The sequence below is a fragment of the Polypterus senegalus genome, chromosome 8 (assembly GCF_016835505.1).
Source record: "Polypterus senegalus isolate Bchr_013 chromosome 8, ASM1683550v1, whole genome shotgun sequence".
Lineage (NCBI taxonomy): Eukaryota > Metazoa > Chordata > Cladistia > Polypteriformes > Polypteridae > Polypterus > Polypterus senegalus.
The window spans coordinates 157,039,449-157,158,407 of NC_053161.1; the positions used below are offsets into that span (position 1 = coordinate 157,039,449).

Below are 118,959 nucleotides of genomic sequence, written 5' to 3' on the forward strand. Positions count from 1 at the left end.
GTAGTAGCTAAGAGCAGCATGTTATTAAGAGAAGACCAGAGGATGTTCTATAATGTGAAAATGTCAAACCCTCAAGTGCACTGTGGTCAGTCTTGATGTGTGAATGGACTCCAGACTGGTGGGATAAAATCCTACTTGGTTTGTTCTATGAAAGCGACTGGCTGTCCAACCAATCAACATTTATTTATATAGCACATATTCATACAAAAGAATGTAGCTCAAAGTGCTTTACAAAATGAATAGAAAAATAGAAGACACAATAAAAAATAAACATAAGTCAACATTAATTAACATAGAATAAGAGTAAGGTCCGATGGCCAGGGTGGACAGAAAAAACAAAAAAAAACTCCAAAGGCTGGAGAAAAAAATAAAATCTGTAGGGATTCCAGACCAAGAGACCGCCCAGTCCCCTCTGGGCAATCTACCTAACATAAGTCAAACAGTCCTCTTTAGATTTAGGGTTTTCATGGAAGGACTTGATGATGATGGTCACGTAGACTTCTGGCTTTCAGTCCATCAATGTTGGAGCATCATGATGCTTTGAGTAGGTGGAAGTGGCGCAGAAAAAAGAAACAGAAGAGAGATTAGGGGTCAGTACGGATTTTGGAGCCACTGTGAATAGTTATTATGATGAATTGAACATACAGAGTATCAGTATTATGTTAAAGTGAAGTTATAAAAAGGCCATGTTAAAGTAATGTGTTTTCAGCAGTTTTTTAAAGTGCTCTACTGTATCAGCCTGGCGAATTCCTATTGGCAGGCTATTCCAGATTTTAGGTGCATAGCAGCAGAAGGCCGCCTCACCACTTCTTTTAAGTTTAGCTTTTGGAATTATAAGAAGACACTCATTTGAAGATCTAAGGTTACGATTTGGAATATAACGTGTCAGGCATTCCGATATATAAGATGGCGCGAGATTATTTAAGGCTTTATAAACCATAAGCAGTATTTTAAAGTCAATCCTGAATGACACAGGTAACCAGTGTAGTGACATCAAAACTGGAGAAATGTGTTCGGATTTTTTTTTCCTAGTTAGGATTCTAGCAGCTGCATTCTGCACTCGTTGCAAATGATTTATGTCTTTTTTGGGTAGTTCTGAGAGGAGTGCGTTACAGTAATCTAGTCTACTGAAAACAAAAGCGTGAATTAATTTCTCAGCATCTTTCAATGATATAAGAGGTCTAATTTTTGCTGTGTTTCTTAAGTGAAAAAATGCTGTCCTAGTGGTCTGATGAATATGTGATTTATTATTGAATTCAAATTGTAATTAGTATTGCCGACATCTAGTAATAAAAATAAGTTGATTTGTTTTTGTGAATCTAAATCTCAGTCCAGGAAGGGAGAGTATGAGGCACTTTGCAGTTGGTGAACGGCCCAGTTTGCTAGAAGCACACTATAAGAATTACACTTTGAAGCCATAGTGGGTGCCATGCTCTTTATTTGAATTTCATTTTTAAAATTGAAATGCTTATACAGTTAGGTCCATAAATATTTGGATAGGGACAACTCTTTTTTAATTTTGGTTCTGCACATTACCACAATGAATTTTAAATGAAACAACTCAGATGCAATTGAAGTGCAGACTTTCAGCTTTTAATTCAGTGGGTTGAACAAAACGATTGCATAAAAATGTGAGGCAACTAAAGTATTGTTTTAACACAATCCCTTCATTTCAGGGGCTCAAAAGTAATTGGACAAATTAAATAACTGGAAATAAAATGTTCATTTCTAATATTTGGTTGAAAACCCTATGCTGGCAATGACAGCCTGAAGTCTTGAACTCATGGACATCACCAGATGCTGGGTTTCCTCCTTTTTAATGCTCTGCCAGGCCTTTACTGCAGCGGCTTTCAGTTGCTGTGTGTTTGTGGGCCTTTCTGTCCGAAGTTTAGTCTTCAACAAGTGAAATGCATGCTCACTTGGGTTAAGGTCAGGCGACTGACTTGGCCATTCAAGAATTTTCCACTTTTTTGCTTTAATACACGCCTGGGTTGCGTTGGCTGTATGTTTTGGGTCATTGTCCATCTGTATCATGAAACACCACCCAATCAGTTTGACTGCATTTAGCTGGATTTGAGCAGACAGTATGTCATTGAAAACCTCAGAATTAATTTGGCTGCTTCTGTCCTGTGTCACATCATCAATAAACACGAGTGTCCCAGTGCCACTGGCAGCCATGCTCGTTCAAGCCATCACACTGCCTCCACCGTGTTTTACAGATGATGTGGTATGCTTTGGATAATGAGCTGTTCCACGCCTTCTCCTTACTTTTTTCTTGCCATCATTCTGGTAGAGGTTGATCTTGGTTTCATCTGTCCAAAGAATGTTTTCCAGAACTGTGCTGGCTTTTTTAGATGTTCTTTAGCAAAGTCCAATCTAGCCTTTCTATTCTTGAGGCTTATGAGTGGCTTGCACCTTGCAGTGCACCCTCTGTATTTACTTTCATGCAGTCTTCTCTTTATGGTAGACTTGGATATCGATACGCCGACCCCCTGGAGAGTGTTGTTCACTCATTTGGCTGTTGTGAAGCAGTTTCTCTTCACCGTGGAAATGATTCTGCGATCATCCACCACTGTTGTCTTCCGTGGACGTTCACGTCTTTTTGTGTTGCTGAGTTCACCAGGGCTTGCTTTCTTTCTCAGGATGTACCAAGCTGTAGATTTTGCCATTCGTAATATTGTAGTGATTTCTGTGATGGGTTTTTTCTGTTTTTGCAGCTTAAGGATGGCTTCTTTCACCTGCATGGAGAGCTCCTTTGACTGCATGTTGTCTGTTCATAGCAAAATCTTCCATATGCAATCACCACACCTCAAATCAACTCCAGGCCTTTTATCTGCTTAACTGATAAGACATAACGACGGACTTGAACACACCTGCCCATGAAATAGCCTTTGAGTCAATTGTCCAATTACTTTTGAGCCCCTGAAATGAAGGGATTGTGTTAAAACAAATGCTTTTATGCAATCGTTTTGTTCACCCCACTGAATTAAATTTGAAAGTCTGCACTTCAACTGCATCTGAGTTGTTTCATTTAAAATTCATTGTGGTAATGTACAGAACCAAAATTAGAAAAAAGTTGTCTCTGTCCAAATATTTATGAACCTAACTGTATACAGTTTCTTTGCTCATCAGCAGGTGAGGGAGTGTTATCAAGCTGACGCTCACATGTACAAAACACACCAGCCAATCACAGTGAACACAAGTTGTTTTCTTCACTGTGATTGGATAACATAGTTCCATCCATCCATCCATTATCCAACCCGCTATATCCTAACTACAGGGTCAAGGGGGTCTGCTGGAACCAATCCCGGCCAACACTGGGCGCAATGCAGGAAACAAACGCCGGGCAGGGCGCCAGCCCACCGCAGTGGATAATATAGTTGGTAAATAATTATTTCTTGAGCTGCTTATTGGCACACTATGAGAATGCTGCTGCTCTTTCTCTGGTTCTTTCCATATGCTGTAAAGATAAAACTCCACAGTGCAGGACAATCCAAAATATCAACTGACAAGTAGCACAGCAGACTCTAAAGTGGCAACGCCAGTGTGCACAGCAGGTTGCATAGAACTTGTCATAACTCTTCTCTTCTGAGGTCAGCTTGACATTTATATTCCATTTCTAGGAGCTCATGGAGAGCTGGACACGTCCCTCCATTTTGTATATGACACCATCTCTCTTACTCTGTAGATAGAAAAGAGTAAAGTATATTTAGAAATGCACCAAAAAAAGCACTGAGCACATTTGAGTCAGATTCTTCAGCCTGCTGCCCTTTTAACCAGTTGAGTTGACTTCACTCGTAGCTTTCTGTGCCTTTTATAACAAGGAAAGCACAACTGCACTCAGTAGTCCAGATTGGCCTCTCAAGTGTGTGTTATGGATACACACATCATTCAGTTAATATTTTTAAACACTTCTTTACACTCTCTGGTACTGCAGATAGTCCCCTTGGACACCCAAGTCTTTCTTGTAATGTGAACTTTAAAACTTCAGATTCCGTTGGCTATTTTTATGTTTATATATATACAGTGGGATGCAAAAGTTTGATAAAAAATATCAGTTAAATATATCATATAGGAGACACACACAGTGATATTTGAGAAGTGAAATGAAGTTTATTGGATTTACAGAAAGTGTGCAATAATTGTTCAAAGAAAATCAGGCAGGTGCATAAATTTGGTCACCGTTGTCATTTTATTGATTCCAAAACTTTTAGAACTAATTATTGGAACTCAAATTGGCTTGGCAAGCTCAGTGACCCCTGACCTACATACGCAGGTGAATCCTATAATGAGAAAGAGTATTTAAGGGGGTCAATTGTAAGTTTCCCTCCTCCTTTAATTTTCTCTGAAGAGTAGCAACATGGGGGTCACAAAACAACTCTCAAATGACCTGAAGACAAGATTGTTCACCATCATGGTTTAGGGGAAGGATACAGAAAGCTGTCCTAGAGATTTAAGCTGTCAGTTTCCACAGTTAGGAACATATTGAGGAAATGGAAGACCACAGGCTCAGTTCAAGTTAAGGCTCGAAGTGGCAGACCAAGAAAGATTTCGGATAGACAGAAGCGACTAATGGGGAGAACAGTTAGAGTCAACCCACAGACTTGGATTTTTTTTCTCCCTAAATAATCAAAACCATCATTTAAAAACTGCATTTTGTGTTTACTTGTGTTATATTTGACTAATGGTTAAATGTGTTTGATGATCAGAAACATTTTGTGTGACAAACATGCAAAAGAATAAGAAATCAGGAAGGGGGCAAATAGTTTTTCACACCACTATATATACTCCCATATGTGAGACCTGGGACCATCTGGGGGACTCAGGTAAGCCCACTGATACCACTCCAAAGCAGGAGGGGGCGCTGTCGCTAAGCTATTGTGTTCACCTGCCTTCATGTGTGACAGCTTTGGCACACATTTTAAATTTCCCAAAGACTATAAAGCATAAAGTATTCAGTGGATACAGAAAGTGTTCAGGCCCCCCCACCCTTTTCTGCACATTTTATGTTGTAGATTTTCTTTAAAATAGATACATTTGGTATTTTTGACAATCTACAGGTGCCAGTCATAAAATTAGAATATCATGACAAAGTTGATTTATTTCAGTAATTCCATTCAAAAAGTGAAACTTGTATAATAGATTCATTCATTACACACACAGACTGATGTATTTCAAATGTTTATTTCTTTTAATTTTGATGATTATAACCGACAACTAATGAAAGTCCCAAATTCAGTATCTCAGAAAATTAGAATATCAATTAAGACCAATGCAAAAAAAGGATTTTTAGAAATGTTGGCCAGCTGAAAGGTATGAACATGAAAAGTATGAGCAAGTACAGCACTCAATATTTAGTTGGGGCTCCTTTGGCCTGGATTACTGCAGCAATGCGGTGTGTCAGTAATCAGGCCTGGGGGTGGCTACAGAAATTGAACTCAGGTGTGATACACCACAGTTAGATTTTTTAACAAGGGGGCATTTACTTTTTCACACAGAGCCATGTAGGTTTGGATTTTTCCCTCCCCAAATAAAAACCATCATTTAAAAACTGCATTTTGTGTTTACGTGTTATATTTGACTAATGGTTAAATGTGTTTGAGCAGAAACATTGTGACAAACATGCAAAAGAATAAGAAATCAGGAAGGGTGCAAATAGTTTCACACCACCGTATACAAAAAAAAACCCACAAACTCTTGTTTTCAAAACTGAGTAACCCAGTTTAAGATCTTGAATTCAGTCCACAAAGGTCACTCTTCAGCTTATACTTCTTGATCTAAACATTTTGGCTGGGATTGAAAATTCATCCTGGACACCCAGGAATTTGGTCCAGTCATCTTCAATTTGGCTCCTAGCCAAACAGATGAACGGTTTCCCTCCTCCCCCCAGTTTGTCATAGGTAGGGGTGTCCATGAATGTAGACATTTGTTCATTTACACCCACACCCCATATAACCAATTCAATTTCTAGGAATTTAGTCAACTACTTAGTGATCCTGATAGAAAACCAATTTCTTTTGGCAAATCACTGCTGGGCTTGTCTGAATGCAGACAAAAAGCAGAGCTGTATAAATAGCATGGCACATGGCATCACGGGTGGGGGTTTGCATTGGTGAGAACAGAATAAAAAAAACAAAAAAAAAACATTTGGGGACCACAGGTCTAGATTGTGCCATTTCAATTAATAGCTGCTTTGATGTCTGAACAGATGGGGGTACCAGAGATTAAGAGCCATTTGAGATCTTCCATTAAATTTGGAGAGGGTGGAGACTATTGCCTAGTGTAGTAGGCACATTTGTTTGCTTCATTTCTAGCAAAGCTAGTTGGGAATGGGATTACAGGTTCCTTAATACTCAGATTTGCCTAGGATTATAAGTATGAGATTGTTCTATGATACCATCTATACAAGATCATTCAAGACCAGAATACACTATTAAACAGGTGCTGGTACAATACCCCCTGAAAAATACTTCCAACAAAGCTGTGTACTTTTAAAAAAATTTTATTGCTTAGTGTTAACAATGTCCTTTTTTCTGTAGGCAAAGAACAGTACAGCCACACACGAGACAGCCAGAACACCTACAACAGCACCAAGGACAGTATCTTGGAATTGGGAGCCTGTGAGGAAAAAAAAATTAGGAATGAAGTGGAAGTTTTTTTTTTTTTTTTTAAAAATCAGAGTATAAATTGCAGTCCTTAACAAGGCTTACATTTAATTTAAGTTACCTGCAGAGCCTTTATCTTGCTGGCCAGACAGGGACTGTGATGAAGACAAAGGAGAGACCTGCTCCAGAAAAAGAGGGCCAACAGAAATGGTCTCCTTCCATCCAGCTGGTGCACTCACTTCACCTGAGAAATACAATTACAGCTTGTCTATCCCAGGCTGGACACTACAGAAGTCTGCTGGTGAGGTCACTTACTTGCTCTCCTGGGTCTGTGTTTAGGGGCACCAGAGCCCCTCTTGAAGGGAGGGGGGTTGGCACAGCTTGTGTCACAGCAGCTACAGACAGCATTGTCCCCATCCACTGAGCTCCACCTGAAAGCACAGCCACCAATCACAACCTGCTACCTCATCTGAACAGGTGCACCCTCATCTTCCCAGTCAGTCACTTACTGGCTCAGTGCAGAGTTGTATGAACAATCCTTATTCAAAGGATCAACATTAGCAGACACCAAGGTCACCTTCAGATGGCAGGAAATGAAGATCTGCAAGTAGACATGCAAGAGACTACAGTTACACCTGAGAGCATCAATGGGATTCCTCCAAAGGAGATGTGAGGAAAGGACTTACTGAACTAGTAGTCAGGCCATAAAACCTGAAGGCATCCAGCTGGAACTGCATTACAGACTGGGCAACTCTGGGGGACATGAACTGGGAATTGGAGCCTGTCAGTTGGCTGTCCAAGAAACACCTGCAATACACAAGAGGGACCATAGCATTGTGTTGCCAGACTAAGATCTAGTCAGACTATTGCTCACACCCACCCATTATTCCCAATGAAGGTGTAGGCCGGGGCAGATGCATTGGACCCAGGAGTGGCAACACAGCTGTCCACAAAGACACGGAGAGGCTCGTGGTTAGTGCTGTCCACAGACGCTTGAAGGTTAATGAGGTCTCCTAGGAAGAATGTGTTGGATGGACTCGGCCCACTCCAGTCACCTGCAGACAGGAATGTTACAAGGTGTTCAGATCACATCAGTGCAAATGGGAAGTAGGATTTTTAAATGTGTACACCTACTGCTCATTATAACAAGCGAGAAGCCCAGAATATCCTCAGCAGATATTGTGGAGGTGTAAGGAACCCAAGTGGGGTTTAAGGCATTGCTGCTTACGTTGTGTAGCCTGGGGAAAGAGGACATTAGAGGGAAAAAAAAAAAAAAGGATCAATAGGGCCAGGCTTTGCAACTTTGCAAGAACCCATCCTAATCACAATGGCTGGCTGTATCTTCATTGATTCAAATGGCCTGGAGTACATGTTAAACATGGAATTAACTTCACTTAGGAAGTGAATCTATAATGCAGGTCTTACCTGTTGTACTGGCATTCGATCTGCACAACAGCTGGATTTGTTCTTACAATGGGAAGATCATCAATTGGAGAAGGATTGTAGTCAAGGGTGAAGGTGTACACTATGAGAGCTCCCTGCATCTAAAAAGATGCAACAATTTAAAAAACTGTTCAGCTGACTGGAATCATGGAATAGTATCCGGTTATTTCAAAATGAAGCAATACTTTGGCTTGGTAAAGAATTTGCTAAGCTTCAATAGACATCTTGGTTGTAGTAATAGTGTCTCAAATGCTAATCTAGAACACTCTTCTGTGGAACACCAATATTGGATTAAACATGGATCCTAATTGCAAACAGCTCATAGTTGGCCATTCGGCTGGAGTCCTCTTCTAGGGAAGGAAGTGGAGCATGCCAGTCAATTAAAAAAATGCTTTAAAATGGGTACAAACTGTGGGCCAGGTCTACTTACCATATTAGCCATTCAAGATAGTCGTTAGACAACCAAATACATCCTGAGTTTTAATTGTTAGGTAGATTTTTGTGTATTATTGCATACAGGACAGTTCAGAAAGTGGTTTATTCCCTTTTGACAATGCCATTTAAATTCCACACAGGTATTAACTTGTGAAAAATGCAGTTTGGCTCTAGCTGAACTATTCAGTCGATTAAATTTTACTAAAGAAATAGAAAAGCCTCCAAGCACCACCTGTCCAGACGGCAATACTTGGTTGCTATAGTCATTCTATTCCAAATGGCATTTTGACCAGACCTCAAAGAATGGGGACCTGTGGAGTCCAATAGGTGGCCACCCTATAAACTGTCTCAACTGGATCCTTTAGCCTACATTTTGGCTTTTTTGCCCTCTAAACTCTTAAACGCCACACCCCCCTCTAAAATTCATAAAGGGTCCTGCTGAACAAGTCTTTAAAGCTTAGAGGTCTAGACTGAATGGTTATCAACTCCAATCTAATGTAACTAGTGCCTCAAATTCAAACCTTTAATCACCATGTTCACTTTAAACTCGGGGTTTAAACACCGCCGAAATTCAGCCTTAAGGGCTGCGTTTCACGTTCAGAGTTGAGGGACTATTCGCCGTCCTGCACAAGTAAGATTTCAACCGTCCTCCGCGCTCCTTAACCAGGCACATGTGCCCACATACAGGTCACGAGTGGGCACTATACCACCGATGAAGGATCTGCACACAAATGCATCATTGTTGTTCAGACTGCATTTTATCACACGTAATGGACAGTGGAGACAGATTTCGTTAATGCGGGTCTCATCGATTGGGACTTCACCGCCAAAACAGTAAAGATAACAAACCACATGCCCGGGCCAAGTACTACAAAAGCTTTCAGGAACGGTTACCTTGAGACATTGTAGATTAGAGAAGAGTGCGAGAGCGCTGCAGCAACTCACCTCCACGGTGCTCCCACAGCCCTGCAGAGGCGCTTCAATCACAAAGGGCTGAGCACCAGCCGAGCTGGTGACTCCACACCCACCCATGGAAAGATCAGAAGGCTGCACCGGCTTTTGGATGCCCAGCAAGTCCGGACTGATGGTGACGATCACCTCACTGTCGGTGCACTGAGCGGTTACGGTCTGCGGAGCGCCAACTCTCGGCTCAACATAATGCATGACCGCGGGCTTCTGCTGCTTTGCGTTAAGCTTCCGTCCTTTGAAACGGGGCTGAGCAAAAGCATCGCAGAGGAAAAAGAGCAGCAACACTACGGCTATCTGACCCTTACACCACATTTTGAAACAACAAAAGAAGGAAATCAGTAAAGTGCACTGAAGTTCGAGGCGCAGCTTAGTCCTTTTATACACGAATGAAGGCGTTCGACTGCTTAATGTTAATAACACGTGCGGAGAAAAAGATCGCCAATCAGTCACCAATCGCGTTTGAAATGAACAAGACGCATGAAATACTGAGGTTAATTAGGCATAGAAGATTATAAAATTAGAGTCACAAATTTTTAAAACAGCCGCTGAAACGTAAGATCATCTCAGGCAGTGACTTGACAGTTTTTATGTAGATTATGGGTCAAGCAATTGAGTTTTAAATCTCTTGTTAATTAAAACCAAACGTATTTGCTTTGCCTAAGAGAAGAATAAAGTGAACTAAATTTAATATGTTAAGTATGATGTCTTGAAGAAGTTTCACTTAGGAGATTTGTGGGCGTGTGGATACACTGCAGACTAACATGGCAGGCTTGTGCAAATAAATGAATTGACACATGTAATTAAGTTTAACGTAGTCAAGTGCTTTGCTGTAATATGGCGCTACTAAAAAGTCTTCATGGAATTTTTATTTAGCTTCTATTTGATATAATTATCATTATGGATTATGGTTTTAATTGCATCAAATGAATTTCATAACGTTTGGAGTGACGCAGGCATCTCTAAGGATCTGTTATGGTAAAATCAAATCATCTCCAATATTAGCCTTGCAAAGTGCAGACAGGACAATCATCCTTCATTTTAGATTGAGTTTATGTCTTATTGGTTAAACATAAAAGGTCCTAAAGTAATCCGCTCTGTAAAAAAGTAGTGAAAGGCAACTGAGAACACCACGTGAAGAGCAGGCACACTTTTAGTCGAATTGGTTCAAACAATGCAAAGACGATGATAAATATTGCTTTGAGTCCAACAGTGGCTGTGCCTGCTCCATGGTTAATAATATTTTTTTTGCCTATTTATGTAATAGTGAATCAGTAGTGTTGTAAAAATGGAAACGCACACTTCAACTTCTCAGGTTCTTTTAAAATTGGTGCACAATACATATTCAACATTCACTCGGTACAGATAAGCACAAATACAAAGCAAGAATATCTCGACATTGGTCAAGGTAAACAACCTCAAGTTCAATATCTTATCAGGGGCTAGAAACCATTCAACTAATAAGACATCCCTGCCAGGATTCACTTAAAAAGCTAATTAAGAATAATATGTCTCTAATGATAAGTCTAATGCTGTGATGGCCTGGGAGGACAGAAAAAAAAAAAAAAGAAAGAAAACTACAGGGCTTATGATAAAAGGGAACAAGAACAAAAAATGTACAAGAGTGCAAAGGCCACAAGAATGCCCAGGTGCCTCTGCATAGTTTACTTAATATAAATGTGCATAAGTAGTTCCTGTTGTTTTTTAAGATTCATCCTAGAAGAAAATATAAATATATCCTTCGGTGAATTTCAACAGGTTTCAATATGTCTGTCCAATGAAATCTCACTTTGGCGCATTGTTCAGCAGTAGTGCCTTCCCAATGTGGAGATTCCATGTTTATTTGACTTTAATGAGCTTAATGGCTGAGTGCTGTGCCTGTCTAGACTACCTATAAGCCAGCTTAAATGTATTGTAATGTGTGAGTTTGCGCTGTTGCAGTAACCCCATACTTTTACATTTTAATATTCCATATATATATATATATATATATATATATATATATATATATATATATATATATATATATATATATATATATATATATATATATGTATATATATATATGTATATATATGTGTAATAATATACGCGTACATGTAGTGGACTGATCTCCAGACAAATGTGCAGCCCTACACCAGAGAAAAACTCATTAAATGATGATTTTCTTCATGAAAAATAATCACACTGAAACAAAATAAGTGTCATTCACAATAAATACACAGAACCTCTAACTCCCATTGTTCTTAGGGACCAGGACAATTGGACTGGACCAAGGACTATGATATGACTCTTTTCAGTTACACCTAGGTCCATCATTCTCTTAATTTCCAGCTCCACGTCAGCTCATTTTGTCTCTGGGAGTCGATAGGGCATTCCTTGACAATGACCCCTGCAGGTTTAGTTATAATGTTGTGAGCTACCAGAGAAGTCTGATCTGGTTTCTTACTCACCACCTCCATGATGGACAGGATCACTGATTCCAGCTCCCATTTCTATTCAGGGCTCAAATTAGGTCTGAAGTTAAGTTTTTTTTTTATAAGTGAAAAAGGAGTGGGGCTGGCCAGATTAAGTAAGGGTTGGCGTCACTTTCCTTTGACGGTTTCAGCAAATTCACATGATAAACCTGCTTGCTCGGCCAGTGATTAGGCTGCTTAACCAAACAGTCAAATAGCCCTTTATTCTCCTTTAGTTTGTATGGGCCCTGCCAATGAGCCAGCAATTTAGACTGAGAGGTGGGAATGAGGACTAAGATGTGGTCTCCAGGTCTGAACTCCTGATGAGCTGTGCTACGATCATAACAGCAGGCCTGTGATGTTTGTGCCTTTTCCATTTTTGCTTTTAGTATTGGTTCATTTTTTTTTAATCTATTGTGTAATTGTGCGATTATCCTGTAGAATATTTGTAGACAAAAGGGCCTCTTCTTCCCATCATTCCATTAAGATGTTCAGTATGCACCGGGGTTGTTGTCCATAGAGTAACTAAAAAGGGGAAAACCCAGTACAGGCCTTGGTTATCTCCTGATAGGCAAAAAGGACAAGGGGGAGTAACCAGTCCCAGTTTTCTCTCATTCTTGCTGACCACATTGCACAGCATTTGTTTTAGGGTTTGAGTAACTCGCTCCATGAGTCCGTCAGTTTGAGAATGGTATGCTGCATTTTTAAGTGTTTGATATTGGGTAATTTGGCAACTTCCCTGAATGTCTCTGTGGTGAACAGCATCCCCTGGTCTAGGAGGACTTCTTTGATGATACCGGCTCACACGAAGACCCTTAACAGTTCCCATGCGATATTCTTGGAAGTGGCTGTTCTCAATGGGATAGCCTCAGGTAATGGGTAGTGTAATCTATGAGGACTAAGATGTACTTATGTCATTGGACTGAGGGTTCAAGGGGCCCTACTGGGTAGTTGGGAGGTGAGTGATGTTTTAGGATGTGGGAAACCAGTAATGGACTGGGTATACCGGCAGCAGGTGTAGAATAAAAGTAGAGTGGGAATGACTCTGTGGGTGTGCTAAATGATAAACTGGGATGCAAGACTTATGAAAAATTAAAGGACTAGTGATAGTATGATGTAGAATACAGTGGCCAAGGACTGGGCAGAAAAAAAAGGATTGGACTCATGCTGTATATGTGTTATAGGGCAGACAGAAGAGCACATTATTGGAAGATTGCGGAGGTGGGGGTGCGGACATTATGGTGTGTGTTTTAGTAGAATGGGGAACTGGGTAAGTTGGCAGAGGATTGGGCATTTAGAGACAGGTGTAGTATAAAAGTTGGGTGGCAGATGCACCCGTTCTTTTCACATCTATAGAGCAAGTTATGGGAAGAGTAAAGGAGCTGTGGATATCACAGACTGGAGGTTTAGATCACAGTAGAAATGGGAAGCTGACATCAGATTGGGCAGCATGGTGGAAAGGGTATAATACATTTTAGCCAGGATTTGTCCTTTGGGTCTGGTATTGAACAGGCCAAGATGCACATTGACACTATGATGAGGACCTTGAGAGAATGTGGAATAACTGGATAGATAGTGTAAAAGATAGCCTGGCCACTGACAGACATGACTCCATATGTTCAAAACACACACACATTTTATTTACACTATTTACAATATTTGCTCAGTCCTTGCTCCTTTTGGCCGCCTCCACTCCTCTCTCGCAAGATCCATCCTCTTCCAACCGACTCCGGTTCCCCAGTTGGAGTGAGGCAGCCCCTTTTATCTTGCCCCAGATGTGATCCAGGTGCACGATGATGACCTTCCGACAGCACTCCCCAGTGTGGAAGAAGTGCTGCCCTTGCACCTGGACGCACTCCGGGCATACACCATCCCTGGTCCATCAGCACTTCTTGGTGTACCGGAAGTGGTGTCCTCCAAGGTTCAAGGACCGTCCAGGCGCCCAGGGGAGAATAGTGCCGCTCCCCCGGTCGGTCCTTCCTCCAGGCATCCCAGCGGGGCAGGGTTCCTGGCCATTTATCACAATAGATAGATAGATAGATATGTACAGTATGTGTGTGTATATATATATATATATATATATATATATATATATATATATATATATATATATATATATACTGCTCAAAAAATAAAGGAACACTTTTTAATTAGAATATAGCATCAAGTCAATGAAACTTCTGGGCTGTTGATCTGGTCAGTTAAGTAGCAGAGAGGGTTGTTAATCAGTTTCAGCTGCTTTGGTGTTAATGAAATTAAAAACAGGTGCACTAGAGGGGCAACAATGAGACAACCCTCAAAACAGGAATGGTTTAACAGGTGGAGGCCACTGACAGTTTTCCCTCCTCATCTATTCTGTTTCTTCACTAGTTTTGCATTTGGCTACAGTCAGTGTCACTACTGGTAGCATGAGGAGATACCTGGACCATACAGAGATTGCACAGGCAGTCCAACTTCTCCAGGATAGCACATCAATGCGTGCCATTGCCAGAAGGTTTGCTGTGTCGCTCAGTACAATCTTAAGGGCATGGAGGAGATTCCAGGAGACAGGCAGTTACTCTAGTTGAGTTGGACAAAGCTATAGAAGGTCCATAATCCATCAGCAGACCGGTATCTGCTACTTTGGGCAAGGAGGAACAAGATGAGCATTGCCAGAGCCCTACAGAATTACCTCCAGCAGGCCACTGGTGTGAATGTCTCTGACCAAACATTCAGAAACAGACTTCATGAGGGTGGCCTGAGGGCCCAACATCATCTAGTGGGCCCTGTGCTAACTGTCTGTCACCGTGGGGCTTGATTGGCATTTGCCATAGAAGAATTGACAGAATTGACAGGTCCACCACTGGCACCCTGTGTTTTTCACAAATGAAAGCAGGTTCAACCTGAGCACATGTGACAGACATGAAAGGGTCTGGAAAAGCCATGGAGAACGTTATACTGCCTGTAACATCGTTCAGCATAACCGGTTTTGTGGTGGGTCAGTGATGGTCTGGGGAGGCATATCCATGGAGGGAGACACAGATCTCTACAGGCTAGACAATGGCACCCTGGCTGCCATTAGGTATTGGAATGAAATCATGGGACCCATTGTCAGACCCTATGCTGGTGCAGTGGGTCCTGGGTTCCTCCTGGTACATGACAATGCCCGGCCTCATGTGGCGAGAGTATGCAGGCAGTTCCTGGAGGATGAAGGAATTGATACTATAGACTGGCCCCCATGCTAGCCTGACCTAAATCCAATTGACACTGGGACATTAAGTTTTTGGTCCAGTCGACCCCGCCAGGTTGCACCTCAGACTGTCCAGGAGCTCAGTGATGCTCTGGTCCAGATCTGGGAGGAGATCCCCCAGGACACCATCTGTCGTCTCATTAGAAGTGACATTGTCAGGCATGCATATAAGCATGTGGGGGCCATACAAACTACTGAGTATGATTTTGAGTTGCTGCAATGAAATTTTGGCAAAATGGACTCGCCTGCCGCATCATTTTTTCACTTTGATTTTCAGGGTGTCTTTGAATTCAGCCCTCTGTAGGTTGACAAGTTCCATTTCCATCAAACGATATGGCATCCTTTCATTCCTAACACATTACCCAGTATCATATCAGTAGAGATATCCAGCATGATTTTTTTCCCATTGAGATCTGATGTGTTTTCAAAGTGTTCCTTTAATTTTTTTGAGCAGTGTATATATATATATATATATATGTATATATAGTGACACGTGAGTTACCATCTTGCATCTGAGAGAACACGCCGAGCCCCAAGGCTTCAAGGAAACCAACTTTATTCCAATCAAAACAGGAACAGTGAAAGGTATTTTTTCAAATGGGAGCCACCAATTCAATACACACAGACACAACAAAGAAGTAGTTAAGGAATAGGGTCAGTGGCCAGGTTAGAATGCTTCCCATATTACCTATCAGGCAACAGCTACATTACACAGCGAGGCTGAGAACTTGTAGTTGCCTCTGTGATGCCATGAACCTGCGGTTGCCTTGGCGACAGACAACCAATCTCTGCCTGCAAGAACTTATCAGTGGTCCAAACCTTGAAGCTCCGCCCTTTAAATTTCAGAGAGACTCTCATAAGTTTAATTGGTCCCATGGACACAGTGTTTGTTCACCCGCTCTGTGTTTGTGTAAGGGGCTTACAGAAGCAAGTCATGGCAAAGTACACAGAGGTCACTTGCAATGTCCAACAGAGCTGGGACTTCGCGTACAGCCAACTTGAGATAATTTTTTTTTTCTTCAAGAGCTTGCAGGAAACTTGAGAACTGTGTACCTGGGTCAGACCAAGGTCCATGGACTGTGGTGGCGAGAGGCAGCACTCCAAAGCGAGATGTCCTACTCGATCCCAGCTGTGGAGTTCCTACGATAGTACAATCTACCTGTGGCATCAGTCCATGTGCCCCAAGCAGTGGCATCAGCAACTTTAGGAGCCTGGGCTTGCATAGGAGGGGCCAAAGAAGGGAGTGGCAGTAGATGTTGTTCTGAGGAGAGGCGAGGACGAATTGGTGGTGGAGGCTGAGACCCATAGCTTCGGCGATTAACCATCTGGTGGGGATGTAATGACTGGGTAGAAGTCAATGCCAAGTTAGGATAGCCCCTCTGCTTCCAGGTGCCTTCGGTCCTTTCTGCTTGGGCCCAGTCTTCCATGTGGCTGCAGTCTGTGGCTCACATCTAGCAGCAAGTGAACATCATTCCAGAGCATCTCATCACAAAAGTCCTTGTTTATGCCTGACAAGACTGTGTCTATAGCAAGCTTTCCCACAATACATTTTGCTGAGCTAAGACACACCCTGAGTAACCAGGCAAGAAATGTCTTGGTCAGGGAGATGACCATCAACACAACATTCACTCTGAGCTTCAGAAGTCTATGTCTGTCTATGTCTAAACACCTGGCACTGGTCATCTCATTCTAATAGAATGTCAAAGGTGAAGTGTGACAGTGGCAGCGTCATGCTGTAGACATGCTTCTCAGTGTCAAGGACAGGAAACGTGGTCAGAATTAAGGGGAGGATGAATGCAGACAAATACAGAGAAATCCTTAAAGAAAACCTCCTCCAGAGTGCACGTGACCTCAAGCTGGAGCGATGGTTCACCTTCAAACATTACAGAGAACATACAGCTCAGACAACACTAGAGTGACTTTGGGACAAGTCTGAATGTCCTTGTGAGGCCCAACCAAAGCCCAGGCTTCAGCCCCATAGAACATCTATGGAGAGACCTGAAGATGGCAGTTTACAGATGATTTCCATCCAATCTAATGAAGTTTAAGAGGATCTGCCAGGAAGAATGGGATAAATTGCACAAATCTTGGCGTACAAAGCTTGTGGAGATTCACCCAAGGAGGCTCACATCTGTAATGCTGGCTGATGAGGTTTATACAAAGTACTGAATTGTGGATATGAAATTATATAAATTACATTTTTAGCTTTTGATTTTTAATACATTTTCAAACTTTTTTGAAAACATGTTTCCATTTTGAGTTACTGAGTGTAGGCTAAAGTTTGCAGAAACTTATGTCTGACTACTTTCTGCATCCACTATAAATAAATCTGAAACAATGGGAATCTCAAAAGCAGCAAGAGGATTGTTGGTAGAGGCCCCTTAGCCACTGGGAGTTCCTATTGCACTCACTTGGACTGAAGAGACCGCATTCTGTTCAAACCTCCCTTCAAACTAGTATGGAGTAGCCCTTTGCAGTTCCATGACTTACTATGCAGACCTGATTACTGCTACCTAAAAAAAACAAATATATACTTTATTAGTTTAAGTGGATTAGTCTGTGCGATAAACACTTATATTACATACTGTATTCCATTTGAAAGAATCCAGTAAACCTACAAACTCTGCATTTGGGAACTGGGTAAACTCAGGCTTCAATCTGAGCTCAATTATTTTCATGAAAGAACTAAGTATGCATTCGCTGTTAAAGCTTATATTTCTTGTGGAACAATTTGGCATTGTTCAGCTTAAGTTGATTAGTATGTACAATAAACACGTATAGTATTACAAGTAAACTTGCAACCTCTAAATCTGGAAACTCCCATTGGCCAGGCTTCAGTCTGAGCTCAGTTATTTTCATGAAAGAACCAAGTATGCAGTTGCTGTATCCTGTTGAACAAAGTGGCATCGGCATTTGAGATTTTTCACTTCATTTGCGGACCCCTTTTTCTCAAATGCAATTTCTGGTTTTACAGAAATGCTGCATCCTAAACCTTCAGAGAAAAATGCAAGCAGTCAATGTCATGGATCAATGCATATCTCCACAAACTTCTAGATCTTGATTCATTTACCACTATGGTCAGTGAGAAAAATCACCATAACTCTACCTGTATATCAGTTATGGACCAAAAGGCCTGGCTTATGAACCCAAGAGGCCCAAGTCGACTACATCCTTTATAACTCACCTCCAGCATTAGTTCTGTTCCTTCCACTTCACTAAAACTCTGATTGCTCTTTAGTACCAACCCTACTGTACAAGATGGCCATTAAGACTGAAGAGACCTTCCACTGTCCAAGGTAATCCTCTGCTGGACTGTAAGATGGTGCCAAGTTGAATCCAACCTCAGTAGGAAACACAGAGATTACAGAAAAACAATTCCTTCTTCCAGCGGATTTTAAGTAGCATATAAGGAGAATCAGATGGGAAATCCTGGAGTGCAACTGCAATAAAACCAGCAAATATGAGGCATGACCAAACACCCAAACTCAATGGTCTGGAACAAAGACAAAGAACTTTTGTCATCCTTCTGAGGGTCAGAGAGCACTCTGATCTATAAAAGGAGATGCATTTTCTGGTCTAATCAAAGGACACTAATAAGCACACCATTTTTTTCCCTTATCTCTATAATCCTGGTTACAAGGAGGCTGCATTGTCTGTGCTGCACCAGTTGTGTTATTTAATGAAATTAACCCAAACTTAAACTACCAAGGTTGATTTGTGTCCAATAGATTTTAGTTCAGACATCCCAGTGGGATCATAAAAACTGATCCATACATCAATATCAACTACATCTTAAATTTCAACATTGTTAATCACAAATACACAACTTATTTTGAAAGAATGGAGGGTGTAGGTAGGATTGCAGTTTCTAGCAATTTGAACTGGTCAGAAGCAAGATATTCCATCTAACAGGCTTTATAGCCTTACAAAATCTTTGACAATAGGGTATATCCATTATGAATGCTATCAAAACTCCAACCAAAAAGGATTCTCTTCATCTTAAAAGCAAAGCCAACTTTTTAAATTGAGCTCCTAGCTTCTTAAAATGAGCTGACCCCCATGACAATGGGGGAAGGAGGAGAGAAGAGAGACTCAGTCAATGTAGATATTTGTTCAGTTCCCCCGTAATTGATTTTAGGGAACTCAAGACCTTATTCTACTTGAAGTATTCTACCCCAAAGCCAGAAACTTAGTGAATGACCCCCAAAAAAAGCCACTGGGTTGTCCAAATGCAGATAAAAGCAAATTAGATCAATGGCAGGCAGCATGGGTACCAGATTCCTAGCCCCCCACCAACCCATAGGGCTAGAACATGCAATTTTAAATTAAACTGTGGTGCCCACCATCTGTTCAGACATCAGAGCAACTTAAGCTGTGTTCCATCATATTTGACACATGGAGATGCTGGAGGCCATTGTCTAGACTAGTAAGCACATTTGTGAAAATGATACTTTCTAGCAAAGGTGGGAAACAATTAGTTTCCTTAATACTCAGACCTGCAATCAATAAATTTGCCTAGAATTATAGGCGAGAGATTGTTCCATGAGGTAGTGGCCATGTGTGTGGTGTCATCTGTCTAAAAAGACGAGAATATGCTATTAAAATGGTGTTTGTAATCTGCCAAATTACCCCCAAAAAAACAACAATGCAAGCTTTAAAATTTTATTGCTTAGTATCAATACCCTTTGCTTTTCTGTAGGCAAAGAATAGTACAGCCACACATGAGACAGCCAGGACACCTACAACAGCTCCAAGGATGGAATAGTGGAATTGGGAGTCTGCAAGGAGTAAAATAAGGATAAGGAATTGATTTAACTTAATGTAATCTTCCAGAGCATGAATTTAAGTCCATAACATGGCTTGCATTTAGGCTGTTCAATTTACCTGCAGAGCCTTCGTCTGTCTTCTGCATCACAGTCCCTGTCTCGGCAGCAAAAGGAGCTACCTGCTTCAGAAAAAGAGGACCAACAGAAATGGTCTCCTGCCATCCAGCTGGTGCACTCACTTCACCTGAAAAATACAAATTACAGTTTGTCTATCCCAGACTGGACACTGCAGACGTCTGCTGGGGAGGTCACTTACTTGCTCTCCTAGGTCTGTGTTTAGGGGCACCAGAGCCCCTCCTGAAAGGGAGGGGGGTTGGCACAGCTTGTGTCACAGCAGCTACAGACAGCATTGTCCCCATCCACCGAGCTCCACCTGAAAGCACAGCCACCAATCACAACCTGCTACCTCATCTGAGCAGATGCACCCTCATCCTCCCAGTCAGTCACTTACTGGCTCAGTGCAGTCACTTACTGGCTCAGTGCAGAGTTGTATGAACAATCCTTATTCAAAGGATCAGCATTAGCAGACACCAAGGTCACCTTCAGATGGCAGGTAATGAAGATCTGAAAGTAGACATGCAAGAGAGTACTGTCACACCTGGGAGCTTCAATGGGATTCTTCCAAAGGAGATGGCAGGAAAGGACTTACTGAACCAGTAGTCAGACCATAAAACCTGAAGGCATCCAGCTGAAACTGCATTACAGACTGGGCAACTCTGGGGGACATGAACTGGGAATTGGAGCCTGTCAGTTTACTGTCTAAGAAACACCTGCAATACACAAGAGTGACCATAGCATTGTGTTTCCAGACTAAGATCTAGTCAGACTATTACTCACACCCACCCATTATTCCCAATGAAGGTGTAGGCTGGGGCAGATGCATTGGATCCAGGAGTGGCCACACAGCTGTCCACAAAGACACGGAGAGGCTCATGGTTAGTGCTGTCCACAGATGCTTGAAGATTAATGAGGTCTCCTAGGAAGAAGGTGTTGGATGGACTCGGCCCACTCCAGTCACCTGCAGACAGGAATGTTACAAGGTGTTCAGATCACATCAGTGCAAATGGAAAGTAGGATTTTTAAATGTGTACACCTACTGCTCATTATAACAAGCGAGAAGCCCAGAATATCCTCAGCAGATATCGTGGAGGTGTAGGGAACCCAAGTGGGGTTTAAGGCATTGCTGCTGACATTGTGTAACCTGGGTTGGGATTAAAAAAACCCACAGAAAGGTGAGCCAGAACTATTGTGTAGCTTCAGTTTAGCTGTATATGCATTAACATGAATTTCTAACATGGAACCAAGTCTACTTGTGCTTTAGTTATATATCTTACCTGTTGTACTGGCATTCAATCTGCACCACAGCTGGATTTGTTCTTACAATGGGAAGACCATCAATTGGAGAAGGATTGTAGTCCAGGGTGAAGGTGTACGTTATTACAGCTCCCAGCATCTAAAAAGACAAAATTAGACCTATTCAGCTGTCAGTCCATCTGTCATTCCAGTGACAATTCTATTGAACCCAAAGATAGACTAGGCTTGAATTTGTAACTGATAAACCGAGCACACCATAGCCTAACTGATATGGCTTAATCTGGAGCAACAGATCTTTTAAGTACTCACTGCCAACTCTAAGAGGTCCCAAGGATCTCACTTCAATAGCACAAAAACCTCTCCAATAACCAGTAGACTAGAAGATGCTGGAACTTAGCTAGCAGTAAAATTAGCTGTGTAGATTCCAAATGGGTACAGTTGGTTGTATTAGTTTAATCAAACACAAGTTTAAATCCAGTGTTCATAAGAAAAGGACACATGAATTCCCAAATATGCTAATGTTTTTCACTGTTCTCATTTACTTTGCTATAAAACCTTCCCGATTTCACAATATTTAAAGATCCAGCATTACATTAGCAAATTGCTTTCAGTTGTGAATTTTAACCACCACAAGATCCTAAAAGCAATTATAGATTTATATAGATAGATATGAACTGTGTGAGAGGTTTTATTAGGAAAACTATTGAGGCCTTTTATTGGACACAAGAGGTTCCTCTGAACACAATGCAAATCGTTTATGCCTAATGGGTCCTATCCACAAAGCTTTAAATTCATTCAGGGTGCTGCTGCACAAGTCCTCAACTCTTAATGCATCGTCCAATGTCCCTGCAATGATGCATGAAAGCTACACCTGGGTTCAGTAACACCAACCATTCCAAACCGTCATCACGATATCCACTTTAGGAAGCCATGCAGTGTTCCTTTTCAGACTTCAAGGTAAGCGTTAAGCTGCTGTATTTTATAACTTGCCCAGTACGGTGGGCAATTTCAACGGACCTAAAGTCACCTCAAACAGGTTTGAGCACATAATACAGGGCTTAACTGCGCAATTGCCTGATTCATCCCTTATCCCGCGGGCCCACTCATATGGCTTGTACCTCTAGAGTCGGTAGATTTTCGTTTCCATCCAATTTAAATCAAGTCCTACAGCCAAGCTGTGGTCACTTTAGCAATACTGAGAAACAAAGTCCTCATTAATGCGTGACTATTCAATTGCGATTTGAACACCAAGACATTAAAAACAAACCACGTGAAAAAAACACTAACGGTCTTCGAGACAATATAGATACAGCATTAGGGAAAGAAAAGTGCGAGAGCCCTGAAGCCACTCACCTCCACGGTGCTCCCACAGCCCTGCAGAGGCGCTTCAATCACAAAGGGCTGAGCACCGGCCGGGCTGGTGACGCCACATCCACCCATGGAAAGATCAGAAGGCTGCACCAGCTTTTGGATGCCCAACAAGTCCGGACTGATGGTGACGATCACCTCACTGTCGGTGCACTGAGCGGTTACGGTCTGCGGAGCGCCAACTCTCGGCTCAACATATTGCAAGACCGCGGGCTTCTGGGACTTTGCTATAACCTTCCGTCCTTTGAAACGGGGCTGAGCTAAAGCATCGCACAGGAAAAAGAGCAGCAACACCACGGCTATCTGACCCTTGTCTTTACACCACATTTTGAAATAACAAAGGGGAAAATCAGCAAAACGCAATAAAGAACGAGGCGCAGCTCCGTGTTTATATACACGAATGAAGGTGGTCGACTTCTTAATGTTAATAACACGTGCGGAGAAAAAGATCGCCAATCAGACACCAATCGCGTTTGAAATGAACAAGAGGCATGAAATACTGAGGTTAATTACGGGAAGGAGATAATTAAATTAGAATCTAAAATCAAGACAGCCGCAAAAACATCTCAGGCAGTCACTTAACAATTAGAACACGGAGGAAGGAATTGGGGGTTTTAATCTCTTGATAACTAAAACCAAACTTATTTGCTTTACGAAAGAGACGAATAAAGTGTACTAAATTTTAAACGTTAATGGTGATGAAGAATTTTCATTTAGGAGATTTGTGGGAGTGTGGATATTGTACACTAACATGATGGAAAACTTGTATTAATAGAATAATTACAAATTTTATGAAGTTGAATGTAGTCAAGTGTTTTTGTGGAATTGGGGGACAACTACAAAGTCTTTTTTGAACATTTATTTAGCTTCTATTTGATCTAATTCTGATTATGGATTATGGTTTTGTAGCAAATTCATTTTTAAAACGTTTCGAATTATGCAAGCAGCTCTTGGACCTGTTGTGGTAAAATCCAATTATCTCCAATATCAGCCTTTCAAAGCAGAGACAGGACAATCATCTTTCCATTTACATTGAGTTTGTTTCTTATTGTTTAAACATAAAAGGTCATAAAGTAAATCGCCCTGTAAAAAAAGTTAGTAGAAGGCAACAGGGAGAACCACAAGGGAAGCTGGCACAGGTTTGGGTGGACTGGGTCAAAAAATGATGAGGCGATGATAAATACTATTTTTGAGCCAAACAGTGGTTGTGCCAGTGACTGCTCCATGGTTATGTCATAATCCGGAAGTGGACTTCAGATAACATAAAGAAATCTTCCTTTTTTTTTTGCTTATTTATGTAATAGTGAATTAATAGGTTTGTGGTGTAAAAATGTCCAGGAAAGGGACTTTAACCGTTCATGTTCTTTTTATATCGGTTCACTCAGCACAGGTAAGCACAAATAGAAAGCAAGAATATCTCAACATTGGCCAAGGTAACTTACCTCAAGTTCAATATCTTATCAGGGGCTCCTCGACTCATGAGACATCACTTTTAAACAATTTAATAGTAATATGTCTCTAATGATAAGTCTAATGTTGTAGTCAGATGGTCTGGGAGGACAGAAAAAAAATAAAAACTCCAGGAGTTGTGATGTAAGGGAAAAACACAAAATCTGCAGGGGTTCAAAGGCCAAAAAAAAATACCCAACAGCCACTGCAGATTCTACTTAACATAAACATTCTTAAGCAGTTCCTGTTCTTTTTATGAGTTAAACATATCCTTTGGTGAATTTCAGCAGATTTCATTCTCTCTGTCCAATGAAATCTCACTTCGGCACATTGTTCAGCATTAGTGCAATCCCACAGCGGAGCGTCCATGTTCATTTGACTTTAATGAGCCCAATGGCCGAGTGCTGAACTGTGCATGTCTGAACTACTCATAAGCCAACATGTGTTTTATTGTATTAGCTTTGATCTGTTGTGGTGACTGCATAATTTTTAAATTGCCTATACTTTTTAATTTTCCCTTATGCCTTTACTTTTCAATTTTTCATATATATATATATATATGTATATGCATGTAGTGGATTGATCTCCAGACAAATATGCACATTTTTACAGTCCTACACCAGTGAAAAACCTGTTAAATAATGATTTTGTTCATGAAAAATAAACAAATGAAACAATAAAAGTGTTGTTCACTCTGTCATTAAAAGCACTGGTATCAGGGAGCTCTGTCTTCTTTATCTTTTCTAATCAAAAGGCACCATCCTTGTCAGTTTGGCCGTTTATACACAATCCCCTACCTGGGAGGAGTATGGTTTAGATCACTAACTGGGGGAGCAGGGCTAGGCCTACAGTCCAATGGACTTCTTGGCATAAAATGATAACAAAAACAGTGGGATGGGCTTCTTAGTGAAAAACCAGGACAAAAAAGGTTAGATGATTTGAAAAGGTGATCAGGGGACACTTGGCAGTCTTGAACACAAAGTCCAAATAGCAAACCCTCAACATCTTAAATGTTTACGCACTCTGTATGAAAAATGACAGTTCTGAGTTCCTTTAAAGACTGAATATATTGTGTGGTGAGAGGGAAGATGAAGTGATTGTGGGAGATTTTAAATGCAGGATCGACAAAGGGAAGAAGATGGATAAAACATCAAGGCTAATGTTAGATATGTTAGAAGATCATCAATTATGAGACAACAGGCACAGAAGAGGGAAAGAAAGAAAGAATAAATACACATGGAAAGGAAGATCATCTTGAATCGATTACATCTTCACTTAAAACGAACAATTTCAAAGTGGCCCTCGCGTTTTTATCAGACCATCATCTTCTGTAAGTACAAATAGAATCAGGAGAGAAACAAGAATGGGGCGGTTTGGAAATTTAACACAACCTTGTTAGAGAAAGAAGAAATAAGAAAAGAATATGAGGAAAAGTATCTGTAATAAGTACATAAGTTTAATATGTTACTATGCTCTGTACAAAAAATATTTTATAAATCCACTCACATGTACAGCTAACACAAGGCCAAATTTAGCACACAGGGGCTCATCATTTAGAACTGCTAGGCAAGCATTAGAAGAGACGAAAGGGACAACTGCGAAATGGGCATTGTACTATTTCTGTGTGTCAGAGTCAGCATGACGTTGGATCTTCTTTTTCTTGTTTGGAATGGCCTGCACATGGAGAAAGAGTATAAGGCCTTGGAACATTGCCCAGCACACCTTTGTAGCCGATGGATGGATGGGAAATACCGTCATCCAATCTGGAAAATCCTTCCAGTGCAACGACGAAAATGGCAGACTCTACACAAGGTCTTGTCATAGCTTCCCATCTGTTATACAGTGTAAGCCGTCATTAAAGAAAGCAAAGTTATTTTTCCTATGTGATTTCTTACTGCCATATCACTAAGGGAGGGGGTATCGCCTTTTTACATTATATCTAGTTTCGTGTTACTTAAGACGCCGCAATTACAGAAACGAACGTTTTTTCAGGGAGCTAGCACCCCTTAGAGGAAAACAGTACAGAAAATGGAAGACATTGAAGGAGGCATGCAAATTGGTGGCAGAATGATGGGAGATCATGACATTCAGGTCACGCAAATTCTTCCAGATCAAAGGCAGAGAGGAAAGCAAGAGTGAAAGAGAGGAAATGGAAGCATCGCAAAAAGAACTGGAAAGGTTCAATGGGGAGGAGAATGAGAATGATACAGAAATGCAGATAAGGGAAACCAAGGAAAAAATAGAAAATATATATAAAAAAGAAGGAAGAAAAACTAAAATTTCACAGCAAGATACAAGAACTAGAAGAAGATGAAAAATGTACTTGATTCTTCTTTAAAAGGATAAAGGAAGAAGAAGAATCATACTAAGCAACTGAAGGACCTGGAAGGAATCTCCAGAGAAAAGAAGAAGAAAAAGTGAATATAGCAGAGATTTTCTAAAAAAAAACATTCCAAGAGCAGAAGACAGACTTAGCCTAATGGTAGAAGGCCTTTAAAGGTACATGTAATGTGTTAAGTGAACAGGAGCAGAGGAGATTGGAAGAGAAGATCTCATTTTTGGAGATACAATAGGCAAAAAAGCAAGGCAAGAGGGGAAAAACACTTGGAACAGATGGACTGTCCCTTGAATTTTATGAAACCTTTTGGGAAATAATAAAGGACGACATAGTGGGGCTCTTTCAGGTAATTAAGGTAGGATGTTAGGCACCTGAATTGTGGAAGAAAGGGATTGTAGTTTGAATTTCAAAGAAAGGGGTATCAACTGAAATCTCAGATTGGTGACCAATAACTCTCCATTGTCAGGATTATAAGACATGGGGGAAACTGGCAGCAAACAGACTGAAGGGGGTTTTCGAAGAACAAAAGAAGACAAAGCAGTTGAACTGGACTGACCTGACCTAAGAATTCAGCAGTAGGCAGGTGTATAACTACAAAACATGCAAAGACTCCTAGATTTTTTTTAGTAATAGGCCTGCTGTTTGTTAAGGTCATGCAGGTTAAGAAGTTGAGCTGAGCGAGAGCTCAAAAAAGAGAAAGTCATTCACTTGACAGTGTTGTTCACTGTTGGCTATTATTGGTGTCTATAGTTTGGGTGCTATCATGAAAGTTATTTTTTTGTTTGTTTTTGCTTTGCTTTTTGCATCATTGTAAGGCCATACTTTTAGTTTTCTTATTATATTAGCATAAGAAGAATACATTTTTATTTTTAACGGATGGGTCTTTGAATTTCTATGTGTGCATCTTCCAATGTTGTATGCATTATTGAGCAGGGTTTTATTAGGGGATCCCCTCGTTCGGCTGCTGATGATCAAGTTCTATTTCTAGGTGAAACTTCATATGACCATCCATCAATCCATACATTTCTTGCTATGCTATTACTAATAATAATAATTATTATTTACATTTATATAGCACTTTTCTCATTCCTCAAGCTCTCTCTGTGTAAGCAACACTAAAGCTTTTGTGTGTGTTTTTTCTTTTCTTTTCTCCTGAGCTATTAAGAGCTGCTTCAGTTTGTCCCCTCAGAAACAACATGACAAGTGAAGTGAGGTTGTGTGAGGTTATTACACATATTCAATAATTTTGTTTCGCCATCAGTCTGGCTGTGGCAGGGAAGAAGCTATTGAAAAACCTTGTCCTGTGAGTGATGATGCTGTCCACTCTGCTGTGTTTCAGATTGTACATACAGTTTGTTGTGTCTGAGCAGAGAGTGAGCTGGATGGAGCGAGTCCCTAATAATTCCCTCTGCTCTTTTCCGACAACGATGTGCATACATAAAGTCTATGGAAGGAAGTTTTGTCCCTATGATCCTCTCCGCAGTCTTTGTGACTCTTTGCAAAGCCTTCCTCTCTGCCTCTGTGGTGCTCCCATACCAGACAGTTATACCTGCGGTGAGAATGCTCTCTATCAGTCCTCTGTAGGCCTGGGTGAGAGGGCAATGGTTCAGGCCGGCTTTCCTGAGCAACTTAATAAAATATAACTTTTGCTGGACTTTTTTCACTGTGGCTGTGGTGTTAAGAGTCCAGCTCAGGTGTGATGTAACCTGCAATCCCAGGAATCCCTCTCCACCTCAGTCCCTTTGATGATAAGAGGCTGTAGAGAAGTCAGATATTATTTCTTTGGTCCTGTCTATGTTGAGGATGAGGTCATTCTCCTCTCTGTAGACAAGAATGTTATTTACCAGGGTCAGAAGGGGAGACAAAATCCAAAGCCAACTTTTAGTGTTTGATAGGTACCCCTTGTTGCAAGGAACCTACATTGTGTGTGTTGCACCAGTTGTGTTTTTAAATGAAACGAACCCAATAAACTGCCAGAGAACATCAAGGCTGAATTCTGTCCACCTTGGCCAGTAGATCTTTAGTTCTGACATCCCAGCTTGATCATGAAACAGATTATTTCATCCTCAATAGCAAATATATCCTTTGCGAGAAGATTTTTACAAAATGTTAAAATCTGACAAAGAATATACACAGAATTGCTTGTTTACATCCTTTAAAATAAGTAGAATTGCAGTTTCTAGCACCCACCATAAACACCTGCCTGAAGTGAGCAGGCTACTCCATCTAAAAGAACTTTCACCATACAAGGCTTTGACAACAATGTCACTCAGTTATGAAAGCCATTAAAGCTCAGTCCACAAAATGGCACCCTTTAGCCTTAGAGCAAAGCCAACAGTTTCGGTCTGTGGGTCCCAAACTTTATCTTGGACACCCAGGACTTTGGTCCAGTCAGCCTATTTTAAGTTGGGCTCCTAGCCTAAATTAGGTAAGCTAAGCTGTTTTCCTGAGTTTGTTGTTTTTGGGGGAATAAAAGTACACATTATCTAACAAATTAGCAAAATGTATCCTCAAATGATTGTGGTGTAGCGGGTCCACAGCTCAGATCAAAAAGGCCAGTTTTTAAATAATCCGTGCACTCCCGGCTTATAGAGGGGGTGTGGTAGTGTGGCCAGAGCGGTTCCCGGGCTCATCCGTGATTGAATCCGGGACCTGCTAATCACCACACCTGAACCACGTCCCCGTAATAAATAGGAGAAGCGTGAGGCGGAAGGAAAAATGTGAGAGAATGGTAAAAGACAGGAGCAAGAGCGAGACAAGCAAAAGGAAGGCCAGCACGGTCGGAGGTCCCAGATAGAGCAAGTGATTAGCGCTAAAGGGACGGATCGTGCCCACTGACTATATAGGAGAGTGGGTACGATCAAGGAGGAGTCTGCCCTAGGGATCCGAGGGACGACCATGTATGCGAGAAGGAAGATGGGAGGACAACCGACCCATGAGCGTTCTAGCAGACACCGGCGGAGGCAGCTAAGATGGGGGTCGGTTCATAGAGGACCACGGCGGCTGAAGTCTCATTGGCTGAGCAAAGCTTCCATGACCTGATGAGGCTGGGAAGGAGCTGTGTCTGGCTGGTGTAGCCCCAGTGTCTGCTGCCATTTTAGCTTTGTTTTAAACGTTTGGGATTTTATCTTTTTATGGATTATTTATTTAATGAACATTTGACTGCACTTTCTTTTTGGACACACACTGTTTTGATTTTGTTGTTTTTAATAAAAGCACCTTTTGCACCATCCCCTTGCTTCATTGTTTCTTCACTGTCCAGCTCATCGGTGACATAACTGACCGTGCTGGGTTCAAGAGCTCCCATCTCCTGTAGTTAGTGTATAGCAGGGGTTGGATAATGGATGGTTGGATGGATTTATGGTGCCGCCTTTCTTTTCACTTGTTGTATATCAAGATGTTATTCAAACGCCTGAAATCGGAATGTGCTGGTCAACAAAACCTTTACCGTATGGACAGAAACATCGCGAGTCAGTAACGTTTCAGTTTTTTCCTCAGGTGTCTGCTTTTTGTTGACAGTAATTCCCCTGCCACTTTGCACAGGAGAAATCGTTTTTATTTTCTCGTTTACAAATTATAGAGAAAGTATAGTAATGGTGAAAAAATCAGACCTTAAGATTTTGATTAATCTTGACGGTTTAGACCTCCCTGAGTCCAAAAATAACGTTTTATGGAATTATGATTGTGTGTGTGTAAACACGATAACTCAAAAATGCAACGAGATAGATGGATGAAATTTGGTATGTGGTTGTTATACCAAAATTGTAGATCTGTATTAAATTTTGGGCCAAATCCATCAACCAGATGTGATACTTTACCTGAACACATACTTGTCTTTTTTTTTTATTCATCCAGTTGCAGAGTCAGACTTATTCCACTTTACTTTTATAATAATTGTTCAACATATTATTAATTTGATTTGTTGTTGATGTTTCTTTAATGTACATGAAATATAAAATACTAGCCAACCCGCAGCGTACCATAATAATAATAATTATTATAATTTTTAAGCACAGGGAGAAAATGTAACATTTGCAAAATCGGTAATGTAATAAATCAGCAAGAAAAGCAACATTGTAACAATGCACGGAACGAACCAACACACAATCGTCCGTGCGGCGTAGCGAGGTGGGAGAGGGGTGTGTACAAAAAGCAGGAGCATCTAAGAAGACGCATGTTTGTCGCGGATGCTAATTGCTGTATGTAGCGTGTACAACACTTTGCTATGCTGCACGCGGTCGTGCGTCGTAACTGAAAATTCGTTTTCTAAAGACTGCTCACTTCATTGTGTTTTAACCTCAGTTGTAAAGGAATGTTTTAATGATCCCATGGGATACCCCTCGCAAACAGTTTTATACGCTGCATATGGTGATTCACCTCCGTGAGAAACATGCCTCTATTACCAGTCAACGTGTGGGAGGGGGTGTGTACAAAGGGTAGGGACGAAAACAGTGGGAGCATATGAGTCGCACTTAGTGGCAATTCCATGGTTTGCAGCCCGAATGGGGTTCAACGGCTTACCCACGCCAGGTAGACACACGCTCAATGTCATGCATAATTATTTATTGAATGCTAAACACTTCTGGAAAGACACAGTTGTCTAAAACAGGTTAGTGTGAAAATACAACAGTAAGTGAATGAAAAGATGGAACTCTGGAGAGAGCAAAATACAACACAATAATGAACCCGTGGCATAACAAACGCCGCATTATTATTTATTGATGGTTGAACACTTCTGGAAAGACACAGGGACACCCCTCGCAAACTGTTCTACACGCCGCATACAGCGATTCACATCTGCGACAAACAAACTGTTTACACACTGCATACAGCGAATCACATCCGCGACATGATTTTTCCTAGATGGTCGTGTCGCGTCCACCCTCGCACTCGAAGCATACACACTGCCTGCTCATGTGCCCGGTCGCAAGCCGCGTCCAGCCTCGTTCTCGAAGCATACACACTGCCTCGTCACGTGTCCACTTGCAAGAGAAACTCACGGAGAGCCGCCCACCAGCTGCCTATGTGTGTGCCTCTGTCTGTCTCTGGTGCGGCTTTCTCTTGCGCTGCCTCTGTGTGAACCGGTTAGGCACAGAGAAGGTCAGCTGCTGACAGAGCGTCTCGACTGTTGCAGGGCCTGCTTTGGTGAAGCAGGTGAGACAGTAATGAAACAGAGGCACAGGGCTTATTGGTTTTTAAAGACTGATTCCTTCATTGTGCTTTAACCTCAGTTTTAAAGGATTGTTTTAAGGATCCCATGCGATACCCCTCGCAAACCATTTCACACGCTGCATATGGCGATTCACCTCCGCGAGAAACATGCCTCTATGAACAGTCAACGTGGCTCGGAGGTGCATGACATTAACCTGACCTGCACTGCATGTGGCCTCTACGACAGACGAACATAAATGATGCCATTTTTTCTGTGTTATCGCGTCCGAGTTGGTGGGCGTGGCCCTTGTCGTCGTATCCAATGGTCTTGGAGTTGGTGGGCGTGGCTCCTTCCTGTGTGCGCCATAGGTGTCTCACTTGTCGGGCTTAGTGAATCCACGCCCCTTCCGGCGTGCTTTTCATGGTTGTCTTGCCTTAGTGAATTATATATATAGATAATCATAGTCTTGCGGTTTACTCCTCAAATATCCAGCCCCATATCTGAATACACAAGAAAGTTTAGGGGAGACCAGTGCCGTTTTATTTTCAAAAATCGGGAGTGAGCGAGAGACTGCCTAGGTCACCATACAAGATCAGCATATTGTTACTGACCAATCACTTTTGCTTTAAAAATGTCATTTAACAACGAAGCGATACAAACTTGTCTCAACTACAGGTAGGTAGGTGAAGAGAGTCTGCCAACTGGTGAAAAACTAAATATACTAATGTGTTTTTGTATTTATTCTATATTTATTATTTTATCTTTTAGCTCATATTCACAGCTCAAAATACTTCATATTGTGAAAATAATCCAGTAGCAGAATTATATTTTAAAATATTTGTCCCAAACATTTCAATGCTTCTCTCAAAATAGATAGTTGAAATATCATATTCTTTTAAATCTTAACAGTAACCATATCATATAAGTAGTATTAGGCAGGGACATTCTGTCAAACTGTTAATCAAAATGATGAATGACATTAAGCCCCGCCCATTTATGATGCCATACATGGACTCCCGCCCCCTTAAGCCCCACCCCTTTATGACGCAAGACCGGATGTCCCTCCCCATAAGCCCCACCACTCCACGTGACCCAGCCCTGTCCCCATCCACATGACCCGGCCCCTGCCCCCTGCCGGCGGATTGGTGAAGGAGACCCTGTCCCCGCCCAGACTCCACCTTGAACCCGCCCCCTGAAACTTATTGGTAAAGGAAACTGTCAAGGGCATTTTGATGGATGTCTGACCCCTCCTTGAACCCGCCAACACCCACCTGCCCCAGTATACTCTCAAGGGCAGTTTGATGGATGTCTTCCCCCTCCTTGATCCCACCAACACCCCCACCTACTTCCCAGCCCCCCTCTACTGAAAAACAAGCCCAGACAAGTTACTGCCTTTACCTCAACAAGACCAGACATGCCCAGGGTCTGCCTTGGCCCTGCACAAGTCTGGGCACGTTCCTATCCGTACCCTTCCGGCCTGAAGGGCCTGCCTCGGACCCCGGTGATGCAGCACCTGACGGCCTGCCTCCCCACACTTCCCAGTCCTCTCTCCATTCTGAAAGCCCTTCTGAAAGTGTAGTATAAAACAGCGAAGCATTTTCTAAAGACTCTGAGCGGGAAATGGAATCTATGATCGAGGTCCCAGCATTCCAGCCGGGCCGAGTTACCTTGTAGCCTATACTGCTTTGGGTAAGACCCCTTGTATATATTATTTAAAATATCAATCTAACCTTTGCTTTATCACTCAATCCGTCATTATTTTATCTAAGTCAAGCCACCTTCCCCATCTCCCTGAAAATCCTTTCACAGAAAGGTCTAATCATCCAACAGCTGAATCTTCCACCTTAAGAAACATTGAATCTGGTTTCCCATAGAGAAAGACCAAATGGAATTTCTCAGCACCACCTTTAGCAGCCCCCTGCGAGCATTTATCAGGAGCCCGTTCCTGCCATCTTCAGAGCACTGACACTGGGCTGGTCTCCCCATAACCCCCATGTGCAGAGCGCTCGCCGGCCATTTCGAGCACCCATCACCCATAGCTTCTCACTTCAGCTGTGCAACTTAGAGGCTGACACAGAGTTGTAATCTCCCACCCCAAACTGCCCCCACTGCCACTGAGGGAATTCTTTAAGGTCCTTCTGGGAGTAGAGAAAGGCACTTTGAAGCTGCGGAGGTCATTTTTTTTTTCATCTCTTTTTAAAAAAATGTGCCGCTCGCATGATGCTAAGGGAGTGTAGGATCACCCTTTAGCTGTGCATAGATTCCATTACCTGCCCGTGTAAATTGTCTGGCAAATGGCCCATATCTATGATTATAAATTACCGTTCAAACTTCAAAAAATTCTTTTCGTATAAAATAACACCGCGAGTGGACTTCGTTATCATTAGCCTGCAAACCGGTCAGAAAGACAAGATGAATTTCTCTGAAAATGGTGCGTCATATCGGCCTCATGGGAACGTCGCATTGTAATTTTTAATGGCTAAAATGCAATATTAACATTCTTCATACTGACTAGTTTGCAGAAGCCATCGTCTCTGGCGAACACGGTAAGCATTATTTTTTGATTATCGTTATTAAACCCTATTCATGAATATTATACATGTTAAATGAGCATGTATTTAAAATCAGAGGTCTGATTCCTTATATTTTTCCTCAGATGTGTATATCCGAGCCGATTCGGCAGACTGTAAAATTGTTTTTTAAGAATATCTTAATACCTGCATGGACTGATTAACCACATGAACTGTCCATGTGAGTGCATTTTGAGTATACTGTATGCCGGGTGTGTATTAGTATATGTGTCAGTATATATGAATCAAGTTTTATTTAAAAATGTACGGATTAATTTTTTTTTTTTTGTTTTGTAGAAATTTATATTCAAATAGATTCTCCGATCCATCATGATGAAACAAGTAAGAATATTTTTAAAATTGATAAAGTGTTTACAAAGATCCGACGTGTGCCTGCGCCGCATGTGCTTGTGTGTGCGTTCTTGCGCGTGAGTGCACTCGTGCCTGTGATTACGAACGCTCTTGTAATGTATGCGCTTTCATTCATTTCACTAAATGAATTGTAATTATATTAATTCAGAATTGGCGAGCCCAAAGTCCAGAGGATTTTAAGACGCGTCATGTGTATTGTTGAATCATGGGCTAAATGAATATTATAACATGTTCCTGTATTTATGAGGCCCGGTTGTCTAATCTGAAAATGTTTGTGTCCATCTTACTGTATTAAAATGTTTCGGGTTGTTACAAATAGCCTATCATCTGCGAGAGTCTGTCTAGCCACCATAAAATAGAATTTTTTTATAGTGCCGTGCTTCTATAGGTCTGAACTGGGAGTGAAAAAGGAGTGACTCGTATTAAAATGTCCTGGGTTATTTATCTGTCTGTGTGTGTGTGTGTGAGTGAGAGAGTGTGTGTGAGAGTGTATGGACTGTTGTTTTAAAGAGCGTATTCATTTTGTTTTAGCTGTGGCAGGCAATGGGAGCGAGGAATGTTATTTTAAAAAGCGTATGCATTTTGTACTCCTGCCTGTCTGTGCGTGTGTGTGTGTCTGTATGTGAGAGAGTGTGTGGACTGTTGTTTTAAAGAGCGAATACATTTTATTTTTTGTAGACGAAAATCTTTTACAGAATGAAACAGTTTCTCAAAGGGAATCCCCTGAGTTGTACAACCTCAGTAAGTGTCATTTTCAGTTAATCAAAGAAACGCAGGGGTACATACGTATTTCCAGATTTTGTGAAAAGGGGTCTTTTTTTTTTTTTTTTTATTTATTTATTTATTAATTTTATTACAATCAATACATAGCAATCAAGTTTTACAAAAAAAAAGAATTATGCTAAGAACAGATCGATCCCCACCCTTGAGAGAGAGAGCAAGCCAAACGGTGTAAAATTTAAGGCTTTTAAAAATACCTAAATCAACAAATTCTCTGTGCTTTATAAAATCATTTCAAAATATTACTGATTAGATCCTGCCATGTTTTGAAAAAGTCTGCACAGATCCTCTAACTGAGTATTTGATTTTTCCAATTTTAAATAATATAACACATCAGTTTCCCACTGACTTAAAGAGGAGAGTTTGGGTTCTTCCAGTTTATCAGAATAAGTCTGCGTGCCAACAGTGTAGTGAATGCAATCACAGTTTGTTTGTCTTTCTCCACTTTAAGACCCTCTGGAAGAACCCCAAACACAGCTGTTAATGGGTTAGGAGGGATTGTGAGTCCAAGACTGTCTGAGAGGTAATTAAAAATTTTTGTCCAGAATAATGTTAATTTGGAGCAGGCCCAGAACATGTGACCTAGTGAGGCTGGGGCTTGGTTGCAACGTTCGCAGGTTGGATCATGCCCTGGAAACATTTTGGAGAGTTTTAGTCGAGACAGATGTGCTCGATATATAATTTTGAGTTGTATAATTGTATGCTTTGCATATGGAGCTTGAGTGAATTCTCTGCATTGCTACTTTCCACTCCTTTTCTGATATATTAATTGAGAGGTCATTTTCCCAGTGTCCTCTTGGATCTTTGAAAGGAAGGGATTGTAAAAGGATTTTATATATTGTAGAGATGGAGTCTAACTCCTTGAAATTGAGCAATAATTTTTCCAGCGTGGATGAGGGTGCAAGATGAGGAAAATCTGGAAGGTTCTGTTTAACAAAGTTCCTGATTTGAAGATAGTGAAAGAAATTTGTAGCTGGAATGTTAAATTTGGAACGTAATTGTTCATAGGATGCAAAGACGTTGTCTATATAAAGGTCTCTAAGCAAGTTAATTCCAAATTTTTCCAGATATTAAAAACTGCATATGTTTGTGAGGGTTGAAAGAGGTGGTTCTTTTGCAGGGGTGCCACAGAAAGAAGCTTCTCCGTCTTAAAATGCTTTCTACATTGGTTCCAGATTCTAAGTGAGTGGAGCACAATTGGGTTATTAGTGTATTGCCGATAGCGTGTGTTTATTGGAGCACAAAGCAAGGAATACAAAGAAGTACTGCAGGATTTTACTTCTATTGCGGTCCATGCCTGTGTATGTTCTTCTATTTGTGTCCAGGTTCTTATCGACTGTATATTTGCGCCCAGTAATAAAACTGGAAGTTAGGTAGAGCCATGCCGCCTTCTGCCTTTTGTCTTTGTAGGGTCGCTCTTTTGATGCGTGGATGTTTAGAATTCCAAATAAATGAGGTTATTGTTGAATCTAATTGCTTAAAGAACGATTTATTAATGTATATTGGTATGTTTTGAAATAAAAAGGAGCTTAGGAAGAATATTCATCTTAACAGTGTTAATTCTTCCAGCTAGTGTGAGATGAAGGGTTGACCATCTATGCAAGTCTTGTTTAATTTTTTCCATACAGACGACGAAATTTTTTGATAAAGAGCTTTATGTTTACTTGTGATGTTTACCCGAGGTATTTAAACTGTTCTGCAATGATAAAAGGAAGGGTGTCTAATCTAATATTATATGCTTGCGAATTCACGGAAAGAGTACACTTTTATTCAGATTAATTCTGAGACCAGAGAGCTTTTGAAATTCTGTGAGTGCTGCTAAGACTGCAGGCACAGAATTTTCTGGGTCCGATATATACAGTACCATGTCATCTGCATATAATGAGATTTTCTGTTCCAGTCCTTCTCTGCTAATCCCCTTTATCTGATCAGTATTTCGACAATGTATTGCCAGTGGTTCAATGGCAATTGCAAACAGCAGTGGTGACAAAGGGCATCCTTGTCTTGTGCCACGTTCTAGTTTAAAGTAGTCTGAGCAAATGTTATTGATGCAAACTGAAGCTTCTGGGTTAGTATACAGTAATTTAATCCATGCACAAATGTTGGGCCAAACCCAAACTTCTCCAAAATAGTAAAAGGTATTTCCATTCAATCATGTCGAATGCTTTTCTGCATCCAATGATAATAATATTTCTGGGGTGTTTGATTTAGTTGGTGAGTATATTACATTAAACAGGCGTCGAAGATTTGAAGATAAGTGTCGGCCCCTAATAAATCCAGTTTGGTCTTGTGATATTATTGAGGGAGCACTTTCTCCATCCTTCTAGCTATGATTTTAGAGAGTATTTTAACGTCGTTATTCAGAAGTGAAATTGGTCTGTATGATGCACATTGTAATAAGTCCTTATTTTGTTTTGGAAAGACAGTGATTAGTGCTTGGCGAAAGGTTTGTGGAAGAGATTGGTTATCTCTGGCTTCTGTAAATGTTGCTAATAGGAGGGAGCTAGCTGAGCGGAGAATTTCTTGTAAAACTCTGCAGGGTAGCCATCAGGGCCTGCTGCTTTTCCACCTTGGAGTGACTTTATAGCATCCAGTAATTCTGATAATGACAGAGGTTTATCGAGCTCCTCCACACTAATAGCGTCAATTTGTGGTATCTGTAATTTATCCAGAAATGCATTAGATTGTATATTGTCTTCTTTAAACTCAGTAGTATATAGGGATTTATAGTAGTCTCTAAAAGTGCACATTATATTTTTGTGTTCGATGATTTTATCTCCATTCGTGTTAGTAATTACGAGATTGCGTTGCACTTCTTGCTTGTGAATTTGTTGCGCTAAAAGCTTATTAGCTTTCTCTCCATGTTCATAATAATGATGTCTGGATTTGTAAATTAGTTGTTCGGTTTCTTTAGTTGTCAAGAGGTTTAATTCTGAATGTAGAGCCTGCCTCCTCTTATGTAGAGTCTCGCTTGGTAGTCTGGCATGTTCTTCATCTATTTTAGTAATTTCGCTTTTTATCTCTGCTACTTTCTTCGCGGATTTATTTCTGTGGGAAAGATATGAGATAATCTGTCCTCTTAAGAAGGCCTTAAGAGTTTCCCAGAGTGTTCCTGCAGAGATCTCAGGGGATGTATTTGTCTCTAGAAAGAATTCAATTTGTTTGGATATAAATTCAGTACAATTCTCGTCAGCTAATAGAAGCGGATTGAGACGCCATCTCGGGGTGAGTGTATGGGGCTTAGTAATTTCAGCTCCAAGATCATCGGAGCATGGTCTGAAATAACAATAGCATCGTATTTACAAGATTTAATCTTAGGCAAGAAGTTATTATCTATAAAGAAGTAATCAATCCTTGAGTAGCAATGATGTACTGGTGAGTAGAAAGAATATGTTCTTGAATTTGGGTTTAAAACCTCCAGGGATCTGATAAGTTGTGATCAGTTATAAACTTTGTAATTATCTTTGCGGTGTTAGTTGCGTTCCCCTGTGGAGGAAGTCTTATCTAAAAGTGGATTTAGAACACAATTAAAGTCCCCAGCCATTATAAGTTTATGAGTGTTCAGATTGGGAATGGATGCAAATAAATTTTGTATAAATTCCTTATCATCAACATTAGGTGCATAAACATTTATCAAAATCATTTTACAGTTAGATAAGTCTCCCATGACCATCACATATCTCCCTTCAGGATCCAATACTACATCTGATGCTACAAATGGTACTGTTCTATGTATGAGAATTCCCACCCCTCTAGTTTTCTTTGTAAAACTAGAATGGAACATTTGGCCAGTCCAGTCTTTTGCAGCGGAACTGATCCTTACTTAGTAAGTGGGTTTCCTGTAAAAATACTATTTTAGCATTTAGACCTGTTAGGTGAGAAAGTACTTTCTTTCTCTTTAATTCGTGATTCAGGCCTTTAACATTCCAGCTTACGAAGTTAACTGTCCCATCATGGAGACACTGATTCTGAGTTTTTGGTGTCATATTATAGTCTTAACTGGAAGTGAAATAGTTTAGGTCTTAATTTCCTATTCCCCCAAGAGTTGTTGCCATGCAGCTTATTATTACGTTGATAGTTATAATTATAAAGATTGAGATGATAGATTAGATATAGATCAAGCCTGCTCTCTTTCTCTTCCCCTTAACCCCCACCCTCCCTTTTTGCCTCCCCAGGTGAGGCTAAAACCCACTTCATGCAGTCCCAGTCCTCTGACATACCCAGAGACAGAGCACGTCCAAAGCACATCAAGCCCCCATGCAGTGGCGCTTTAAGGTTAAAAGATAGAGATATCTGTTACCAATATAGTCTTTAAAAGAGGAAAAAAAAAAAAAGAAAAGAATTTTGCACTTAATATATATATATATATATATACACATATACATATATATATATATATACATACATACATACATACATATAATCTTCATCAATTTTAGTGCATTAAGATGATATCCCCAGATAATAAACCCAGGTGATGGTGTTAAAGATGTGTCCAAAACAAGCATAACAAGTCTTAATGCAGTAATAGCAATAACAGCAAACCAAGGGTATGATATTGAACAGTCTCATTTAGGGTACACATGAAATAATTAGAAAAGAAAAAAAAAAGAGGAGGAAAACGTAATTAAGCACAATAAAACACAAACATTTAGCCCTAGTAATACTAAGTAATGATAAGTAATAAGTAAGTAATAATAATATAAGAATATGAGAATATATGCTGATAAAAACCCGTATTTTAAAACAAATAGATCAGACAGTAGATTATTAATCCTAGCTTTATCATTTACCGCCATGACTCACAATTATGTATCAGAATAGTCCCAGGATCAGCTTTCTTAACTCATTTTCTGCCTCCTCCTTGCTAGCGAAAACATAGAAATGCCCTGCCATTCCACTTTCAGTTTTGCGGATACAGGAGGCCGTATTTGACATTGGCTTGCCGTAGCAGCTGTTTAATATTATAGAAGGCGGCGTTTGATAGCTGTTGCTGGAGAGAAGTCAGGGAAGACGCGAATTGGCAATCTTCATATATAATATCTTCCTTTTTTTCCTGAGGAGTTCCATCACCTCTAACTTAAATGATAATCGTTCAAAACGGACTATAAAAGATCTTGGTCGGGTCTGACGGTGTTTGATCAGCGTGCGCGTAAGCGCTGCTATCTCAGATTCTGCTTTAAAGTCGCCCCCGATTATTTTAGAAAAAAGTTCAGTTGCGAATTTCACCGGGTTTAAACTTTCTCGATTCTCCGGCAAGCCTTCAATTCTGACATTATACCTTCTATTCCCATCTTCTAAAGCAGCCAGTCTGTCTCCAAGTTTTTCTCCGAGTTTTTTACATTCCGAACTGACATTTACTGCTCTTTCCTCGGCACTGGCAGCTAGATGTTCGGCTATTTCGATCCGATTCGTGAATGTCTCACTAAGATGCTCCAATCGATCAGCAAGCGTGCTCAGTTTAGCCGAGTTTTTCTCAATGCGCTCTTCAATTTTACCCAGCACCTGTCGAAGTTCACGCTGTACCTCTTGACGAAGCCTTTCATTTGCCTGTTGGATTTCCTGTCGCAGACATTCATTGGCCTGTTTCATCTCCTGTTTCAGTCTCTCATGTGCCTTTGCCGTTGCTTTCTCATTAGCCTTCTCGCTTTTCTTTATATCTTGCCTGAGGTCAGCGAGCAACACTTTCAGTTCAGATAGCTCAAATGTGCCTTCTTGTACCGTAGATGAAGCAGCAGACTCTGCTGAAGCGGTGTCCCGCTGCTCCAGTCCCGCGTGATTGCGTAACTGAAGCCGCGGACCTCCCGGCCTTTTCCAGTTTCAGGTAATCCTCTCCAATCGGCGAGCTATCCACATCTGCACTCACGATCGAAAAGGGGTCTTTAACTGAGAAGGGCATACTTTTATTTTCAGGCTCCCCGGGGGTTTTAGCACAATTGTTGGATGGTTCAGAAAATCTAGCACTCTACCACAACTGGCAGACTCCACAAACACATCCCCCCAATGAGAGCTGCGTTCAGGATTCTCCCACGCCCTCTGACAGCCACGGACGGCGTTCAGCCCGCCGGGTGTACCCTTCACTAATAACGACTCACTCTGAACGCGGATCTCAGCATAGAAATCGTTATTCATCCCCAATATTCCCTTCTCAGACATTGAGAAAGACTGCAAGAGCTGACTGAAATCCTTCGCTGGTTACTGGAGCAATTTGTAGAATTAGAGGCTCCTACGTACAATTCCGTACCCGAAATTTGCTTACATTTGATGCATCTGTATGCTTTTTACATTGTTCTAATCCAAAAATTAAAGGATAGGTTTTATATTACTTTTTTGCATGAAAAATAACATTGACTGCAAATTATTATTATTATATTCTGTGATCATAACTGTAACCTTTGATTAAATTTAGGTCATGCCTGAAAACGGGTCTAGTGGCAGCAGCAGCGACAGTGGCCGCAACGGCGTGATACAGACAGTGAGTGTGAATATCCTGCAGGGCGTAAAGGTAGGAAAAGACCGTCCAGTGAAAACCTGGGACTATTAAAAGAGATGTCTGATAACCTCGAATATTCTATAAAGCCCCCTAAATTCCCCACCCCTCCACGATCTCCTGAAATTGTTCAACCATAATTTCCCGTAACACATCCGATCGACAATTTTGACCTGATTAATAATTCGCTCCAGGTTTTAAATTCTGATGAAATAGCCGTAGGTAACGCTGGAGCTTTTGAAGAATACCTCTTCTGAGGCCAGAACGTCTTCAGTCCCTTCACAACAGCCTAATGCCTTAGACACGAATGTAAAATCCCCACAACCTTCTACCTCAGGGGTCTCACGTACATCGTGTACAGCAGGTACCTCAGGTACCTCAGGGCCCAGTAAGGCCCGTCTTCAACACTCGCCTGTTGAGGCCTTAACAGAGTCGGATAATTCACCCCCGCATCCTCAGACAGGATCAGGAGTGACTAATTCATCCGGGGTAAACTTGAGTCTCGAAACCAACTCTCCACAGCCATCTACCTCGCATACGGAGAATCCTTCGTCTCCAGAGCCATCAGTAAGCTTCCTGCAACCCTCCACCTCTCGATTAAATAATTTGTCTATAACGGAGCGTCCAAAATTTAACAATATCGAGATTAGACACCACTTCAGTTTTTCTGAGGCCTACACACATGATTCATTCACCGAAGTTTTTAATCATATACATGAGACCCTTCAGAAAATATTAGACAGTTTTATGAACACTGAATCCTCAGGATCTAGTGCAACTAGAATTTCGTGCCGAATCTCTCAACCGTAGTGTTTTTTCCCTAACCCCGGCGGGCACGCTTTCTGTGGAGGACTTTTTTAATCAAATTGAGTTACTTCTCCAGAGTCATGCCACTATTTTAGCCAATTCTAGTCTGACGCTAATGGTTCAGGTAGTCAGGGTTCCGTCTGGTGGAGGGGCTCATAGGCATAAAGCACGTATCCTTTTCAACGATATAATCGTTCAAAAGAAACAAAAGCACCTATGGATCTCCTTCAACCCGGATGATCAGTGCTGTTTTGCCAGGGGTTTGCTGGCTGTATTAAACGGCAGGTTCAGAAACAATCAGAAATTGTGTGAACAAGAGGCTTGTCACCTGCACATCAGGGTCTGGTTATCAACGGATCAGAAAGTAACGTTTTCAGATGTAGAAAAATTTGAGAGACTCACGGGTATTAAAATTATCGTCTGGTACCGGGCACCGAACACTAGTGCTCTATTAAAATTTGAAGCGTCCCAGGGCTGAAAACCAAAGACGGCGTTCTTGTTTTTGTACCATTAGCATTATTACGGTATTATGAATCTAAAAGACTTTCTGGGTTTTGACTGCATCTGCGATTTCTGTTACACGGGATATTCTAGACTGTCACGAGACTGTCGATGCGAGCAGCACTGCAACGTCTGTTTATCTACAGATCGATCCGCCATTGCCCGTCTATATTGCAAACATGCACTTTATTCCTTTAAAAATGGATTCTGGCTGGCTTATGTATCGTGTAGGTGTATTGCCCCGATAACCAGTCGGACACCTCTTGGTCCCCAATATGTTGACCCACATGCAAGAGAGCTCTTTTCAAGGATTCTTTACCCACCAAGGCCCCCGGGTTCTCAGAGTTATAATATGTTTTTTCCAAGACCTGCTCCATCGCCGGTGATAAAACAGACACTGACACGACTTAACAACTTAGAAAACATTTATTTAGAATTCTGAATTGTTCAGACTGCTGCGGTTTCAGGTTCAGAAAGACCCACCAGTTCTATCATATCATCAAATTCCAGGTCATATTTAGTCCACACATTCATACGACCCTCATGATTAAGATTACACTTACAAAACTCATTTGCCACACGGTGGGTGACACAGTAGGAGTATTCATCCATTTCATAAAATGACTGCATTACAGTGTCATAAATAGAGCTGGTATTTTCAAATTCATCCACAGTCTTTTCAACCACCGTGTCTATTTTGGGAATCGGCAATAGAATATTATAATATCCCAGAACTTTCACTGCCAATCGTTTCAGCTAAGACTTACGGAAAATCTTCAGAATCTTCCGAAAACGACCTTGTTGGTAAGCGATTTCAGGTTCAAAGCAGCAGGTATGCCTAGACCGTCCGTTTGGGGTGATTTATATCACAGCCTTGACATTCTTTTTTCTGGTCGTAGTTGACAATAATGTACAGCAGAGATGTCATCAGTCCTTTAACAAGTTGCAGGGCCTTTTTCCAGGTTTCAGGCAGCACACCATCAGGGCAGTCCATATCTGTCTCAGAAAGTCTGATCGACATCGGTTCCTCTGGAACTTGTTTGTTCACCCAAGGTTGTCCTGGAGCTAGGTAAGAGGTTTCCATCTGATCACCATTAGCGGAGACAGGGTAAGAACTCACCGACCCTGGAGACTGAAATCCTCCGTCTGTCTCAAGGTCTGTAGCCCAGAGACTGTAATCAGGTCGTACAGTAAAATAACGTGGGTCAGATTCTTGATGGTCCTGAATGCAATCCACCCCGCCCGCATTATAGAATTGGTAAGATTCAGGCTTTGGAGCCTCAGACAGGAACCCTGAGGATGTTACGGCGACCTCCGTCATTTCAGAGTCTGTAGCTGTCGAAATGCGGAGAGTTCTAAAAGCTTCAACAAATTCTGAGGTCTGGTCATCCGTCTGGATCTGGTGACTAACAGGTTGACTATTTAGGGTAAAAGGGAGGGGCGTGGTGTAGAGTAAAGTTGGGTTTCCCTTATCGTCACCGCCTGATTCTACCTTTGTTTCGCACGACTTAGTCTGACCCGTGTCCGCCGCTTCAGCTTCAAGAAACTCGGGCAACAAACATCTTTTAACCCTGCGGATCCGACGCTTCACTGGGACCTCGATCATAGATTTCATTTCATGGTCACAGTCTTTTATACCGCACTTTCAGAAGGGCTTTCAGAAGGGAGCACGCGTCCTCCGGAGAGAGGACTGGGAAGTGTGGGGAGGCTGGCCATCAGGTGCTGCCTTACGGGGGGCCGAGGCAGGCCCTTCAGGCCGGAAGGGTACGGATAGGAATGTGCCCGGACTTGTCCAGGGCCAAGGCAGACCCTGGGCATGTCTGGGCTTGTTTTCGGGAGAGGGGGGGCTGAGATGAGGGGGGCCAAAGCAGACCCTGGGCATGCCTGGACTTGTCAGGACATGCCCTGGGCATGTCTGGGCTTGTCGAGGTAAAGGCAGTAACATGCCTGGGCTTGTTTTTCGGGAGAGGGGGGCTGGGAAGTGGGTGGGGGCAGTGGTGGGTTCAAGGAGGGGGCAGACATCCATCCAACTGCCCTTGACAGTTTCCTGGAGCAGGTGGGTGTTGGCGGGTTAAAGGAGGGGCAGACATCCATCAAACGGCTCTTGACAGTTTGTTTAACCAATCAAGTGCAGGGACATGTTCAAGGAGGGGGCAGATATCCATCAAAATGCCCTTGACAGTTTCCTTCACCAATCCGCCACCAGGGGGCGGGGGCCGGGTCATATGGATGGAGTCGGAGCCGGGTCACGTGGAGGGGCAGGGCTAACAGGGTGGGACATCTGGTCTTACATCATAAAGGGGCAGGTCTTAAAGGGCAGGACTTCCAGTATGACATCATAAATGGGCAGTGCTTAAGGTCATTAATCATTTTGACAGAATGTCCCTGCCTAATACTACTCATATATATTGCATACCAGAGACTTTTCCTGCCATGTATCAAAACCTGCTCGGGTAGGCTCCAGGTTCCTGCAATGGATAAACAGGTTTAGATAATGTATATATTGTTTTTAACTTCACATGCTGTCAATTTTGTGCCTGTCCATACTCTTATTACCTATCATGTTCTGCTCAGCAAGGGTTTATCATTCTTAGGTTGTTCAAGTATCACTGTCCCTTACCTTCTCCCTACATGCATGTTTTTCTTTGTTTTCTTCAGTAGAGCTAGGTGGGGTCTACACGCTGATTCAAACCTAAGAATTCTGTTCTTTGTAAGCCCCCATAAGTTTCATGGTCACACCTGGCAGAACACAGTTGAATCTGTTTTCTAATTTTTGATATCCTTTTCATGCCTGCAGATGATAAAATTCTGTTTAAAAATTGTTTGTGGCGGAGATGGAATCAGAGATCAATATGGCTGGTAGAAAATAAAGCACAGTAGGAGATTTTTGAATGTAATATTGAAGGCATTCATTATTAGCACATTGTGTTGAGCAGGATATGTTTTGAGCTATAGACATTTGGAGTTAAAAAAACCCTCAATCCTTAAAATTGACCTAAATAACTTAAACTTGGGCCATTCTGGGCAATAAAAGGAAAAGAAAAAAGTGCGAACAGTCAGCATAGATTTGTTCAGCACAAATGACAGAAAATATTTAAAAATAGATACAATTGTGTAAAATTGTTCATATTCAGTATCTGGTTTTGATTCTGTAGTGTAGTAAGCTTCCACTAACATTAAACTCATATCCAAATCCGTTACGTGTACAAGTTCTGAGTGTGACACAAAACTAAACTCTGTAGGAGCTCCATGCCATAATTACTAAAAGTGAAACTAATAGATATAAAACAGAAATGTCTTTGTATAATAAAACCTAAATTAAAACTAAAAATACACAATGAAGCAAAACTAAACTGCATTTCCATGCAAGGTCAGAAAAAATATAGAAATAAAAAAAAAGGCAAAACTATAATAACCTTGCTTCTCACTATGAAAGACCGGTGTGTAGCAAATGTCGCTGTTGCGTGCGAATGACACAGATACGTCAAAACGAAGCAAACGCTGCAGCTCCACAACATACAAGTGAAACACCTCAGCAGCAGAGGACAAGGCTTGAATATTTCACTAAAAACCATTGTCTATTGGGTTAGGTATTTGAGACAAAGATTAATAGGACTCATATGCCAGCATCACGGCTAAGATATGGGATCGCCACCGTCTTCCATTATGAGAACAGCAAGCACATGTGGGTCCACATCCTCTACACCGAGTCATTGTACAAGCTAGCTAACACCTCTCACAAGTTTAGAGAAACTGCTGGGGAGTCTTTGGGTTGTTTTATTGCCCCAAAAATCACATGCAGATAGTTCGAACATAAAATATACACTTTTGGTGAGTTGGCAATGATGCTTTGCCATATTATACATGTACAACTCTACAAACACTAAACTTTTATATGGTTTGATGGCAAACTATTGTTTATGAGCCAAACCCAAAAGTATGAAGAACAGATACTGGTATAAGATTTTACCTAAAGTGCTTTTACGAAGACATGAAGGCCAGAAAAACCAAGCACAGTTTCCATCATCTCCTCAAGATTTGATTAAAATCTACACCAACCTCTTCATTTTATGTTCAACAATCACTACAGGTGGTTTGGCTAGTTTAAGTTTAGATACTTGATTCTGTCCATATCCATCTGATGGACTAATTTATTCCAAGTAAAATGACTAATATGCTAATTTAGTTAGAATTAAACTGTTGTTCATCTGATAGCCACACCACTAGTGATTTTGAGTCCCCAGGTCCATATATGGGGACCACTGGTCTAAATCTTGCCATATCAATTAAAAAGTTACTATAATGGCTGATCAGCAAGGCACCAGAGTTTAAGAGCTGCAGGAGATCTTCCCTATCAGATCTCACCCATCTTCAGCCTTGCAAAATGGCAGATTGCTTAGAGTAAATAGGCACATTAGTTAAAATGCACTAGTGTAGTGTGGAAGAAGTTTAGGGTAACAGCTTTCATTTTAAGCAATAAGCATAAAAGGGTTAAAATGTCAAATATTTGCAGGCATATCAAGAAACCAGATTAAAAAGGTCAAGTGAAAAACATGTACTGAGAGGACTAAGTCAGCATGTCCTATAAGGCAACCAGAAATGGACAGTTATGCACGCAAATCGAAAAGGTGGAGGTTCAATTCAAATGATACAAGAGCCAAAATAGACTCAAGACAATTGGGTGTAAGCTGACCAGAGTAGATTGAATTGAAATTCAGGGTCAATCAATACATAAGTTTACACAGGACCCTTTGTTACAGCAAGGTAAGAAGGATCAACAAAACTAGACTGCTTTGAAGAATGCTCACTCAAAGAAAGGAATGTTGCTGAGGAGTAAATTTAAAGAAACCATGAACAGCTTCTCATACTCTTTGTCCAGTTAAAGGATAACATGTGAAAAAAATTCTAACCCGAGTAGCAAAGGAAGTTGGCATAACCAAGATTTGAGGACTATTCACCAAGGCCAAATACTGAGATGTGGAAACTTTGCCTGGGATATTAGGCCAGAGATCATTCCATGATAGTGACCATGCATGGAGTAGCATCTGTGCTGAAGGCCAGGCAGAAGGCATTTGAATACCAAAAAAAGAAAAAACAAAGCCACACCCCCACCAGTGTTAAGCATTAAAAATTTATTGCTTAGTGTTAACACCATTTGCTTTTCTGTAGGCAAAGAATAGTACAGCCACACATGAGACAGCCAGGACACCAACAGCACCAAGGACAGTATCTTGGAATTGGGAGCCTGCAATGAGAAAAGGTATTAGGAATGAGGTGGTTTAATCTGGAACAGCAAGAGTGGACCAAAAAAATCTAAAAAAAAAAATCCTTAACATGGCTTGCATTTAGGCGGTTGAAACAAGTTACCTGGAGAGGCTTCATCGTGCTGAAGAGACAGGGACTGAGATACAGAAGACAAAGGAGAGACCTGCTCCAGAAAAAGAGGGCCAACAGAAATGGTCTCCTGCCATCCAGCTGGGGCACTCACTTCACCTGAGAAATACACAAACTGTAATTGTATCCCAGACTGGACACTACAGAAGTCTGCTGGTGAGGTCACTTACTTGCTCTCCTAGGTCTGTGTTTAGGGGCACCAGAGCCCCTCCTGAAGGGAGGGGGGTTGGCACAGCTTGTGTCACAGCAGCTACAGACAGCATTGTCCCCATCCACTGAGCTCCACCTGAAAGCACAGCCACCAATCACAACCTGCTACCTCAACTGAACAGGTGCACCCTCATCCTCCCAGTCAGTCACTTACTGGCTCAGTGCAGAGTTGTATGAACAATCCTTATTCAAAGGATCAACATTAGCAGACACCAAGGTCACCTTCAGATGGCAGGTAATGAAGATCTGAAAGTAGACATGCAAGAGACTACAGTCACACCTGGGAGCTTCAAAGGATTCCTCCAAAAGATGGGATGAAAGGACTTACTGAACTAGTAGTCAGGCCATAAAACCTGAAGGCATCCAGCTGAAACTGCATTACAGACTGGGCAACTCTGGGGGACATGAACTGGGAATTGGAGCCTGTCAGTTGGCTGTCCAAGAAACACCTGCAATACACAAGAGGGACCATAGCATTGCGTTTCCAGACTAAGATCTAGTCAGACTATTACTCACACCCACCCATTATTCCCAATGAAGGTGTAGGCCGGGGCAGATGCATTGGACCCAGGAGTGGCCACACAGCTGTCCACAAAGACACGGAGAGGCTCGTGGTTAGTGCTGTCCACAGATGCTTGAAGGTTAATGAGGTCTCCTAGGAAGAAGGTGTTGGATGGACTCGGCCCACTCCAGTCACCTGCAGACAGGAATGTTACAAGGTGTTCAGATCACATCAGTGCAAATGGAAAGTAGGATTTTTAAATGTGTACACCTACTGCTCATTATAACCAGCGAGAAGCCCAGAATATCCTCAGCAGATATCGTGGAGGTGTAGGGAACCCAAGTGGGGTTTAAAGCATTGCTGCTTACATTGTGTAGCCTGGGGAAAGACATTAGAGGGGAAAAATAAAAAAAAACTCAATAGGACCAGGCTTTGAACCAGGACAAATGTGTAGCTTAACATATTACATGGCTGTATCTACATTAACATGAATTTTTCCAAACATGGAACCAAGTCTACTTGTGCCTTAATTATATGGCATATCTCACCTGTTGTATTGGCATTCAATCTGCACCACAGCTGGATTTGTTCTTACAATGGGAAGACCATCAATTGGAGAAGGATTGTAGTCAAGGGTGAAGGTGTACACTATGAGAGCTCCCAGCATCTAAAAAGAGCCAACAATTTAGGGCTATTCAGCCATTGGTCATTATTCAGCAGAAGATTCTATAGAATCCAAAGATGGACTAAGCTTGAATTTGTAACGGATGGTTTAATCCTGAGCAACAGTTCTTGTATCTGGAAGAGCCGGCAGAGAGTTCAATAGAGCACACCATAGCTCGAGAGGTCCAAAGCCCCTCACTTCAACAGCACAAAGAGCCACCTCCAATAACCTGAAGACTACACAGCAGAGTTGCAGCATCTTAAGCAGATTCAAAGTGTTTAGATAGCTACTCTTAGCTCTAAACTAAAACACAAGTTCAGAAGTTTAAAGCCAACCAACTGTACCATTTGGGTATTTGCCAATGTTTTGGGAGTCTCACTTTACAATATTAAAGATTCACATTAATATTTGCAACCGATAGCTATCTGCTGTAAAACCTTCACAACTGCTAATGTTGGGGCTTAAACAGAAAAGCCTAATGTACTAACAATTAGTCAAAAGCAAATTCAACTTTTAATTAAACCTTTAATGTTTGATTTTTCTTTATGCGAGATTTCATAGTATGGAAACCAATAGAGGCCTTGGACACAAGTGGTTTATTTGTGGATAGGACCCTGTAGGCTCAACCATTTGCATTAGGTGTTCAAAGCTTTAAATTCATTCAGGGTGCTGCTGCACAAGCCTCGACTCTTAACACATTGTCCAATGTCCCTGCAATGATGCATTAGCAAATTTACACTGGGGTTCAGTAACCACACTAACCATTCCAAGCCATCACAATGCCCACTTTAGAACGCCATCCAGTGTTCCTTTTTAAACTTTAAGTTAAGCTGCTGTATTTTATAACTTGCCTGTTGGGGAGACTGGAGGTCCGTTTAAATTGCCCGCCGTACTGAGCAATTGCGCAGTTAAGGTCTGTATTGTGCTCAAACCCGATTAATCACTTATCCCTCAGTAGGGCCCATCAATGTGACCTGTACCTCTAAAGTCGGTCAATTTGTTCCCATCCAATACAAATCAACACCTACGGCCAAGCTGCTGTGAAGCTCCGGTTCTTATTTAACCACTACTGGGAACAGGCTTTTAATGCGGGACAAGTCAATTGTGACTTGAGTGCCAAAACATTAGGCACTAAAATAAAGAAAACACATATATATATATAAAAATCCACACCAACGGGCATCTTGAGACAATAGGGGAAAAAAAGCACTGAAGCCACTCACCTCCACGGTGCTCCCACAGCCCTGCAGAGGCGCTTCAATCACAAAGGGCTGAGCACCGGCCGGGCTGGTGACGCCACATCCACCCATGGAAAGATCAGAAGGCTGCACCGGCTTTTGGATGCCCAGCAAGTCCGGACTGATGGTGACGATCACCTCACTGTCGGTGCACTGAGCAGTTACGGTCTGCGGAGCACCAGCTCTCGGCTCAATAGGCTCAGCATAAAGCACGACGGCGGGCTTCTGGTACTTTGCAATAACTCTCCGTTCTTTAAAACGGGGCTGAGCAAAAGTATCGCAGAGGGAAAAGAACAATAATAGTACGCCTGTCTGAGCCTTATACCACATTTTGAAAAATAATAAAAGAACTAAACCAGCTAAACGCAGTGAAAAGCGACAAGCAGCGCAGTCTTTATATACACGAATGAAGGCGTTCGGCTGCTTAATATTAATAACACGGGCGGAGAAACAGATTGCCAATCAGTCACCAATCGATTGAAATAAACAAGACGCATGAACTACTAAGGTTAATTACGGCAAGGAGATAATAACATTAGAATCACAAATTATTAAAACAACCGCAAAAGCGACAGGTTATCTCAGGCAGTAACTTGACAGTTCTTATAGTGCACAGGACAAGCACTTGGGGGTTTAAACTCTCGGCGATAAACACCAAACTTATTTGCTTTGCGAAAGAGAAGAATAAAGTCTACTAAAGTTTGAATTAACCGGGTGATGTCCTGAAGACGTTTCATGGTACATTGCAGACAGCTACATTCAACTTAAATACTCGTATTTAGTATTCCGTGTTTAAGTGTTTTTGTGGACAGGGAGAGCTACTAAAAAGTCTTTATCGAATATTTTTGCAGCTTTGATTTGATCTATTTTTGATTATGGTTTTGCTTAAAGTTTATTTTCAAACCATTTAGAGTAATTCAGACAGTTCAAAGGACCTGTTTCGGTCAAATGGAGTCAGATTACAGCCAAAAATCCTTGTCCGAGTACTGCTCGTTTTGTAAGCAAAATTGCATTTTGTAAACAAAAGGGTGTCAAATTAAAATCTGATGTTAAGGGTTGTTCTTTGTAAATTAAAAAAAGACGAGAATGATGTGGATCAACTCATTTCTCAGTGCAACATTAAATTATCAGGAGGGCGCTTATGGCAGATCTGATTATCTACCGTCACTTTTTGCTCATTCATTTATTTTCAGTTAAAAATTAAATAGATTGCTTGTTCTTTTTATGTTAAAATAAGAATATTTTAAACCATGTATGGAATGATCTACTCTTTATTTATACATCAGATTACATTGACGGAACGTGACGAACACTCGTAATTGATCAGAACTGAATTCGGGACATCACAAGTCAATTGTGCCGTTCACCTCCACTTGTTATCGTCAATACTTGTGAGAATGCGTCCCATAAACCTGAGAACTATAACCACCGAGACAAAATGTTTTAGAAACGTTGTAAAATAATATATATTTAATTTATGGAGGTACAGATTCTTCGTTCATATTCTGATCTGCACCTTAAAAGAATCGAGCATTCAGCGCGCATTTGCCACAAGTGAATGAGCCACAGAAACGCGCGTTCTTTTTTAGGAGACTATAATTTGGACCTTGCAATGATGTGTTTAGAATGGAGTGGTCAACTATTTATTTCTGTGCAAACCCTAATCGTGATTTTGTGCAAAATTCTCTGCTTCAAGTGTAAGGTTGGTAAGCCACACCCTCGAAGAACCACTGCGCATGCATGCCGTTTTATTCTTCCATTGTAAGTCGTTCACGCGCAGAAACTCTGAGTTAAATAAAATAAAACACTTCACTCATGGATTCCCGGCTCTTTCAATTAGTATTTACTTTTGCACTGTATCATTATAATCGGTACTGTTATTAGTATTAGAATTAACCCTCATCTTTTCTTGAGATCACATTTAATAGCCTTAAATGTTTTCTTTGGTTTGACTTAATTAAAATGGAGTAGACGGAAAATAAAGATTTATCCCTGTACTTTGCCATGATATAGGTAAGCACATTTGAAAAAGAAAAGGTGAAATCCTTAAATAAGTTGTTATTATTCGATCAAGTATTAAAATATTTCATTTATTAATACGTTACAATATTTTGTGGAGCACGAAAGTAACGAGTTTGCTACAAAGAAATGACGCCGTCAATGGCTCAACTAACTATGGTGGTTGCTTTTCAAATTCTGAGCGTAGTGCTAGCCCGAGTTCGACCCAACTTAAAGACTCATCAAAATTAACAATAACAAAAAAAAATGATTAGAATTGAAATCTTTATAACCAATTTGAACTAAATAATTTTGAGAGATACTGTGGAAGGATCGCATAAGAGATCTGTTCGGGAATTACCAAAATCGCCATCAACATGCGATGTCTAATTGCGGACTGCAGCTCACGTTTTTACATTAATCCATTTCTATTCATTGCCATTTGACGTCTATAAACCCCTCCATTGAATAAGGCAGTGTTTCTCAACCTGTAGGGCGGGCCCCCTAGGGGGGCGCGAAGATTAAATAAAAAAGAAAACAAGAATCAAGAATATGAAAAAAAACATCTGTTGGAACCAAAACAAATTAACTTAAACTACATTCTGATACTAGAACAATAAATATAGAGTTAGATAAATGTTGATAAAAGTTAGGTATAATAAAATATGCATCAACATTTCAAAAAAAATGTTGGGGGCGATTAAAACTGTTATGGAAACTCGGGTCGCAAAGGTTGAGAAACGCTGGAATAAGGTGATAACAAACCCACTGTGGTAGATCAGGTTGAATTTGCTCTGCTGCACCAAACATTCAAAGGTGTCAATCCGGAGCAGATCAGAGAAGCTGAGAGACACGGCGCAGATCAGTCACCGGCACACAGACACACGCGGGGCACTCCAAGGTGAGCAGTGCACATATCAAGGTCGGCATTAAAGATTGAGTGCTGAGGCAACAAAAAGCAGCGGGATCAACACATCTGGACCTTCTGTTGAAAAAACATTTGCTTTTAACAGCAGCATCCCTCCCTCGTGAACTCATCTTCAAGGTCCGAACAGTTGACCAGTAAAATGTTTTTTAGTCACAGCACAGTGCAATAATAAAACATTTCCTAAATCATATAGTTGTCCAGTCTGTATCATTCCTAAGCAATCTTCCAGTAATAGAGGCGTAATAAACAGTTACTTACACATTTACCGTGTATAAAACACTCAAAGTAAGAACACATTCCACCTTATCAATTTAATATTTAAAAATCTAAACCACTAAACCCGCCATCAACAACTACAAAAACAGTTGAAATCGTTACTAAAATAATGTTTTTGTTATAGACATAAAACAAGATGCAAATTTCCATTTGATATATCTTTACTATTGTTCTCGACTTGCTCGCTTCCGGACCACGTTGGAATTTGCTGAAAAAAAAGAAAATCAGACTCTGTTGGGTCATAATTCACAGTGGGTGGACGTGGGACCCAAACCCACGTATGCTTTATTATGAAGCGGTAACGCTACCGCTGCACCACTACTATTTTCAGGAGGGTGGTATATATGTTTTTTTATGTATGCATTTCCTCCGGGCGCTCTGGTTTCCTCCCACAATCCAAAGACATGCAGGTTAGGTGGATTGGCAATTCTAAATTGGCCCTAGTGTGTGCTTGGTGTGAGGGTGTGTTTGTGTGTGTCCTGCGGTGGGTTGGCACCCTGCCCAGGATTGTTTCCTGCCTTGTGCCCTGTGTTGGCTGGGATTGGCTCCAGCAGTCCCTCGTGACCCTATTCGGATTTAGCGGGTTAGATAATGGATGGATGGATGGATGTATGTATGTACTGAAGACGAAAACATTTATATATAGATGTATGCATTATGACATACACTCACCTAAAGGATTATTAGGAACACCTGTTCAATTTTTCATTAATGCAATTATCTAATCAACCAATCACATGGCAGTTGCTTCAATGCATTTAGGGGTGTGGTCCTGGTCAAGACAATCTCCTGAACTCCAAACTGAATGTCAGAATGGGAAAGAAAGGTGATTTAAGCAATTTTGAGCGTGGCATGGTTGTTGGTGCCAGACGGGCCAGTCTGAGTATTTCACAATCTGCTCAGTTACTGGGATTTTCACACACAACCATTTCTAGGGTTTACAAAGACTGGTGTGAAGAGGGAAAAACATCCAGTATGCAGCCGTCCTGTGGGTGAAAATGCCTTGTTGATGCTAGAGGTCAGAGGAGAATGGGCCGACTGATTCAAGCTGATACAAGAGCAACTTTGACTGAAATAACCACTCGTTACAACCGAGGTATGCAGCAAAGCATTTGTAAAGCCACAACACGCACAACCTTGAGGCGGATGGGCTACAACAACAGAAGACCCCACCGGTACCACTCATCTCCACTAGAAATAGGAAAAAGAGGCTACAATTTGCACAAGCTCACCAAAATTGGACAGTTGAAGACTGGAAAAATGTTGCCTAGTCTGATGAGTCTCGATTTCTGTTGAGACATTCAAATGGTAGAGTCAGAATTTGGCGTAAACAGAATGAGAACATGGATCCATCATGCCTTGTTACCACTGTGCAGGCTGGTGGTGGTGGTGTAATGGTGTGGGGGATGTTTTCTTGGCACACTTTAGGCCCCTTAGTGCCAATTGGGCATCATTTAAATGCCATGGGCTACCAGAGCATTGTTTCTGACCAAGTCCATCCCTTCATGACCACCATGTACCCATCCTCTGATGGCTACTTCCAGCAGGATAATGCACCATGTCACAAAGCTCGAATCATTTCAAATTGGTTTCTTGAACATGACAATGAGTTCACTGTACTAAAATGGCCCCCACAGTCACCAGATCTCAACCCAATAGAGCATCTTTGGGATGTGGTGGAACAGGAGCTTCGTGCCCTGGATGTGCATCCCACAAATCTCCATCAACTGCAAGATACTATCCTATCAATATGGGCCAACATTTCTAAAGAATGCTTTCAGCACCTTGTTGAATCAATGCCACGTAGAATTAAGGTAGTTCTAAAGGCGAAAGGGGGTCAAACACCGTATTAGTATGGTGCTCCTAATAATCCTTTAGGTGAGTGTATATGTATATGTATATGTTCATATGCTTTTATTCATTTATTCATTTCCTGGATTACTGGCTGATGGCACAGCTTCTGCTTGTATGTGTGTTTATGGCTTTTCAGATAAGCCTGGAGGTGCCTTTAAATTAGTCCTGTAAGTCTTAGTTGTTTTTACCCACATCTGGCATATTTCCGACTGCATTTCTCATTACTTTTATTTTTTTATCTCTCCATTCTGAGTATTAAGTAGTTATTTGAGACTAAAAGTATCCAACCTTTATGTACTTAGTACTGTATTGTAAATAATGTCATTGTGCCATATATTGCTTATTGTGCTTGTATTTACAGTTGTCACCTATGTAATTAAAACCAAGGGACATTCCCAGCAATGTGTCTGGTCAATAAGTTTAAGTTTCTTTGATTTGTTTTCCTTTAATTACATTATTCAGTTCTTCTGGTATCTATTTTTCTGTTGTCTGGAATTGGTATACCCTAAGTGACTAACTCATCCTTGTACTCTGTAGTTGTAGTTTTGATGCTGATAGGCGGGATTTTGTTGTGTCTTTCAGTCTATAATTCTTTGGCCATCAGGACCTAACAAACCCATACCTCCTCCATATCTTGCAATGTAAAATCTTTAGATGCATTTATCTTTATATATAATACGCTACCGTGGCTGTCCGTTTGTATGTCCAGGATTTTAAATCACCTGTAGCTTGCAAACCGTTTTACCTATTAACCTGAGATTTGGATCACATATACTATGTGATGTGTCCTTTCTGCTTTTGGGGTAATGATTGACCTCCAAGGTTATTCCTCATTTTTATTTTATTTTATTGTAGAATCAACTCTCCGCAATGGCCAGCAGGATGGCTGTGTGACACATGCGTACGGGCGCTGTTCTCATCCCTACCAACTTCGCCACCACTTCCTCTACCTCTTCATATCTTAAATCATTCTTGAGGCAGATTGAAAAATTAAGAAAAACGTACTAAATAATTGCAACACAAACACTGACTTACTCAGTTGCAATATGAAAAGATGCCAAAGAAAGAAGAGAAGAAGAAGGTCACTAGGGTGGAGAAAAGAAGAGATGCTTAGGAAGCAAGCGCATCAACCTCTTGGCAAATGAATGGTAAACGTACAGAGAAAGAGGAGGAAAACTAGGAATACTCAAGTCAAGTGTATTCACTGCATGTTATCGTGCAGTGTGCCGTTATTGGTTCTTATATATTAGTTGATATGCATGTGGCAATTTTCTTATTTTAGTGTCCAGTCTATATAGATCATTTTGTGGCCATTCTAGGACTTCAGAGGTGTAAGACAGGACAGAGATTGCAAGTTGGTTTATGTCTTGAATTTTGTTGAACGTTTCTGTCCAGTGTGAATTTTTACGTGGGTCTGAAAATTGCCTATTTGTGAGAATTGTTTGCCACATTCAGAACAGCAAAATGGTTTCTCTCCAGTGTGAATTCTTGCATGGAGCTGAAGATGGCCACTTGTAGAGAATCGTTTGCTACATTCAGAACAGGAATATGGCTTCTCTCCAGTGTGAGATCTTATATGTCTCTGCAGATTGCTATTGGTTGAAAAACATTTTCCACAATCAGAACAACAATTTGGCTTTTTTTCATTGTGAATTCTTGTGTGAATCTGAAGATTGTATCTGTCAGAGAATCCTTTGCCACAATAAGAACAACAATATGGCTTCTCTCCAGCGTGCATTCTTGTGTGTCTCAGAAGATAGCTACTGTTGGAAAATCCTTTACCACAGTCGGAGCAATAATATGGTTTCACTCCAGTGTGTGTTCTTGTGTGGGCCTGAAGCTGGCTACTGGTGTAAAACCGTTTCCCGCAGTCGGAACAGCAATATGGCTTCTCTCCAGTGTGAATTCTTTTGTGTGTCAGAAGATGGCTACTGAAAGAAAAGCGTTTCCCACAATCAGAACAGCAATATGGCTTTTCTCCAGTGTGAATTCTTGTATGAAGCTGAAGGTTGAATTTGTTAGAGAATTCTTTCCCACATTCCGAGCAGCAAAATGGTTTCTCTCCAGTATGAATTCTGATGTGGGTCTTAAGATGGCTTATTTGTGAGAACTGCTTTCCACATTCCAAACAGCAGTGTAACTTTTCCTTTGTATGACTCCACTTATGTTTCTTTTTAGACTTTTGGTTAGAGGTTTTCCTCTGCACTTGACAGACATAAAATGATTCTAAATTTGTTTCTTGTTGTTGACCATTGATTATGTGTATCTTTGATTGTTTCATAACAGACAAAACACTACATGGCAAGGAGGTCTGTAGGCTAATCTCTGTTCCAGTAGTTAGTTTTTTCAGGTGTTCATTTTGGTGGGGTCTGAAATGAAGAATAGTCTGAGAAAATGGAGATGGGGAGAGGTTGCCACCTTCTTGTAAATCTGAAAAAACACAAAAATGTAAATTATAAGAATTTTTTTTTTAAATCTCCTAACAACCAGGCAACCCAAGTATTTTCACTTCATTGGTGAAAGATTTTTTCTCCACTGGTTTGATTGATGTCTTAAGTATCAAGAAATGAACTTGGAAACACTAAGGCACAGATAACTATGTGGAGCACAACACAAATTGCTTTAGTTATAATCTGCCACCCCCAATCCCATTGCCGCACTCATGAACAGGATTGAATATAGCTCAGTACAGTCAATTCCTGTTAATCGGACCACATCGGGACGCAATCATTTTGGTCCTAATAACCGGCTGGTCTGATTACACGAACATGCCCTATACATGTGCAACCAAGACGGGACGTACTATAAGTAACATATTAAAATTTCATTATGACTTTTATTGTGCTGAACACGCATATGGGGAACATACAAACAAGAACTATGTACATGTACGGTTGCTTACAACTTTGTTTATTAAAAAGAAATCTACAAATTCTTTGAAACGATCTACACGACACTCAGCATGTGAAGCACAATAAAAAAGGTTACATTACCAAATTCCAGTCAACGTTTGAAGAACTTGTTTAGTGTGATCTAACGCATTCTGTTTACACGCTGCACTTGTTTACGCTCGACTTCATGTCGCCGGCTACTGAGCGTTCCGTTTTAGGAAAGAAAGGGCAGGCATGTTCACCCCCACTGATTTGCATGGTACAAATTTTCCGACTTCCTGACCTTTGATTAAAGCATAAATTCTCCTGGGGAGCCCAGGGATCCTCCCGATGTTGCTGACCCGCTTTACATCCGCTTTCCGCGGGCGACTTGTGGCTTCTTTTTCTTATTCTCTGTTACATTCTTTGGTCCGATTAAATGGAATTTTGGTCCAAATAAGCGAACAATATTAGGCTTATGTAGGTCCAAATAAGTGGCTGGTCCGATTAACCGGTGGTCCAATTAACCAGAATTGACTGTACTTAAAAAGTCTGAATTAGCATAAATGACCCAAATTTGGAGTGTTTATTCCATCCCGAAATGGCGTATTAATGAGGCGTCTCTCTTAAGACCCAGTCTGTATGGAGTGTGCTTTGCCACACTGATTGTAGTGAGCATGGACAGATAGCTTTATTCACCAAGGAAGTTCAAGGCTGAGAAACCATATACTTTAATGCAGATTTCTGATAAGAAATTGTACAAAGAATTAAGAAGTGATAACCAATGACAACTTGGAGATTATCATCTCTTTACCTTCAACCTAAAGTGCAATATGGCGAAAGGTAAAACTAAAGCAGAGCTAGTAGCAAAGAGAGAGCTAGGGACATACCAATATGTATCAAAGCAAAATGGGTTGGTGGAGAATGGGGAATATATCAAAGCTGGCTAATAACAATATTAACACAGACTACTGTAGCAGCACAGTGTTCTTAAGAAATGTAATGATTTACATTATGAGGTAGAAGTGCAAAATAAACAAGAACAGCAGAGTCAAATGTTTGAAATATTGAAATGTGTGCTTTAAAGTCTAAACATTCTTGGTTGTCACAGAAAGTTGTTACTTTTCACCCTCTGACAGCTCTAGTAAAGGATCAAAAATAACATTTTTATAATCTCCGACCTTGAAATAGTCTAAAACGATACCCCACATGCTTATGTTTCAAATATGTCATTTTTAACCTTGTGGGAGTGGATCTTCGAGAGACAGGACCACTGGTAAAGAGTCAAATATTACAAACATAATCATATTCATGATCAGAAACCTTAAAGTAGCATAACATGACACTCCACATGCCTATATCAATGATCCACATTTTTGTTCAAAGTTTTATACAAAAGAATAACATTGACCCCTCATAATCCCATTAGGGGATGAACCCTTGAGGTCAGTTGATGTGGCAGGCACAACTTTAAATCCTTCTTTTCATTTCTGTTGTGGACACCTATTGGTTTATGCTTAATTTTAAAGGTATCATTTCCTGCACAAAATATGGTCCAAAATTGACCTAAAATGAGTGTTTTTTTTTCAGGTCTAGAGGGCCACAAAAACTCAACACCTTTCGTAACTAGACATCTAGACGCATCAGACAGTAACTCCTGTTTGAGGGTCTTCTCTAAGAGGAGAGTCGGGAGGCCCCGGACACAATAAACTGAAGTGATTCTGAAGTGTTCATCAGTAACTTATAAACACAATACATACGCCCCATCTATGTACAGCTTGGCTCACTGTTGCTAACACATGCCAAGTCAGTACACCACCTTGGGCTGGTGATTCATGAGCAGCTATCTTTTTTTAACTACGTGTCTACTGTTTTTCGTTAATGCTGTACAAGATGCGCAAAAGATCAGACCTTATCTGACGGCACATGCAACACAACTTTTGGTCCATGCTTTGGTCTTGTCGCATCTGGATTACTACAACTCGCTTCTGGCAGAACTACCCTGCATGTGCTATCAAGCTGCTGCAGATAGTTCAGAATGTAGTGGCCCATCTTGAATTTAACCAGCCGAGATGGGCACATGTCACTCCTCTCTTCAGGTCGCTACATTGGCTCCCTGTAGCAGCACACATTAAGTTTACTCTGTAGGCAAGCATAATGATTTATCAATGGGTCAGCACCTGAGCAAATGCAGACACACGGGTGAGGTGCTATGCCCCTTCTCGCTCACTCAGGTCTGCAAGTGAACAGCGCCTGGTGATGCCGCCTCTGTGTGGTATCAAGTCTCAATCCAGACTCTTTCTTTGTAGTTCCTAGTTGGTGGAATGAGCTACCTGCACTGTTGACTCCCTCGATGTATTTAAGAAGCAATTGAAGACCCATCTCTTCGGTGAATATCTGTCTAATTGATGAAGAAAAAAAACTGCTCTGTGATATTTGTATATTCTTTGTTAATTTGAGTTGAATTGCTTTAGTGATTGTAAATGTATGAGTTATTACATCTTTTTCACTTGTGTCAATCGACTTTTGTTACCAATCCTATTACACTTGCTGAACAAACAGGCCCCAGCCTAATGTTACCCAGTTATGATTACCTCTTGCAAGTTGCTTTGGATAAAAGTGTCTGCTAAGCAAATAAGTATAAATGGAAATGGAATGAAAATTCCATTCAATTTCTTTAAAAGCCACACACTATATGTCATGTTCTTCATGGTACTTCTGTATCCATAGTAAATTGTGTATATCTCCTTTTCATCACATCCTCTCATTAATTTTACAATTATTTTTGATGTCACTTAAATCTTTTCATCTGATCGGGAGACACAAAGTGGAAGTGCGCTGTCAATCCATTGTAATGTCAAGAAGAAGCAACTTCAAAGCTAAGCCTCCACTCTTTTAACTGGGGGAGAAAAAGTCTGACATTCGAAACAAAGACAATCCTTGTCATTCTTTGGAAAGCTGCAAAACACGTCCATCATACTCCATCAAAAGGACTGCTGGTAAGAGAGCTAATAACAAAGACCCCAGGAGATGGAGATTTCAGTACTCAAAACACCCGAATCAACAAATCTGCCTAACAATACCAGTACAGCCGTGGCCAAAAGTTTTGAGAATGACACAAGTATTGATTTTCACAAAGTTTACTGCTTCAGTGTTTTTAGATCTTTTTATCAGATGTTTCTATGGTATACTGAAGTAGAATTACAAGCATTATATAAGTTTCAAAGGCTCTTATTGAGAATTACATTAAGTTCATGTACAGAGTCCATATTTGCAGTGTTGGTCCTTCTTTCTTTTTCAAGACCTCTGAAGTTTGCTCTGGCAGGCTGTCAATCAACTTCTGGGCCAAATCCTGACTGATGGCAGCCCATTCTTGCATAATCAGTGCTTGGCGTTTGTCAGAATTGGTGGGTTTTTGTTTGTCCACCGGCCTCTTGAGGATTGACTACAGGTTCTTAATGGGGTGTTTCCTGGCCATGGACACAAAATTTCGATCTGTTGTTCCCCGAGCCACATAGTTCTCACTTTTAGCTTATGGCTCGGTGTTCCATCACACTGGAAAAGGCATTGTGGGTCACCAAACTGTTCTTGGATGGTTGGGAGAAGTTGCTCTCAGAGGATGTTTTGGTCCAAGAAATTGCTCTCAGTGGATGTTTTGGTCCCATTCTTTATTCATGGCTGTGTTCCTAGGCCAAATTGTGAGTGAGCCCATTCCCTTGGCTGAGAAGCAACCCCACAAATGAATGGCCTCAGGATGCTTTACTGTTGGCCTGACACAGGACTGGTGGTAGCACTGCTCACCTTTTCTTCTGCGGACACCCCAAAAAATCGGAAAGGGGATTCATCAGAGAAAATGACTTTACCCCAGCAGTCCAATCCCTTTACCTGTTGCAGAATATCAGTCTGTCCCTGATGTTTTTCTTGGCTTCTTTTGCTGCCTTTCTTGACACCAGGCCATCCTCCAAAAGTCTTTACCTCACTGTGCGTGCAGATGCACTCCCACCTGCCTGCTGCCATTCCTGAGCAAGCTCTGCACTGGTGGTGCCCACAGCTAAATCAGCTTTAGGAGACGTTCCTGGTACTTGCTGGACTTTCTTGAGTGCCCTGAAGCCTTCTTCACAACACCTTGCTATTCTAACTCAATGAGCGTGACAGAGTGATCTCCAGCCTTGACCTCGTCGACACTCTCACCCGTGTTAATGAGAGGATCACTGAAATGATGGTGGCAGGGCTGAAATGCAGTGGAAATGGGTTATTTGGGATTAAGTTCATTTTCATAGCAAAGAGGGACTTTGCAATGATCACTCTTTATAACATGCTGGAGTAGATGCAAATGACCATCATAAAAACTGAGGCAGCAAACTTTGTGAAAATTCATATTTGTGTCATTCTCAAACCTTTTGGTCACAGCTGTAGATGCACAGACAAGACTGCAAGTCTAAATAACTACAGAAATTTAACATTACTATCTTGTTGAAATGTAAACATGCCATAACAAAGTAGCTGCAATTTTTAAACAAGTTGCAAAGCTGTAGACCACAATCCTTGTTTAAACTCTTATTTACCGTTGTAATGTCATAAAGTGATGTGATCGTTAAAATGATGAGAAGATATCATAGCCGACAGAGGGACTTCTCAACTGGAGCACAGTAGCTGTGTGGTGGTCTACGTGTCTGTTGCCAGTGTCGCAGCGCTCATTACAATGTGCAAATAAATGAGTAAGCTTCAGCTACCATGTGCTGCTGGGCTCCTGAATGGAAGACAGTAATTTCATGTTTTTGTTTTCTCTCAGTACCATGTCTTTTGTTCAGTATCTTTTGCTCTCTCCCTCAAAGCCAAGGCAGTGGTTTAAAATGTACAGACTTTAGAAATTGGGGACAGGTGTTTTAGGACGTAGCCTTTGCAGTGCCGCTATTCACTGCACACTCTTTAATGGGCTGGCCACAGATACATATTCAAGACTAGGATGGACGTAGCTGTGAAAGGAGTGAGGAGTCGTAGAAAAATGTCTAATGCAAAATTTTAATGGGAAAATATTGAACTTCAAGTACAACCATAACTAAGCAAATGGTTCTATGCATTTTTAAACTTAACCTTTTGGTATAACATTACAGCAACCCAAGACAATGAAGCACAGGTAAGAGGTTGTTAAAGCGTCTTTTCATTTGGAAGGCTTAAACTGCCATACCTGTTAATCTACTTTTTTTTTTTTTTTTTCCCCGAGCATTTTTAAATAGTTTGAAATACTACATGAATGTTTATAAATGTCAAGGCTTCATAGTTTCTTTTTCCAGTAAAGTGTATAGGAGACCTTATAGTGCAGATAAATCTGTGTGTCATATGTATAACAAGACACTTCCTACCCAGAAGCAGTAAATTATGGGAGGGTTACGTCAGGAAGGGCATCCGGTGTAAAATTTTGCTGAATCAATATGTGGACAACAATACAAATTTCCATACCGGATTGGTCGAGCCCTGGTGTTTTATCTTGGTAGAGTAATATATATATATATATTGCTCTACTTTTCCCCTATTGTATTATTAACATGCAGCCTTACAATGCCTAATCTCACAGACTTACCACTGTTTATAAGATATTATTTTATATAACTTATCGCCACCTTCCCCTTCTATATCTATAACCTCAGGTAATTAGATGTAGTAAAAAGACAAGCAGGAGTTAAGTTACACATAAAATAATGTATTATTGATAATATTCATAAATAATAACGAAATGCAAAGTACATTTGAATATTGGCGACCATACAACCTGATAAAATGGTTATGTGTAACTCGGGTGGCACACAGACTTGTAGTTACTTAAAATGTCTCTAGTTAAGGCATCATTGGTGCTCAGCTTTCAGCCACATGTCTGTTCAATATGTCTGAAGCCGAGCTGTGCTCTTCATTGTGTTGTCTTCAGTTCATGGTGTGACGGTCGTCTTCATCAGATCAGTAAGAGATAGCTTCTTTCAGATGTTAGTAAGAGAGATGCTTTCTTCATCATATGTTGGTTAGAGAGAGAGAATGTGGTTGAGCAAGCAAATTTATAGGTTTTCTGTCCAACCCCCTACAGCCAATAGGATATCATGGTACTTAAAGGCCTCTAAGACAAGCCAATTCCAAACAGCCATATTTCAGACCAATGTGGGGAAATAGTACATCTTAACACCTGCAACCCCCCAAGACCATATGTTAAGCTAACCTGGCTTTGTGTGGGGGATGAAAGAAAAGACTTTAGCAAAGAAATACTCATCAAACTGGTTTAAGACACATCCCCCCAAATCCTGTCGTAAAATTACAAAGAAAAGTCGTAAACGGGTGGGCAAACATGAATGCTTCTCACCAAAGTAACACTAAATTACATTGCTTCGCCTAAATTACAAATAAAGACATACAAAACATTTATCAAGTTATATGCAAAATCTTACATCACAACACCCGGGTTAACAACGACCGCCACCAGTACTGTTAGCCAACAGGGTGCTCGCAGAAATTGGGCTACTGTTGGCCGAAGAAGGGGGTTACATGTCCGGAGGCGAGGAGGAAAGTAAAGAGAGTGGAACTGAGGGTAGGAACTTTGAATATTGGCAGTATGACTGGTAAGGGGAGAGAGTTAGCAGATATGATGGAGAGAAGGAAGGTTGATATATTGTGCATGCAAGAGACTAAATGGAAGGGGAGTAAGGCCAGGTGGACCAGAGGTGGATTCAAATTGTTCTATCAAAGTGTGGATAGGAGGAGAAATGAGGTAGGAGTTATTCTGAAGGAACAGTATGTCAAGAGTGTTCTGGAGGAGAAAAGAGTGTCAGGCAGAGTAATGATTATGAAGCTGGAAATTGGAGGTGTGACGATGAATGTTTTTAGTGCACATGCACTGCAAGTTGGGTGTGCAATGGGTGAGAGTGAAGATTTTTGGAGTGAGTTGAATGAAGTGATGAACAGTGTACCCAAGGGACAGAAAGTGGTGATTGGAGCAGATTTCAATGGGCATGTTGGTGAAGGGAACAGTGGAGATGAGAAAGTGATGGGTAGGTATGGTTTCAAGGAGAGGAATGAAGGTCAGAGGATAGTGGATTTTGCCAAAAGGATGGACATGGCTGTGGTTAATACGTATTTTAAGAAGAGGGAGGAACACAGGGTTACATACAAGAGTGGAGGAAGATGCACACAGGTAGATTACATCCTATGCAGAAGAGTTGATCTGAAGGAGATTGAAGACTGCAAAATGGTGGCAGGGGAAAGTGTAGTTAAGCAGCAAAGGATGGTGGTCTTTAGAATGACGTTGGAGATCAAGAAGAGGAAGAGAGTGAGGGCAGAGCCAAGGATCAAATGGTGGAAGTTGAAAAAGGAAGACTGCAAGGTTGAGTTTAGGGAGGAGGTGAGACAGGCACTGGGTGGCAGTGAAGAGTTACCAGACAGCTGGAAAACTATAGCAGATGTAGTAAGGGTGACAGCAGAAAGGGTGCTTGGCGTGACAACTGAAAAGAGGAAGGAGGAACAGGAAACCTGGTGGCGGAATAAGGAAATACAGGAGAGTATACAGAGGAAGAGGATGGCAAAGAAGAAGTGGGATAGTCAGAGAGATGCAGAAAGTAGACGAGTACAAGGAGATAAGGCGCAAGGTGAAGACAGAAGTGGTGAAGGCTAAAGAAAAGCCATATGATTAGTTGTATGAGAGGCTGGAAACTAAGGAGGGAGAAAAGGACCTGTACCGATTGGCTAGACAGAGGGACTGAGGATAGTGAGCTGGTAAAAATGTGCAGATGGAAAGAGTACTTTGAGAGGCTGATGAATGAAGAGAACAGGAGAGAGAAGAGGTTGGATGATGTGGAGATAGTGAATCAGGAAGTGCAACAGATTAGCAAGGAGGAAGCAAGGACAGCTATGAAGAGGATGAAAAATGGAAAGGCCGTTGGTTTAGATGAAATACCTGTGGAAGCATTGAGGTGTTTAGGAGAGATGGCACTTGAGTTTTTAACCAGATTGTTTAATGGAATCTTGGAAAGTGAGAGGATGCCTGAGGAGCGGAGAAGAAGTGTACTGGTACCGATATTTAAGAATAAGGGGGATGTGCAAGACTGCCATAACTACAGGGGAATAAAATTGATGAGCCACAGCATGAAGCTATGGGAAAGAGTAGTGGAAGCTAGGTTAAGAAGTGAGGTGATGATTAGTGAGCAGCAGTATGGTTTCATGCCAAGAAAGAGCACCACATATGCAATGTTTGCTCTGAGGATGTTGATGGAGAAGTTTAGAGAAGGCCAGAAGGAGTTGCATTGCATCTTTGTGGACCTGGAGAAAGCATATGACAGCGTGCCTCGAGAGGAGCTGTGGTATTGTATGAAGAAATCGGGAGTGGCACAGAATTATGTAAGAGTTGTACAGGAAATGTACGAGGGAAGTGTGACAGTGGTGAGGTCTGCGGCTCTGAGCCCTTTCTTATTTGCAATGGTGATGGACAGGTGTCCCCATGGACTATGATGATTGCTGATGACATTGTGATCTGTAGCGATATTAGGGAGCAGGCTGAGGAGACCCTGGAGAGGTGGAGAGATGCTCTAGAGAGGAGAGGAATAAAGGTCAGTAGGAACAACACAGAATACATGTGTGTAAATGAGAGGGAGGTCAGTGGAATGGTGAGGATGCAGGGAGTAGAGTTGGCAAAGGTGGATGAGTTTAAATACTTGGGATCAACAGTACAGAGTAATGGGGATTGTGGAAGAGAGGTGAAAAAGAGAGTGCAGGTAGGGTGGAATGGGTGGAGAAGAGTGTCAGTAGTAATTTGTGACAGACGGGTATCGGCAAGAGTGAAAGGGAAGGTCTACAGGACGGTAATGAGACCAGCTATGTTATATGGGTTGCAGACGGTGGGACTGACTAGAAAGCAGGAGACTGAGCTGGAGGTGGCAGAGTTAAAGATGCTAAGATTTGCACTGGGTGTGAGGAGGATGAATAAGATTAGAAATGAGGACATTAGAGGGTCAGCTGAAGTTGGACAGTTGGGAGACAAAGTGAGAGAGGCGAGATTGCGTTGGTTTGGACATGTGCAGAAGAGAGATGCTGGGTATATTGGGAGAAGGATGCTGAGGATAGAGCTGCCAGGGAAGAGGAAAAGAGGAAGGCCTAAGTGAAGGTTTATGGATGTGGTGAGAGAGGACATGCAAGTGATGGGTGTAACAGAACAAGATGCAGAGGACAGAAAGATATCGAAGAAGATGATCCGCTGTGGCAACCCCTAACGAGAGCAGCCGAAAGAAGAAGTAACAACATAATTATTCACTCTCCTTGTTACTTTCTCATATACATAGTATAGAGAAAGTTTAGTAATCATGATAAAATTCAACCTCGTGATTTTGATGAATCTTGATGTTTTAGACCTCAGAGTCTGAAAATATCGTTTTTTGGAATTATGTCTGTGTGTGTGTAAACACGATAACTCAAAACAAGTAACAAGATAGATGGATGAAATGTGGCATGTGGTTGTTACACCAAAATTGTAGATCTGCATTAACTTTTGGATCAAATCCATCAACCGGAAATTGTACTTTACCTGAAGACATACTTGATTTTTTTTGTTTTTTCATGCAGCTACAGAGTCCAATTTATTCAGCTTTTCTTTTATAATAATTGTTCAATGTATTAGTTTTATTTGTTGCTGATGGTTCTTTAATGTACATAATCTATAAATATAATCCATTGTCTTGCGGTTTACTCTTCAAATATCCATCCCCATATCTGAATATACGAAAAAGTCTGCAGAGACCACTCCCGATTTTGTTACATAATGGTCTGTATTTATGTGAATTTTATGTTTTATTGTCATTTTTGAATTACTTTTATATTGTATGTATTTTCTGTTATGTTCACAATTGTATATTGTCCTTTTAAATGCACTTCCATTTAAACACTGTTTTTGGTTAATTATAATAAAAGCACTTTTGCACCATCCCCTTGCTTCATTGTGTCTCACTGTCCAGCTCATCGGTGACATTACTGACGGTGTCGGTTTCGAGTGCTCCCCAGAAGCCAGATGGGAGCATGGAGCCGAACCTGCATCGTCACAGCTGGTCTGGAGTGAGTCTCTTCTGGGCCGGTTAGTGAATGTCCTAGTCTGGTTTTATTTTTTTGGTTATTTTTGTTTCAACCCCCTTTCGCTCAAAACACCTTTGAAGCATTCAGACATTATTATTATTATTATTATTACTATTATAATACAATATTTCATCACAATGGATTTGCTGGCATTGATCAAAAGGGAAAAAAAACTCTTTAATGTCAAAATGAAAGCAAATCTCTGCAAAAACTGTGTGAGGTGTGTTGTTTGACTTTGTTGCGGTGCAATCCGTGCATTGTGGTGTGCCATCATCTGTAGGGCATTTATTAGTTTGTGCTCCTGTTCTATGATATGAAAAGAATCAAGTATTGTGTGTGCAATTGTCCTCGGTGAATAAGCTACAGAAATCCATGTTCTTGTGGATTCCTTGCTGCAGGCAGAGCATTCATAAAGGTGAATAACATTTTATTTAAGAGAATGAAATTCGGACCTTGCAGTGGATCTAGAGAGACAGATGAGTTGTTGTATTGATTTCAGTGCCCACCATGAAACGTCTTTGCATTTCTGCCTTGGGAGACATAAGGGGACTGAACTGAAAGCAACACCTGCTGCTTACACTCACCCCATCTCTCCAGCTGGTAGATCCTGGTAGTACTGCAGCAATTTCAACTGTGCGGCGCATCTGTGTTTGAACTGCAGTGCAGGTGTTATCGGTGGCACAAAGTGGCCCCATTGCTTCACGGGGGTCTCCAATCCTCCAAAACTCAAGATCATTGATTGTGTGTCATTTCCTCTCAGTGCTTCATTCTTCATGGGATACTCCCTCACACCCCACATATTTAGTGTCTAAGCTTCATGTGGGACAACATTTACAAGATTGAGAGTTAAAAAAGTAAACTCCTCAATTTTGAGATTGAAATTGAAGAAGGGGCCTGAGTTGCCTTGAAAGCTTGCATATTATAATCTTTTTAGTTAGCCAATAAAATGTGTAATTTTGCTTGACTTCTCATGACAGATTCAAAGAAATTTGTAAACTGTGACAATCACGTGTTACCCACACTACACTGCTGTTAGAAAAGATGGGAGACCAAACGGAAGATGAGTTGCAATTTTGACTTTTTAATTTTTTTTTTCTAATTTTATTGATTTTATTGTAATTATTCCATACAAATATATCGATTTTGAAAACAAATCAGACCCCACCCCTGAAAAAGGAAGCATGGCCAACAGAGTAAAACTTAAAGCTAGTAAAAAATAAATAAATTTAATTTAAATTAATTAAATTTAAGTTTCATAGGCAGATAAAGATATAATGGAGAAGCAAAAGAAATGGGAAGAGAATCTGCTTCCTTAGTGCTTTAAGAGCTTATTCTAAAATATTATTGATTAGATCCTACCAGGTTTTGAAAAAGTTCTGCACAGATCCTCTAAGTGAGAATTAGAATTTTTCCAATTTCAAATATAAAACATCAGTTACCCACTGACTTAAAAGAGGAGAGTTAGGATTCTTCCAGTTTAGCAAAATAAGTCTGCGTGCCAAAAGTGTAGTGAAGACAATCGCAGTTTGTTTGTCCTTCTCCACTTTAAGCCCATCGAGAAGAACACCAAACACAGCTGTTAATGGGTTAGGAGGGATTGTGACACCAAGGCTGCCTGAAAGGCACTTAAAAATTTTTGTCCAGAATGATGTTAATTTGGTGCAGGACCAAAACATGTGTCCCAGTGAGGCTGTGACTTGATTGCAGCGTTCACAGGTTGGATCTTGCCCTGGAAACATTTTGGACAGTTTTATGCGAGACAGATGTGTTTGATATATAATTTTGAGTTGAATAATTGTATGCTTTGTGCATATGGAGCTCGAGTGAATTCTCTGCATTGCTACCTTCCACTCCTTTTCTGATATGTTGAATGAAAGATCTTTATCCCAGTGTCCTCTTGGATCTTTGAAAGGGAGGTACTATAAAATAATTTTATATATTGCAGAAATGCTGTCTGAGTGCGTGAAACTGAGCAATATTTTTTCATCATAGAGGAAGGTGGGTGATGAGGAAAATCGGGCAGGTTCTGTTTAACAAAGTTTCTAATTTGAAGATAGTGACAGAAATGTGTTGCTGGAAAGTTAAATTTGGAATGTAATTGTAAATGCTGTTAAGACTGCAGGCACAGTATTTTGTGGGTCTGATAAATACAGTACCATATCATCTGCATATAGAGAAATTTTCTGTTCAAGTCCTTCTCTGATAATCCCCTTTATCTGATAAGCATTTCAACAGTGAACTGCCAGTGGTTCAATGGCGATTGCAAATAGCAGTGGTGACAATGGGCATCCTTGTCTGGTACCATGTTCTACTTTAAAGTAGTCTGAGTAAACGTTGTTAATACAAACTGAAGCTTCTGGATTGGTATACAGTAGTTTGATCCATGCACAAATGTTCGGGCTACACCCAAATTTCTCTAATGTAGTGAAAAGGTAGTTTCATTCAATCATGTCAAATGCTTTTTCTGCATCCAACAATAATATCATCTCTGGGGTGTTTAACTTTGCTGGTGAATATATTACATTAAACAGGCATCGAAGTTTGGAAGCGAAGTGTCGGCCACTAATGAATCCAGTTTGATCTTGTGATATTACCGAAGGCAGCACTTTCTCCATCCTTCTGGCTATGATTTTTGAGAGTATCTTAACATCATTATTCAGAAGTGAAATCGCTCTGTATGATGCACATTCTAATAAGTCCTTATTTTTTTTAAGAAATACGGTGATTAATGCTTGGCAAAAAGTTTGAGGTAGAATTTGATTGTCTCTAACTTCTGTAAATGTTGCTAATAAGAGGGGAGCTTGCTGAGTGAAGAATTTTTTTATAAAATTCTACAGGGTAGCCATCAGGGCCTGCTGCTTTACCATTTTGAAGTGACTTTATAGCATCTAGTAATTCTGATAGCGCCAAAGGTTTATCCAATTCCTCTGCACTAAAAGCATCTATTTGTGGTATCTGTAATGTATTGGGTGCATAAACATTTATCAAAATCACTTTACAGTTATATAAATTGCCCATGACAATCACATATCTCCCTTCAGAATCAGATACTACATCTGATGCTATAAATGAGACTGTTCTATGTATGAGAATTCCCACACCTCTAGTTTTCTTTGTAATGTTGGAATGGAACATTTGGCCAGTCCAGTCTTTTTGCAGCCAGAACTGATTCTTGCTTAGTAAGCAGGTCTCCTGTAAAAATACTATTTTTAGCATTTAAACCTGTTAGGTGAGAGAATACTTTCTTTCTCTTTAATTCGTGATTCAGGCCTTTAACATTCCAGCTCACAAAGTTAACTGCCCCATTATGGAGACATTGATTTTGAACTTTTTGATATCATTTTGTAGCCCTAACTGGAAGTGAGACAGTGTTAACCAGAATTTCCAATTTTCCCATGAGTTATTGACATGCAGCCTATTGTTACGTTGGTAATTATAAGGATTGAAAGGATAGATTAGATATAGCTTGCTCTCTTTCTCTCCCCACGTGACGCTGGACCCCACTTCACAAAGTCCCAGTCCTCTGACATACCTAGAGACAGAGCACTTCCAAAACAACTGACTGTTTAAATCTTTAAGGCTCCTAACAGTCACAGAGAATGAAACATTTCACTGCATGTTATCATGTACCTGCCACAACAACTTCCTTCATATGCTTTCAGTACGTGAAGTCAGCTGGCAATTATGTTTACATTTTACTGGCATAGCAGTAGTTAACTGTGGTTGCTGGCAGCATTTTAATGAAATCAAAATTAATGGTTCACAAGATGAAATTAACGGTTTGCAAGATCCTTTTTTAATTAACAGTTTAAAGAGTCAGACAATTTAAGTTCAGAATTTATAAATCAAAATATACCAGCATTTCCTATTTAATTGTATTCAGCTTTACATTCATATTGTTATTTTCATTCTTACCTGAAAACCTAGAACATGATGCCTTTTCAGCCTCCTTCGTGTCACAATCTAAAGATTCAGTCTTCACCTGGGCGGAGTGAGGCCTACCACTTGAGTAGGCTGCTCCAGTTAGCTCTTCATCTGGATACACACCCTGAAAGACTGGCTCCGATTTAAGGTCTTCTGTCTTCATCGAGTTTGCACTTTCGTGTTTTTGCAGATCAGTGGTGCCAGAGGATGGCTCAGACTCTTCTTTAATGATTTTTGTTTCCCCTTTACAATTCTTCTCTTCCACAATGCCATAAATCTTTGCCTGACAGTGTGTAAATTCCCACTCATGGTCTTCTTCCTTAATGTCCCTGTTTCTTTTTTTCTCCATGGTATACACAGAAAGTAAGTCAGTCTTTGCCGAGATCAACCAACACGTTTAGGCATCGGCAACAGAAAGAAAGACCTGACAAGCAATGGCAGGCCTGGTCTTTGGCTTGTTACTCCTGTTTCCCCTAGAAATGTAGAAGCTTGTTACCCTGCACAGTAATGATAGGTGCCTGCAGGTTTTCCAAGGGTGAATTTTTAGCTCCACAGCTCATCTTCTACAACAATACTCAAGGCTTGATCAGGCTGCTGAAAGGAGATCATGCTGAATGATCTATGCTAATTAGCTCATACAGTTCATTAGTAGCAGACTGTTGACCTGCTTATTAATACAGTCTTAGCATGCTGCTCCTCCATTTCTGTTTTTTTTTTTATATTTGCCATAAAACTGAAAGCTAAAAAAAAAATCACAGCACAGATCAGACGTAGCAGCCATCAAACAGTACGGTAACTCTGAAGTGGGGACACCGGTCTACACAACCCTTGTCATTACTCCTCCCTTCTGAGGTCATTTATTCATCTCTACAGGCTCTTAGAGAGCCAGACATTTCTTCATTTTGTGTATGCTACTGAAAATGGCAGCTTCTCCTTATTCTCTGTGGACAGAAAAAGAGTAGAACATGTTCAAAAGTGCATTAGAAAACACAACCCAACTCTTTTTGCCAGGACTGTCACCAGATCATTTATATATTTCTTACAATATGGAGACCAAAATTGCACACATTGTCCCAGATTTGGCCTCATACATTCACCATACAGTTTAAATGTTGCATCTCTACTTGTACCACAAAATGGAGCAGGCAGAATCCTAACCAAAATTCTATTGTATATACTGGACAATTAAAAATTCTAAATCTGTCAATGGATTACAAACAAACCAATGTGCCAAGTATACAATTCCACTCTATGTATACTCTTTACTAGCCGTCCCCCACAGTTCTGCCCACATAGTAGTGAAACAGGACCGTGTGGAGGGCCCTGCCCAGCTCCCTACTCTTGATGTCACTCTTCCCCCTCCCATTGGCCTGCAGCCTCTGTCTTGGATTACTACGAATATATCACTCCTACAAGCGAAATATGATTCTCAGCACAATGAGAAAAGTCGCAAAATCAACCTGAATGTTCAAGCAAATTCTAGAAAAAAAAAGATCTAAATCCATTAAGTAGTTCTCTCATGAAAAGCAGACAGACAGAAAGACGTTGGATTTTATATATAAACTGCTCAAAAAAATTAAAGGAACACTTTGAAAACACATCAGATCTCAATGGGAAAAAGAAATCCTCCTGGATATCTATACTGATATAGACTGGGTAATGTGTTAGGAACGAAAGGATGCCACATCGTTTGATGGAAATGAAAATGATCAACCTACAGAGCCCTGAATTCAAAGACGCCCCAAAAATCAGAGTGAAAAAATTATGTGGCAGGCTAGTCCATTTTGCCAAAATGTAATTGCAGCAACTCAAAATTGTACGCAGCACTTTGTATGGCCCCTGTGTTCTTGTATACATGCCTGACAACATCGGTGCATGCTTCTAATGAGATGACAGATGGTGTTGTGGGGGATCTCCTCCCAGATCTGGACCAGGGCATCACTGAGCTCCTGGACAGTCTGAGGTGCAAACTGGTGGCATTGGATGGACCAAAACATAATGTCCCAGAGGTGTTCTATTGGATTTAGGTCAGGAAAGTGTGGTGGCCAGTCAATGGTATCAATTCCTTCATCTTCCAGGAACTGCCTGCATACTCTCACCACATGAGGCCAGGAATTGTCGTGCACCAGGAGCCACTGTACCAGCATAGGGTCTGACAATGGGTCCAAGGATTTCATCCTTATACCTAATGGCAGCCAAGGTGCCTTTGTCAAGCCTGTAGCGGTCTGTGTGACCCTCCATGGATATGCCTCCCCAGACAATCATTAACCCACCACCAAACTGCTCATGCTGAATGATGTTACAGGCAGCATAATGTTCTCCATGGCTTCTCCAGACCCTTTCACTTCTGTCACGTGCTCAGGGTGAAACTGCTCTCATCTGTAAAAGCACAGGGCACCAGTGGTGCATCTGCCAATTCTGGTATTCTATGGTGAATGCCAATCGAGCTGCATGCTGCTGGGCAGTGAGCTCAGGGCCCATTAGAGGACATGGGGCCCTTGGGTCACCCTCATGAAGTCTTTCTGGTTGTTTGGTCAGAGACATTCACACCAGTGGCCTGCTGGAGGTCATTTTGTAGGGCTCTGGCAGTGCTCATCCTGTTCCTCCTTGCCCAAAGGAGCAGATACTGGTCCTGCTGATGGGTTATGGAAGTAACTGCTTGTCTCCTAGAATCTCCTCCATGCCCTTGAGACTGTGTATGGAGACACAGCAAACCTTCTGGCAATGACACGTATTGATGTGCCATCCTGGAGAAGTTGGACTACCTGTGCAACCTCTGTAGGGTCCAGGTATCGCCTCATGCTACCAGTAGTGACACTGACTGTAGACAAATGCAAAACTAGTGAAGAAACAGTCAGAAAAGATGAGGAGGGAAAAATGTCAGTGGCCTCCACCTGTTAAACCATTCCTGTTTTAGGGGTCATCTCATTGTTGCCCCTCTAGTGCATCTGTTGTTAATTTAATTAACACCACAGCAGCTGAAACTGATTAACAACCCTCTCTGCTACTTAACTGACCAGATTAATATCCCATAAGTTTCATTGACTTTATGCTATACTCTGATTAAAAAGTGTTCCTTTAATTCTTTTGAGCAGTATATATATATATATATATATATATATATATATATATATATATATATATATATCTATATATCTATATATATATATATATATATATATATATATATATATATATATATATATATATATATATATATATATATATATATATATATATATATATATATATATTGTCACACACGTGTGCATGGGAAGCAGCTGAAGGGCTTAGACAATACTGTTTATACATCTGCCCAGGGCGGGGTACGCTGACGCTCTTTCTGAGTTCTCTGCAGGTCTTACCGGAAATCCCACCAGGAGCCGCCATTTCCAGGAAGGACACACCACCTCGGTTCCGGCCCCAAGAATGAGGTCACTTCGGTTCCGGCCCCAAGGGTGATGTCACTTCCAGTTCCGCCCAGAGGGCGACATCATTTCCGCCCTCTGAGCTATAAAGCTCACTGCCTTTGCTTAGGCAGGCAGTTCTGTCTTGGACTCTGTTGTGTAAACAACTGTTTGGAAAATGCCTCAATTTCTATTGCAGCCGGAAACCGCATTAAGCGGGTGGCTGCCCCAAACCTTTCACGCCTCTGGTCTCCAGTTATTACAGTGGCGTAGTCGGCAGGATGGTGTCCCGAAGAACCGGGACACGGACCTTCAAGGAACCAGGTGGGTGAGTACGGGGCGAGTTTGGGGCAGGGAGTGCGCGGAGGGTCAGGAAGGGCGGTGCAGGCTCTGCTCCACGAGCATAACCCGGGGCTACCAACCCATCTCGTGGAGAAGGTAGAGGGGACCCACAGGCGTGGGCTGGCTTCTGGGGAAAACACACGAGTGGCTCAGTATGCTCTTCTGGGTAGGAAAGCCGAGCCGCCCATCGGGACCAAGGTCCCTGTTAACGATGGGCTGTCCCCAGGCCGGCAGGTAAAGAATATAATAGACTGGGAGTTTAACCCAACGAAAGGGCTGTCAGAGCAGGCTATGGATCTCTGGCAACAGGTGGGTGAGTGGCTACGGCCATTTGATTTGACCCCCTTGCAAATAGTGCAGCAAGTGGCCTGTTTTTTGCTGCTACAGCGAATACCCCAGGAATTTGCCCAGCCGGCCTGGGGAGAATTCCATTCCCTGGACGAGCTGCTACAGCTCTTGCAAACCCAGAGGCCGGCTGTGAAACCGGGAGGGCAGACCAGCCGCTCTGTGGACTACCGGGAGTTATGTCCTACAAAGCAGTCCCTTCCACGCAATCCAGAGCCTGTTCGAAGTCGCGGGCCGTCTGGCTTGCGACCTGTCGGGGAACAAGGCGGACCGTAGGGGACAATGGCGGGGTTGTTTGTGTGCCCTTAGCAATCCCCTGGCGGATAAACATACGGGAGAGCTTATTATTAATGGACATATGGTAACAGCGCTGTTTGATTCCGGCAGTAACGTGTCTGTCGTTGCTCGCCGTTTTGTTCTACCGCAACAATGGATTAAGAAAAAGACCAGTCTAAAATGTATACACGGAGATATCCGCTCGTACAATACCGCCCGGTGTTACGTATGTCTCGGAGGAACCCTTCGGCGGCTTACCGTAGCGGTACACCCGGATCCTCCGTTTCCCGTAATCCTCGGGCGGGACTGGTCTGACAGTAACCGCGGTAGTTTAGAAAGCATTCCCCGAAAAGCTTTTGGCCTCGTTATAGATGATAAAGACTCATCTCAAGCTGCTTCCACACCGTGTAATCAGCCGACAGGGAGTGGGGCGGTAGGCCAAGAGAGTGACGAAGATACTCCCGGACCGTCGCGGGCTACTACGTCATCCACTAGCGCCCGCAGCGAGGAGGATTCTCCGCCCCTTGAGGTCAGACCGACCCGCTCTCTGAGTTGCACTTTCAGTTTAGAGCGACTCCGGCTTCTTCAAGAGAGAACAGTGGAATGACGACTCTCTGAAGCACATAAAGAATGCAGTGGTTCTCGTTAACGGCCAACGCACGCATTTGCCCATGCCACAGGGACCTCACTTTGTCATGGATAATGAATTATTGTATCGGGTTGCTGAACATGAGGGAAGGTCCGGAAGTTGTTGCTAGTCCAGCGGACCTACCGGCGGCAGGTTTGCGAGTTAGCCCACTCTCACCTTCTTGGAGGCCATCTCGGCTCCGATAAAACATTAGAGCGCATTAAGCTCCGTTTTTTTTGGCCGGGGATTAATGAGGAGGTTCGCCGCTTTTGCATTTCCTGCCCGGAGTGTCAACTGCGGCAAATTCCTAGGAAGGACCGTGCTCCTCTGATTCCCCTTCCCTTATTGACGTTCCTTTGACAGGATTGGGGTGGATATAGTAGGACCCTGGAGCCCTCAGCCGAGGATATAAATATATACTCGTCCTCGTGGATTATGCAACCCGATTCCCTGAAGCCGTTCCATTGCGCTCGGCTACCACTAAAAATATTGCACGGAACTAGTAGGAGTCTTTTCACGGTGGGCATTCCTAGAGAAGTCCTGACGGACCAAGGAACGCCTTTCACCTCGGAAACGTTCAAGGAGACTGCCAAGTTACTGAAAATAAAGCATTTAAAAACTCGTGTATCATCCTCAAACCGATGGGCTAGTGGAGAGATTCAATCAAACTCTCAAGCAAATGCTACGTAAGGTAGTCAGCAAGGATGGGAGGAATTGGGACCAACTCCTCCCCCTTGTCCTCTTTGCCTACCGGAAGTCCTCAAGCCTCTACGGGTTCTCTCCCTTTGAATTACTATACGGAAGACAGCCCCGGGGCTTATTAGATATTTTAAAAGAGGGCTGGGAAGGGGAGGCACAGCCCTCCACTAACATTTTGGAGTATATCGCCCAATTGCGCGATAGATTTGATGTAATAAGACCTATACTAAAAGTCATATCGAGGAGGCACAATCAGCACAGGCCCGCCTGTATGACCGTGTACGACTCTCCGGGAGTTCCAACCGGGGATCGCGTCATGGTATTGGTTCCTACTTCACACTCTAAACTGCTCGCACATTGGCTAGGCCCCTATGAAATTAAGGAGAGGAAGGGATTGGTCGACTATTTGGTGAAACAGCCCAATCGCCGACCAGCTGAGCGAATATATCATGTAAACCTGCTGAAACCGTGGAAGGAGAGGGATCCCGATCCCTCCTCCGGACAGCCCTGCTCTCTCTTGCCGAAGTAAGTGCCCTTAATTTCGCGAACAGCTATCTCCCAGACAGAGACAGGAGCTCGAAGCAGCTATCCGCTCGGTCCCAGAGGTGGTAAGTGAACAGCCAGGTCGGACCTCTCTGATTGCGCGCGACATATTGACTGACCGGGGTGATCGTCCGTGGCGACCCTACAGACTCCCGGAGGCAAAGAAAGTAGAAGTGGAACTGGAAATCAAGCGAATGCTGGCACTAGGAGTGATCGAGGAAAGTAGTAGTCCCTGGTCCAGCCCCATCGTCTTGATTGCTAAGCCTGACGGCAGTTGGAGGTTTTGCAATGACTTCCGTCGGCTCAACCAAGTTTCCCGATTTGATGCTTATCCCATGCCTCGCGTGGACGACCTCCTCGAGACTGGGACCAGCAAAATTCTTGACTACACTTGACATGACAAAGGGGTACTGGCAGGTTCCTTTAACGGAGTCCGCGAAGGAAAAAAACGCGTTTAGCACTCCTAGCGGACACTGGCAGTATCGTGTCCTTCCATTCGGGTTACACGGGGCCTGCGACTTTTCAGCGTCTGGTGGACAAAGTGCTCCGGCCCCATAACTCGTTCTGTGCTGCCTATCTGGATGACGTTGTCATCTATTCCAGCACCTGGAAGGAGCACATACAGCAGGTCACAGCAGTATTACGGACATTGGGAGGCGGGCTCGCATCAACCCCAAGAAATGTTACTTCGGGTTGAGAGAAGCCAAATATTTGGGCTACCTAGTGGGCCGGGGTACTGTGAGGCCACAGTGTTCCAAGTTGCAAGCCATAATGGCCTGGCCCGTCCAAAACCAAGCGGCAAGTCCAATCCTTTCTCGGTTTGGCGGGTACTACCGCCGGTTTGTGCCTCGTTCTCCGAGAGAGCGGCGCCCTTGACCGACTTGACAAAGAAAAGAGCTCCTAATACGGTGGTATGGTCTGATAAAGCGGGGGCTGCATTCAGTGACTTAAAAAGGGCTCTGACTTCAGCACCTATCTTAATCTCCCTAACTTCTCTCTCCCTTTTGTCCTCCAGGCGGACGCGGACACAGGCTTGGGAGCCGTGTTGAGCCAAAGCGTCGGCGGTGTTGAACACCCGTTATGTACCTGAGCGGAAACTGTTGGACGGGAGACCAGGTGCGCGGGTGGAGAAGGAGGCTCTGGCGATCAAATGGGCGGTGGCGCAGCTGCGGTACTACCTCTTGGGTCGCGTGTTCACTCTGGTGACGGATCATGCGCCTTTAAAGTGGATGGCCCTTCACAGGGAGTCGAATCCGCGGGTCACGAGGTGGTTTCTTGACCTGCAGCAGTACAAATATACGCTCGTTCATCGACAGGGGTCCCTTCATGCCAACGCCGATGCCCTCTCCCGGGCCCACGACCTCTCGGTGCAGGTCGCCCGACCCACGGGTCTGGGCTGAGGGGAGTCTTGTCACCTGCGTGTGCATGGGAAGCAGCTGAAGGGCTTAGACAATACTGTTTATACATCTGCCCAGGGGGGTGCGCTGGCGCTCTTTCTGAGTTCTCTGCAGGTCTTACCGGAAATCCCACCAGGAGCCGCCATTTCCAGGAAGGACACACCACCTCGGTTCCGGCCCCAAGAATGAGGTCACTTCGGTTCCGGCCCCAAGGGTGATGTCACTTCCAGTTCCGCCCAGAGGGCGACATCATTTCCGCCCTCTGAGCTATAAAGCTCACTGCCTTTGCTTAGGCAGGCAGTTCTGTCTTGGACTCTGTTGTGTAAACAACTGTTTTGAAAATGCCTCAATTTCTATTGCAGCCGGGAAACCGCATTAAGCGGGTGGCTGCCCCAAACCTTTCCGCCTCTGGTCTCCAGTTATTACAATATATATATATATATATATAGATATAGATATAGATATAGATATAGAAATAGATATATATATAGATATAGATATAGAAATAGATATATATATAGATATAGATATATACATATATATATAGATATATATATATATATATATATATATATATATATATATATATATAGATATATAGATATATATAGATATATAGCTATATACAGTCATATGAAAAAGTTTGGGAACCCCCCTCTTGCAGTGCATCCGGAAAGTATTCACAGCGTATCACTTTTTCCACATTTTGTTATGTTACAGCCTCATTCCAAAATGGATTAAATTCATTTTTTTCCTCAGAATTCTACATACAACACCCCATAATGACAACGTGAAAAAAGTTTACTTGAGATTTTTGCAAATTTATTAAAAATAAAAAAACTAAGAAATCCCATGTACATAAGTATTCACAGCCTTTGCCATGAAGCTCCAAATTGAGCTCAGGTGCATCCTGTTTCCCCTGATCATCCTGGAGATGTTTCTGCAGCTTAATTGGAGTCCACCTGTGGTAAATTTAGTTGATTGGACATGATTTGGAAAGGCACACACCTGTCTATATAAGGTCCCAGAGTTGACAGTTCATGTCAGAGCACAAACCAAGCATGAAGTTAAAGGAATTGACTGTAGACCTCCGAGACAGGATTGTCTCGAGGCACAAATCTGGGGAAGGTTGCAGAAAAATTTCTGCTGCTTTGAAGGTCCCAATGAGCACAGTGCCCTCCATCATCCGTACGTGGAAGAAGTTCGAAACCATCAGGACTCTTCCTAGAGCTGGCCAGCCATCTAAACTGAGCGATCGGGGTAGAAGGGCCTTAGTCAGGGAGGTGACCAGGAACCCGATGGTCACTCTGTCAGAGCTCCAAAGGTCCTCTGTGGAGAGAGGAGAACCTTCCAGAAGGACAACCATCTCTGCAGCAATTCACCAATCAGGCCTGCATGGTAGAGTGGCCAGATGGAAGCCACTCCTTAGTAAAAGGCACATGGAAGCCCGCCTGGAGTTTGCCAAAAGGCATCTGAAGGACTCTCAGACCACGAGAAACAAAATTCTCTGGTCTGATGACAAAAAGATTGAACTCTTTGGTGTGAATGCCAGGCGTCGCGTTTGATAGAAACCAGGCACTGCTCATCACCAGGCCAATACCATCCCTACAATAAAGCATGGTGGTGGCAGCATCATGCTGTGGGGATGTTTTTCAGCGGCATGAACTGGGAGACTAGTCAGGATAAAGGGAAAGATGACTGCAGCAATGTACTGAGACATCCTGGATGAAAACCTGCTCCAGAGCGCTCTTGACCTCAGACTGGGGCGACGGTTCATCTTTCAGCAGGACAACGACCCTAAGCACACAGCCAAGATATCAAAGGAGTGGCTTCAAGACAACTTTGTGAATGTCCTTGAGTGGCCCAGCCAGAGCCCAGACTTGAATCTGATTGAACATCTCTGGAGAGATCTTAAAATGGCTATGCACCGACACTTCCCATCCAACCTGATGGAGCTTGAGAGGTGCTGCAAAGAGGAATGGGCGAAACTGGCCAAGGATAGGTGTGCCAAGCTTGTGGCATCATATTCATAAAGACTTGAGGCTGTAATTGCTGCCAAAGGTGCATCGACAACGTACTGAGCAAAGACTGTGAATACTTATGTACATGTGATTTCTCAGTTTTTTTATTTTTAATAAATCTGCAAAATCCTCAAGTAAACTTTTTTCACGTTGTCATTATGGGGTGTTGTGTGTAGAATTCTGAGGAAAAAAATGAATTTAATCTATTTTGGAATAAGGCTGTAACATAACAAAATGTGGAAAAAGTGATGCGCTGTGAATACTTTCCGGATGCACTGTATATATATATAGATAGGATGGCGCAGTGGGTAGCACTGCTGCCTCGCAGTTAGGAGACCCAGGTTCGCTTCCCTGGGTCCTCCCTGCGTGGAGTTTGCATGTTCTCCCCGTGTCTGCGTGGGTTTCCTCCCACAGTCCAAAGACATGCAGGTTAGATGAATTCTAAATTGGCCCTAGTGTGTGCTTGGTGTGTGGGTGTCCTGCGGTGGGTTGCCGCCCTGCCCAGGATTGGTTCCTGCCTTGCGCCCTGTGTTGGCTGGGATTGGCTCCAGCAGACCCCTGTGACCCTGTGTTCTGATTCAGCGGGTTGGAAAATGGATGGATGGATATCTATATATTGAAATGTAGTATGTACAGCAAATTGGTACCCACTATTTAATTATGCCACATGTCTTACAACGAAACATTACAAACTCAACAATGGAACAATTAAAGTTTTACAGGTGTTAATAAGCCATACCAAACCATACAGAGTAAATATCTATGAAACCTGTATAAAAATTATCAGACAATTACATACAAAATAAATATAACAATAGAAAAAAATGCTGTAACTCAGAACTTAATTTTATGTAATAAAATATAAATAATTCACAGATGCTCCAAGGAATGCCGTATTGTATTTTTGTTTAAAAACACATAATCACGTAGAACAGAAATAGTGTGATTTTACTCCTCATTCTGTTTCAATAATTACATCATTACAATGGAGTCAGTATTAAAACAAGAGACAGCTGGCCACACATGACTATCGTGAACATTGTGATTAGGCCGTGGGCTACTGCCAATGCACCACACAGCATATCAGAACACAAGTAAAGTGAGTTATGAATGAGAATGTTTGTGGAGGTCCCGTCTCGCTTTCATTCCAGCACAAAGCTTGTTTAGTAAACCCTGCCAGTTGGAACTGTGCTTTACAGGTAATTTAATGAGGCTTAAGGTCTTTAGTATTCTCCTGTTCTAGTCACCTGTAATGGAAGGATTTTTCTCTGTAAAAAGCAAAGGTGAAATAAAGAGAGGAAGCGAATCAGGAGAGCAGATGGGCGTTGGTCGCTTCAGCGCGAAACCCAGCTGCATTACTAATGTTTTGGGAGAAACAGTCGGGAATGTTCTAAAGATACAGCCAAGGCTATGTACAACAACTCCTGTTTTTCACTTCGAGAGGCTTTTTTCACATGTAAGCATATTACTGTGTCTTCTGGTATTAGGCATTAGTCTCAAGGCCGAGTAGAAGAAAAAAACAACGCCGTGTCCCATGGAAAGGGGGGGTGTATGCTGAAACTGATCACTTCTGCATACACTGCTTCCACGTAAGCCGCTTTTGGGCAAGGACACCTAATTAGTATATAAGGGAAGGTTCCACCCTCAGTTTCTTGGGAAGCTCAATCGTGGGGAATGTGCACACCTGTTTGGTATTTGGGACCAGGCACGAGTTGATCCTCTGACGAGACTGACATGCGGATGCGGGCTCCCTCAGTCTACTGGTCTAGGATGATAGCTTTGTTTCTTTTGATATACTGTAAGCATGAGTTTGTTTCTTTTGATGTATGTTACTGTAAGTATAAGTTTGTCTCTTTAAATATATTACTGTAAGCATATATATTTATTTCTATAACTTATTGTTACTGCATTATACTATTCATATGTATTTATATGTTATAATTGAATAAGTAAATTTTATTGAAGTATCGGACCTCTTCTCTCTGATTTTTGCCCACTTATTCTAAAGAACCCCTTGAACCATTTTCCCAAATCAAAACATCACCCATTTTATTTTGCCATCCTCTCTAGTCCAGCTATTGGTAACTCAACATTACCGTGTGGGTGTGATGGACTGGCACACCATCCAAGGTGGGGGTCTACTTTGCACCCAATGCTGACAACTAAAGGCTTCAGTTGTTAAATTTACATTTCTTATTCGGCCATGGATTTCAAAAGCCACCACACTTTTAATGCCATGTTCATCTTTTGATGACAGATATATTCAGAAATCAGGCAACTCACGTCATATGTTTTCCCACTTTTAATAAGATTCCGTAAGTAACAGTAATTAAGTGAAGAACACAGGGGTCACAAGAGAAAACAAACAGTTTCCATACATGGAGTATAGAAAATATTTCCGTCCTTTGATCAAAAGCATGTGATGTTCTTGCTAAGAGGTTAAATTACAGGACCACCCATTAAGTCACATACAAAATCTTCTTATTAAACACTAACAGCAGCAACTGGTGTTGTCGGGGTAAGGAATTTCAAGGTAGGACTATCTAAGATCTATAGATGGTGTTTCTGAAAGTGTTCCCTCCCAGAGACAAATGCCCCTTTTAAAAGGCACTGTCCTTAAACCCCACTGTAGTAGAAAGGGGACCACCCCCCACAGCATTAAACTTTTGGGCTCCAAAGTAGTCCATTCTATCCTCATGCAAAGCTGAACGTGTGTGCAAAATGTTGTTGAGGTTGGACCAAAGGTATGGGATTGCATAAACAAACACACACGCATGCACGCTTTGAGCTTTACATACTGTACTAGATGATTCTTTCACATAACAATAGATATTGTATTTCGGCTTCTTATTACTGTTACATTATGTTGCTTGTTTTTCCGTTTTATAATATACTTTTGCTTTCTTTTTCATTTTTATGCTGTGGCAGTCTGTGAGAAAGCATTTATTGTGCTCTGCCAGGAGAAATGCTGAGAAAGTTCTTTGTTTCTAGAGGTTTCTAGAAATGAGGCGTCCAACACTGATAGGTTTACAGTACCAAATTTGTTTCTTACAGTTACTGAAACTTTTGTTCTTGGGAACCTCAGCATCTCTGGACCCTGAAATACGCTGGAGCACAAAACAAAAACTGACCTATTCAATCCTGGGACTTTTGAATGGTTCATTAATACGAGCTAAACGTAAAACTGCTGTTTGTGTAGTGATTAGTTTTTGTGGTTAAGGTTGTTTTGTAGCCATCATGGCAGCACTGAAGCAGAAGGACCCTTCCACAGTGCATTCCTCTGTACTTTCAAATGTTTCTAACTACAGAGTATCACGCCTGTACAGGTCTCTTTCTTCCTTAACCAAGTACAATATATTAAAACACCAATCATCTGTCATGCCTAACAACAATTTAAATCTAGCACATTTCTTTTTAGACCACAGATTCATGAGTAACAGATGTAAGCCCCGTTCTAAGATTAGATCAAAAGCCAAAGGTGTGACATAATGAATTTCAGATGTCAAATGTCACTGTTTAGAAGTCAAGCAAATTCTTGTGTTGTCATTCAGAAGGCACAAATCATTCACCTCTGATCAACAGGAATGGAAATACAGTACACCTTTTGAACTTTTAAAGGACTCACGGAGATCTTTAAATATTTTTATTATGCCGGTTCGAATCCCGTAAATGCCAAAAGGGACACTGCTCTGTTGGGCCCTTGAGCAAGGCCCTTAACCTGCAATTTCTGAGCGATTTTGAGTAGTGAGAAAAGTGCTATATAAATGCAAAGAATTATTATTATTACCTTAAATCGTTCAAAAAGATTCTCTTGCCCCAGTAAATGGCAAGGAAACATTTTTTTTTGGTCTTCATCTGACATGTTTAGCTGCCCAAGATACTGAAAATCCGGGTCTCGTGATTTGTTATATTAACTTCGTTTGGTCCTTTTTTCACTATAAGGGGGCTTTTTTTTTTAAAAAAAGTACAGGACACCACCATTAGACAATGAGGAGTGCCTGGTTACTAATTTAAACTGTATGGTCTGGGCCTCTTTTGAGAAATCCATATTTCCACTGCAGTGTTCATACTGCTTTAAATAAAAAGTTGTCACTTTACAATTTTCAATTTAAAATTGTAGAACTTACCAAATACAAAAACATTCAAATGTTTGTAAAACATATGCTGCATAAAGTAAACTTAGGCATACATAGGCTATCTAAATCCAAACAGGCATCATTAACAATAGTAGTCATTCTGAAATGACGCATCGTTTCAATAATCCTCGCACTCTTATGAACTGTAAATCCCGTGAAGCGCTCGTCAGTCGGTGTTAAAGAGGTGCCCTTTCTCGTTGTTCCCCTGCGAGACCAAAAACCGGACATCTTCTCTAGCATGAAACAGGAGTCGCCTCACATTTTTAACACCGCCAAGGGTGGCGATCCGTTTTAGGAAATTGACTCCGATGATATTAATTCAATGCGTTTCCCTGACCCCCGTTTACGTTTCTCGCATACATAACAAACCTATTTTCTTTTTCTTTCACTTACACGTTACCATTATAATATACTTTCAATCACAACATATGCAGCTTTGGAAGGTATAGAGATGGGCACATGTTGTGGACTATGCGCGTATCAGGTTGTAAGGAGAGGATCAAATCGATCGCGAAATCACTCGGAATGAATATTAACAAGTAAATGTCGAATGCTAGCCGATTAAAAAAAAATCCTCAAGCTGGAAATGGACAAGAAACGTGAACTCAGCCTCGGACACGTGGAGATCTTTACCGCGCACTAGCACAATAAAAGTGCGCTGCTGAATGTCTCCCGTGAAAACGTAACGACAAACGTAAAACGGCCGACAGCAGGCAACCTTAGGTGCTCCGCAGACTTGACCAGTGGTGGACAACAAACCATTCGAGCACCAAAATGAGCATAGCACAAAAAAGCACACGATAAAGATGAGGAGGACCCGACACGTAAGCACAGCTTACGTTTCTGATGTCGTACCTGCCTCGTCTTCATTCCTACATCACAGAGGTACGCACTGCTTTTGTTTCACAGGCTCGCTGCTCCGGACAGCAGAACACCAACACCTGCCACTTTAATATCATCTTCCGATTTACAGTTTTCATGTATTTTTTGACGTCTCGTGCATCTCACAAGAAGGTGCATTACCGCCACCTACTGTCGTGGAGTGTGAGGTAGATTATTATTGTACCATCTGAACCTGTTCTAACGGAAATAAAGTGAGAAGTCATGCAAAATGACACCATTTATTGGCTAACTAAACAGATTACAATATGGAAGCTTTCGAGGCCTGAGTTGCCTCGAAAGCTTGGGCCTCGAAAGCTTCCATATTGTAATAATTTTAGCTAGCCAATAAAAGGTGTCATTTTGCTTGACTTCTCACTACATTCATAATGGCTAACACGGTACAGCATCCTATAGCACTACTGATGGAATTAAATAAATACAGCACGATTTATCTTATTCAAACCCTCCTTTACTCCTGAAATCTCTCCCACTAAAGTTCTGTACTGCTTCTATTATTTCTTCAACATTACGAGCCGTTTCACACAATATTTAGGACAAATCTTTAACACGTTCTGTAGCTTCTTGTAAAATACAAAACCAACACATTCGATGATCTGGTTTCTTGAGAAAGGCCAACGTTGAAATTGAACCTGTATGTCTAGTCCTTCATCTCGTCAACCACATTTCCTCCTTTCTATTTGTGCTCTTCTTGCATTGATTGCATATTTCATAATGCCATCTACCCAGTGTACTTTCATCCCATATCTTCCTCCACTCTAAAACACAGCTACCATCAAAAAGCTATATTTACTTCTTTATTCATACCTCCGCCGCTTTTATAGTTCTCACCAAAATGAAAATCAATTTCAGGCAGTAGACATTTCTATAAAGAGAATATCTGATTGTTGAACTCATAGACTCAGTTTTGCATTCTAGGGTTTGTTTGTTTATTATGGTAGTACTGCTGCCTCACAGTAAGGAGACCAGGGTTATATACTATATATATTGTGTGTATGTGTGTATATCGAGCACACCAATGGAATTTTGAAGGCACAATGGCCGTGCTTGGAAAGGCTGGCACTCTTTTATTCACCTGAAAGGATTTGCAGAATATTAGCCTGCTGTGTTTTACACAGTATAGCCATAAAGGAGGGATATCCGCTGCCTAATATACCGAATGAACTTAACCCACAGCCAATGCTTGTAGAGCCTGAGTGCGTGCGGCAGCACATCCTTATATGGTAAGAGGCGTTGATGGGCGTAGATTATGGTAATGAACTGACAACGTGCACGCGCCTGACAATTTACAATTGATTGGGCGGCATGGTGGCGCAGTGGCAATGCTGCTGCCTCGCAGTAAGGAGACCTGGGTTATATATAGGTATATTGTGTGTATGTGTGTATATCGAGCACACCAATGGAATTTTGAAGGCACAATGGCCGTGCTTGGAAAGGCTGGCACTCTTTTATTCACCTGAAAGGATTTGCAGAATATTAACCTGCTGTGTTTTACACAGTATAGCCATAAAGGAGGGATATCCGCTGCCTAATATACCGAATGAACTTAACCCACAGCCAATGCTTGTAGAGCCTGAGTGCGTGCGGCAGCACATCCTTATATGGTAAGAGGCATTGATGGGCGTGGATTATGGTAATGAACTGACAACGTGCACGCGCCTGACAATTTACAATTGTGGTAATGCTGCTGCCTTGCAGTAATGACACCTGGGTTCGCTTCCCGGGTCCTCCCTGCGTGGAGTGTGCATGTTCTCCCCATGTCTGCGTGGGTTTCCTCCCACAGTCCAAAGACATGCAGGTTAGGTGCATTGGCAATTCTAAATTGTGCTTGGTGTGTGGGTGTGTGCCCTGCGGTGGGCTGGCGCTCTGCCTGGGGTTTGTTTCCTGCCTTGCACCTTGTGTTGGCTGGGATTGGCCCCAGCAGACCCCGATGACCTTGTAGTAGGATATAGCGGGTTGGACGATGGCTGGATGGTATTTATGAACCTACACAGAGTTTTAAGAGGCTTTACAAATTACAATTTAAAAACAGGCAAATGTTAATTTACAAACGTTTTATGAATAATACCCAAGGTTCCAATATTGCACCGCTTACAATATGCACACATTCCATCTTAAATTATATCAATTTGACCAAATGTAAAATCTACTATAAAATTGTAATTAAAAAAGACTGCAACTGACATAAAAGTGTTCTATATATGTGTGCAAATTAACAAGCATTTCTTAGCGCACCACATTCTCCAGCAGGCTACTGCTTGCTCACCATTTTTAGGTGGCAGATTTGCTCAAGACAATACAAGATTTATGCAACATTGACTAACATGGCAGATGTAGGAAGAATATAAGGGATTTTTGTTTCATTTCATTTAAAACTCTAATCCATGTGTTTAATATATTACATTGATTCTGCTTTGGATTATAACAAAACACCTCATTTCTGTATTTCAAATACCACTTAAAATGTGACATTCACCTGACTGATTTATCATCATTTTTCACTGATGTGATCACCACATTTATGTGGAGAGGAATCTTTGAAGAGCATGGAGTTGTGGCTGCATTTCTTGTACCAGAGGTCAGAAAAATTCTCTGAATAAAAAATGCTTCATAACCAGTGAAATTTGCTCCATTACCACGTGTGTTATTCATGTCATCTGCAACCTTCCTCTGTGTGCACAAGCATTGACAAATCTACTGTGGTACAATAGTGTGGAAAGGGCAAAAATGAAGAGCACACATTTACACACATTTCTGAGGAGCTTCTTCTCTTCTAATCCTTTAGCCTGGGTGCATATCAACCCACGAGTCCACAGCAATTGTGAAAAGTGAACACAAGGTGAGGTCTGCGGGTGATCGGCAGCCCTTTAAATAAATTATTGCCACCCTCACGTCTTTTGGCTGGGGGGTTGTGCATGGTAGCGTAGTGAGAGTGGTATCCCCTGCACGATGCAGGAGCAGCTGGCCCTGTACTTAAGTGCACAGGTGCAGAATCACCCGTGACCATAATTGATGGTGGGAGCAGCTCATCGTCACACCTGTGCCACATCCCCAGTTTTAAAAGGGAAGTGCAAGTGTGAGAAGGGGAACAGTAGAGAGAAAGAATGAACGATTAGGTGAGAGAGAGAAGGTAGGCAGCTTGTAGGAGAGCCTCTGGAAAGGAGTGTGTGGTCGACAGTCGGTGGTCGTTGGAAGGAGTCACACCGGCTGAGCATGTTTCAAGGAATGAGAGTGACCAGGAGCTTGAATGGCCCTCCACAGAAAACCAGGAAGGTAGCTGGGATCTAGGAGGCTTGGGAGGAGAGCCACACCGTGAGCGCCATGGCCATTGGGGACCCAAGTCTCGGTCTGGCGAGAGAGTCTTTCCATAACCTTGGGACAGCAGGCAACTGGACCTGTGGAAGGTCAGCTGTACCTGTCAGTAGGGCAACTTCTCTACTGCAAGGCATATGTGGGATAAGCAGTTTAGCCTCCGGTGGTAAAAGAAAAATGCACCCGGGTTTTTCGAAAGGACTGTTTTCTGCTAGTGGATTTTAACATTGTTTTCAAGATTTATTTTGATTTTCACCTCCCCTTTACACCTCATTTTTATGGATTATTTATTTGAATCCTTTTTAGGCACTGCACTTTCATTTTGGGACACTGTGTTTTGATTTTTTTTTTTTTTTGTAATGAAAGCACTGAGCGCTTTGCACCTTCCCCTTGCTTCATGTGGTGTCCTCATTTGCACAGCTCATCCAGGTCATGACTATCGACTGTGTCGAGTTCGAGGGGCTCCCAATTGGAAGAGGGAGCTAGGAGCTGACCTGCACCGTCACAAGAAGATGTTCCCTTTCACACAAAAAGTGATGTGAGGCAGAGCCCGTAGCACTGCAGGCAGACAGTGTGTAAGGCTGATGAGTAAACATGGAAGGAGCCGTGGAAGATCAGGTAGCATTTCAGGATGGCTAAGGAAGGAGACTGCAGATAATTACCCTTTGTGGTGTCCTTGGATTTCACAACTGGCGTCTTCCTGTACCTGGGATAGCAGGAGTCATGAAATCGGGGATGAACCATGCAACGATGACACTTAGAAACTTATTTGAATAATCTGCACTAAGAAATAAAGTGTGGTGCAAGTTCTTCATTAAATAATCTATTAAAACGCATGCTCTTCTTTGGGAGTTTAAATAATTAAACAATCCGAAGAAATGGTAAAAATCAGAATACTTTTGGTTTCCATTCACCTGTGAACCACAGAGCATCTTTCACTCTTGCCTCTCCCCAGTCACCCATCGGGCCTCCCCATTGGGGGGCTGAGAAATTGATAAGTGCAGTCATCCACTCGTACAGCTTGCATTAAGGCCACCTCAGCCAGTCCAAGGCCAGCTCTATCATCCCACCACCATCCTTTTGCCATCTGTAGCACAAGAAGCCAACTGGCCTCTCCCTGGATCAGACTTTTTCACTTGTATTTATGAGTGACTCATGAGCCATTATTAGCTTACAGGGACCATCCTTATGGACTTCTATCAGCAACTGGCGTTTCAGTCCTTGAAAGATGTGCTCTGTGCAGTGACGCTGTTCCAAAAGAAGTGCACTTTCTCTCTGTGTTTGGCATCCTTATTAGAGGGAACTTTCATGGAGATCTTGTAGTATCTCGACCTTATCTGTTGAATCTTGCCTATTCTCATGAAGGCTATCATTCACAAGTGGCCACCAGCTTCCCCTGTGAAAAAAGAGCTCAAGATACAATTTTCAGAAGATAGATTTACCAAATATGAGAGGTGCTGGTATGAATCCTTATTATGACTTTCTTGAAGTCTTTGACTACATTTTTGGAATTTGCGTATTCTTTGTTAATTTAAACATCATGGCAGTGACTTCATCTAGATGCTCTTTTTCAAATCTTTCCACAAATTTTCAATGGGATTTTGGTCTGGGCTCTGACTCAGCCACACAAGGACATTCACTGTTTTCTCCTTTAGCCACTTTGGGGTCAATTTTGCTGTGTGCTTCGGGTCATTGTTGTGTTGAAAGGTGAACATTTTGCCCATCTTCAACTTTCTGGCAGAGGGCAGCAGGTTTTCCTCACGAATTTGACGATATTTTGCCCCATCCATTTTTCCTTCTATGCTAACGAGAGCCCCAGGCACTGCGGCAGAGAAACACCCCCACAACAGAATGCTGTCACCTCCATGCTTTACTGTAGGTATGGTGTGTTGTGGATGGTGAGCTGCATTGGTGTACTGTTTGGTATTGTGGCCATATAATTTGATTTTGGTCTCATCTGACCATTAAGACCTTTTTACACTTGGCATCAGAATCTTCAAGGTGCATTCTGGCAAAGCTCAAATGAGCCTTAATGTGGCCTTTCTTGAGAAGTGGCTTTATCCTTGTGACACTCCTGAACGAGCCACAATTGTGGAGCATTTGTGAAATTGTTGTCACAAGCACCCAATGACCACTCTTTGCCATAAAATCCTGCAACTCCTTCAAAGTGGCCATTGGCCTCTCGGTTGCCTCTCTTATCAGTTTTCTCCTTGCTCTTCCATCCAGTTTGGAAGGACGACCGGATCCAGGGAGGGTCCTAGTAGTACCAAACACTTCCCACTTCTTTATTATGGACTTTACTGTGCTCCTTGGGATTGATAAAGCCTTTGAGATGTTTTTGTATCCATCTCCTGCCTTATGTTTGTCCACAACTCTATCCCAGAGATCTTTTGAAAGTGGCTTGCCACCCATAGTCAGTTGTTTGCTGTCAGTTGCACTACCAAGCAAGAGAATGAGTGCTCCAGGAACAGCTTCACTAATCACATGGATTACAACTGATCTCAAGTGGAAGGACACCAGTAACTATGGTCTGCAATGGAAATGGTGGGCACTGACACCTGAGTGAGATTAGGAGGAGGGTGATTCTTTATTAATCTCAGGATTTCTTGTTTTTTTATTTTTTTAAATTCTTCTGAACTGTAGCTGTGATATCTTTCACCTAGATATTATGGACTGCATTGAGTAAGTAAAGCTGGGAAAAATATTGGTTTGTGTGTTTTTATTTAAGGCTGTAAAGCAAAAAATGGGAATATTTTGAAGGGGGTGATTCTTTTCTATATCCACTATAAATTTGGTTTCTTTTGTTTGGTTGAGACCTGACAGCAACCTAAGGATTTTAATAATAATAATAATAATAATAATAATAATAATAATAATAATAATAATAATAATACATTTTATTTATATAGCACCTTTCCCATGCTCAGGGCACTTCACAGAGTTTAAGAAAGAATGGCAGGGTATACAGTATATAGCATTATACTAAACCAGTATAAAATAAATAAAGAAGATTAAGACAGTAAATTCAGAGAAAATAGCCTAACAAACAACATAATTGATGGTCTCGCGCACACACAGGTTACATGAGCATCTTGACAGAGAGGTAAATTGAGAGAGGGGTAATAAAGTCAAGTAGAGCTAAAAGCCTTTCTGAACAGATGAGTTTTGAGTTGTTTTTTAAAAGAATTCATGGAGTCAGCTGATCTCATTAATTTCGGTAGGTTATTCCAGAGTCTGGACGCTATACAGCTGAAGGCCCTGCTGTCACCCATGGAGTGTAGATTAGTGTGGGGCACAACAAGATTGCCAGAATCAGAGGACCTTAGTGAGTGGGAAGGCACATAGTGATGGAGAAGGTCACTGATGTAGTTTGGCGCGAGGTTATTTAAGGCTTTGTAGGTTATTAGTAGGATTTTATATTCAATTCTGTAAGACACAGGGAGCCAGTGAAGACGGAGTAGGATGGGTGTGATGTGCTCACTGCTGATGGTTTTAGTAAGGACTCTTGCAGCCGAGTTTTGAATAAGCTTAAGCTGTGATATAAGATTAGAAGAGGCACCTGCCAGCAGTGAGTTACAATAATCGATGCAGGATGTGATAAAAGCATGGATAAGTTTCTCAACATTAGAGAAGGAGAGGAATGAGTGAACATGGGATATGTTACAGAGGTGAAAGTAAGAATGTTTATTATTGTGGTTTATGTGGGTGGAATAAGAAAGGGAGGAATCAAACATGACACCAAGATTCCTTGCATCAGAGGAAGGTCTGATGAAATCACCACCAAGATGGACTGGGAAGGAGCTCATTTTATTAAGTTGCACTTTATTCCCAATTTGCAGGAGTTCAGTTTTGTTGCAATTTAATTTTAAAGAGTTCTGCTCCATCCAGGTTTTAATTTCACTGAGGCAGGTTGTGAGCCGAGAAAGCTCTGATGAAGTTCCACTTTTAAAATTGAAATTGAGTTTAGTATCATTTGCATAAAAATGATAACCCAGTCCAAAGCTACGAATAATATGGCCAGAGGAAGCATATAAATACAGAAAAGCTGGTGCTGAGCTGGATCTGCTGTTGCCTTTACTAACAAACTCTTGCCTATCAGTCAGATAGGACTTGAACCACTGGAGGGCAGTGCCAGAGATACCCAGCATGTTCTCCATTCTGGACAGTAGAATGTCATGTCTGACCTGAGTGTCAAATGCTGCACTGAGGTCTAACAGAATTAATATGCTGGTTTGTCCAGAGTCTGCTGCCATAAGCAAATCATTGGTTACCCGTAGCAGATCAGTTTCACCTGTGCTGCGCCCTGAAACCAGACTGAAAGGGTTCCATCAAGTTATTAGACAATAAGTAATTGGTGAGCTGGGAGGCAACAACATGCTCAAGAACTTTGACAGAAAAGGTAAGTGTGGAATAGGCCAGAGATTGTTAAGATTGTCATCATCAAGACCAGACTTTTTTAACATTGGGGTTACAGAAGCGGTTTAAAAAGTGAGCGGCACAGAGCCAGTGTCAAGGGATGAGTTTATTGTTGTTGTAACAGTCAGGATTATGGCATGAAGGCAGGATTTAAATAGGGTGTTCAGGATGGGGTCCAGTACACAAGTAGTCGGCCTCATCTTACAAAGCAGGTTATTAACAAACGCAGATGTGACTGGCGATGAATGCTGAATGAAAGGCTGAGTTATAGTAGTCAACAAGAATATTTAGTGTTGATGGAATAGGTAAAGACAGTAAAAGATCAGAAATGAATCTAGAAAGGATAGAAAGACAGATATTATTAAGGTTTCTGTAAGAAATTTCTCATTTACAGATAAGAGGAGGGAGAGGCAATGAGACAGTGAAAAATACTGCTTTATGGTCAGAGAGTCCCAAATCAGTGCTGTAAATGTTGGCAACAGATAGTCCAGAAGTGCAGATCAGATCCAATATATGACCACTACAGTGGGTGGGAAAATCAACAAGTTATGTCAAGTCAAAACAGTACAATAAGGACAGGAATTTATCTCTCATTTTAGATGTGGGGATGTCAATATGGATGTTGAAATCACTGAGAAGAATGACTCTCTGGGAAAAGGAACTTAAGTGGGTTAAAACAGTGGCTCTCAACCTGTGGGACGGGCCCCTCTAGGGGGGAGCGAAGTAATAAAAAGGGGGGCACAAAGATGTGAAAAAAAGAAAACAAGAATCGAAAATATGAAAAATACATCTATTGAAACCAAAACAAATTAACTTAAAGTACATTCTGATACTAGAAAAATAAATATTGAGTTAGATAAATGTCGATAAAAGTTAAGTACGTATAATAAAATATGCATATACATTTCAAAAAAACGTTAGGGGGGGCACGATTAAAACTGTTATGAAAATTCAGGTTGCAGATACTTAATGGTTGAGAAACACTGGGTTAAAGGTTCAATCCGATCAGAAGATAAGAAGGATGCATTGTATTTTGGAGAATGATAAAGAACAATGAGTAAGACAGGACCTGATTCCATTATTAGTTTAAGAGCCAGACATTCGAAAGACAATGGACAATCAATTGTGATTCTTTTGATGTTTAACTCCACTCTGACAATTACTGTAAGTCCTCCACCTTGTTTGATCTATGAGGCTCTGTGAGGAAAGTGTAACCAGGTGGTGTCCCCTCCGTGAGAGATGTAAATTCATTTGGTTTTTGCCAAGTCTCTGTTAAGCACAGCATATCAAGTTTGGTGTCAATGATGAATTCTGACAGCACCAATGCTTTGCCAACCCCTTATCATTCGGGGTCATTTTTGCTAAATCGCTTGTAATTCGACCTCTCCAAATTAGAATCATTGCTGTTATTGAACTATCTGGAGTATAAACACATGTTTGGTCTCTTTGTAAAGGTAACATTCTCTAGTTTCACCCTTAGTAGTCAGAATCACTGTAGGTATGACTGATCAAAAGTTATGCACATTAGAACTCACAAAAAAAACGAATTTTTTTGTTCTCGCCTAAGTTTTTTTTATGAAAATAAAGGAAAATAAAGCTGCAGTAGGTAGGTGGGGACAGAAACACACTATGTACCAACAGAATAACTTGTTGACTACTCAAATTTCAAATTTGAAAATAATACCTGTAAAAATGACATTTTTTACACCAGTTTTTATGTGGGCATGCCCAGGGGCTTTTTAGAGGGACCATTATCCACATTTTGGAACATATGGAAAAAGTGTAATAACTTTTGAATGCTTCAACCCACAGATATCAATGAGGGCTCTACTGAAAGCTTACACCTAAAGGAATCTATATCTACACACAGTGTCACTCTATTAGTTATGGAAAATCATGTTCCATAATAAAAACAATAAAAAATACACATTTCTATGTAAAAATAGTCAATACAAGTTATGGGCCAAAAATATATTTATATTTTTATTTTTACTTTTTTTATAAAATGCACACAAACTATATATATTTCTTTTACAAACTGTTACAACACAGCTCAGCGTTTTCCATGTGCCACTTGATGGCAGCAATCACTAGCAAGCAGAAAGCACAAGGGCGTGGCACGTCGCTCTCTCCCATTATACGGCCCGTGTGAATACTTTCGCAACGCGTACATGCATCTAATATTTAATCGAGCGTTTATTTACGTTTAAACTTCTACTTTTATTCATATTTAAAATGCGAAAAAACTTGGCGAAATCACAATAAACAACCACGCACCAACTCTGCAGACTGGCACAAATGCCACCTTCACGCAGCTCTGATCATTTTGTTTACAAGTTAGTATGGCAAGTTACATATCAAAATGCTCGGCTGCTCATTGGCTGTAAGTTTTGAGTGTCAGTCACAGTGTCCAATCAAACTGGTAGATTCTACCAGAGTTCAGAGCTATACGTCATCCTGCAAGCTTTCTGTGACACTGGTTGGCTATACGAGGTGCCAGTCAACCCCAGACCCGTCGTAATTGGCCAACTTAGGTGTCTTTACGGAAGCTAACACTTCCGTGTTTCATGTGGTAGCATGGTTATCGCCGACAGAAACAAATTACGTCTAATATGAGCAATATAAGTGAAAAAAAATTACGTAGGTGGTCTCAAGTTATGAAACGTTTTCTGGAGTTTTTGTCCCTTTGAGAATATATCGTGTGTTTTTGGGCCTAAATCGTTTTACTGGATTATATTCGCTGGAGCCTTACGGACACAATGGGATCAATACTGCTCGGAAATATTGATGTTTGACTTGCAGGGGGTCTTCAAAGGTAGGGACAGTCAACTCTTAAAAGTATGTACTTCTCTGTAAAAAAGGCTTTAGTGTCAGTGCTGTGGTTGTTGTGTGTCAAAATGGTTTATATCATCGGAAAGACGAGACTTTGAAGTTTCATTTGATGGGTAGGGTGTCGAGATGCATGGCAGATGGGCATGCACACATTACTGTAACGTTTTTAAAACGCTGTTATGTCCCGGGACCGGCGTTAAGAGGATAATTATGAGATCTCAAATTAAACAATGCAATATTAGTTAATGAGGCTTCTTTTTGCACAGAGCCATGACTGGAGTTTATTGTTTATTTGCACAGCGGAGCCTGTGAGACGGGCGGGTAAAGTGGCACAGATAAGCGGCAATAGCAAAGCAGCAGAAAGAATGGCAGGAGGAGGTAGCAGGATTTGGAGGTACCAACATACAGCCACAAACAAGTAATGCTGAGTATTACAGGCGTGATCACCCCAGGGCCACAAGCCAGGTGGGTGTGAACATCAGATTAGTTCTTAGTCATAAAGCACAATAAAATGAATTGAGAGCAGACCAGCCAAGCAACTATAATCAAGGAGGCAGGTCATCCCAGGCTCCTAGATCACCAAGTACAAAGAAATGTTTATAGGTCTCGTCCCATGATGCACAGATTCAGTTGTTCCCAGTCAAGGTAAAGTCCGTAAGCTGCATCGACGAACTATACGTACAATAAAGAAATAAAACAAGTGTAAAAAAGTGCAGGATTGACGCAAATTTTATGAAAAGTGTTGTTAACAGGGAGGAGCGGCAGCAGCATGCATGCGCCAGCGTCCTCTCCTCTGTTACTCTTACTTAATCAATGCTGCCCGCTTGGGTTTGTTTGCAAACTCTTGAAACCTCAACCTTCCAGGAGGGGAGGTGGTCTTGCGATATTATAGAATGGCAACTTTAAAGTGGCTCTGCCCTTGCTGCTAAATGCTTCTTTTGAATCAGTGGCTATAACAATTAATGGTTCTACAATACTATGTATCGACCACCCAAGTTTAGTTGAATTTTCTACCTTATTAACTTTGTTGTGTGCTCTCTCTCCTAATGTTATTGTGCTGGGTGACTTTACCATTCATGTGGATAATATTAACTGTCTACTTACAAAGGATATTATGTCTTGCGTTGACAGTTTTGGTATACAAGAATTTCTTAATATCCCAACTCACTCCAGAGGCCACACTCTTGATCTTGTATGCTGCTCTGGTGTTGCAACAAATGATTGTAATGCATTGGATTTCTTCACATCTGATCATATTAGTTTTATTTAGATAGATTGATAGATAGATAGATAGATAGATAGATAGATAGATAGATAGATAGATAGATAGATACTTTATTAATCCCAAGGGGAAATTCACAAGAAATTAAAAAAAATAAAATCAGGGGAGAGCGCGAACGCAGTCCCCCACTACCACAAATTATGCAGTCGAGTTTCCCGCATTTGGGGAAATCGTAGGGGTCAGCACACCCGGAGTGCAATGGATGAGCCTCGCCCTGGGAGAACCACCTTAGTGATCATGGTATCTCCCCTGCCAGGTAAGTATTTAGTGTTGATCTGTCATTGTTCAAACTTAAATCACAATGCTATATGTGTTATTGTAATATTAAAAGTATCTCTGCTTTAACTACAGCAATTGATAACCTTACCTGCTGGATTAAGTAAATATTCATTGATCAATTGGTTACTTACTACAGTGATGGACTTCAAAGCCTTTTGGACACATTTGCACCTCTTAAAATCATGGGTTGTTTTCTTTGCACACTCTGCTCCTTAGTTCACTTCCAAACTTCAGCAGCTTAAAGTGAATATCCATCGCTTAGAACGTCTCTACAGACAAATTGGACTCGATGTGCACAAAGAAGTGTATCATGAGCACATTCACCTGTGCAAAGAGGCTTCATCTGTGGCTAAACCTGTTTATTCAGACATTTTAAAGTTCTTCTGAACTGTAGCTGTGATATCTTTCACTTGGATGTTATAGATTGTATTGAGTAAGTAAAGCAAAAGAAACGGGAATATTTTGAAGGGGGTGATTCTTTTCTATACCCATTGTGTATTCACTAAAACTGCTTTCCTTTTACTGGTACAAATTAAAAAAAAAAGCAATCAAATCTCAATTGATTTATGTGCATGTTGTTGTATGAACCCCCCGAATGAATGTGCACACTTGTGTGACTAAGAAAACAGGCAGTGTGGTGGAGGCTTTGGTCTTTTGACCCCGAGGCTATGGTTTCAAATCCCACTACTGACACTGTGTGACTCTGAGCAAGTCACTTCACCCACTTGTGTTCCAGTTGGAACAAGAAAAGAAATGTAACCGGTCATATCTCAAATGTTGTAAGTCACTCTGGATGAAAGTATCGGCCAAATAAATTAATGTAAGACGCCCCTCAATGCATAAACATTCACTTCACCGCTTTCTTGTTTTTGATGTTAACAAAGTTAAACAAGAATGCATTCTTGCCATTTATATAGTGAATTCTACCATCTAAGGATAGTTTAGTATGTTTTTTAGGTGGAGATAACACACTGGTTCATATGTAAAGTGGCAATGAATGGGAAGTTTATAAGAATATCTATTAATGTGTACAAACATTTTATAAAGCATGTGTTGGAACTTTTAGGAAAGAATTGTACAGTATGTTCAAATTTATTACTGTGAGTGTTTTTATAAATGAGGCCAAAGGCGTTGCAGATGTGTCCTTCTCATGCAGGCCTCATCTTTTTGGGATCTAGATGCCTTTTAATGCGCTTTCTTATAACATTACTAGATCCAGTTGTTAGTCATTTATGCTTTTTTTTTTTTTAACAAGCAAAGTGCTTTTGTTATTTTGTAAACAAAAATAAAAGCTATGCTGACTACATAGGGTGGCTGCAGTTTTGAAAGTAAATGGGAAAGTACAAACTAACCAAGGGCTACCAGGAGGCCAGTATGAAAAACCAGGAGCATGGCAAGAGAGAGGATACACACACAAGATTTTGTACCCAGGGATCCAAATTAAGTACAAAAGGTAAAAGTGCAGACTTTTTAAGTTGTATCCACACAAACTTGAACAAATCAGGAAGTGCTGACCTTTCACGCCAGTCCGTTAATGACATTACACCTTGCACACTCCAGGCTGTCATACCAAACAACAGCAAGCAATTCTCAAAACAACTGTTTCAAATATGATTTAAATATAACAATGTTAAAAATGCATCAAACTGAGAGATGAATGGGAACACAGGATAACTTGCCCTCTAAAATCCCCAGATGTGAGACAAGTCCACGCCCAGGGCCGGAAATAAAATACAAAGAGTAGATGACAAAGTAGAACATCATAAAGAATTCAAAAATGTTGGTGCAGTACACATGCAGAGCAGATTAGAGATAATGGAAACACAAAAATTAAAAATTCTCAAAAAAAGGATAGAAAAGATCGCATTAGCACAAACTAACGGAAATTATTACTCGGTAAAAATAACAGAACAGCAAAAATAGATTGAATATATTGTTCGGATTTAAACTTTAAGTTGGAGACTTGTAGATCGTGTAATTTGTGTTGCCAGCTAGCTAAGCGGAGGTAAGGTACTCCCTGGGGCTGGTGAATGAGTGAGAAGGGCCCCGTCCCCTTCCCCTCGGCCCACTGCGTCGCTCTTGGATTTGCTCAAATAAATCAGCAACGCAAGCAAACTATGATACTTAGCGTGATGGGAAAGGTCGCAAAATCAACCGGAACATTGAAGCAAATTACAGAAAAAAACAAACTGATCTAAGTATGTGAAGTAGTTCTCTCTTGTAAAGCAGACAGACAGACAGACAGATGTTGGATTTTATATAGATACTAGCAAAATAGCAAAAATAGCAAATATTTGCAGCGGAGAAGTAGTGTGTTAAAGAAGTTATGAAAAAGAAAAGGAAACATTTTAAAAATAACGTAACATGATTGTCAATGTAATTGTTTTGTCACTGTTACGACTGTTGCTGTCATCAAGGATTTGATTATCATTATTTCTTTCAATCAGGTTTGTATTTGGAGGATGTGTTGTGTTCAAGTTACATTCCGTGTTTGTCAACCGTTGTAAAGATAACAGGTTTCATTCATCGAAGTGTTCACTACCCAAATCGGTACTCGTGAATCTAAGATGTTTAACAGGCATTCCTGGTATTAACTTGTGGATTTGCCTGCGAATACTTAGCGGCAGCATGTCTATTAACTTGTGGATTTGCCTGAGAGTATTTAGCCACAGTGTCTCTATGAACTTGTGGATTTTTCTGCGAGTATTTGGTGGCAGCATCATGAAGTTGTTTTCGTCTAGCTGCATCAGAAAATGTACCACGATGTCTGACACGCCTTCTTTTTACTGTTTTCTCAAAGCTTGGATTGCTGCTGTCATAATCGGTTTGAGTTTCATGGTTTGTTTCAATTACGACAGTATTTGCAGGACTTGTGCTGAAGTGACATTCGGCATCTGTCAAGCGTTGTAAGCATACAACTGGCTTCATCGATAACTTCGCATACAGCTTATGAGAGTTGAAACATTCATAAACATCAAAGTGTCCACTACTCAAATCATCACCTGTGAATCTAAGATGTTTAAAAGTCATTGGCGGTTCTCCAAAGGTGTAAAATATTTGGCCATTTCAGTGAAGGACTTAAGCATTTCACTCTTCTAGTAGTCCTGTGTAGTATAATTATCTCCTGTACCGTCATCAGTCCACACCTTGAACCTGTCCCAGTCATTCAATACATAAGACACAATGTTCCTCTGGATATCAAGAGTGAGCCTGATATGGCCGTGCAATATGTAACAAAGAGAATGGAAAAGGCAGGTGCCATCTCTGGGCTTGGAAACCACTTGGTAAGTGACAGTTCTTTGATCGATGGTGATCACCTCAATAGACCTGTTAATGGGGATACGGTTGGAACGATAAAGGAAATGGGTACCTGAACAATGTAAACTAAGTCTAAAATACCTACACAATAACTATAATCGTAATAAACGAACATTAAAACAGCGGAGAAGCCGTGGATTAAATAAAAAGGCTGTAGTTATCAGCAGGGAGACGTGAATCCCGTGGCGAAGCAAGGAAGGGAATGAAGAGACCGGAGCAATGGATTGCCTTATATAGGCAGGCAGCCAACAACGTGGGAGGCGTGGGGATGGGGGATGCAACATCGCAAGGAAATGGGTACCTGAACAGTAAACTAAGTCTAAAATACCTACACAATAACTATAATCGTAATAAATGAACAATAAAACAGCAGAGAAGCCATGGATTAAATAAAAAGGCTGCAGTTATCAGCAGGGAGACGTGAATACTGTGGCAAAGCAAAGAAGGGAATGAAGAGGCCGGAGCGACGGACGGCCTTATATGGGCAGGCAGCCAACTACGTGGGAGGCGTGGTGATGGAGGACGCAATGCTGCCTCACACGGTGACCGACCTGCAGGCTATGGACGTATATATGTACATAAGTAGGATTCAATTATGACCATTACACGTAGAATTTCAAAATGAAACCTGCTTAACTTTTATAAGTAACCTGTAAGGAATGAGCCTGCCAAATTTCGGCCTTCTACCTACACTTAAAGTTGGAGAATTAGTGATGAGTGAGTGAGTGAGTCAGTGAGGGCTTTGCCTTTTATTAGTATAGATATGCACAAAAGAGTATCCTTTAGCACTCTATTTCTCTCATCTGATTATTTCTGCCTCAGTTACTTAATCCATATCTACAGGTTCAAGTATGTCCTGCATTTCTTTTTAGAAAAGGAACACATTCCCAGGGAGCAAGAGCCCCCTGACTTGTTTCCAGTCAGTAACCCTACAAAATGAAGGTACTGGCTCTCTTGTCTCTGTCCAGCTGGCATTGCTAACCCAGATGCTAACTTTTTTTTTTTTTGCTCTTGACTGCTTGTCTTTGAGGAGTCTCAGCATAGGAACCCTAATGCAAATACACATCTGTGACTGGTCCATAAAGAGTGTGTTTCTTATGTGCTCGGCATCATGGGTGCTAGAGTGTGAGAGCACCAGGGAAATGAAAGAGTGAGCGTCTAGAAGGCTGAGTACAAGTAAAGTTTTTTTTTTTCTTTCTATCGTAAAGTCTACCATCTGTGTCTTTGGTATAAAACATACAAATCATAGAATTCTAAGTTGGTGCAGAAACAGAACAGATTTGTTTCCGTTTTTTGGCCTTTCTGCTCATCTTTTTAATTAGCACCATCTTGCTGATTTAGTCGACTGCCCCTTCTTCATGGCTATAATGAAGACTTCATGAATATTTGGTTCAAACCTTGGTTTGTCCCTGATCAGAATTCTTTTAACATGTATTAACATTTTAATGTGTTTCTAGTCTGAATTTATGAATTTTTTTTTTTTTTTTTAGTTGGCTATTTTGACTTTTTGTCACCATTTGTCACTGACTCTCAGATCCTTATTTTTATCCGTGAGAACCACATTACTATCCATTCTGATCAGTTCTCAGGTAGTAGATATTCAGGTCATTGTTCCTGCATGTTAAGAACCTGGCGACTGTTGTGCCAGGTATATACCATTCTTTAAATTTATTTCACATTTGAATCTGTATGATTCATTGATTAATGCTTGTTTTTCTCTCCTGTGCACCTCAATAACAAGTCCCAGCAAAACCTTGAGGTACGGTGACTCATTGGTGGGTTATCTGCCAGTTTCACTTTTAGTTCACATGTTTGCTCTATTTTTGCCTTGGCTGTACTTGTACACCTGCCAGTATAGAAATTCCCAGCTTCGCTATGAAGCAGACAGGAGACTGGGTTATGGTCTGAGGTTGTTGAAAGGGTCTGGTAGAAGCCAAAAACTTCTGCTGGGAATACAGAAGGTGACTGAGAAGTTAAACCTCTGAGCGAACGACAGAGAATCAAAGTTACAAGGAGTGATACAGTGTGAAAATAAAGTGGTAGGATGGAAGATTAAGAGACATGTCCTTCATCCATCAAAGCATTCTCGTATTGGTTTCACTAGACTATGGGATACAGTCAAACCAACAAGTATTTGGACAGTGACACAATTTTCATAATTTTGGCTCTGTACACCGCCACAATGGATTTTAAATGAAGCAATCAAGATGTGATTGACATGTAGACTATCCGCTTTAACTTAAGGAGTTTACCAAAAATATTGTATGAGCCATTGAGGAATGAAAGGTTTTTGGACATTTAATTGCCAAGCTGTTCCATAGCCAAGCGTGATCAGGTCCCTCATTATTTCATTAACTGCTAAGCAGGTTAAAGGTCTGGAGTTGATTCCAAGAATGGAATTTACATTTGGATGCTGTCTCTGTGAACTCTCATTATGACATCCAAAGAGCCATCCATGCAAGTAAAAACGGGCCAAGCATTAGGCAGAGAGAACAAAACAAACCCTTTAGTGAGCCAGCAGAAACACCAGGAGTGGTCAAATCAACCATTGATTTAAGAAGGAACACATTGGTGAACTCGACAACACCAGAAGGTCTTGAAAACCACAGAAGACAACTGTGCTGGATGATTGCAGAAATCAGTCCTCACTGAAGAGGAACACCTTAATGACATTTAGTCAAACCAAGAACACTCTCTGGGAGGTAGACCTATCATTGTCAGTCTACAATCAAGAGAAGACTTCATGAAAGCAAGGACAGAGGGTTTACCACAAGGTGCCAACCACTAGGAAACCTCAAGCATAAGCAGGACGATTAGACTTTGATGGAAAATATTTTTTATGTGAATTTCCCCTTGGGATTAATAAAGTATCTATCTATCTATCTATTGTCAGGGATGCCAGGGGCAACGACCCGGCCGGGACGCCGTGAGGGACCGGATGTGGGTCTGCAACCACCCTGGAACACGTGGGGGCCGCCGCCCTGGTTGCTTTGGGTGCCACGGGTTGAGGGCATGGAAGCCTCACCCTGCAGGGGCCCGTGGTCACCACCAGGAGGCGCCCCAATGCCTTGGGGACCTGTTACCTCAGCACTTCCGCCACACCCGGAAGTGCTGGGGGGAAGATTAAAAAGGACACCCGGTGAGCTGGGGGCCTCATGTATAACGCCGTGCGTAGAACTCGCACTATAACATGGCGTAAGCACAAAAGCCGAAATGTGTTTACGCACAGAAAAATCCAGATGCAGGAATCTGTGCGTACTCCAACTTCCACGTCCTTCCGTTACATAAATCCCGATCAGCGTGAAAACTAACGATCGTGCACGCGCATTATGTAACGCCCCAAATCCTCCCAGAATTACGCCTATTTGAATATGCAAATCAATATAAATCGCCCTTAAGCGCAGCCTTCTGTGAAAAGACAATGGGAAAAGAACGGGGAAAATATAAGAATTTCAGCGAATACCAAGTGGAGGCAAAGGAAAAACATACTATTTGTTCAAATAAGCCGTGGTATAATCAACAAAAGGAAGTTGATCGAGTGACATAGCGTGTTGGAGAAACTTGAAAGCTCACATTCACAAAATCGCACAGTGCCGGAAATAAAAAAGAAGTCACATATCAAAGTTGCCGTGAAAAACCGAGTTGTAGCCCACTGTCTGAGTGTCATATGAAAGTTTATTAGGGTACAAAGAAAAAAGGCACGGTGGGGAAAAAGCATGAAATGTCAACTTTAATCTCGAATTTTCCACTTTAATCACGTAGTTTATTTTGTCATTTAGTAGAACATTATAAACTTCATCTTAAAATCGTTTAATTAACCAGTTTCTCAAATCACATCGTAATTAAAGTAGCACGTTAAATGCTTTGTTTTGTATTTGATCTTCTACTCGTATGTGATCTATGTGTGTGAATCACTACTTGCTTCTTAAACTGGCTCTCTTCCTCCAACTGGACACAGAGTCCATTACATTACCACACAGAGTGATATTACAGCTCTCTGAATAACTAAAATACTGAGATGTATACGTGATGTCATTTTCATGATGATAGGAGCTAAAGCACATTATTAAACATGTGTTTCATGAGCCTCGTGCTCATGACAAGCATTTATCTTTTGTCGAAATTTGTCGCTGCGTTTTTAGCTGTGTTGTCATTTTCTCTTTCTGTTTTATATTCAATATATATTGGCGTGCGCCCAAGAGTCCTTGCTTTTCTTTCCCCAAGTAACCGATCGCCATACAATCAGCTCTGTAATAGACGTTAAGCCATCTGTAAGCTTAGCGCCGATTCTTCAAAGCGTTTAAAGAACATTGAAATATCTTCGTAGTACATGTTTAATTATTCTATCCTTCACGACACTCCCAGTGAAGAATATAGATTATTTAAATGAAGTTAAAGTTTTATCTGTATAATTTAACAAATATATTTTGCTGCATTTCACCTTAAAAATGATATCGTCATCATATGTAAATACGCGCTTTATAAAGTGGCTCAGGTTGTGAGATATTATAACTGTAGTGCAAGTTTACAGTGAGGTGATTGTACTTATAAGTACAAACCGTTCTACAAGGAGCAATTGATTGAGTGCATTTAAAGTTCTTGGGATTAAACTGTTTCTGAACCGCAAGGTCCGTACAGGAAAGGCTTTAAAACATTTTGCAGTGGCTGAGACAGCGTGTCCTTAAATCTGTATACCGATAATTCTCTTTCCGATCAGCTGCTGCTGTGATTCACACTCAGATACAGTGATATAAATACTCTGAGTGGTGCAGTGAGAGAAATATGGAAAAAGATGATCCGCTGTGGCAACTCCTAACGGGAGCAGCTGAAAGAAGAAGAAGAAGAAGTAAGAGTAACAACGCTAAAGCAGTTATGGTATTTGGAATACTATGGCTGTTCCCTGGACCATTATATTGTTACGAGTTAATTACAATCAGATGCATTACACTAATAAACAATATGCGGTTAGTTTCTGTGTATTTATAAAGCCGCGTCATGAAAATAAAGAGTAATCACACAAGAACAGTACCATTGCTTTGACGCTGGGTGCCGCCAGTTTGCAAAACCGAGTGGAGAACTTGCGTACGACAAGGCATGAGGTACCGTGGAAAAGTGCGTGGCTTTACGCCAAGTGTAGGTTTTATACATCGCGATTTGAACGTGGAAAAGTTCTTACGCAACATTTCTGTGCGTACGCACCGTTTATACATGAGGCCCCTGGAGTTCATCCGGGACATGAATAAAAGGGGCCGTCTCCCAACAGTCGAGGCTGGAGTCGGGTGGAAGAACGACGAGGCACGAGAGGAGATTGGAAGCGGCCCGGAGAAAAAGGCATTAAGTGGCCAGGACTGTGTGTAGGGTTTGTGTTTGTGCACGGACTGTGTCTTGGTAACATTTAACTTGTAAATATTTGTGAAAAATAAACGTGTGGTGGTGGAAATCAACATTTCCGCCTGTCTGTGTCCGGGCCTGGTTCACACTATCTATTGTGGCAGTAGAGGTTCCGACCCACCTCTTGAACCCTCAGGTACCACTCCAGACAACAGGTAAAAGTCCCAGGTTCTTTTATTTTCCTTTTATCACTGTGCACCAAGCACCTTCCACTCTACACTACTCAATAACCACACTAATCAATCCTCCTCTCCCAGACACTTAGCCACCCTTCCTTCCAGCTCATCTCAGTGTCTGGGCTTCCCCAGTGTCCCTTTATATCCCCTGACCCGGAGGTGTTCCTGCCCAACAGTCCACAAGTCCTTACTCCTTCCAGGTCAGGGTAAACAGTCCATATCTTCATCCCGGAAGCACGTTGTCTCTTCCTGTCCCGGGATTATGATGTACTTCCGGGTTATAGGGCATATATGATTCTATGAGCCCTCTGACAGTGACATCCAGTGGACCCCAAGGTATCCAGCAGGGCTGTGCATAAAAACTACATAGTCCATAAGCCCTGCTGGAACTCGGGGCCCGTCCATGCTGTCGGGAGAGCTCCTCCTAGCGGCCTGGGGGTGAGGACCGGAATATAAAGCCGGCCATCCACCACATTATCTATCTATCTATCTATCTATCTATCTATCTATCTATCTAAAAGCCTGTCCAGTTCTGGAACAATTTTCTTTGGACAAATGAAACTAAGATCAAGATGTGCCAGAATGATGAAAAAAGAAGAGTATGGAGAAGAGAAGAAATGGCTCCTGATCTGATGAATACCACATCATCTGTGAAACATGGTGGAGGTTGAGTTATGGTCTGCTTATGCATGACTGTGAATGGCAGTCACTCACTGGTGTTTACTGATGATATGATTTCTGGCAGAAGCAGCAGGATGAGCTCTGAAGTGTACAGGGCGCTATACTGTCTGCTCAGATTCAGACAAAACTGATAGGATGAGACTTCACAGTCCAGATGGATAATGAGCCAAAACATACTGTGATGGAAAACCATGTGCTTTTCAGCACAAAGTAGTGGAATATTCCTCAATGGCCCAGTCAATCAACTGACCTCAACTAAAATGGACATGCATTTAACTTACTGAGGACAAAGCTGAAGGCAGAAAGTCCAACGAACAAGCAGCAGCTGAAGACAGCAGCAGTAAAGGCCTGGCACAGCATCACCGGGGTGGAAACTCAGCACTTGGAGATGGCCAGGGGGTTCAGACTTCAGGCAGTCATTGACTGTAAGGGAGTTTCAACCAAATATTGAAAATGATCATTATATTTATGATTATGTTAGTTTGTCCAAATACTTCTGAGTCTCTGAAAGTAGGGGGACCATCTGTAACAATGGCTGTCTTTCCTAAACCGCTAATACAATATTTTTGTTAAACCCCTTGATTTAAAACTGAAAGTCTATACTTCAATCACAATCTTGGTTTCTTTGTTTGAAATCCACTGTGGTGGCACACAGAGCCAAATTATGAAAATTGTGTTACTGTCCAAATAACTATGAACCTGACTTTATAGAATCATCTCTCCTCTTATGTCCTCTATCAAATACTCTGAACTATTTTTCTTGAATTCCTAAAGCATCAAAACAATGAAACACTTCAAAAACACATCAAGAAAATGTGAATACTTACTGTATGTGGTCGCCATCCATGTGGAGTCTGCATATTCTCCAAAAGTCTCTGTGTTTTTTTTTTTTTTTTCTTTAGAACATTAGACCAGTCTAGACAAGAATAGGCCATTCAGCCCAACAAAGCTTGCCAGTCCTATCCACTTATTTCTTCCAAAGAAAACATCAAGTCGAATTTTGAAAGTCCCTAAAGTCTTACTGTCTACCACACTACTTGGTAGCTTATTCCAAGTGTCTATCGCTCTTTGTTCTTTAGCTACCCAAATTCCAAAATGATGCATGTTAGGCTAATTTCCATATCTAAATTTAGTCTAAGTGTGTGTTGGTGTGCACTGTGATGTATTGATGATTTTGGGACAGACGTAAACCAAACGCAAACCTGGATTATATCTATAAATTTGTTTAAGTGCCTTGCCCCTATACTTAGTGAAGAGCGCTATGCAAAAATTAACTGATTTGAACACCTAGATTTGTTTATCCTAGATCTGAAAATGAATGGATGAACAAGCATTTTTATTTCTAGAACAAGGAAACAGCCTAAGACTACCACAAGTTTATCAGTGTAAAATACTGGATCATCATCCTCAGCTATGCCCTGCCTGCCATTGAGTGTTTGGACCCTTTGAGCACAGGACTCTCGTGAGATGGCAGGTCCATATTGCTACAGTTAGGTCCATAAATATTTGGACAGAGACAACTTTTTTCTAATTTTGGTTCTGCACATTACCACAATGAATTTTAAATGAAATAACTCAGATGCAGTTGAAGTGCAGACTTTCAGCTTTAATTCAGTGGGTTGAACAAAAAGATTGCATAAAAATGCAATTTTTTTAACACAAAATCTCTTCATTTCAGGGGCTGAAAAGTAATTGGACAAATTAAATAAATGGAAATAAAATGTTCATTTCTAATACTTGGTTGAAAACCCTTTGCTGGCAATGACAGCCTGAAGTCGAACTCATGGACATCACCAGATGCTGGGTTTCCTCCTTTTTAATGCTCTGCCAGGCCTTTACTGCAGCGGCTTTCACTTGCTGTTTGCTTGTGGGCCTTTCTGTCTGAAGTTTAGTCTTCAACAAGTGAAATGCATGCTCAATTGTGTTAAGTTCAGGTGACTGACTTGGCCATTCAAGAATTTTCCACTTCTTTGCTTTAATAAACTCCTGGGTTGCGTTGGCTGTATGTTCTGGGTCATTGTCCATCTGTATCATGAAACACCGCCTCAATTTGATTGCATTTAGCTGGATTTGAGCAGACAATATGTCTCTGAACACCTCAGAATTCATTCGGCTGCTTCTGTCCTGTGTCACATCATCAATAAACACTAGTGTCCCAGTGCCACTGGCAGCCATGCACGCCCAAGCCATCACACTGCCTCCATTGTGTTTTACAGATGATGTGGTATGTTTTGGATAATGAGCTGTTCCACACCTTCTCCTTACTTTTTTCTTGTCCTCATTCTGGTAGAGGTTGATCTTGGTTTCATCTGTCCAAAGAATGTTTTTCCAGAACTGTGCTGGCTTTTATAGATGTTCTTTAGCAAAGTCCAATCTAGCCTTTCTATTCTTGAGGCTTATGAGTGGCTTGCACCTTGCAGTGCACCCTCTGCATTTAGTTTCATGCAGTCTTCTCTTTATGGTAGACTTGGATATCGATACACCGACCCTCTGGAGAGTGTTGTTCACTCATTTGGCTGTTGTGAAGCAGTTTCTCTTCACCGTGGAAATGATTCTGCGATCATCCACCACTGTTGTCTTCCGTGGACGTCCAGGTCTTTTTGCATTGCTGAGTTCACCAGTGCTTGCTTTCTTTCTCAGGATGTACCAAACTGTAGATTTTGCTATTCGTAATATTGTAGCAATTTCTCTGATGGGTTTTTTCTGTTTTCGCAGCTTAAGGATGGCTTCATTCACCTGCATGGAGAGCTCCTTTGACTGCATGTTGTCTGTTCACATGCAAGCACCACACCTCAGATCAACTCCAGGCCTTTTATCTGCTTAATTGTTAATGACATAACGACGGACTTGCCCACACCTGCCCATGAAATAGCCTTTGAGTCAATTGTCCAATTACTTTTGAGCCCCTGAAATGAAGGGATTGTGTTAAAACAAAATCATTTTGTTCAACCCACTGAATTAAAGCTGAAAATCTGCACTTCAACTGCATCTGAGTTGTTTCATTTAAAATTCATTGTGGTAATGTACAGAACCAAAATTAGAAAAAAGTTGTCTCTGCCCAAATATTTATGGACCTAACTGTATGTGCTGTCAGCTAGCTTCCAGGATGGCTCCTTTCTTCTCAGCCGCACAACCATTTTGAGCTTTACCTGCCTCTTCACCCAGTCATCTGCTTTTATATTTCCTTGCTCTTCTCTGTTACTGCCAGGCTACAGAGTCTGTGCCTCACCAAGTTTGCTGCTAAACCCCTGCAGCAATCTTCTGCTGGGAACATCCACACACCTACTTGATAGTCACCATAATCCTGAGTAAGATAATCTTCCCCCCATCTCTAAACATAACCATAGTGTAAGGATGTTTTTATGAGAACAACATGAGATTTACAGTTTAAAATGGGTGTGTTGAGAAAGACGTAAATTTACAGGGTGCGTCGTGCAACTGGCTATTGGATGGGTTCTATTTGATTGACTCATCAACAGAGCAGAACTGTGGAAGTTTGCTGCACGACTCTTTTGGATTCTTTGATTTGCAGTCCTGCAGAAAGCCTGGTTGGCCTGTGAAGGGTGTCTACGTTTGGGTGAGTGCAGCGGACGGCAGAGGCCAAGGACTACAAAGAGTCTGCTATGTTTGAACACATGGGGTGACTTGCCTAGATAGGACTGGCTCACATAACCAGGGTGAGGGGGTGCTAGACTCCAGTCACTTAATGTTATGACCCTGGATAATAACAGCCAATCGATTTTCTATGTGTGGGGGATCAGACTACATGGAGAATCAGTTAGCTCAGTTCAGTTTAATTCACTTTATGGATCAGAAGGAGTCCACAAGAGCAGGATTAGCTTGTCTTTAAGTCCAGAAGAGGCTAGAGCTGCTGTAGGGCGATTTCTTGGCTGCTAAATAGTTCATTCTGTTTTGCCAGGGACAAGCCAGCTCTCCCTCTGAGGTTAAGAGAGAGAAAAAGTGAAGGATTTCTCGGAACTGCCAAGGATGAGAATAAAGGGCGCTACAATGGATTGTTGTTTCTTTTGAGAATTTTTTGATGGGTGCATGCAATATTAACTTTTGGAAAATTTTTACATGCTGTTAACAAGCATTACAGTTTGTATCACTTATTTACTTAAGCATTTATACTAAAATGCACTCTTTGGGATTGTCTGTATAGAAACATTGACTTTTGTACAGTAAATACACTTATTGCATGCAGCTTCTGCTATGTCCGCTTCCTTTATTGGTCCAATGACCCTTAATGTTTCTGGGAGCCTGTCAAAAGTCAAAGCAAAGACCACAGGGCATGATCTAGGACCACTTCCAAGCTGGTTTTCATAACCTTTTATTCTTCCTCAACCAAAGCTTGGGTTGGGGGGTTTTCAACTGGTTTGTCTTCCTCAAGACCAAGAGTGGGCAAAGTCATTCCTGGAGTGCCCCAGTGGCTGCAGGTTTTTGTTCCAACCCAGTTGCTTAATAAGAAGACCTTATTGCTCAAGTATCACGTCTGCTTCATTTTTATTGTGTCACTCATTCGGATTTTGAACCTTTATTGCTTATTTTAGGCTTAAACAGTTGTATTCTCGATTTTTAATTGCTCCTTATTAGCAAAAAGATTCAAATGACAAAAGAAACCAGCAGTCCTCCATTTAGCTTGTTTCCATTTTTGTGTATTTATCATACAGTATTTGATTTAATTAAATAAATAATTAATAATTAAGCAACTGGGTTGGAACAAAAACCTGCAGCCACTGCTGCCCACCAGGACTGACTTTGCCCACTCCTGCTCTAGATGTTAATTCTGGAGAAACTGTGTGGAATTCCTCCATCTTAAAAATACTGAATGGGTAAATATGTGTACAAATCTTTTGTCATGCAGAACATTGTGATGACTTATTAAGGGGATTGAAGACTTTTCCATGCGACTGTATTTATTTATTGCTTTTAATAAGTGTGTGACTTTAGGTTTTGTTTTGACTGGTCAGGCTTCTTTTGACTATTGCACTTGAAGTATGTTAGATGAATTTCGAGATTCAGCCTAAATCATGTCAGTGTAGCATTGTTCATATTTATTTATTCTTGCTATCTTGATTTTAATTTAATAATTTAGTTTGTATTTTTAAATTGTATACTTGGTTTTTCTGTACTGATTTGTTGAAAATGCTAGTATGTAAATTAAAAGGTAAATGATTCCTCAGAACAGCATATGACTAATTCAATGTAAAGTTAAGAAAAAGTGAAACAGTTGAGCATTTGGGGTTTAGTTGCACTTTAATATTACTTCCTGTGCTCACATTTCCCATATAGGTCTGGTTTTTCAATAAAAGTATTTTTTTGAATTTTTTGGGCTCAATTTTCTAAGGGATAGTTGGCCAATCTGACTTCTAGAAGGGAGTATAAATGGTAAATAAATGTGTCTCATTGCAAACTTACTTGTACTGTTTCATTTTAAATGTTTATTTATAAAAAAAACAATATACAGTAATTGTACTATATAGTCTGTGAAATTAAAATGTTTAATAAAGCTTTCCAATATTTTGCTATGTTTCAGTTAAACAAACAACAATTTAAAAACCATGGTGGTTACAAAATGTTCACAATATGGAGCTCCTCATGTGGATGTCAGTTGATAAATGTTGTCTGGTGGATGGCCGGGACGCCACGACAATGGAAGGACTGGGGTAGAGAGCTTATCCAGGATGTTATCTGCCCTGGGACACTGGAGGGCAGCCCACCTGGCTTGCACTAAGGCCATGGGTTTGGAGCATGGAAGCTCAACCCTGTTGGGGCCTGGACGTCTGCTGAGCCCTTGTTTGCAGCACTTTTGCCATACCCAGAAATGCTACCAGTATAAGATCGCCAAGCACATGGAGCACTTCGGGGGGCCTTCTAAAAGGAGCTAGCAGTCACTACTCTGAGAGCCAGAGTCGGGTGGGAGGAGACGAAGCTTGCCAGGAGAAGTGAAGGCAAAGAGAGAGAAGAAAAAGAGAGAAGGAAGAGAGTTTAGTGCTGGACTGAGCTTGTGCTGTGACTGTGCTGTACACGTGGGAAATGGGGGAAGGCATTTCCCACGGGAAAGAGAGAAAAAATAAAAGCATGTGTGTTGCACTTGCGTTCTGGTGTCTGTTGGGTTTGGGGAGCTGTACACCCCCTTGTGGTCCAGAGTTGCCATTCCTGAGACTGCTAGCAGCTGTAAAGTTTAAAGAAGCCTGTCCACTTTAATGGAGTATAACACACCAGGGGCCTCATGTATAAACGGTGCGTACGCACAGAAATGTTGTGTAAGAACTTTTCCACGTTCAAATCGCGATGTATAAAACCTACACTTGGCGTAAAGCCACGCACTTTTCCACGGTACCTCATACCCTGTCGTACGCAAGTTCTCAGCTCGGTTTTGCAAACTGGCGGCACCCAGCATCAAAGCAATGGTACTGTTCTTGTGTGATTACTCTTTATTTTCATGACGCGGCTTTATAAATACACAGAAACTAACCGCATATTGTTTATTAGTGTAATGCATCTGATTGTAATTAACTCGTAACAATATAATTGTCCAGGGAACAGCCATAGTATTCCAAATACCATAACTGCTTTAGCGTTGTTACACTCACTTCTTCTTCTTCTTCTTCTTCTTCTTGTTCTTCTTCTTCTTTCAGCTCCTCCCGTTAGGAGTTGCCACAGCGGATCATCTTTTTCCATATTACTCTCACTGCACGACTCGGAGTATTTATATCACTGTATCTGAGTGTGAATCACAGCAGCAGCAGCTGATCGGAAAGAGAATTATCGGTATACAGCTTTAAGGACACGCTGTCTCAGCCACTGCAAAACGTTTTAAAGCCTTTCCTGTACGGACCTCGCGGTTCAGAAACAGTTTAATCCCAAGAACTTTAAATGCACTCAATCAATTGCTCCTTGTAGAACTGTTTGTACTTATAAGTACAATCACCCCACTGTAAACTTGCACTACAGTTATAATATTACACAACCTGAGTCACTTTATAAAGCGCGTATTTACATATGATGACGATATCATTTTTAAGGTGAAATGTAGCAAAATATGTTTGTTAAATTATACACATAAAACTTTAACTTCATTTAAATAATCTATATTCTTCACTGGGAGTGTCGTGAAGGATAGAATAATTAAACATGTACTACGAAGATATTTCAATGTTCTTTAAACGTTTTGAAGAATCGGCGCTAAGCTTACAGATGGCTTAACGTCTATTACAGAGCTGATTGTATGGTGATCGGTTACTTGGGGAAAGAAAAGCACTGACTGCAGTGACGGCTACGCCGATATATATTGAATATAAAACAGAAAGATAAAATAACAACACAGCTAAAAACGCAGCGACAAATTTCGACAAAAGATAAATGCTTGTCATGAGCACGAGGCTCATGAAACACATGTTTAATAATGTGCTTTAGCTCCTATCATCATGAAAATGATATCACGTATACATCTCAGTATTTTAGTTATTCAGAGAGCTGTAATATCACAAATGTAATGGACTCTGTGTCCAGTTGGAGGAAGAGAGCCAGTTTAAGAAGCAAGTAGTGATTCACACACATAGATCACATACGAGTAGAAGATCAAATACAAAACAAAGCATTTAACGTGCTACTTTAATTACGATGTGATTTGAGAAACTGGTTAATTAGACGATTTTAAGATGAAGTTTATAATGTTCTACTAAATGACAAAATAAACTACGCAATTAAAGTGGAAATGTCGAGATTGAAGTTGACATTTCGTGCTTTTTCTCCACCGTGTGCCTTTTTTCTCTGAACCCTAATAAACTTTCATATGACACTCAGACAGTGGGCTTACAACACTTCTTTTCACTGCGACTTTGATATGTGACTTCTTTTTTATTTCCGGCACTGTGCGATTTTGTGAATGTGAGTTTTCAAGTTTCTCCAACACGCTATGTCACTCGATCAACTTCCTTTTGTTGATTATACCACAGTTTATTTGAACAAATAGTATGTTTTTCCTTCGCCTCCACTTGGTATTCGCTGAAATTCTTATATTTTTCCCTCTTGCTTTTCCTATTGTCTTTTCACAGAAGGCTGCGCTTAAGGGCGATTTATATTGATTTGCATATTCAAATAGGCGTAATTCTGGGAGGATTTGGGGCGTTACATAATGCGCGTGCACGAGCGAGTTTTCACACTGATCGGGATTTATGTAACGGAAGAACGTGGAAGTTGGAGTACGCACAGATTCCTGCATCTGGATTTTTCTGTGCGTAAGCACATTTCGGCTTTGTGCTTACGCCATGTTATAGTGCGAGTTCTACGCGCGGCGTTATACATGAGACCCCAGATGAGTAGAAGTCAGGGTAATGTCCATGTTTTGTTTTTAATGACATGTAAAGAAAATTCATAGAAAATCCTGAAGTCCACACTCCTAAACATAATACGTAAAGCTGACCAGAGTTTTAAGTGGCAAAGAACAATGGTAGATGGCAGAGAATGAGCTTGAGCTTTGATTATGGACCACACAAACACAAGGCTCCCTTTTCTATTTGATTTTCAGCCGTTTTTAAAGCCGTGAGCCGTGTCTTTCTCTATTAAGCCCGCAGCGGTGCTTAAAGTTGCTCTGCCTTACACACCGATTGCAAGAGAAACCTGTCAGTGCCTTCAGAACCTTCAGAAGAGACGTTACTACCTTGTACAGATGTGCACAAAGTTGTTGGTACAACTCCACAAAAAAGGAAGAACTCACAATTGTCTCTGAAATAACTTGAAACTGGCAAATGTCATTTCGCACCCATCATTGTTTATTCCGTATTTAACAAAAATCAGACTTTGCTTTAGAGTTTTGATTCAATGGAAATTTTCAAACAAAATCATAAATGAAAATAACATGGAGAAAAATCATGGGACTCTTAACCCTAATATTTCGTTGCACAACCTTTAAAGGCAATCAGTGCAAACGAGCAATTCTTGCGGCTCTCAATTAGAAATCTGCACCGGTCCAATGGTAGTTTGGCCCATTCTTCTTGATTAAGCTGCTCCAATGGTGTCAGGTTTGAAGGGGGTCTTCTCCAGACTGCATGTTTCAGTTTTTTCCATTGATGTTCAATAGGATTTAAATCAGGACTCATGGAAGGCCACTTCAGAACAGTCCAGTGTTTTGTTTGTAGCCATTCTTGGTGCTTTTATCTCTGCGTTTTGGCTCATTCTCCTGCTGGTGGATCCATGACCTGTGACTGAGACAGAGCTTTCACTCCAGAATATCTTAAACAGCTTTGAGATTTTATTATTCTCTGGGTAGACTCAAGACACCCTGTGCTAGATAAAGTAAAGCAGCCCCCAAAACATAGTCCGTGTTTCACAGCAGGTGTGGTATATTTTTCTTTGAGAGCTTCTTTTTTTTTTATATCTGTGGATTTAGAGCTTATTTGACTTGCCATAAAGCTCCAATTGTGTCTCATCTGTGCAAAGGACATTCTCCCAGAAGCATTGTGGCTTGTCAATATGCATTTTGACAAATTTGTCTTGCTTTTTTAATGTTTTTCTTTCAA

The 118,959-nt window shown here is 41.3% G+C and overlaps 3 protein-coding genes and 1 non-coding gene across 5 annotated transcripts; all 4 read right to left on the minus strand.

The window, feature by feature from the left end:
- Positions 1 to 6,486: 6,486 nt before the first annotated feature.
- Positions 6,487 to 51,490, minus strand: LOC120533203 (zona pellucida sperm-binding protein 3-like). Of its 2 annotated transcripts, none has more exons than XM_039759960.1 (9): positions 51,095 to 51,490; positions 49,756 to 49,874; positions 49,482 to 49,585; positions 49,228 to 49,402; positions 49,034 to 49,154; positions 48,860 to 48,951; positions 48,666 to 48,781; positions 48,469 to 48,594; positions 6,487 to 6,618 (listed from the first exon to the last, which is right to left on the minus strand). In XM_039759960.1, exons 1-9 carry the CDS (start codon positions 51,437 to 51,439, stop codon positions 6,503 to 6,505), a joined length of 1,314 nt encoding a protein of 437 aa, XP_039615894.1. In that variant the 5' UTR covers positions 51,440 to 51,490; the 3' UTR covers positions 6,487 to 6,502. The 2 variants fall into 2 exon arrangements, with proteins under 2 accessions (XP_039615894.1, XP_039615895.1); XM_039759961.1 differs by lacking the exon at positions 6,487 to 6,618 and adding an exon at positions 48,213 to 48,346.
- On the minus strand, positions 19,776 to 23,022 carry LOC120533223 (zona pellucida sperm-binding protein 3-like). Its single transcript, XM_039759999.1, has 9 exons — positions 22,628 to 23,022; positions 21,295 to 21,413; positions 21,058 to 21,161; positions 20,804 to 20,978; positions 20,610 to 20,730; positions 20,433 to 20,524; positions 20,217 to 20,333; positions 20,019 to 20,144; positions 19,776 to 19,912 (listed from the first exon to the last, which is right to left on the minus strand). Exons 1-7 carry the CDS (start codon positions 22,967 to 22,969, stop codon positions 20,237 to 20,239), a joined length of 1,050 nt encoding a protein of 349 aa, XP_039615933.1. The 5' UTR covers positions 22,970 to 23,022; the 3' UTR covers positions 19,776 to 19,912; positions 20,019 to 20,144; positions 20,217 to 20,236.
- A 5,836-nt stretch (positions 51,491 to 57,326) lies between the features above and the next one.
- On the minus strand, positions 57,327 to 87,807 carry LOC120533199 (zinc finger protein OZF-like). The gene is made up of 3 exons (XM_039759952.1): positions 87,704 to 87,807; positions 73,046 to 73,995; positions 57,327 to 58,595 (listed from the first exon to the last, which is right to left on the minus strand). Exons 2-3 carry the CDS (start codon positions 73,401 to 73,403, stop codon positions 57,526 to 57,528), a joined length of 1,428 nt encoding a protein of 475 aa, XP_039615886.1. The 5' UTR covers positions 73,404 to 73,995; positions 87,704 to 87,807; the 3' UTR covers positions 57,327 to 57,525.
- Positions 87,808 to 99,690: 11,883 nt separating this feature from the next.
- Positions 99,691 to 99,854, minus strand: LOC120534796. The gene has a single exon (XR_005634803.1). It is a non-coding gene; the product is annotated as a U1 spliceosomal RNA (small nuclear RNA).
- Between the last annotated feature and the right edge of the window lie 19,105 nt (positions 99,855 to 118,959).

What these genes read in the sequence shown, in the direction of transcription:
- LOC120533203 (XM_039759960.1), bottom strand. Translation starts at nt 51,439, where the DNA reads ATGTGGTATAAGGCTCAGACAGGCGTACTATTATTGTTCTTTTCCCTC. An exon ending in ATTGAATGCCAATACAACAG is followed by an intron (nt 49,586 to 49,755) that starts GTGAGATATGCC and finishes GTCTTTCCCCAG; the next exon opens with GCTACACAATGTAAGCAGCA. An exon ending in TACAACTCTGCACTGAGCCA is followed by an intron (nt 48,782 to 48,859) that starts GTAAGTGACTGA and finishes CTGTGCTTTCAG; the next exon opens with GTGGAGCTCAGTGGATGGGG.
- LOC120533223 (XM_039759999.1), bottom strand. Translation starts at nt 22,969, where the DNA reads ATGTGGTGTAAAGACAAGGGTCAGATAGCCGTGGTGTTGCTGCTCTTT. An exon ending in ATTGAATGCCAGTACAACAG is followed by an intron (nt 21,162 to 21,294) that starts GTAAGATATATA and finishes ATCCCAACCCAG; the next exon opens with GTTACACAATGTCAGCAGCA. An exon ending in ACCTTCATTGGGAATAATGG is followed by an intron (nt 20,731 to 20,803) that starts GTGGGTGTGAGT and finishes TGTGTATTGCAG; the next exon opens with GTGTTTCTTAGACAGTAAAC.
- LOC120533199 (XM_039759952.1), bottom strand. Translation starts at nt 73,403, where the DNA reads ATGGAGAAAAAAAGAAACAGGGACATTAAGGAAGAAGACCATGAGTGG. An exon ending in ATCATGTTCTAGGTTTTCAG is followed by an intron (nt 58,596 to 73,045) that starts GTAAGAATGAAA and finishes GTGTTTTTTCAG; the next exon opens with ATTTACAAGAAGGTGGCAAC.